Source organism: Geotrypetes seraphini, chromosome 1 (assembly GCF_902459505.1).
Source record: "Geotrypetes seraphini chromosome 1, aGeoSer1.1, whole genome shotgun sequence".
Classification (NCBI taxonomy): Eukaryota; Metazoa; Chordata; class Amphibia; order Gymnophiona; family Dermophiidae; genus Geotrypetes; species Geotrypetes seraphini.
Window position 1 is genome coordinate 442280246 of NC_047084.1, and position 144179 is coordinate 442424424.

The 144179-nt window shown below is 43.4% G+C and overlaps 4 protein-coding genes across 19 annotated transcripts in view; 1 reads left to right on the forward strand and 3 right to left on the reverse strand.

The window, feature by feature from the left end:
• Nucleotides 1-3704: 3704 nt before the first annotated feature.
• On the reverse strand, nt 3705-9212 carry SLC10A3 (solute carrier family 10 member 3). Of its 5 annotated transcripts, none has more exons than XM_033920061.1 (2): nt 9176-9212; nt 3705-6674 (listed from the first exon to the last, which is right to left on the reverse strand). In XM_033920061.1, exon 2 carries the CDS (start codon nt 6424-6426, stop codon nt 5113-5115), a length of 1314 nt encoding a protein of 437 aa, XP_033775952.1. In that variant the 5' UTR covers nt 6427-6674; nt 9176-9212; the 3' UTR covers nt 3705-5112. The 5 variants fall into 5 exon arrangements, with proteins under 5 accessions (XP_033775952.1, XP_033775932.1, XP_033775943.1 ...); XM_033920041.1 differs by lacking the exon at nt 9176-9212 and adding an exon at nt 8668-9014; XM_033920052.1 differs by lacking the exon at nt 9176-9212 and adding an exon at nt 8424-8618.
• Nucleotides 9212-51955, forward strand: FAM3A (FAM3 metabolism regulating signaling molecule A). 5 transcript variants are annotated; one of them, XM_033920128.1, is made up of 12 exons: nt 9290-9364; nt 10777-10863; nt 14326-14381; nt 30937-31047; nt 34958-34981; nt 37602-37725; nt 37822-37880; nt 39814-39864; nt 49970-50054; nt 50177-50303; nt 50813-50925; nt 51184-51955. In XM_033920128.1, the coding sequence occupies exons 2-11, from the start codon at nt 10790-10792 to the stop codon at nt 50909-50911; spliced, it is 810 nt and encodes a 269-aa protein (XP_033776019.1). In that variant the 5' UTR covers nt 9290-9364; nt 10777-10789; the 3' UTR covers nt 50912-50925; nt 51184-51955. The 5 variants fall into 5 exon arrangements, with proteins under 5 accessions (XP_033776026.1, XP_033776046.1, XP_033776055.1 ...); XM_033920135.1 differs by lacking the exon at nt 10777-10863 and having other exon boundaries at nt 9212-9364; XM_033920155.1 differs by lacking the exon at nt 10777-10863 and having other exon boundaries at nt 9212-9364; nt 14326-14373.
• A 131-nt stretch (nt 51956-52086) lies between these two features.
• On the reverse strand, nt 52087-68618 carry LOC117348239 (histone-lysine N-methyltransferase SETMAR). 4 transcript variants are annotated; one of them, XM_033920096.1, is made up of 3 exons: nt 61340-61724; nt 58718-58748; nt 52087-53294 (listed from the first exon to the last, which is right to left on the reverse strand). In XM_033920096.1, the coding sequence occupies exon 3, from the start codon at nt 53153-53155 to the stop codon at nt 52205-52207; it is 951 nt and encodes a 316-aa protein (XP_033775987.1). In that variant the 5' UTR covers nt 53156-53294; nt 58718-58748; nt 61340-61724; the 3' UTR covers nt 52087-52204. The 4 variants fall into 4 exon arrangements, with proteins under 4 accessions (XP_033775987.1, XP_033776004.1, XP_033775995.1 ...); XM_033920113.1 differs by lacking the exons at nt 58718-58748; nt 61340-61724 and adding an exon at nt 68597-68618; XM_033920104.1 differs by lacking the exons at nt 58718-58748; nt 61340-61724 and adding an exon at nt 68436-68590.
• A 28375-nt stretch (nt 68619-96993) lies between these two features.
• The window catches only part of LOC117348267 (dynamin-1-like protein), a 76646-nt gene continuing 29460 nt past the window's right edge, over nt 96994-144179 (reverse strand). For 3 of the 5 annotated variants that reach the window (XM_033920178.1, XM_033920205.1, XM_033920195.1), the window contains exons 8-18: nt 135777-135897; nt 135003-135134; nt 118785-118991; nt 117148-117268; nt 116892-117047; nt 114947-115036; nt 105016-105114; nt 103193-103333; nt 102891-103000; nt 102099-102258; nt 101280-101865 (exon numbers count right to left, since the gene is read on the reverse strand). In XM_033920178.1, coding sequence (XP_033776069.1) covers nt 101809-101865; nt 102099-102258; nt 102891-103000; nt 103193-103333; nt 105016-105114; nt 114947-115036; nt 116892-117047; nt 117148-117268; nt 118785-118991; nt 135003-135134; nt 135777-135897 — 1394 coding nt within the window. In that variant the 3' untranslated portion in view covers nt 101280-101808. Of the gene's footprint in view, nt 97206-101279; nt 101866-102098; nt 102259-102890; nt 103001-103192; nt 103334-105015; nt 105115-114946; nt 115037-116891; nt 117048-117147; nt 117269-118784; nt 118992-135002; nt 135135-135776; nt 135898-144179 lie in introns of those variants that run through there. The other 2 variants (XM_033920187.1, XR_004536951.1) reach the window with 2 other exon arrangements.

Consider the following 144179-nt stretch of genomic DNA (forward strand, 5'->3'; position numbering starts at 1 on the left):
AACTGGTGCAGGACTTACTGGACCTGAACTAACAATCTCACAGCCAGTCAGGTGTTGAGGCCCCTTCTGTTTTTTATCCTGGCACCAATAATACAGGACAGGCAGCAGGGGCTCACAGAACACAACGGACCTTGGCTAAGCTAAGCTAAGCAAAGCTTTTTCTGTTTCTTTATCCTAGCACCAACAGTTCAGGACAGGCAGAAGGGCCTCCAAGAACAAAACAGACCTTGGCAAAGCTAACTGCAGTTTGTTAAGAACAGACAGATGAATAAACACCACAGTACAAATCTCCAAGAACTGATCAGATACAGCTTCACTTTTCAAAGGAGGATGAAAACAGAAAGGGCATCTAAGCTTTGCAAGATATTTCACTAGTGGTACTGCCTCTCAAATACGAGTTAAAAATCATTCATACAAAACATATAAATATACCTGAAATCTGATTCATGTGTATGTAAGCGACTCTCTAAGAGGGAGAAAGCGTATGTTAAAGAATGACTGTGTTCCGACAGACACGGTGAGTTAGTTATTCTGTGTGTAAGAGAGACAGCTACTCAGTGTGTGTGTGTGTGAAAGTGAGAGAGGGTGATGGAGCAATAACTGCACGTGTGTGTGCGTGAGACAAAAGTGTGTTCCACTACCTTGTGAATGCTGCATACAGAATGCAGTGGTAGCACTCACCAGCTACTGACAAAAGCCTCAACATGACCACCTAAAAGTGGTCGGTCCATGCCAGCCACCATGGCAGTAGTACACATTTCAGGCTTTCCAATGGATCCTGATTCCCATTATTCCAGATTATCAAATGTGCCATGGCTGAATAGTTAGGGTTTGTATACACCACAGGTTCTCAACTCAATCCTCAGGCCACACCAAGCCAGTCTAGTTTTCAGGATGTGCATAAGATAAATTTGTATGCAGTGCCCATTGTAGACAAATCTTTCTCATAAGAACATAAGACTTGCTGCTGCTGGGTCAGACCAGTGGTCCATCGTGCCCAGCAGTCTGCTCACGCGGCGGCCCTTAGGTCAAAGACCAGTACTCTATTTGAATCTAGCCTTACCTGAGTATGTTCTGGTCCAGCGGGAACTTATCTAACCTTTTCTTGAATCCCTTAAGGGTGCTTTCCCCTATAACAGCCTCTGGAAGAGCATTCCAGATTTCTACCACTCTCTAGGTGAAGAACTTCCTTATATTTTTACGGAATCTATCCCCTTTTAATTTTAGCGAGTGCCCTCTCGTTCTCTTCACCTTGGAGAAGGTGAACAATCTCTCTTTCTCTACTAAGTCAATTCCCTTCAATATCTTCAATGTTTCGATCATGTTCCCTCTCAGTCTCCTCTTTTCAAGGGAGAAAAGGCCCAGTTTCTCTAGCCTCTTATTGTACGGCAACTCCTCCAGTTCCTTAACCATTTTTGTTGCTCTTCTCTGGACCCTTTCGAGTAGTACTATGTTCTTTTTCATGTACGGTGACCAGTGTTGGACGCAGTATTCGTACCAGGGCCTGGTACAGCATGATAACCTTCTCAGATCTGTTTGTGATCCCCTTCTTAATCATTCCTAGCATTCTGTTTGCCCTTTTCACCGCCACTGCACAGACGATTTCATTGACTTGTCTACAAGTACTCCCAAGTCTCTTTCCTGGGGGCTCTCTCCAAGTATAGCACCTAACATCCTGTATTCGTGCATATGATTTTTGTTACTGACATGCATCACCTTGCACTTATCCACGTTCAACCTCATTTGCCATTTCGCAGCCCGTTCCTCGAGTGTGTTTATGTTGGTATCCTGAAAATCTGACTGTCCTAGTGTCTCCCGAGGACTGGGTAGAGAAGATCTAGTCTATACATTAATGGGTACATTCTCAAAACTTTGCTGAAATGTAGGTACACGCAAGCTAAGCATGAATTCTAGTACAGCAGTGATATGCACAACTGCCCTTACAGAATACTAGTGTAAGTCTGCATTTACAAACAAAACTTTAGGCACAAGAACTTATGCCAGCTCAATGGCTTGCATAAATATTCACATCTAATTGTAAGCAGTTAGGTGCATAATTAAATGCTAGTATTCCATAACCCATGGGCCTGATTCTATATAGAGCGTCAAAACAATTGGCGCCAACTAGAACAACGCAGATCTAGAAAGTGAATGTGACTTTTATAAAATCATGCTTAGCACCAGTGCATCATACAATTTTTAGGTGCACCCATTCCATTTAGATGTTAAGTGTTGAATGTATCCAGAACTGTAATCGCCACTCCACCGCCTAGCAAAAACTTATAGCGGAGAGAATTACATGGCTGTTCATCCTTGGCCCATAAAATTATTTTTTATAACTTAATCTTTACTCATCTTATTTTGTTTATACATTATACTAGACTCAATAAGTTAGCCAATAATACTTGATAAAACTTTTCAGAAAACTTAGCTCAGTATTCATGACCCTGGAGGGAATAACCCGGCCTGCTTCGCACTGTTGTGCTTTATCAAGGGTCCCCCGCGGCCGCTATTGTCATCTGACTCATTCATTTACTTAAAGAGCAAGATTAAGTTATAAGAAATAATTGCATGGGCCAATGATGAAGAGCCATGTAATTCTCTCCGCTATAAGTTTTTGCTAGGTGGTGGAGTGGTGGGTCTGAGGCCAAAAAACAAATTAAATCTGTATATCCATAGAAACATAGAAGATGACGGCAGAAAAGGGCTACAGCCCATCAAGTCTGCCCACTGCTTACCCACCCCTGTCTATGCCCTAATGACCCAATTTCCTTATCCAGTACTTTATATTTAGTACCCATTCCATGTAGGCCAGCTAGAACCAGACCTAAATACCTGAGCCTAAGTTGTGCGTGGATCAGGCATATTCTATCTATAACAATGTGCATAACTTTTAGGAGCACCCACGACCCCTTTTCAAATTCGTGCACGGCAACTGGCACATACATTTTACAGAATCCTGCTTTTCAAGTTGTGCATGTAATTTTGAAATAGTGCCAACTAGCATCAATTAAGTTGTTAATTGCCAAATAGGCACTGATTAGGCCAATTAATCAAGTTCTATGCACAAATCGGCTCCAGCTACAGAATTTGGGGGCATATGGGCAGGTCATAGCATGTCAGTTACGCATGTCCCTCCCAGGACCATAACCTTCACTCCTTGAAGCTGCACACACTATGGAATTAAAGCACTCAAGTTACAGAATAGCAACTGAGGGCAGGTCTGTGCGTAAATGCTAATTGGTCTCCAACCCTAATGTAGTTATATATGAATAGAGTCAAATATCAAAAATAACAAAGCTATATATTAATTGCAAATTTGTATTGTTTTATAGTGTGTTTTGTATTGTTTTATAGTTTTATAATATAAAAGTCATGAGTAAATAAGACTAGTATGATGAGGAACCATTAGCGCACAATCACGAGTCCCTCCTTCAATGCTAGTGCTATTTTTAGATATTATTAGAATGTATCACTCCACAGTAACACAGTAGTGCATTACTGTGGAGTGATACATTGTAGCATTACTGTGTTACTATGGAGTGATACATTATAATAGTATCTAAATGTAGCACTAGCATTGAGGGAGGAACTTGTGCGGTGATGGTTCCTCATCATAGTAGTCTTATTTACTCATGACTTTTATGTTGGAGCACTGAGCACAACAAAAAAAAACCAATACAAAATTGCAATTAATTGGAGAGTGATAGTTTTGAATGCAGAATTTTTAGTAAAAGTTCCCCTTTTTTGAATGAGTACTACTAACTGCTAATTGGTGCCAATTACAACCTATCATTGCTCATTAACACCAATTATCAGCTCATTAAGGTACGCATGCAACTGACCGTATTCTATAAGGGGTGGGAAGCCATAATCTAAGGGCCACAACTCAGATTTTCAAGATTTCCACAATGAATATGCATGAGATTCATTTACATGAACTTCCATAAAAACATGGATCTCAGGCATATTCATGGTGGAGACCTCAACAACCCATTTGGGTTGTGACCCTTGAGGCCTGTGGTTGCCACCCCTGTTCTAAAAAAAATTAAACGCATAACTTACGGAACTAGGGGGCAAGTGCATGGATAACCAGTCCAAATGCATTCCGGTCAGTTACTGCTTGTTCTCAGACAGAACTGTGTATGCATGCTGTTGTGCATATTTTCTGCAGAGCAAGAACATGCTGAAGGACAATATACATACATATATATATATATGCATTTTGTTTTCAACTTGAGAATCACATGGAGAGGCAGTGTCTGTTTTTAGGTCATTTGTCAGCAACTCATATATCTGGCCTCCTCCTGTCTGGCTGTACCCTTCCTATACTGGCCTCCTTCTTATGTAAATTTGTCACCTTCCCTGGGCTTGGCCCTTTCTGTAAGTTTTAAATAACCTTCTAATTTTATAAGCCGGAGATAACATTGCTTAAAAATGGAAAGAAAATGTACCCTTATCTTCTCAGTGGCACAGCCTTTGAGGTGTATCTCCTACAGCTCTGTAACTCATGACCCAAGATGTCATAGAGCCATTGTCCAATCAGAAGCCTCCATTTCCCTGTACACAAGGCAGGCCTCACAGGCACAAGTGATATCACCATCTAAAACTGGGGGAGGGTTTAAAAGAGAATTCAACTGTTGCTACTTCAGTTCCAGAGGTGAGATCTCTATTTCTGCCTGAGTGGCTTTTGGAAAGAAGCCAGTATCACACTGCCAAGCTTCCTCTCCCAAAAGAAGATGGAACTCTGTGTACAGTGATAAGAAGGGTCTAAATGGCAGTAGTTAATCCAGTCACACACCCACAACAAACTGGAATAACACATATCATCCCAATACAGTCTCCCCTCCCACAGCAGAGAAATCAAATGAAAGTGTTCTGGTTTCCACCTGTTCTTTAATCCTTCTGTAATGCAGAAACACAGATTACACAAGGTGCCTGCTTGCATGCAGACTGTAAACATCTCCCATTACAGCTCCAACCCTGGTAACAATAGAAAATATATATAGAAAAATAATTTGGATCTCTGTTAGTGCATAGTGCTTTCTGGTTAGAGGCTTTTGGTTTTCAATAACTTACAAGAGGAGAGGGAGAAGAGGTTGGCCACCAGCCTCAGGGGCTGGACCATAGCCTCTTGTATAGCAAGTGCAGGATCACCAGCAGCAGCATCTCTGATGTGCTGCTCAGTGTCACAATGAAAGGTGCTTGGGAAGCAAAGTCTGCCTGTGCGCGCTGGAGGGAAAGCTGGAGCACTGCCAGTGCCAGGAGGCTGTTCTGCACCCCAATCTCAATACTGACTGTTCGGCGCTGAGGCTGTGGCAGCTGGAGGCAAGAGGCCAGCCCTAGCCCCAGCAAAAGCCCCATGAGTGGCACACTAACTCCTGCCAGCACTATAGAAGCCTGCACACCCCACAGGATGGCAGCCCCCATTCGGTAGGCCATGATGACCCCTCCCAAGATGAGCAAAAAACTGAAAGGCTTGATGAGGAGCAACAGTAGGCGGGACAGCCTGGGAAGGTGGCACTTAATGAGCATACCAGTGGAAATAGGCACAGCAATGAAAAGAAGAGTGACAAGAATCTTCAGGAAGGGTACATGCAGTGTCTGGTGCACCTGTAGCAGATGGCTATACAGGGCACAAGACAGAGGCATCAGGACTGTGGCTGCCAGCGTAGAGATCAGTGTCATAGAGATGGCTAACGTCACATCCCCCCCCAGCAATAGGCTGTATAGGTAGCCCCCACCTCCACCTGGAGAAGAGCAGCTGATGATCAGCCCTAGTGCCAGAGCGCGGGGCAGAGAGAGAAGCAAAGATAACAGGTACCCATAGAACGGCATCACCACAAACTGCCCCAGCACACCCAGCAGCAGAGGCTGTGGCTGCTTCGGTAGAGCCCGCAGCACTTCTAGCTCCACTTTGCAACCAAATGCACACTTGTTAATGAAGATGAGGGGCAGGAGGACATAGAGCAGGGGGTTCTCTGAGAAGTGCCCAAGCCCCAGGTAGTTCTCATTTTCTTCCACAGGAGACACTCTGATGCGGAAATCCTTCCTCTCTTCTAACAATACAAGCTGCGCTTCCTGTGTGTCCCATAGCTGGATAAGGAGCTGGGCCAGGCCAGCTGAGCCCGAACGGATAGCCACAATGTAATTACCAAAGCTTTCTCTGCTCCTGCTCACATTCTCCACAAGCAGCACGTCAGTGTCCAGGGAGCTGACAAGCAATGCAGGCTGTGGCCCAGTTGGCTGTTCTCTGTACCAGCTGTTGACAATGATCACACCTTTACTCTTCTCAGGAAACTCAAACTCCACAGCAGAGCCATCCCCAATCTGCAAGTAGCTGTTGCTACTGGCATTCAAGACAAAGGAGGGCTTGGCCTGAACCTTCCACAGCGTGGCTATAAAAAGCAGAGCCTGGAAGGCCATTCTACAATCCTGCCAAAGTAGTGTGTACAGATACACACAGATCAGGGCATACTTTCACCCTTTCTTCTTGCTTGGGTTCCTACGACCCCTTCCACTCTCAGTCACCAAGCCAAAGGCAGATTAGTGTCAGATCTCCTGCTGATCACGGATTAGTTGTTGCATCAAGGCACTGGCACACCCCACCCCATGACTTCTCTTTCACAGCCAGGAACTTTGTGTGATTTGCAGCAGGACTTCTTGGGGAAAGCCTGAAATACAAAACAGCAGAAAAAAAGAGTGAGAGGACAAGACCAATCATTCTACAACCCTCAATGCTAGCCAATACATAATTATGTATCATAAAATACATTCTTAAATTATAAATGATTGTTAAATATGATGGAAACTAACAAAATGAAAACTAAGAGGCTACAGGAGCAAGACACAGTGCAATAGCAGACCTGTGCAAAAAGGAGAATCTCCTGCAACTGCAACAGAACCCAACACAAACACAGGCCCAGGGGACAGTTTTCCCAAATGGGTTAGTTTTCCACATACCATGACAGGAATGAATCTCACTCCTTAGCCAAGGCATGCGGAGTGTGATCAACTTTAGGGCTAACACTCCTTTACAACTTGCATTGGGCCAAAGAGAGCTTCCCTCTAGAGTTCATAAGATGTGCATGGAAATTATTTTTGATCAAACCTGTGTAACACCAAAACTAAGGGGGAAATATTTATGTATCTGTGTTCCAATAGATGACTAAGCTAAATGGTTGCTGATGGGTAAGAAAGGAATAAAAGACATGAAAAGGATCTCTCCTTGTGAGTTGTTTTTTTGGATCTTTTCCAGATAAGCCCCGCCACTAATGGAAAAAGCGCATGCGCTGATAGTTAAGCCCCGCCACCTTTTGCCAGCGCACGCAAGCTTAACCAGTGAAGTTCTCAGCACAACGCCCCCACAACGCGGTGCGATATGTATAAAGTAAAGTGGGGGGTTGCCCCCCCCCCCGTCGGAGCACCCAAAAAAGATTATAAAAAAGAGGATATGAAACTTAACATTATCAAAAAAGAGGATATGAAACTTAACATTATAAAAAATAGGATAAACTGTCGGTTATTTTTTTAAGGGCTCCGACGGGGGGGGGGGGGGGCGGGGGGGATACAGATCGTGCCACTTTTTTATAATCTTTTTTGGGTGGCGGGGGTTAACTTTTTGGCAGGGCTTATCTGGAAAAGATCCGTTTTTTTTAACAGGATACCTGTGCTGTCTTGATGGGTTGTTTGTTTGGTTTCTTTTTTTTAATCAATCACTAAAATCTGCTTGGCAGACAACACACCACGGGATAACACTTAACCCCATAACCGTACTATTTGTTTATATTATCCTGCTATTGACTCGTATTGTGCACGTTGCTTTGTAACCCATGCTGGGTTCTTTTGGGAGGACTGAATTTAAAAAAAAAAATCGAATAAATAAATAAATGTCAGCAGAGCAGCCTACATGCTCCCTGCCACACGGAATGGCTGAACTAGTGCCGTTTTATCCCCCCCCCTCCTCTTCCCCATTACATCTATGAGCTCGTAGCTCCAGTTCATCTTTAAATCAATACAACACAAAAGTACAAAATCAAACAAATCGGAATGACAGATTCTTAGGGACAACGGGGCAAACCCCAAGCCCCGACCACGTCTCGGCGGACGCGCACCGGTTAAGCGAGCGCTAGCCGTACTTTGTGGATCTGCGGCTGTCAGTCGGAAACAGGACAAAACCCAGAAGCGGTGACGGACGGCAGCTGTCAACCGCTGCCCATCCTCCCCGCCTTCCCGTCACCCTAACGACCCTCCTTACCGCCCTCTCAGACGCCGCGCCTGTCATCTGCTACTTCACTTTCTCCATCTCCATCATTCCGGCTTTTACAGCGAGTGAGGCTGGGAGGTTTGCTTTTTTTATTTGTGTTTTTTTTTTTTTTTTTGGGGGGAGGGGGGAGGGTTTTGATTAGGAAGAAACACCCTACCGGCGCCCGCACGTCCGCCTCTCTGTCGCCGAGGGCTCTGGGAAGCGTAGTTTTGCAAACAAACCGTGTATTAAAAGCCAGACTTCCTGCTAACGGGGAAGCTGGGAGTTGTAGTTAACCTAGAGTCACCCACTTCCGGTTACCAGTTACAGCGGGGGAAGAAAGTCCAGCAGTAGAGTTTGCTTTTTTATTTGGGGTTTTTTTTTGGAGGGGGGAGGATGTTGATTAGGAAGAAACACCCTACCGGCACCCGCACGTCCGCCTCTCTGTCGCCGAGGGCTCAGGGAAGCGTAGTTTTGCAAAAAGCAAACCGTGTATTTCCGTAAAAGACAGACTTCCTGCTAACGGGGAAGCTGGGAGTTGTAGTCAACCTAGAGTCACCCACTTCCGGTTACCAGTTACAGCGGGGGAAGAAAGTCCAGCAATGAGAGTTTGCTTTTTTATTTGGGGGTTTTTTTTTGGAGGGGGGAGGATGTTGATTAGGAAGAAACACCCTACCGGCACCCGCACGTCCGCCTCTCTGTCGCCGAGGGCTCAGGGAAGCGTAGTTTTGCAAAAAGCAAACCGTGTATTTCCGTAAAAGACAGACTTCCTGCTAACGGGGAAGCTGGGAGTTGTAGTCAACCTAGAGTCACCCACTTCCGGTTACCAGTTACAGCGGGGGAAGAAAGTCCAGCAATGAGAGTTTGCTTTTTTATTTGGGGGTTTTTTTTTGGAGGGGGGAGGATGTTGATTAGGAAGAAACACCCTACCGGCACCCGCACGTCCGCCTCTCTGTCGCCGAGGGCTCAGGGAAGCGTAGTTTTGCAAAAAGCAAACCGTGTATTTCCGTAAAAGACAGACTTCCTGCTAACGGGGAAGCTGGGAGTTGTAGTCAACCTAGAGTCACCCACTTCCGGTTACCAGTTACAGCGGGGGAAGAAAGTCCAGCAGTGAGAGAGGTGAGAAATCTGTCCCCTTTTTTTGTGTGAGGCATGTTACCAATCTATCTTTGTTTTGCTAGTTATCAAACTCGGTGCCAATCACCGTGTTATTGCACCTCCTTCTTCAGTAAAGATTGTTGCCTTTTGTATTATGAAACCCTTAGCCTAGGGTTACCATATTCCAGAAAAAGAAGGACGGGTTGAGAGATATCCTGGTTTTACTTCCATTGAAAACAACAGTAAAACCCGGATGTCTCAATCCGGCCTCCTTTCTCTGGAATCATGTGGTAACCCTACTTTAGGCTGGAGTTATTGCCGCTGTGCAAGAAAAGCTCAAAACTTGAATTTTGTTTCTCCACCTGTTAAAGGATGTAAATTTAAAAGACATTATCAACATCTCTTCTCTTCTTTTATCAGGCAGCATTATGAGGTAAAGATATGAAACAATTGCTCATGCTTGCGAATACTTATGAGAATTTAGGAGACACCTAAAAACATATTTGTTCCTAAAGTACTTAGGCAGCTACACTGAACAATCTTTCCCCACAATAACTGACCACTAAATCTTAACTCTGTTAGTACTACTCAATCTGTAACTTTTTAATCATTGTAAACTCCATAGAACTTCAAGGTCCTGCAGTATATAAACCGTTATTATTATTTATTATTCAAAGTCATATCCGAGATGGGTTGTGATATACTATCACACCATAGAATCTATATATCATTAATCTTGAAGATTGATGTGGCAGGGATGAATAGCGACACACTGCTACTGTGGCCCACATATTTCAGGTTTATTTTTGGATATAAATTTTATTTATTTGAAGCTAAACATACAATAAAAATTAACTAAAAGTTCAGATAGGTGTCATCAAGCAAAGCAATAGTCTCAAAACTAGGCTAAACATTGGAGCCAACTTTTCAAAATGATTAGGATGGAAATTACCCTTCCCTGGAAACTGTTGAGTAATTTGCTCAATATACTGGGGCTGCTCAAGCACCCACAGAGCTGGCTGCTATGATGTTATATACACGACAATAGAGAGAAAAATATAAACCCCTAAGATGGTTGTATTTTAGCAGCATTAGTATTCAAAACATGATGCGATCTCAGTAAGTAGTCTTATATAAATCCCTGTGCGTTACTATTCAAGTGCTGTGCCTTGCTCTGCCAGGCGCTGCACTCTGTTCCCTCTCTCTCCCTGCTTTGCCAGGCTCTACATCCAGCCTCCTCACTCCCTCCCTCCTCTGTCCTATCAGTCTGCACCCAGCCCCCCTCTCTCCCTGCCAGGTTCTGTACCCTATCCCCCTTCCCTCCATCTAGCCAGAGAGTCTGGAGTTCTGGGTGACTTTAAGGATAGTTTTCTGGTTTGGTCCTGGAAGAATCATTCTTGGATTGAGTTACTGTAGCCTCTTTCCTTTTGCAGACTCTGACAGTGGATGAATGGAGTGCTATGTTTAAAAATGTTTTTGCAATCCTGTCCTGGCAGAGGAGCATCTACTACTGTTTATTTGTAAGTCCTCTGAAATTGTGACATAAGTTCCCACTAACTGAAAGCTAGTGGGAACTGAGAGCAAACTGAAAGCAAACAGAGCAAACTGAAAAGCTTTTGGACTTTAATGTAGGACAGGATGTCCAAAGACCAGTTGAACAATTTACTCTTTAGGATGATTTACTTAGTGCCTTATTATTTACGCATCTGATTCTAATTAATTGAATTGAGGATAGTAAGGCATCCTACTGCTGTCTAACCAGCCAATCGGGACACAAGTTTTCTAAAAAAAAAAAAACAACGCGAGGCAGGCTACCTACCCTGTAGCATCTGTCGTGGTTGAGGGAGACGTGTAGAGACGCTTAAGCTCGCCCAAGGCTGGGCATGGTTTTTCCCCAAAATGGTCTTAGGTGAGCTTAGGCAGCCTTAAGAGTCTCCCTAGGGCCGTGATAGCCGCCTGAAATGTAGGCCATGCTGGCCTACATTTTAAACAGAAGTGGGGAAGGGAGGAAGGGGGGCTGAGCCTGGTAGGGGGTGAGGGAGGTGCTATGCCCAGAGTTTGGCAGAGCACTTGAATATTAACCTCCTGGTTTATATTCGAGTCAACCTTTTTTTGGGAGAGAAAGGTTACCTTGGTTTATATTCAAGTATATACAGTATATAGAAGCATATATCGGCTAATTTTAGTCATAGTATTTTTGGAAAGAGTGAACAAGGGATTCACATCTACCCTTTCCACTCCATTCTGTATTTTATAGACTTCTATTATATCAGCCCTGAGCCATCTCTTCTCCAAGTTAAAGAGCCCTAGCCGATTTAGCCTATCCTCATAGGGAAGTTATCCCATTCCTTTTATTATTTTCATCACCCTTCTCTGTACCTTTTCTAATTCTGCTATATCTTTTTTGAGATATGGTGACCAGAACTGCACACAGTTTTTGAGGTGCAGCCGTACCATAGAGCGATACAATGGCATTATAACACTTTCATCTTTGTTTTTCATTCCTTTCCTGATAATTCCTAACATTGTATTTGCTTTCTTAGTTGCCACTGCACGTTGAGCTGAGGGTATCAACGTATCCTCAGTGTTGACACCTAGATCCTTTTCCTGGGCAGTGGCTCCTAACGTACTGTAGAAGCATTATGTAGCTTTAATTCTGGTTCTTGTTTCCCACATTCATCACTTTGCACTTGCTCACCTTAAATGTCATCTGCTATTTTGATGCCCAGTCTCTCAGACTTGCAAGGTCCTCTTGCAATTTTTCACAATCCTCTTACGATTTAACAATTGTGTGTCATCAGCAAATTTATTATCTCACTAGTTATTCCCATCACTAGATCATTGATAAATGTTAAAAAGCAGCGGTCCCAGCACAGACCCTTGGGGAATCCCACTATTTACCCTTCTCCGTTCAGAATATTGATCTTTTAAACCTACTATTTTCTGTCTTTCAACCAGTTTTTAATCCATAATAGGACATTAACCTCCTATCCCATGACTTTCTAATTTTCTCTGAAGTCTTTCATGAGGTTCTTTGTCAGATGCCTTTTGAAAATCCAAATACACGATATCAACCAGCTCCTCGTTATCCACATGTTCATTCACCCTTTTAAAGAAATGCAGTAGATTGGTGAGGCAAGATTTCCTTTGACTAAATTCATGTTGACTTTCTCTCATTAATCCATGCTTATGTATATGTTCTGTCATTTTGTTCTTTATAATAGTCTCTACTATTTTGCCCAGCACCGACTTCAGATTCACCGGTCTATAATTTCCCAGATCACCTTTGGAACCCATTTTAAAAATCGGCATCATAAAGTATCATAAAGATTATTGGGTACATTTTTAATGCTTTTATTTTGTGCTTGTTTTTCCATGAATTGCAAATCATCTGTTCCTAAGGGTTAATCACATCCTGATCAAAAGGTGTCATGGTAACAAATTTCCCTCTTGTCCTCTTTATTGGGATTACCTACTATAAATTAAGGGATGATCTTGAGGTGAGAGAAAAGGCTAAACAAAGCTAGGAAAAAGTCTGTTTTAGCTAGGTACTTGGGACCTGGGTTGGCCACTTTTGGAAACAGGTTGCTGGATTTGATGGACCCAGTATGGCAATTCTTATGTTATGTTCTTATGACCCTTTAAGGTATATTTTTATCAATAACCCCACAATCTCTGTTCTGCACCAGGCCTTAAGTACTAAATTTCCCGACAAAACAATGTTCATGCACCACCGAGGCATTGCCTGCTCTTAGCAGTCTCTCAAGAGGATATCATATATAATAAAATGGTAAGCGCGCATGCGCACTCTAAAGTCGTGTTCCCTGATCCGTCGCGATGACAAGAGTGCGCATGCGCGCTTACCATGCTTCAGGCTTACCATCGCCCCAGCCAGCCGCCAATCGCCTCCTCGAGCGAAGTGAGGAGCTGGCCAGGGCGACACAAGGTCCATGCCCGAACCCGGCAATGTCTTCTGCCGTTGCTGCTCCGCGCAACCCCGGCTTCCCCACCATCCCGCGAGCCCCGGCCTCGGCACTGAGTGCGCATGCGCGCTAAGGCAAAGGCGGTGCGGAGCGGCGGCTGCCGGGAGGAGGCCGCGGTGGCTTGAGGCGCCTACAGGCCGCCGCGGCCCTTCCCGGTCAAGGCATAATCTATAAATAGATTTAAAGGTATTTACTTTTACGTGTCTATGGTTTGCTTGGTGGGAATTGGTAATCAAGGTATTACATAATGAATCACATTGCTCAACCGAGTGATGGTAAGACATGGATGATATTTCTAGCTACTTTCATTCTCACATTACATCAAATGGTGCACAACTGCAGACTCAGTATGGGATGAGCTTGGGGGGCAGAATTCGTAGCACAGCCAATGTAGTGTGGTACTGAGCCACTCACCTACCTATGAAGAAACAGTTTTCACGGGTGGCTTTAGTATTTTGGCTCATAGACCTTCTGATATTTTGATTTCCAAATGAGAGTGACTTGGTGATCAGGGCCAGCTCCACCACCAGGCAAGGCAATAAAATGTGTGTGTGCTACTGGATAAGGGGAGCAGAGAAAGGGTGGTGGAGGACACAGGGGAGATAAAAGGAAGGGAGAATGGACAGGGGGAGCAGGCAAGGGGTGGTGGTGGACAGCCAAGGAAAAAAAAAGACAAAAATAAAGAAAGACAGAAATACAGAAAGCGGCTAAGGAGAGAGAGAGAGAGAAAAAAATAAAGACAGACACACACACATATATTCTAGCACCCGTTAATGTAACGGGCTATAAGACTAGTAAATTATAATCTGATTAATGGTTTGTTATATAAGAATGACAGGGTGGGGATCAGTACTAAATAAAGTCCTAGGCAGCTAGAAAAAAATTTAATCTTATGAGTTATATCCTTTCATGCTTTCCTAGTTACACTTGGAACTCGAGCTAGTTGCCTATTTTCAGCATTTATATGACACTATAATTCTTTTTTTTTTTTCTTCTCAGAGGCAGCCACCATTCCCATGCATTAAACTCCAGAGTCAACATCATGAGGTTAGCAGGTAAACGATCTCTTCACACCGTATTCTCAGCTGACAGGCAGAGAAGTTAAGCGTCTGTTCCCCTTTTGGGCAGGAAGGTTATGGGTGTTTATAAGGGTAGAATCTTGGTCACAAGGATGTAAGTTGGAGAATGGAAACTTCATTCTGGGATTCAGATAACAACAAGTCCAGCTCATTGCAGGTGTCATTGCCTGAATTAAGTGCTTTAACTTTCTGATATCCTGTTTCCTTGAATGGCAATGCTTGTATCTTACTGAAAGTGATGCCTGTATTTCACCTTTGTTGTAACTGTGATGCTTCTCTCTCACCTGGTGTCACTTTACCTGTATCGCACCACTAATTGTCACAGTGCCTTTACATCTTGATAATCCCCAATGCACGGGAAGACAACTTTTTTAAAAACAGGGCTGCATGAATGTCAGTACTACACCTATCAGGTCGTAACATTACATAATGTTGGAACAATTTTTTTTATTAAATCCAAAGCAATAAGAATAATCAGACAAGAAACACACATCATAGCAAACAACCTTCTCTCCTCCCCTAAAAAATACCAAAAGTAAGAGGAAACAGAGCCTTGACTCTTATAGCCATCATTTCCTAGATCCTGAGACGAAATGTTCCCCCATGCCATCCAGTGTCCTTCCTACTCTAAATTCCTCTTTTATCCATCCACCCACCCACTACTCTCCACTGGAATGATTACAAGAAGAACCGTTGTTGTATACCTCTGATTACAATTGTAAGTCGTTAATGACTGAGCTCCACATATGCAGAGATAGAATTTATAAAAAAGGTTCCCAAATTATCCAAAACTATTTCTTATTTTTAAAAGTGAGACCAGCATCCTGCGCCTCCCACACCATTAAAGCATGAAGTGCATTTCCCTATTGCCAAATAGTGGATGGATGAGTTAAAGTTCAATTCTACATGATGCATCCTCCCTCCCAATTACACTAGCCTTATGAAAAAGAAAAGGTTCTCTCTTGGATAAGAAGCCACAGTGTTCAAGGGACCCTAACAATAACCTCATGGGAGGACAATAGTAACATAGTAACATAGTAGATGACGGCAGATAAAGACCCGAATGGTCCATCCAGTCTGCCCAACCTGATTCAATTTAAATTTTTTTTATTTTATTTTATTTTTTTAAATTTTTCTTCTTAGCTATTTCTGGGCAAGAATCCATAGCTTTACCCGGTACTGTGCTTGGGTTCCAACTGCCAAAATCTCTGTTAAGACTTACTCCAGCCCATCTACACCCTCCCAGCCATTGAAGACCTCCCCTGCCCATCCTCCACCAAACGGCCATACACAGACACAGACCGTGCAAGTCTGCCCAGTAACTGGCCTAGTTGAATATTTAATATTATTTTCTGATTCTAAATCTTCTGTGTTCATCCCACGCTTCTTTGAACTCAGTCACAGTTTTACTCTCCACCACCTCTCTCGGGAGCGCATTCCAGGCATCCACCACCCTCTCCGTAAAGTAGAATTTCCTAACATTGTTCTTGAATCTACCACCCCTCAACCTCAAATTATGTCCTCTGGTTTTACCATTTTCCTTTCTATGGAAAATATTTTGTTCTACGTTAATACCCTTCAAGTATTTGAACGTCTGAATCATATCTCCCCTGTCTCTCCTTTCCTCTAGGGTATACATATTCAGGGCTTCCAGTCTCTCCTCATACGTCTTCTGGCGCAAACCTCCTATCATTTTCGTCGCCCTCCTCTGGACCGCCTCAAGTCTTCTTACGTCTTTCGCTAGATACGGTCTCCAAAACTGAACACAATACTCCAAGTGGGGCCTCACCAATGACCTGTAAAGGGGCATCAACACCTTCTTCCTTCTACTGACCACGCCTCTCTTTATACAGCCCAGCATCCTTCTGGCAGCAGCCACTGCCTTGTCACACTGTTTTTTCGCCTTTAGATCTTCGGACACTATCACCCCAAGGTCCCTCTCCCCGTCCGTGCATATCAGCTTCTCTCCTCCCAGCATATACGGTTCCTTCCTATTATTAATCCCCAAATGCATTACTCTGCATTTCTTTGCATTGAATTTTAGTTGCCAGGCATTAGACCATTCCTCTAACTTTTGCAGATCCTTTTTCATATTTTCCACTCCCTCTTCGGTGTCTACTCTGTTACAAATCTTGGTATCATCTGCAAAAAGGCACACTTTTCCTTCTAACCCTTCAGCAATGTCACTCACATACATATTGAACAGGATTGGCCCCAGCACCGAACCCTGAGGGACTCCACTAGTCACCTTTCCTTCCTTCGAGCGACTTCCATTAACCACCACCCTCTGGCGTCTGTCCGACAGCCAGTTTCTGACCCAGTTCACCACTTTGGGTCCTAACTTCAGCCCTTCAAGTTTGTTCAAAAGCCTCCTATGAGGAACTGTATCAAAGGCTTTGCTGAAATCCAAGTAAATTACATCTAGCATATGTCCTCAATCCAGCTCTCTGGTCACCCAATCAAAAAATTTAATCAGGTTCGTTTGGCACGATTTACCTTTTGTAAAGCCATGTTGCCTCGGATCCTGTAACCCATTAGATTCAAGGAAATACACTATCCTTTCTTTCAGCAACACTTCCATTATTTTTCCAATAACTGAAGTGAGGCTCACCGGCCTGCTAAAGACTTATGAAGTATGTTACTCAAAAAACTGAACAGCTGACATCAGAACTGTTGTTTAGAGCACAAAAGAGCATGTGACAAAGAATTATCATCTGATGAATATTTAACACAAAGTGAAGAATTCACATTCAGCATAATGCACTACTTTGGGTGAGAAATAAGCTCTTTTCAGTATACGAAAGTGACTTTCCTTATAAAAAGCTCTATGTACCACTAGTGAGTTGTTGTCAACCTTATACCAAATACCAAACTCAAGATTCTTTTTATTTACAGTCTAGGCTCAAAATACTTTTTGGATACAAGAGCAACCAATGATCTGTGTAAAACAAAAAGAGATTATATACTTACCTTGATAAGCTCTTTTTCAGTAAATAGGTGAGACATTCTAGACAGATGGTTATTTCTCTATAGCCGCATGCTACTGCAGAAGGAATCCACTCCGGATTTTTCACTCTGCCTCTGCTGTACTTCACTGAGTGCTCTGCTTTACCTATAGTTAGTATCCAAGCACTGAGAGCCACTTAATACATGTGAAGTTCAGGCACCTATAACTACAGGCATAAACCAACAGTTCTGCTCGAGAAGTAACTCAACAGTAATGTTAACCACCAACACAGGCTGCAAAGAAGCTCAGAAACTGCTCCCATATAAACTGAAACATATATACCAAGTCTTCCCTGCCCCAAAGGGCTGATGGGCATCCAAGAATCAGCTTGGAGAAGCATACACAGACTAAAACAATAGACAGGTGCAGTAAAGACTGGGCAGGGGGGGGTCAGGAATGTCTCACCTATCTGCTGGAAAAGAGCTTACCAGGGTAAGTACATAATCTTTTTTTCCAGTGCAATAGGTGAGACATTCTAGATAGATAGGACAAACAAAAACAGTCCCCAAAGAGCCAAGGTGGGCTTGCTGCGCCGACCCTGAAGACCAAGGACCCAAAGACAAGAGTCCTGTCCTGCCGCCACACCCATCTTTGTAAAACTTGGCAATCATTTGAAAAGAAGACCACATTGACACCCTGCAAATCTCCTCCCAGGAGACAGCTCAAGCTGCGACCCACGAAGAAGCCACACTCGTTTCCCAGAAAGAGTGTAAGCTGACGAAATGGCTCTATGGATACATCTGGAAATTGTGGCCTTAGAAGTGGGAGCACCCCTCTTAACTGAATGAGTTGGCACAAACAAATGGTTATGAGAGACTAAACTCTTTAATGACCTCCAGATAATGCAGAAGAACTCTGTGCACATCCATTTACTTTAGCAGTTGACCATGCATCCTGGAACCAGTAGGCTGATTAACATGGAAAGCCGAAACCACCGTCAGCAGAAAAGAAGGAACTGTCTGAAGGGAAACCCCAGTCTGCAAAATCCGGAGGAATAGTTCTCTGCAAGACAGAGCTTGTAGGTCTGACACACATTGCACCGAAGTAATGGCAATCAGAAAAATGGACTTGAGCGTCAAGTCCCGAAGGGAAGCATCTTGAAGGGGCTCAAGAGGAGCCTTGGCAAGGCTAGACAGTGCCAGGTTAAGGTCCCAGGAAGGGAAAAGGAGCTTAACTTACAGTCTGATGTGAAGAGCCCCCTTCAGAAATCTAGCGATATCAAGATGTGATGCCAACGAGGATTGATGCTCCCAGGATCTAGAACAAGAGAGCCCAGCCACCTGGACCAGAAGAGAAGCCACATTGAGGCTGTTATCCAAACAGCCTGAAGAAAGGTAAGAATCAGTGAGATCGGAGCTGAATAAGGGTCCACCAGGTTCTGGACACACCAATGTTGGAAGGCCTTCCATGCCTTAGCATAAGCTGAAACCATAGAAGACTTCTTAGACTTTAGAAGAGTATCAATGACCATAGCAGAAAATCCCTTGGGCTCCAAGGCTGTGCACTCAAGAGCCATGCCATAAGAGCAGACTGACCCAGATCTTCCATGGACATTGGATTCAGTGGAAGGAGATCTGGATAGGCAGTTAGCTGAAGGCCACAACTCCTGCATAGAAGTGTCAGATCTGTGGACCACGGCATGTAAAGCCAATCTGGAGCCACTAGAATGAAGCAGCCCAGATGGGCCATGATCTGTCAAATGACCCAGCCGAACAGCGCCCAAGGGAGAAAGACATATAAGAGAATCTCCTGCGGTCACGGCTTCACCAGAATGTCAAGCCCCTCACTTACGGTTCCGGATCTTCAACTAAAGAAGAGATCCGCTTTCCTGAGTCTTGCCATGGCCATGAGGTCAAAGCGGGCCCGACCTCAGCACCACACTATTGCTCTGAACATTGCTGTGGACAGGGCCTACTCGCCCAGATCCAGAATCTGGCTGCTGAACAAGTCTGCTTAAACATTGACTACTCCCTCCATATACACTGCCATCAGCGCTAGGAGGTGACATTCCGCCCAAAGGAAAAGAAGGCGGGCTTCCTGAACTAGAGGAGTGCTCTTGGTTCCTCCCTGGGGATTGATGCAGGCTACCACTATTGCATTGTTGAAGACTCTGACTGCTTGGCTTTCCAGATTCTTCTACAATCTCATCAGAGCTAGCCAAATGGCTCTAAACTAGAAATTGACAGAGACAAATTTTTCCCCATCCCTGCAGTAACTCATTTTCATGTCCCATCCTGGTGAGTTCTTTTCCTGTCCCTGCCCCATTCCTACAAGCTCCGTCCTTACCTGAACAAGCCTCAAACACTTTAAAATCATAAGTGTTTGAGGTTTGTGCAGTTAAGGCAGAGCTTACAGGAATGGGACAGGGACAGCGACAAAACTCATGAGGATGGGACGGGAAAATTGATTTCCTGCAGGGACGGGGATAAATTTATCCCCATGTCATTTTCTATTCTATGCTCCAACCAGTTGATTTTCCATTCTCACTGAGAAGGCGTCTGACTCCCCTGAACAGGAGAACAATTGCAATGGGCTCCCCAGCTCTGAAAGCTGTCATCATCAAGATCCAGGAAGCATTGCGGAGCGATTGCTGGAGAAGCCACCAGTTCGTGCTTGCTTGGGCTGCCAGTCCAAGATAGACAGGCCTGCAAGGCATCCTTGTGCAGAGCCTCATGAGAGAGCAAAGCATAGTGAAGAGGACGCATGGAACCACATCCAGCATGGCAACTATCGATCCCAGAACTTGAAGATAATCCAATACTGATGGAGTTGGCCGCTCTAGAAGGGAAGAAACTGGGCACACAGTTTCTGCTTGTGGGCTTTTGGTAGATAGGTGTGACCCGTAGCCATGTTGAACGGAACTCCCAGGTATTCCAGCGACTGCGTGAGCATCAGATGTTTCTTCCTGAAATTGACAATCCAGCCCAGGTGCTCCATCACCTGGAGCACCTGCTCCACTATGTGCCGTTCCTCAGCCAACGAGGGAGCTCTGATTAGCCAGATGTCCAAGGAAGGGTGAACCTGGAGACCCATCTTTCGCAAGTAGGCCGCCGCGACCACAATCACTTTGGTGACGGTCCAGGGTGCTGTCACCAGCCCAAAAGGCAGAGCCGAGAAGTGGTGATGCTGGTCCAGAACAGAAAACCACAAAAATGTTGCGGTAGACCAGAAAAATGTGCAAATACGCCTCCATGAGACCCAGAGAGGCAAGAAACTTTCCTGGGCCACTGCTGCAATGACTGAACACATGGCTTCCATTTGAAAGCGTGGAACCTTAAGAGCCACATTCACATGCTGAAGATCCAGAATAGGTCTCCAGTCTTCTGAGCCTTTGGCACGAAAAAGTCTATAGAGTATCTGTCTGAGCCCAAGAGTTCAGGTAGCACCGGCTCTATAGTTTGAATATCCAGCAAGCACTGAACAGTGGCTTGAACCTTGAAGGCTATGTCTGGGCGAATTGTAGATGAGTCCACAAACCAATCCGGCAGAGGCCAGGCAAATTCCAGCCTGTAGCCCGACCGAATAATGTCCAAGATCCATTGGCCAGACGTAATGCACATCCAGGTGGAAAGAAATGCTGAGAGCCAGCTTCCTATCTGAATAGGGGCATCCCTCGACCTTGTGTCATTGTGCCTCTTTGGAAGAATGTGCAGAATGGGAGGTGGAAAGCTGGAAACGCCTGTAGCCAGTATACCGTCGTTGTGAGCCCTTTGAAAATCTATGCAAAGTGGTACTTGCATACTGTCAGGATTCCCTTGAGCCACGAAGATTATAATGACCAGAACCCCAGGAGGGTCTGGGTCTGCTATCAGACAGAGTCTTAGGGCGATGGTCCATCACAGAATCCATAAGTTCATCCAGACCTTTGCCAAACAAAAACTGCCCCTGAAAAAGCAGTCTAGTCAGAGTAGCCTTGGAAGAGGAATCACCAGCACACTGTCTGATCTAAAGCATTCTGCAGAAATGAAGAATGCTAACCCCTCTGCTAAAACTCACACAAGGTCATACAATGCATCAGCCATATAATCTGTCCCAGCCAAAAGAAGTTGAGAAGAGGAAACCACCACTTCACTCTCCAGTGTATGCAGTTGAAAGAGACAGGCACGTGTGACAAAAGACATTGCCGAAGCAGCTTTTAATGCCTAAAGCAGCTGCATCAAAGAGTTTCCTGAGGACCACACCCCCTCACTGGGGAGAGAGGTGTGTTTAAGTCACCTGTGCCACCAAAAAAATCTACCCTTGACTGACCCAAAAGCCGCTGACACTCCTGTGCCATGGGATACAAGTGTGACATAGCTCTAGCAATTTTCAAAGTAACAAGATGCCAGGGAAAGGTAGCAAACAGCAAGGAAATACCATAGAGCCAGGAGGAAGAAGTGGACAGAGCCAGCTAAGTAACCAAAGGGAACTCCTGCAAAGGTCCGGCAAAGCCACAGATTTAAATAAGCGCAGGAACGTAGGATCATCCTCAGGCTCCAAAACTCCAGAGGGATCCACAGATCCAGCAAAAGAAGGGGTCAGCAAGTGAGTCATCCATCTCAGGATCCCCTCCCCCCAGATCAAGGTCAGGCTGAGTCAAGGATGTTTCCAAAGGAGCCAGACTACTGAGAGATGCCGCAGAGGTGGATTGGGACTGTGCAGATGAAGAACACTGGTCATGAGAATCAGACCACAAAAATTTCATAAATGCAGAAAGTGTCTGGCTCCTGGGGAGTAGTCATCCTAAGGTGACTTAAATTTGTGTTTTTGGCTCCGGAAGGCCCACAGCCCGGCAAATGGATTAACCAGTCATGCTGAGCCCCAAAAGCAACTAAGGCTGCCCCATAAGGCTAGTTGAGCATTTGGTCACCTGCTTCAGCAGGAGAAAAGCTAAGCTGGACGCTGTCTCCCCCCCCCCCCCCCCCCCCCCCCCCAGTTGCGACATGTGGTGCAAAAATGCTAAATTTGCACAATCTTGGCAAGAATCCACATGAGGAAAGCCCAAGGACTCCATCCCAGCAAGTTTCCAGGTGAAATTTGCAGTTTTGAAGAAGCAGGCAACTAGAAATAAAGATTGCTAAAAATCCAAGATGGCTGCCATCAAAAAATTCACACCAAAATTATGACATTTTTCACACTTTGCAAACCCTAAAAATGGCAATTTTAGGATTTTTCAAGAGGGAGAACACCGGGCAACATCAAGAAACAGTCAAAGCCCCACTTTTCATACCTCCCCCAAATCCTCTCACAGGCCATCAGCCTGTGTACTCATTGTGACCTGACAGGATCTGTGCTGTAGCCTGTTTTCAGCTCTCTCACAGTAGGTGGATGAAAAAACTCACTGCCACAATGCTGGGAATTCTTCTGTAAAGCTCATCTTCAGGCTGTCAGTCAGACTCCTATATCTGAATACAGCTCCACCCCTGCAGACCAACGGATGTGCAACGGGATGGGCGGAGGCGCAAAGATGCAGTCAGCACACTGCAAGACACCGCCGAGCCTCCTAAGGGTGCCTAATAACCTGCACTCAACCCCTGCTTAACAGTAGGCGAGACCACGTCAGGGACAGCCCTGAGGTCCAGAGAAAACTATGCAGGCTGGCTAACAGGTACCCAGTGGGATTGGTCTGTGAGCTACAGACCAAAGTCTGTGAATTCTCAAGCAGGCAGAGCTTCAAAATTGCTCCAAGCACCAAATTACCTGAAAAAAGGATGAAATTACATTGAATTAAAAATAATAAAATGGGGAGAGCAGAACAAACACTCCTGCAGGCACGCATGCAGAAGAACTGTAGGTTCTAGAGAACTCAGTGAAGTGAGGCAGAGTGAAAAATCCGGAGTGGATTCCTTCTGCAGCAGCACACGGCTATAGGGAAATAACAATCTGTCTAGAATGTCTCACCTATTGCACTGGAAAATACAGTACAGTCAAACCTCGGTTTGCGAGTAACCCGGTTTGCAAGTGTTTTGCAAGACGAGCAAAACATTCTCGCAAAACGTGTCTCGCAAACCGAGTGTTGACTCGATTTACGAGCATCCCCCGATAACCGGCATTGCTCCCCCCCGCTCGCAAAGGGCCCCCTCCCGCTCGAATCGGCACCCCCCCCCCCCCGCGAGAACAGGAACCCCCTGCCCGACCAACTTTAACTCACCCCCCCTTTGGCACCGGCACGCAGCCCACAAGTGCCGATGCCGCTTGAAGATCTTCTTCCTTGTCTCTGCCGGCTTTGAGCATGCATCTGCGCATGCTCAAGCCCTTCTAATTCTCCCTCTCGCCGAGAATCATGCGCAGATGCATGCTCAAAGCCGGCAGAGACAAGGAAGAAGGTCTTCAAGCGGCACCGGCACTTGTGGGCTGCGTGCCGGTGCCAAAGGGGGGTGAGATAAAGTTGGTCGGGCGGGGGTTCCTGTTCTCACGGGGGGGGGGGGGGTGCCGATTCAAGCGGGGGGGGGGCCTTTGCGAGTGGGAGGGAGCGGTTCTCGTGCCGGTGCCAGATGGGGGGGGTGAATTAAAGTTGGTCGGGCAGGGGGTGCCTGTTCTCACGGGGGGTGCCGGATCACGCGGGTGGGGGGACTTTGCAAGCGGGGGAGGGGAGCAGCACCCTGGCCTCGGGGGGGGGGGGGGAAACGTATCAAAGCGAGTTTCCATTATTTCCTATGGGGAAACTCGCTTTGATAAACGAGCATTTTGGATTACGAGCATGCTCCTGGAACGGATTATGCTCGTAATCCAAGGTACCACTGTATTTAAAATTGCCAGAATTCTGGTTAATGATATTTTCTGTGTACATTTTCCATAGTCTTGGTGGCCACATAAAGGCAATATGAGATATAGGCATTAGGGTTGCCCTAATGCCTGTATCTCATATTGCATCTATAATAGAGAGTTGCATGGGGACAGAAATCAAACCCATCCCCGGAAGAATCAAATCAGTCCCCACCTGTCCCTGCTGGAATCAAATCCGTCCCCACCCGTCCCCGCTGGAATCAAATCTGTCCCCACCCGTCCCTATAAACTTCAGAAGTAGTTATTTCATTTAATTATACTACTGAATTAAACTACTGAATTAAAGGCCATTTACATATAAACAAAGACACTTTGTTAATTTGGAAATGTTAATTGGGAAGAATACATACTTTGTAAATGGGTTTCTACCAGAGCCTCTAATGTAAATATAAAATATAAATACTCAGCTGATGAGGACCCTCAAGCTGTCAGCTGATGACTTTCTCTGCAATTGGCTGGGGGTCCCTTTTGCCAAGCTTGGAGGCAGCAGTAGCGTCTGAGTCACAGATGCTGGCACCTCAGTGGCTCATGGATGCTGCCAGCGACTGCTGCGCTTGGTGGAGGGGAGTTCTGGCCTCTCTAGAGGAGGTCCTCTGCTGGTGGAGCTTGGGGATTCCCACCAGCCACAGCAAGGGCCAGCAATTACTTCAACACTGTAGAAATAAAACCAGAAGTGCATTTCCTTTTCTTTTGAACACAATACAAAGACATCTGCTATATACATTTCCCAAAGCTAATATATTTTAGTCAATAAATTCTGTTTTTTTACCTTAGTTATCTGGAAACTTATTTTTCCATCAAGTTGGTCCCAGTTTTTTTTTTTTTCGCGCTATTCCATCTTCTGTTACTGTCCATTGGTTCCTCCTACCATGGTCCAGCATTTATCCTTTTCTCATCTTTCGCCCCTGCCCACCAGCCCCATGCCTGATATTTCTCCTTCTGTTCTATCACCCCTCTCCAGCACCATGCCATATCTCTCCCTCCATTCCCTTCACCACTATGTCAAGTTTCAAGTTTATTAGGATTTTTATATACTGCCTATCAAGGTTATCTAAGCGGTTTTTTACAATCAGGTACTCAAGCATTTTCCCTCTCTGTCCCGGTGGGCTCACAATCTATCTAACGTATCTGGGGCTATGGAGGATTAAGTGACTTGCCCAGGGTCACAAGAAGCAACGCGGGGTTTAAACCCACAACCCCAGGGTGCTGAGGCTGTAGATCCAACCAATGCGCCAACATTCCTCCCTCTTGCATCCCTTTCAATCTGTCCCACTGTTCCTTTCCACCACATTTCTCTCTCTCATCTTTCTCTTCCCTTTCATCTGTACCTCATTCCCTCCCTATGACCAAAAATTCTTCTCTTTCTTCCATTCCTTGTGTACACGACCATCTCTTTCCCTCTCACTGACACATCCACGCCCAATTCTCCCTTTCTATTCCCTCCCTTCCTTTCTCCCAAGTTCATGCCTTCTGTGTCCAAAATTGCACTCACTCTTCAACCCCTCCCTTCTGTGTCCCTTGCTGGCCTCCCTCATTCGAGTCCAGATAACAGCAGTGGTTGGAGGCAGCTCGAGCCGAGAGGCTCGTCTTCTTTTCCTGCCTACAGCATGCCACACGTAGCTGACCCGGAAGTCATAGAAACATAGAAGATGACGGCAGAAAAGGGCTACAGCCCATCAAGTCTGCCCACTCTGCTTACCCACCCCCTGTCTATGCCCTAATGACCCAATTGCCTTATCTTGACCCTCGTAGGGATCCCACATGGGTATCCCATTTATTCTTAAAGTCTGGCTGTCTGCCTCGATCACCTGCACTGGAAGCTTGTTCCAATGATCAACCACTCTCTCTGTGAAGAAATACTTTCTGGTGTCGCCATGAAATTTTCCGCCCCTGAGTTTGAGCGAGTGCCCTCTTGTGGCCGAGGGTCCCTTGAGAAAGAAAATATCATCTTCCATTTCGACACGTCCCGTGAGGTACTTAAATGTTTCGATCATGTCTCCCCTCTCCCTACGTTCCTCGAGAGTGTAGAGCTGCAATTTGTTCAGTCTCTCTTCGTACGAGAGACCCTTGAGCCCCGAGATCATCCTGGTGGCCGTCCGTTGAACCGATTCAATTCTGCGCCCGTTCCCGTGCAGCTCTCTAATCTATAATGCCTGCCTCTGTCACTCTGCCTCAATCACACCTCAAGCTGACCTTATTTTCTGTCAAAAATCTGCCTGTGTGATGTAGCAACTCTCACTTTTTTTAAAAAAAATTTGTCATTATTTTATAAACTATAACAGTGTAGTACATTTGATTGAATACAGAAAAATATTAGAGATTACATTATTTTATACAATTAGTATATAGAACCATAACTTTACCCACCCACTCTTTATCAATTATCAATAATACAAGACATCTTTATTTATTACATTGATATGAAGAATTAATATCAATTTCTCAATTACCTCTCCCTCCCCCACCCCGGATGTGTAAGGAAAAACTTAGAAGAAAAGTACATAAACCATTAATGTGAAGCAGCAAATAAAGCCAATGGACTCCATACTTTGTTAAATGAAACACTGGACCCCAAACATTCTGCATTCATTCTCTCAAATTTGTATGTATTACATACATTTGTCCACCAAAATGTGTAGTTTAATCTATCATGGCTTTTCCAATTTTTCGTGATCAATTGAACAGCTATTCCAGTCAAAACCAGGAAAAGATGGCTTTTATATTTATCAAGGGGAGGTTTAATGTGTAACATAGTACCACAAATTATGGCTTCATATGTCAAGGGAATATCTGATTCTAAAACAATATTTATTTGTCCCCAAATTGACTTCCAGAAACTAAATATCAGTGGACAAAAAAATAACAGTTGATCTAAAGTCCCTATATCAGCATGACAGTGCCAGCATCTATTAGATTTGGAACTATCTAATTTTTGCAAACGAACTGGGGTCCAAAAAATCCTATGTAATAAAAATAACCATGTTTGCCTCATAGATGCTGACTGACACTGTACATTTCAACCTCCATGTCCAAATTCGTGGCCAACGAGATACAGAAATATACTGTTTAATCGCGATGCTCCAAATATCTCTGAGACTATTTTTAGGTTTTTTGTTCAAAAATTCAGAAATTAATTTATGCCACTGGGCAGCCTGATGTCCTACTAAATCTGTCTGGTAGCAAAGGATCTGCAGGCTATAATAATTTTAAAAATTTTTCTATTCAGGGAACACACTCCGAATGGCCTGCTTCAACTGCAACCACCTATACTGTTGAGATTTCAAAATGCCAAATGATTGTTGCAGCCGTGAAAATTCCAGCAGTTTCTCATTAGATATAACATCATCCAATGTCCGAATACTTGCCTGCATCCAATTTTTCCAGGCGATCCCAGCACTGCCCACTTGAATATTGGAGTTTAACCATAAGGACTGCAAAGTAGATTTTATTATAGGAACATCTGTTAGTTTATCAATAAATTTAATTGTTTTCCATGTATCCAATAAAATTATGTTGTCCATAGCATAGCTAGGTAATCTGATACCTAATATATGAGAAAGTTGCATTGGGGACATAATTTTCCATTCCAGGTGTAGCCAGTCTGGCAGATTCTCCATGAGCTTGGGGAGGATCCAATACATTCCCTGACGCATAATATAGGCCTGATGGTACCTATAAAAATTGGGAAAATTTACCCCACCCTCCGCAATCGGCTTTTGTAAAGATACCATAGCAATTCTAGCATTTTTACCCAGCCAAATAAATTTAGTAAGAATACTATTCAATTTTTTATAAAAAGACCCCTGAAAGTAAACCGGTATCATACCCATTTGGTAATAAACTACAGGCAGAATCATAATTTTTACAGTCTGAACTCTCCCCACCAAGACAAATGTAGTGGGAACCTAAGCAAATCTTCAATGGAGATCAAGCATGGAAGTGAGCCTTGAAGACGTACAGATAGAAAAATTAAAAACTGACAAATCCCCGGGTCCGGTTGGAATTCATCCAAGGGTTCTGAAGGAAGAAATAGTGGAATTACTGCAGGAAATTTACAATCTTTCCTTGAAAACAGGCGTGATCCCGGAGGATTGGAAGATAGCCAATGTTACACCCATCTTTAAAAAGGGATCAAGAGGTGACCCGGGAAACTACAGACTGGTGAGTCTGATTTTGGTTCCAGGGAAAATGGCGGAAGCACTGATAAAAGAAAACATCGATGAACATCTTGAAAGAAATGAACTTCTGATAACCAGCCAACACGGTTTCTGCAAGGGGAGATCATGCCTAACGAACCTATTGCACTTCTTCGAAGGAATTAACAAACGGATGGACAGAGGAGACGACATAGACATCATATATCTAGATTTCCAAAAGGCTTTTGACAAGGTACCCCATGAACGCCTACTTCGGAAACTGAAGTACCATGGGGTGGAAGGAGACGTACATAGATGGATCAAGAACTGGTTGGTGGGCAGGAAACAGAGGGTAGGAGTAAAGGGCCACTACTCGGGCTGGAGGAGGGTCATGAGTGGGGTCCCGCAGGGCTCGGTGCTTGGGCCACTGCTATTTAATATATTCATAAATGATCTAGAAACAGGGATGAAGTGTGAGATAATAAAATTTGCGGACGACACCAAACTTTTTAGTGGAGCTTGGACTAAAGAGGACTGCGAAGATTTACAAAGGGACTTGAACAAACTAGGGGAATGGGTGACGAGATGGCAGATGAAGTTCAACGTTGAGAAATGTAAAGTGTTACATGTGGGAAACAAAAACCCGAGGTACAACTATACGATGGGAGGGATGTTAGTGAATGAGAGTACCCAAGAAAGGAACTTGGGGGTAATGGTGGACATGACAATGAAACTGACGGCGCAGTGTGCAGCAGCCGCTAAGAGAGCTAATAGAATGCTAGGTATAATCAAGAAGGGTATTACTACCAGAACAAAAGAAGTTATCCTGCCATTGTATAGAGCGATGGTGCGTCCACATTTGGAGTACTGCGTCCAATATTGGTCGCCGTACCTTAGGAAGGATATGGCATTACTCGAGAGGGTTAAGAGGAGAGCAACACGGCTGATAAAAGGTATGGAAAACCTTTCATACGCTGAGAGATTGGAGAAACTGGGACTCTTTTCCCTGGAGAAGAGGAGACTTAGAGGGGATATGATAGAGACTTACAAAATCATGAAGGGCATAGAGAGAGTAGAGGACAGATTCTTCAAACTTTCAAAAAATAAAAAAACAAGAGGGCATTCAGAAAAGTTGAAAAGGGACAGATTCAAAACGAATGCTAGGAAATTCTTTTTTACCCAACGTGTGGTGGACACCTGGAATGCGCTTCCAGAGGGCGTAATAGGGCAGAGTACGGTACTGGGGTTCAAGAAAGGATTGGACAATTTCCTGCTGGAAAAGGGGATAGAGGGGTATAGATAGCGGATTACTGCACAGGTCCTGGACCTGTTGGGCTGCCGCATGAGCGGACTGCTGGGCACGATGGACCTCAGGTCTGACCCAGCGGAGGCATTACTTATGTTCTTATGCTCATACATCTCTGAGACCTTTAGCAATATGGATTTTTCATTTACATGCATCGTTTCTTCCAATGTTTTCTGGATCCAAATACCTAAATATTTAATACCTCCTTCCTTCCACAAGAAAGAGAATTTATCAAATATCCCTTGGAACAGTGAACATTTTGAGGAGGGACCTCTGATTTACTCCAATTTATCTTATATCCTGAAAATTTCCCAAATCTTTCAATCAGCTCAAGTAAATGTTGAATGGTTGTTTCCGGATTCCTCAAATGAAGTAAAATATCATCTGCAAAAGCAGAGACTTTATATTCCTGACCTGCATAAGGAATACTCTGAATCTCCCTTGCCTGTTGAATAGCCAATAATAAGGGTTCCAAAACAATATCAAACAGCAGAGGAAATAACGGACATCCTTGCCTAACTCCCCTTCCCAAACAAAAACATTCTGAAAAAGTATTATTAATATACAATCTGGCAGAGGGGGAGCTATACAAGGTTTGAATAATTTGAATAAATCCAGAACCAATACCAAACCAATCCATTGTTTGATACATGAAGGTCCACTCTACACGATCAAAAGCCTTCTCTGCATCCAAAGATACAGAAAAGGTCGGATCATCCATATCTTTTGATAGATTTAACATGTGTAATGCCAATCTAGTATTATTAGAAAAATATCTTTGAGCAACAAACCCTGTTTGGTGCATTCCAATGATATAAGGGAGAGCCTTAGCTAAGCGTAAAGCCAATAACTTAGCCAAAAGTTTACCATCTACATTTATCAAAGAAATAGGCCTGTAATTTTTTCTGTGGTGGCTGCCATTAAATATGAAATAGTATGTAAAGACTTAAACAGTTCTAAGTTTGGGAGTCTCTCATTTGTGCCCTTCACTCACTCCTACCTTCTGATAGAAAAAGAAATTTTGCTTACGTGTAATAGCTATTTTCTATAGACAGTAGGATTGATCATGCACACAGTCCATCTCATCTCGAGAATTGCATGAATGCTTGAACTATGCAACAGAGGAGCTGAGAAGGTCATTCATGTTCAGAACTTGAACACTAAATTCTGTGTTCTGGAAGAGCCGTTCTATCCTAGCAACATGCAATGACATCACCCACTTTTGTGCCTGATTAATCCTACTGTCTATGTAAAACACCTATTATAGGTAAAGAACAATGAATGCACTGTTATGCTTTTTTTTTTCTTGTTCTCTAGGTCCTGTGCGGATTGTAGTTATTGTGCTCACCGTAGGACTTACCTGGATTCTGGCCAGTGTGATGCTGGGGTCACAGGGTAGCCTTCCCCGGATACAGCAGCTTCTGAACAGTATGTTTCCCAAGAAGAAATACTTAGACATACAAAGTAGATAGAGGCTAAACAAATTTCAGTTTTGGCTTTGGCATCAAAACCAGCCCAAAATTCATATTTGGCCTTGTTTATGGCTGAATTGCCAGTGCATTTTCAGTTGGAAATGAAACTTTCTGTTGCATACTCTAGCTCAGTGGTCTCAAACTCAAACCCTTAGTGGGGCCACATTTTGGATTTGTAGGTACTTGGAGGGCCGCAGAAAAAAATATTTATGTCTTATTAAAGAAATGACAACTTTGCATGAGGTAAAACTCTTTATAGTTTATAAATCTTTCCTTTAACAGTTAAAGGAAAGATTTATAAACTATAAAGAGTTTTACCTTATGCAAAATTGTCATTAAGTATTTTTTCTGCAGCCCTCACATTTAAAGTTTAATATCTTTCCTTTCTCAAAACTGACACATTTCAATCACTATATTGAAAATAAAATCATTTTCCCAACCTTTGTTGGCTGGTGACCTTATTTTTTCTGTGCTTTTAACTATGTTTCCAGGGCCTTCTTGTCCTTTGACTGTTTTTCTCTCTGTCTTCACTTTCTGCCTTGCATCCATCTTTGGCATTAACTTAATATTCAATTTTTCTGCTTTCTTTTCAAAATCTACATTTCCATGTCTTACCTTTCCTTCTATCTCTCTTCTTCTGACCCTATTTCCATGGTCTGACATCTCTTTCTTTCCTTTATCTCCCCCCCTCCTTCCTTCCTTCCTTTCCCCTGGTCTGGCATCTGTCTCCTTCCATTCCCCAACTTTTTATTTCTTTCACCCTTCTTTCTCTCTCTCTCTCCATGCCCCCTTTCTTTCTATATGTCTGTCTTTCTCTCTCTCTCCGTGCCCCCTTTCTTTCTTTTTTCTCTCTCCATGCCCTTTCTTTCTGTCTTTCTCTCTCCATGCCCCTTTCTGTCTGTGTCCCATCTCCTTGTCCCCCCCTTTCTTTCTTTATTTCTCCCTGCCCTCCCCCAAGCCATCACCATTGGGGAACAGGCCGCCACCGCCGCAATCGGGGAACAGGCCAGCGCCGAGGTCAGCTCTCCCTGTTTATCTTCCCCAGTGCGGGGCCGACCAATTCTTGCCACCCGACGTCAATTCTAAAGTTTCAGGTCATTCAGGCAGTGATTGGCTGGCCTGGAACTTTCTCCCCGACATTAGAATTGACGTCGGGTGGCGAGAATTGGTCGGCTCCGAGCTGGGGAAGATAAGCAGGGAGAGCTAAGACCTCGGCACTGGCCTGTTCACCGATTGTGGTGGCTTGAAGGAGGGCAGTAAGAAGGGAAGGGAAGCAGATTGGGGACCCTTGCTTTAGGCGAGCCGCAGTCGCTGTTTATACGCGATTGTCCTCTCCACAATCGGAAAACTTTTGAAGTGGAAAGTACAGATCGCGGGCCGCAAAATAGTCCCTGGGGGACCACATGCGGCCCATGGGCCATGTGTTTGAGACCACTGCTCTAGCTCTACCCCCCTCTGCAATTCTCTGAACAGAAAGAACCGCTCTCCAGGGCCTGCTATACATCCCCTTGTGATCTAGTGTCTAGTTGGGTCAGGAGCGAACCCCAGTCACTCCTGCATATGTCCTTTCCGTTGCTAAAATGGCTGCCACAATCTCTAGCAGCGGTCTTGCAAGATTGCCACTGGAGGTCATGACAGCCATTTTGAGATTGGAGCTGGCATGAGCAGGAGTGATTGAGGATTGCTGCTACCCCAGCTAGTTACTAGACCACCAGGGGATGTATGGTAGGCCCTGGAGAAGTAATCTTTCTGTTCAGGGGTGGGAAAGAGGGAGGGACTAAGTGCTCATTCTGTTTGGGGAAGGGAAAGGATTAAGAGCTCATTCAGATTAAGGAGAGGAAGAAACTGGGGGCTTGCTCTGATTTGAGAGGGGAGAGAGATGTAGTAGAGGCTTATTTGAGGCAGGCAAGGAGAGTATGAGAGTTTGTTTTGTGCAGGGGCTGGGCTCTAGTGCACAGTTCTTCAACCGCCGGTCCGCAGGAAATTTTTGCCGGTCTGCGCAGGGCCGGCAAGATTGACTCACTTCAACTTTCTGCTGGTCCGGGGAGGGCTGGCAAAATCAACATGTGAAGCGTGCGCTGGGCCGGAGAGATCTTGGGGAGCCTCCGACAGTGGCTTTCTCCCCTCTCTGCAGTTCTTCTTACTTCCCAGCGCAGCGATTCACGAAGGCAGCATCGGGGCTTTTGCTGAGTCGCGGCTGCCTCTGATGATGCAACTTCCTCTTTCCTCAGAGGCAGCGCGACCCAACAAAGGACCCGAGACTGCCTTCCTGAATCGCTGCGCTGGAAAGTAAGGAGAGCTGAGGGGAGAAAGCCACTATTGGAGTCTGGGAAGCTGCTGGGCAAGGGGAAACAGGGACAGCTGCTACTGGAGAGGGAGAAGGAAAGATGCTGCTGGGAGGGGAGGAGGGAAAGGAATCTGGGAAGCTGCTGGGCAAGGGGAAAAAAGGGACTGCTGCTACTGGACCTGGAGGGAAGGAGGAGAGATGCTGCTGGGAGGGGAGGGAAGATAATTACTGCTGGACAGGAGGAGGAGGGAAGGGAGAATGAAAAAAGGAAGGAAACAGCTGGCAGAGAGATTAGAGGAGGGGAAAGGGAGACACAGGCATGAGAAAGTAGAGAGATTGATGATAGGAAGGGGTCAGCAGAAAAATAAGCAGAGAGGGACAACGATGATAGAGATAAAAATGAAGAGAGCAGTGAAGCTGGAATGAATCATGTAAAAAGGAGAGAGGGGGCACAAGCTGGATGGAAAGGGGAGAGGGGCATAGAAAGAAGACAGATACCATATGGAAAGGGGAGAGGATAGACAGTGGATGGAAGGGACAGATGCTGGATTGAAGAGACAGAGAGGGCAGACGCTGGAAGGAAGAGAGTGAAAAGAAGATTGAAAGCAGAAACCAGAGACGACAAAAGGTAGAAAAAATAATGTTATTTCTATTTTGTGATTAGAATATATCAGATTTGAAATATATATCCTGCTAGAGCTGGTGTTAGACATAACTGGGGACTGCAAAGCCCAGGCAGTGCTTCTTTAGCTTCCAGCTGGCTTAGGGCGCTCTCTGACCAGGGGACAGTTGCCCTAGTTGCACTCCCCTAAAACTATTCCTGTCATGTGTGACTGCAGTATTCTGTTAGCATGATATTTCTGTGTAGCATTCTGTAATAATTTGGCTTGTTCAGTTTTCTTGATAGTAGAGGGAATATATGTGAAGGGGAGGGGAGACAGGGGTTTTGTTGATCCTGCTCTGAATTATTTGTATTTATAAAATGATAATTGTACAGAATATTGTTTCTTTTTATACTTTAATAAAATACATTTAATATAAAATCATAACTGAGGCTTGTGTGGATGGGATCAGATGATTTGTGGGGACCGACTCGCGGAGATGGGGCAGAAACGGGGTTTTTAAATTTTAGTCCTAGTAGTTTGCCGGTCCACAAAATAATTCTTTTTTTTCTGCCGGTCCATGGGTGTAAAAAGATTGAAGAACACTGCTCTAGTGGCCTTGGTCAAAACTGAGCAGTGAATTTCAGCTGCAGTTTTAGTCACCCTCTAATTAACACAAAGAGCCCCATGGCTGACTTGTGGCTCTTGCTTGGTGCATCTACACACTTCCCTAAAGTACTGGTCCAGAGATGTACAGCGACAGCTATGCAGTACTTTTAACATTTAATTCACCTACCTGCTGAGCATCAATCTCTGGGGAACAAAAATATAGATGGTTGGTTGGTTAAAGAGAATGCCTTTACTAATCTGCATGCAGTGCTTGAGCCTCGGATAAGGGCCTAGCTCTTAGCCTTGGTTCTATGGATGACGTTTTCATAATGGATTGTAATTGTATCAACTCTTCTTCCTTCTGACAGGTCTTGACAATACACCAACAGCAGGTCAGTCTTTGCTCCCCAATTGATTTAACATGTGCTGGGTTCCAGCTGTGCAAAACTTTTTTTTCTCTTTATTTAGCTTTTTATTTTGGTAAATTCATCCTTCCTCTGCGTTTTTGCTTTGTAGTGACATTGCAGCAGAATCTAATGGATCTGCAGAAATTTCCAAGAAAAGCAGGGTAATCAGTGCAGTGCCTCAGGGACTGGTCTTGCAGGCTATTCTGTTCAGTATCTTTGAGTGCTGCTTTAGAGGGGTTAGTAGGGAAAGTTTGTCTTTTTGTACATGACACTAAAATCTGCAACAGAGTGCCCAGATTGAGGAGTAACTTAAGAAAGCTTAAGGAGTGGTTGATCTTGACAGCTAAGTATGAATGCAAATAAAAGTGCAAAGCATACATTTGGGGGTACAGAAATCCAAGAGAGTAGGTGGGATGTAATTATGCACCAGTTAAAAGAAAGGACTTGGGGTGATCATATCAGATGAAATAAGTGCAGTAGCCAGAGGGATGTTAGGATGCCTAGAGAGAAGCATAACTACTTGAAAAATGGAACATAAGAATAGCCAGTGGTCCAAATAGCCCAGGATCTGCTTCCAACAGATGGAAATGGTATTGCCTATGGATAGTTATTTGGTGAAACCTTATCTGGAGTATAGCATCTAGTTCTGAAGACCATACCTCTGAAAAAATATAGACTGAGTAGAGGTGATTCAAATGGTAGCCAAAATGATGCAGCAGACAGAGCAGAAGTCTTATGAGACTAAAGGGCCTAAAAATGTACATATGGGAGAAGGGTGGGAGTATCTGTCATAACACTAGAAGAAAATTAGACAAAAGAGATGGGCCTTAGGATCCTTACCTGCCATCATAGTATGAGATCCTGATGGATCCCTGGTACTAGCTGAGAGCACAGAGTATGTGTATCCAATGACGTATCCAACTACCGCCCAATCTCAAATTTACCCTTCTTAGCAAAATTAACTGAAAAACTGGTCTTCGAACAGCTTTCGGATTTTATCGAATCATCAAACGCACTGCACCCTAATCAAACGGGATTTCGCAAACATCACAACACAGAATACTCAATGTTAGGCCTCATAACCAACATCCACTATTACCTAGATCATCATAAATCGGTTGCCCTTTTTTCCTTAGATCTATCTGCGGCTTTTGACACTATCGATCACGCTCTCTTACTTAATCGTTTGGAATCCTTTGGCATTAGTGGACAGGTTCTAAACTGGTTTACATCTTTTCTCTCTAATCGATCCTCCACTGTTACAGTTAAAGAAGATCACTCTACCTCTTACTCTTCATCTTTTGGAATACCCCAGGGCTCTATTCTGTAACCTCTTCTATTTAACATCTTCCTTTCTCCTCTACTTACTATTTGCCAATCGTTGGGCTTTACTTCATTTTCTTATGCCGATGACATTCAACTTCTTCACCCGTTTGACCCCGAAAAAGATGAAGAAATTAAAACAATTAATACCAAACTGGACACAATAAAAAACTGGCTTAGCCTTAACAAACTGTCATTAAATATACAAAAAACTCAAACTATGTTTTTTACTTGGAGAAAAGACATCACCCCAATTTCCTCATTTACACTCGATAATACCCCAATTGAATCTGTATCTACCTTAAAAATTTTAGGCGTAATCATTGACACTAATTTATCTTTTCACAATCACATTAGCCAAACTGTTAAATCTTGTTTCTATAAACTCCGTTTGATAAGATCCATCTCATCATTTTTAGAACCTAAATCCATCAATATACTTATCCATTCTATGATCATTTCTAAACTAGATTACTGCAATTCTTTGTTATTCAATGTATCGCAAAAAGAAAAGAAGAGACTTCAAATAATTCAAAACACTGCAATAAAACTCATTCATAAAGCAAAAAAATATGACCACGTTACACTGCTATTGATCAAGTCCCATTGGCTGCCTATTAATCATCGAATTACTTTTAAAATAGCATTTTTAGTTTTCAAAGTACTATCATTTAACGAACCACAGTTCATATCTAAAATGATTATTCCACATCATTCACCTCGATCTCTTCGATCGTCATCTCAAGATCTCCTATCGGTTCCGTCTTTAAAAATAGTGGGTACAAGGAGAAATGAAATGTTTTCTGTTTTAGCTCCTCAAACTTGGAACGCTCTGCCACTCTTTATCAGAAAAGAAAAAGATCTCATCTCTTTTAAAAAACTTTTAAAAACATTTTTATTTAATGATGCTTTTACTAACTAATCATTCATGCCAATGTACACTTCTATAAAATAATTTTATTTTATTTTTTTTCCCCCTTCCTTGTGTTTTTACCCTCTTTATGTTTTTTCTGACTGAGATAATTGTAACTTTCTTTCCCTTTTATATCTTGTTTATCACTAAACCACATGTATAAAGAAACCTTACAAACATCCAGATTTTTTTTTTTCCTTGTGTCTTAATATCTGTTTTTTTAAATGTTGTTTTAAAATTGTTTTAAGATTGTCTGTTTCCCCATAAGCTGTTTTTAAATTGTTCATCGCTTAGAATGTTTTATATAGGCGATTTATCAAATAATAAACTTGAACTATAAATGGTTAATATTTGTTTATCTTTCTTCAGACTCCAGGCCAAAGAAGTACAAATGCAGCCTGCCACAGCCATGCCCAGACAAGCACTTTGCATTTCGGATTGTAAGCGGAGCAGCCAATGTTATCGGACCCAAAATTTGTGTAGAAGACAAAATGTAAGTTAAGGGAGAAAACACAAACCAAAAATGTGTTGGAGAATGTGGAAAACTATGAGTGCTGCTCATAGATAATTGTTTTTCTCTTTGTGACAGGCTGATGAGTAGTGTGAAGAATAACGTAGGTCGAGGATTGAACATTGCTTTAGTGAATGGTGAGTGTCTGAGTATTGATGATACTACCACTTATCAGCACTTTATAGTGCTATATAAAAATGCTAGGTATTTAGGTAGTGGAGGTAATTCTGTAAATGGGTGCCTTCATTTAGGCACCTTGATGCCACACAGTAAGAGCCGGTTCTATTCTGTTACAGAATAATACTACTACTACTATTAATTATTTCTATAGCGCTACCAGACATACGCAGCGCTGTACAGTCTCACAAAGAAGACAGTCCCTGCTCGATTTAGCTTACAATCTAAACAGACAAACAGGATGTCATGGATACAGTTAAGGGGCTGGCTGGGTTTGTGGGCAGTGGGGAGTAGGGTTATGGATTGAAGGCTAAATAATACAATAAGTTATGCATGCCTTTTGCCACATTTAGGAGCACCATTGCCATGTTATGCTAGTATTCTGTAAGGTGCACATATAATTGGCAGCACCACCCATGCCCCTTCCATTTATGTGCTGTGTTCATGTTGATATACTGCTAGGCTGAAGATCTAGGCAGTTTACAAAGCTTAAATATTTCAACATCACTATAAGAATTGTCATAAAAAAATATAAAGGTACTTACACATCCCCTTACAGAAAGATACTCAATTTGCTCTCACGTAAACATGCAAGCACTAGTTTTCTCAATATAAACAACTGGGTGAATTCAAAAAACAAAATTGTTCCTAAATGTCCATGACAAAAAGCAAACTGTTAAAGGAACAATGCTACTTCAAAAAACCTTTGAACCTTGGGTGGTGCTCAGATTCCAAGATGGAAAGCAAAAGACCTCAATATGGGGACTTAACCCCTATAGAGACTCTTGAGGTATCTATCATTGCACCGTGTGAGAGATTTGTATGAAGTACTTGTTGGTGATAGACTCGATGATTGTATAGTCTCTATCTTTAAACTCTTCAAAATGAAATAAACTTTAAATTGAATGAGCTTGAAAAATGAACTTAGCTGTGAAATACAGGAAGCGTTGGTAATGCAGGGTCCTGACGCGTTTCGCCGCCCTGGCTTCCTCAGAAGACCCGCAAGCAACTTGTATTCAGCTTGTTCTAATTGACGTCAGTGAATAACACAATGTTCAAAACTTGTCCTGATAAGAGAACAAACATGATGCAGATAAATACATTTAAATAGCAAGCTGTGATGAACTAGGTAATGTGAACTAGGTAAAGTTCACATTACCTAGTTCATCACAGCTTGCTATTTAAATGTATTTATCTGCATCATGTTTGTTCTCTTATCAGGACAAGTTTTGAACATTGTGTTATTCACTGACGTCAATTAGAACAAGCTGAATACAAGTTGCTTGCGGGTCTTCTGAGGAAGCCAGGGCGGCGAAACGCGTCAGGACCCTGCATTACCAACGCTTCCTGTATTTCACAGCTAAGTTCATTTTTCAAGCTCATTCAATTTAAAGTTTATTTCATTTTGAAGAGTTTAAAGATAGAGACTATACAATCATCGAGTCTATCACCAACAAGTACTTCATACAAATCTCTCACACGGTGCAATGATAGATACCTCAAGAGTCTCTATAGGGGTTAAGTCCCCATATTGAGGTCTTTTGCTTTCCATCTTGGAATCTGAGCACCACCCAAGGTTCAAAGGTTTTTTGAAGTAGCATTGTTCCTTTAACAGTTTGCTTTTTAGCACTAGTTTTCTCTACATTTATGCATGTAAGCACTCTGTTCTAAAATTGCCCTTAATATGTGCCTGCTCCTTTGAGTTTGTGATCAAAGGAGGGTACCTTAGGCAATGGGAGTGTTATTAGCAGAAGCAGGATTTGAACTCTGGCTTTCCTGGTTCTCACTATTAGGCCACACAAATAGGGCATGTTTGATTTTGCTCTTCTGATGAGATATCAAAAGACTTCTAGACAGTGGCGAGTCTGTTCTTTCACATCTTTCTTCTTTCAGGGGTTAATGGAGAGCTCATAGATGCAAAATTCTTTGACATGTGGGCAGGAGGTAAGTCAGACAGTTTTCATAAAAATAGACAATGTTGGTTGGCATGGTGATGCAGCAGCAGTTGACATGGAAGGTTGATACCACCTTCAGCAGAAAGGAAGGTACAGTATGGAGAACAACTCAGAAAAATGTTGGATTTCTGCAACTCCCGGATTGCAGGTTGGGATTGAACACTTAGCGCATGGAATCCGGAAAGGATGTAACAGAATGTGTACTATCTTTCAGAGGCAGTTAGTCTGGCTTTTGCCTAAGCAACAGTATAAAAGTCCCACTCAGAGTGTATTTCATCTAATTCTTACCAGTCTCTCTCTATTCACCTGGGCACACTCACTGCTGCCATTTATCTGGTTGCACCCATTTTATTTGCAATGCAGCAGTTCTCTGCAGTGCAATATAACTATTTCCCTCCTGCAACAATGTAAACTTCCTTTACAACATATTGTAATCTTCCTCTCTTGAAACAGTATAACCTTCATATTCACTGTGCTGTAACTGTTTCTCCATGCTGCTACAAAGGTCTCTTATCCTGTAAATCGCCTGAACCTGTACTGGAAAAGTGCGATCATGAAATCCTGATTAGATTTTTTTAAAAACATGCAATCTAAATAAAAACAAAAGCCCCCATAACTGAAGAGGACATGCTATGTTTCTTCAGTACATGGCTTAGCAGACAAACACAAGCAATAATCCCTTCCCCTCTATCCCAACATCCCTCCCAACCAAATCCCTAATCCAGAAACCTCCCCACCTCATTATCTCATGCCCCCTTAGCAGGATCAACTCCCATCATCCTTCAAAAAAAGTCATCTAGATATCATCAGAGAGACCATTAAGAAGCCAAGGAATTGCAGTCCAACTACTTGATATAAGGGTCTCAATTTTTCATAAACTGCTTCAGTCGGTTTCTCCACAGTGTTATGAGTATAGATATCAAGTAGATCATGGGCAATTTTAGCTTGCACCTTATTGAGGCCCTGGAATGTCCCACTGCTTTCATGCTGAAGCAAATACTAATCTACTTGCTGTATAGTTTCCTCTGTTGTGCCAACAGGCCCAGAGGTTCAATGTTCACAAAAAGAGTTCATGTAGTACGTAGTTTGAGCCAAATCTTGGACTTGGTCCCAGTACAGCTGAGTTTTCAGACAGGACCACCAAATGTGATAAAGGGATCCCTGTGCACTGCAATGGCACCAACAAAGATCAGCACCTAACCCATAAATAGATTCAAGATGCACACACTGAAAAAACATTTATCAGTTGTTTTTTTTAGCTCGTCCTCCCAAAAGAGCTCAGATAGGGTTACAGGTCTATGTACACAGTTTGTCAGCAATAAAATATGAGCACTTAACTTTCCACAACAGCAAGATAATACAACATATGCACAGTATACCTTATATACTTGAATATAAACTGGGATTTTTGGTCCAAAAAATTGGCCCAATTATGGGGATCCCGGTTTATGTTCAGAGCACACCTGCTCCCCTCCCAGACTTATTGCAGGCCTCCGCTGGGCCACCAGGCTCTGCACCCTATCCCCCTACCTGCCCTGCTGTTAACCCAGTCAGTCACTACCACGAGTTCTGGCTTCAGCCACTGAGAGGAGCGCGCTTTGTCGCCATTCATGTAGCCACCTAGAGCTGACCAGCAGTGATAAAGAGTGCTTCTGCTCGGTACCACTCAGCGGCTGAAGCTGGAACTCACAGAAGCAACAGACCAGGTTAGCAGCAGGGCAGGAGCGTAAAAAGCTCACTCCTGTCTGCTACACCTCTGGATCACCAGGGATTCCAGCAGCAGAGGAGATATGATGGACAGGGCAGAGAAGAGGGCACAGGGTAGAGAGCCTGGGAGAGAAGGAAAGGTGCTAAGTTCAGTGCCTGAACTGGATGGGGCTGGGTGCAGAGCCTGACAGAGGAGGGAAAGAAGGGCGCTGGGTGCAGATCCTGGCAGGACAGGGCACTTGAATATTAAGCCACCCAACTTATATTCGAGTCAACCATTTTTCCTCCTTTTTGGGGGGGAAAATGATGGTCTCGACTTATATTTGAGTATATATGATAAGTCAGTAGCAATGATATGGGCACATATTTTCACAACAGCCTGATAATACAACACATATTCTTGTATAGAGTAGATGCGGTTCTTACAGATTCAGCATATATGTATCAGTATTATTTAAGGACAGGCATTTTATATAAAAAGATAAGTTTTAACAGTTTTCCTGAATCTCAGTATTTCCTCCAATGATCTAATAGAAGGTCGGATTTGGTTCCGTAGTCTAGCCACGAAATGTAATGTAATGTAATGTAATTTATTTCTTATATACCGCTACATCCGTTAGGTTCTAAGCGGTTTACAGAAAATATACATTAAGATTAGAAATGAGAGTATGCATGCCTAAAGGCATTTTCTAATTGAAGGGGCATGGACAACCATTTCTCTCCTTGTGATCTTAAAGATTAAGAACATAAGAACTGCCATAATGGGACAGACTGAAAGTCCATCAAGCCCAGTATCCTGTTTCTAACAGTGGCTAACCCAGATCCCAAGTAATAAAATAGATTTTATGCTGCTTATCCTAAGAATAAGCAGTGGATTTCCCCAAGCCATCTCAATAATGGCCTTTGGACTTCCATTTTAGGAATTTATACAAACCTTTTTCAATCCCTGCTAAGCTAACTGATTTCACCACATTCTCTGGCAACGAATGAAAGATTAGCTTTCTTACCTCTGCATATCTTCCTTCTTGTAAATCTCCTCTGGAGGCTGAACTTGAGGGTTCTTGTAAGTCTGGTAGCTTCTGCTGCAGGGCTACTAAAACTCCCCTTTGGGCTACGTGCCTGGGAGTTTCCTGTCATGCTCAATTAGTAGAAAAACCAGGTAGATCTTTGACAACAGGAAACAGAAGAAGAGAGAGGGCACGGGAACTCCCGCTACTAGTCAATTCTGTTCAAGAAATTATTACGGCCAACTGTAATCAAACACATAATGTAAACATTATAAAACTGCAAAACATTGGAAATTTTATGGAATGTAGACACAGCCTGAAGATCAGAAGGGACACCCCCCTGGGAAACCCACCAACCCTTAAACCTTACATGGGAATGTGCATTTAATTCTTAGTGAGGCTGGTCAGACAGAAATGCAGCTTACCAGTTACTGAAGCGGCGACCTGCAAATCAGACAAAACAGATAGGCAGGAGTTCAGCCTCTAAAGGAGATTTTCAAGAAGGAAGATTAGCAGAGGTAAGAAACCTAATCTTTCATTCTTGTACAATCCCTCTGGAGGCTGAACTCGAGGGACGTATCAAAGCAGTCCCAAATCTCAGGGGGGGCCTGATGAGCCTGCTGCGAGAACGCCAAAGGCTGTATCACCCTTAGCTGCCACATCAAGCCGGTAAAACCTGGAGATGGTATGAAGGGAAGCCGCCCGACAAATCTCAGGCGAGACCACATGAGATTTGGCCCACAAGGAAGCCATTCCTCTGGTAGAATGAGCCTTCACCCCAAGGGGAGGCTTCTTCCCTGCCGCCACATAGGCCATGGAAATGGCCGCACGTATCCAACGGGAAATGGTAGCCTTGGAAGCAGGCCGACCCCAACGCCCACCAAGACAAACAGACGGTCCGACAGATAGAAGTCATTAGTGGCCTCTAGGTATCTCAAAATGAGACACTGTACATCCAGAGACTGCAAAACATGGTCCTGAGACTTGGAACCCGAAGGAACAAAGCCTGGCAAACGAACTTCTTGGTTGACATGGAAAGTGGAAACCACTTTTGGAAGAGAAGGCACAGTCCTCAAAATCACCACAGATTCCGTGATGTGAAGAAAAGGATCTCTCCACGACAAGGCCTGAAGCTCTGACACTTGCCGTGCCGATGTGACCGCCATCAGGAAGACGGTCTTAATGGTAAGATCTTACAGAGATCCCATCCAGGGGTTCATAGGAGGGATGAGTCAGGGAGTGTAGGACCAAATTCAGGCTCCACGACGGGCAAGACAGTCACAAGGGAGGCCTCAGCCTCAGCCCGCCTCAGCCTCAGCCCCCCTCAGCCTCAGCCCCCCTCAAGAACCGGACAACATCTGGGAGAGAAGCCAGAGAACCCCTGAATGAAGAGGGACCTAAACAGGAGAGTCCCGCAATCTGAACACAGAGAAGAGACTGCCAGACCCTTTCTGAGGCTAGCCTGCAGGAAGTCCAGAACATGAGCCACCAACGCTACCAATGGGTCCACCTGAACCCTCGCACATCAAGCCTGAAAACACTTCCAGGCTGTCGCATAGGCTAATACAGTCGATTTCCGTTTGCTCTGCAGGAGTGTGGCGATAACCACAGAGGAATAACCCATGGCTGTCAAGGCTGCCCGCTCAAGCGCCAGGCCATTAGACCAAAGCAGTCCAGATCTTGAAGTGCAATCAGCCCCTTGGTGAGCAACCTCCGATGGCAAGAAAGACGCATACCCCTCACCGAGGACCTCACAAGGTCTGTGTACCAAGGTCTCCTGGGCCAGACCGCAGCCACAAAGATCACCAGACCCCTGTAAGAAGACACCTGGTGCAGCACTCGCCCTATCATAGGCCATGAGGGAAAGACGTACAGAAGTTCCCTTTCGGGCTAAGGTTGACCCAGAACATCGAGTCCTTCACTGCTAACGACCCATCATCGGCTGAAAAATCTGTCTGCCTTCCTGTTCTGAGAAGATGATATCAGATCGAAGGTAGGTTGACCCCAGTGGCGCACTATGGTCTCGAATGCAGCCCGGACAGGGACCATTCTCCCTAATCCAGAGTCTGACGACTGAGAAAGTCTGCCTGAAAGTATTAACTCAAATTTTTTATAGGCCTTTTAGTTAATATGCTGCATTCTTATTACTAATATTTTGTATTTCACTGATTGTCCAGTTGTTTCTCTTATGTAAACCGCCTAGAATTCTTTTGATTGAGGTAGTATAGAAAAATAAAGTTATGTTATGTTTTCTACACCGGCCACATGAGACGTGGACAAGTCCAACAGATGTTGTTCCCCCCAACCAAAGAGTAACCGAGCCTCCAAGCCCAATAGGGGACTCCTTGTACCCCCTTGATGGTTGACATAGGCAACCGCTGTCGCATTGTCCAAGAACACACGGACAGCCTTCCGGTGGAGACACCCTTGAAATCTTAGTAGAGCTAACCAAATCGCTCGCAGCTCCAGTCAATTGATGGACCATCTGCTCTCCCGCACCATCCAGTGGCCCTGAACCGGGACCGACGTGCAAACTGCACCCCAGCTGGAGAAACTCGCGTCCGTGGTCAGGATCACCCGGTCCAAGACCTGCAGAGGGAGCCCTTTGTTCAGAGTGACCAGGTTCAACTACAACATATTGCTGCTCGCCGCTGCCAATCAAGGCAGCTTCACCCCCAGCGCCTCTCTGAGGATTCCACTGCGTCAGAAGTGAAAACTGAAGAGAACGCAGGCAAGCTCTCGCCCACGAAATCACATCTATGGTTGCCACCATGAGACCCAACACCTGTAGGTACATTGGGGCCGAGACCGCTAACATGTCCCGAATTGTACTGCTGAGTTTGAGTTTTCTGGATTCTGGAAGAAATACCCAGTTCAGACCCGTGTGGAACCAGATTCCCAGGTACTCCAAGTCCTGGGTCGGCTTGAGGCAACTCTTCTTCAGATTGATCACCCATCTGAGATGTTTCAGCAAAGACACCACTTGGCGAACAGCCAAGCGGCCCTGCGCTCACGAGGGAGCTCTGATTAGCCAGTCGAGGTACGAATGCATGAGCACACCCAGAGATCGCAGATGGGCAGATGCTACCACCATAATCTTGGTAAAAGATCTGGGCACCAATGCCAAACCAAAAGGGAGCACCGCAAATTGGAAATGCCTCCCAATAACATGAAACCTCAGGAACCTCCGATAATCTGGGAATATCGGGATGTGGAGATACACTCCCGTGAGATCCAAGGAAGTCAAAAACTCCCCGGGTGCCACCTGTGCTATGACAGAACGCACCGTTTCCATCTGGAAATGGTGCGTTCTCGCAAGAATGCGTTCATTGCTTTTCCAGAATTGGTCTGCAATTGTCGGAGTCCTTCTTTGGCACAATGAAGTAAAACGAGTATCTCCTGGAGCCCAAGCCGTCCCTTGGGACCAGTTCTATGGCCGCCAGATACAGTAACTGGCACACCGTAGCACGCATCTTGCTGGCCCTGTCCGGATTTCCCTCAGGAGAGAACAGGAAGAAGTCCGCCGCCAGCCAGAACTGCAGTAGAAGATCGTCCTTGAGTACCTCTAGGACCCACTGGTCCGAGGTTATCTTTAGCCATTCTAGAAGGCCAAAAGCCGCCCCCCAATTTGGGGGGGCCTTGCCAGAGACCTGGTGGCATAATTTTCTCTTGGAAGGCTGTTGGTGCACTGCACCTCCAAAGCGAGGTCTGTAGGACACTCCGAAACGCTGTCTTGCCACAGGGGGGTCTGGCATACTGTGAGGTTCTCCGGAAGGTATGAAAATGCAGCCGTCCCGTCCCCCTGGTCAGACGAGGTCTAGAGCCAGGAAGTGCCTTAGGCTTACAGTCCTGCACACTTGCCATCAGGGCATCCAAACCCAGGCCAAATAAGAGCAAACCTTTAAATGGCAGTTTGCTCAGTGTAGCCTTGGATGTAGAATCACCCGACCACTAGCGAATCCATAACATTCTAGCAGAAACTGAATAAGCTCCCAGCTTAGTAAAAACTTTCAAAATATCATAGAATGCGTCTGCCAAATAATTCACTCCAGGAACCAGGAAGTCAAGATCCCGAAGGACAACCTCCTCAGGATCCTGACGAAGTTTAGTATGCAATGCCCGGGCCACAAAGGAAGTGGCCGCTGCAGCTCGCACTCCCGTCACAATGGAATCAAAAAGACGCTTCATGACAAAATCTATTCTTCGGTCCTGGACATCCTTCAGGTACGTTTAGTGGTCTGAGCCACCGCACAATCCATCCTCGGCAGGACTAGGTGCTTGGAAAATTCCGATGCCATGGCCCTAGCGCACTTCAGGGAACCCTTCAGGGCCTCCCAAACCTCCAAGAGCATTTCCGCCAGATCCGCGGGATCCGGAAAGCAGGGGCTTAGAACTCGTGACGGAACACTCCGCCTGAACTGTTGAGTCTGAATCAAGTTTCAATGTCTACAGGGATTTAGAGATAAGATCAGGAAGGTGACTGGACTTAAAGAGCCTGTGCACTAGTGCTGCCCGATTCAGAGAAAAATATTTCTATTCGATTCACCCTGTTGAATCGATTATTCGATTCATTTTCAGTGACACAGCTTTTTAAGTTTAAACATTTTATTTAACCAAGGCAATATCATGTCAAAAATAGGAACATCCAAACTATAACATAGCTGTAAAATTAGTTAGAAACAGATTCACAGCTTCCCCAAAGCAAATCATCCCCAAAGTTTCCCCAGCCCCCCTGCTGATTCTCAGTTTCACCAGCTCCCTGCCCAATTCATTTACTTACAGTACTTACTGTGGATGTGGAATCATGGGGAGGAGAGGAGAAATGTGCGAAGGAGAAAGAAGAGAGCCAGCCAAAAATACAGCCAGCCAAATATTTCCTTTGCTGCTGCTGGCGCCGATCTGCACGAGGTCCTTTTGTTTCTTCTGATGTAACTTCCGGTTTTGCAAAACAGGAAGTTACATTAGATGGGAACGGCTCTGGCGGGCGGCGGCAGAGGGAAAACCTGAACAGGTCTCAGGGCCGAATTGTTGAATCTGATTTTTCTTAACAACGAACCGATTCGAATGGTGAATCGATTTCAATCGGAAATCAGGCAGCACTACTGCGCACCATCTGATCCGCTCCAAGATCATGGAAATCAGTGTTCTGGGAATCTCCGAGATCTGCTGGGCTAGCCACGTTAGCGGAGCCCGCCGAAGAGCCGTGCTACAGCAATGGCATAAAAATTGACGCAGGCACCAACGCAATAGTGGGAAGTTGCCACTGGCTTTCAGGCAGACAAGCAAGGGAGCAGATTGACATGCTGGAATCCAAAGGCTAAACCGACTGCCATACTGGAGTCTGAGAGGCATAGCCTACTTTCTCATGAAAGCCTGATATATCATATCCACAAACTCTGGTGAAAAATATTCCCCAGCGGCCAGAGCTGATCTGCGGGACTCAGATTTGGAATGTTTTGAAGACTTATGAGACTTTTCTCCAGAACTGTGCTTGTTTTGCAAAAGCGCTCTCCTCGCCCAATTTTGGGGTCCTGGACGCTGGAATTGTGTCTCCAGTGGAATGGGATGAAAGCAGGGCCTCTCCGGAGGATAGTGCGGACTCCACGCCGGTTCACGACCCTCGCAGTGCACGGAATACACGGCTGCGAAACCACATGTCATCCACCTTATTTACGGCATGAATCCATGTCATCCTGTCCTGAGGTGGCCATCCGTGAAGTTTGGAGCAAAAATGAAGCTTCTAAGTCCAAAAAATATAGTTTTAAAAACTTAAAAGAAAATCCAAAATGGCCGTCGTGGGTGCTGATTTTGACTGAAAAACGCCCATTAAAAACACAGGAAAATGTGAAAAATGGCGATTTTAGGATTTTACAGGTAGTGGTGGGGGACCAGGGCATGAAGGGAAACCACCCAAAACCACGATTTGAGCATTCCCCCAAATCGGCAAACTCTGTGACTCATAGACACCACAGAGATATGTGCTGCAACGAAAGTCTATACACAGTACAAGCAAGTACAGTCTATACACAGTACAAGCAAGGAGCCGATTTAAGGATTTTTTTAGGTCTGTCTGCCTCACCTTTCCTGTCACCTCAGATCATGACCACCAGGACCCCTCAGGAAAATCAGGGAAGACAAGCGGTGCAGTCCCAATCCAGGCGTACCTCCACGGAATCGCAGCAGCCTGCACTCTACCCTTTTGCGGACAAACCAGGGGGAGAGATGGCTCCTGATTCCAGAGACCCGATCCAATCTGCAGGCTGTCCAGAGGGCTTACTGCAGGTTAAGCTTACAGACCACCCTCCAGAAGCAGACAAAATTTAAAATGTCTATTATCTCCCGCCAAAGGATCACTCGCACAGAGTTGATCCGCAGCACATGGACAAACCTGCAAAATAAATTAAAAAAGACTAGGAATTGAAAACAAATCACGAGCATAAGAGACTTTCAACCATGCAGAGAAGCTGCAGGTACAAAACTGAGCATGACAGGAAACTCCCGGGCAGGTAGCCCAAAAGGGAGGGATCAAATTTTAGTAGCCCTGCAGCAGAAGCCACCAGACATACAAGAACACTTGAGTTCAGCCTCCAGAGGGATTGTACAAGAATTTTAGAATTTAATTACACGTTGTCTGAACAAATATTTTATCTGGTTTGTTTTAAATCTACTACTTAGTAGCTTCATGACATGCCCCCCTAGTCCTAGTATTTTTTATTTCAATTTTGATATTTCACAATTGGCCTGGTAGTAGAGAGATTTATTACTACTCAGATGACATTCGAAACAAAATATATATATATATATGTATGTATTTTGTATGGTGTCTTAACATGGAGAAAATGTGCTAGTTGTGATCTGATATTGGGGGGAGATAGGGTTCAGTGGAATATACAACATGTTTACATTTAATTCCTAAGAGTTGCCATTACTGTTTTAATATGATTTGTTAGGTTAGTTCTAAGTGTTTTTGTTTCCCCCCTAAAATTTTGTAATTTTATTGATTTGTACATCGCTTAGAATTTTGAATAAGCGATTAATCAAATTTATAATAAACTTGAAACTTGATAAGCAGTGTCATGTATGTGAGCATCATCTGTTGTATCCCAACTAAAAAAAAAAATGTTGTGAACCACTGTTCTAGAGTTTCGCCTCCATTGGGAAAATTTATTTATTTAAAAATATCTGTTCTACTATTCACATTTTAATGCTCATCACCTTTTATCTGCTAGCTATCCATCTTCATGCTCTTGTGCAGCTTTCCTGCAAAATAGTAAAAAGGGTCAGGAATGCTGCATCTGTGTCAACAGCCTCCACACCCCTGTACCTCCACTCTTGCCTTCCTGGTTCCTCGTTAATTTCTGCATCATTTCTTATCTGCAGATGTGAATGAGCTGCTTAAGTTTCTACGTACTGTTCATGAAGGAACGATAGTGTTTGTGGCATCTTATGATGATCCAGCTACCAAGTGAGTTTTTGACCAGAGGACGGATATCCTGCTGTACTGTAAGGTGTACATGGGAGTCAGAGGTATAGATGTGCTGGAATAGTGTCATGTGTAATTTGACTGTAGCATATCCTCTTCTACAGGATGAATGATGAGGCTCGAAAGATTTTCAGCGACTTTGGCAGCTCAGCTTTTAAAGACATAAGCTTCAGAGACAGTTGGATCTTTGTGGGTGCCAAAGGTGTCCAGGACAAAAGCCCTTTCGAACAGGTGAGACCACTTCATGCCACAGAATCTGTCTACCTGAGACATAAATCCCTCTTTCTGGATTAATCTTGTTGCCTAAAGTCAGGCTCTTGCAACTGTGAAGTGAATTTCATGGCAAGAGCTTAGAATCTGAGGGGTATTGAATAATGAGGATGATCTGGCCAGGGTCTTGGGAGAGGGGTTGTTTGTTTTTGCCTTTACCTCTTACCACCTCCAGGTTTGACCCACTTCCTTCTTAGATATCAGATCCTGGTGTGTGTGTGGGCTCACTACTAGCATGAGAAGCCCGTGTTCACTATCTCTGTGGTGTATCCATATCTAGAGGTTCTCAATAGAATGAGAATTGAGCTTGGATCCCGGCATTCTGATCTCTAAAGGGTATTATAAACAGCTGGTTATGCTCTGGGAGATAAGTGCCCTGGCTGAGTTCAGAGGGGACTTTAAGCTATATGGTGCCTTTTTTGGTTGTGCTCTAAGAGGTAATTGATAGCGTGTCCTTTCACTCTTTGCAGCATATAAGGAACAATAAAAATTCCAACAAGTACGAGGGCTGGCCTGAGGCACTGGAGATGGAAGGCTGCATTCCTCAAAGGACAGCTGAGACAGTATGAGGTATTACTGTGTGGTAAGTGAGCACACCCTCCTGGCTTGTTACATCACCTGCAGGGTTCTCTCTCAGACCCTGGACCCCATCTCCTCTTCTTTTTTAGGATTTCACTGCATGACTTCTGCCTACCTAAAATTCCTTTGCTGTTCTTGGACAAGCTCTGCCTCTCTCCCTGGTGCTCCCCTGGGGAACGACTTTCTTTCTGTATGTGCTGAAGTTAGTTTTCTTTAGAAATTGCCCATGTTTGTTGCTACTTCTCATTAATTCTTTCTATAGGTGGAGGGAGAACGGCACCATTTCCCTGAGCACAGGATACAGAGACTCTGAGTTTGGATATTGGGTCTTGCATACAGTTAGCAACTTCTTGTTTTAATACAGGGGTATCTGTTGTTCTTTCCCTCTGGAAGCTGAGTGTTATCTGACCTCCTCTTCTCGTATGACAATACTATTGATAACAAATTTCCAGAGCAAGTGGGAGCCCTGATTCTTTCTGTGGCATGAACAATCTGTCATGCTGCTCCAGTCACTACTGTGCATCCTCCAGCAAAGGGCTGCTATGGTCTGGGGTAAGCAATATGCCGGGGAGCTAGGGCAAGTGGTTTCTGCCTTTTAATAGCTTAGGAAGAACAGCTACTAGACACAGATGCAAGACACCAAACAAAGAAATGGATTTTAGCAGCTGTATTTGAAATAAGGAAAAAAAAAAATTTTCTGGTAACTGTCCGTGATAAAAATCTGGATGCTTTCCGGAGTTCTCACAGTGAAAAGGGTTCTACTATACCCAAGGAGTCCTCTGAATGAGCCAGAGCAAAATAGGAGGTAAAATTATCAAAAGGCTTTGGACATGGAAGATCTGCTGCTATCAAACCCCTTATTGAGGAGGCCACAGCAGCCAGGAATGGAGGTCCTATGAGTTACTGTCTCTGTAATGTACAATTTATACAATTTATGCTTAATAACAATGTTCAACTGAAACCTCTCATTCTTGTTATACTGAAAATACTGGACTTCACTTTTTTAATTCATAAAATAAAATCCTATTTTCAAATATCTGTTTGATTTACTTTATACATATCACTTAATACAACAAGGTTTTAAAGTGGTCTGCCAGCCAGTGATTATTTGCCCTCTTTTGTACATACTGTCTTTCCTTTTTATATAGTTAAATAAAGAGTATGGATGCTCCCCTCTTTTCATCTGAAACTATTTAGCCTCCTTCCCATGGATCCCAGATTACTATAACCTAGAAAATAAAATTTTGAAGATGAGGATGGTTTTATATTAGTGAATAATGCTGTTACTGGCGTTGTAGGCATAGCCCTGGATCTGTTGTGGGAGAGACAGTCTCTCTTCTCTGCACAGGATAGAGTGATGCATCATATGGCAAGAAGTCTCTACATGAGCTAGCCCCACAATAACATCTCTTCCTTTGTTCATGTCCACCTCCTGCTGTTTCTGAGTCTTTTCCCACTGCAGATGGATTATGAAAGACTCCAGAGTAATCATAACTTAGCTCCTCACCTGCTGCCACATCCTGTGCTGCAAACAGGGCCAGTCTGGGCACCATAGAGTGGATTCGGACAGGCACCATGAAGAGATTAGGCTCACAGGAATGGTTAAGGAACCTGCCAATGTTCCCGACACAGGTAGGGTCCACAAAGGTTTCTAGCAGTTTCCCACCATGAAAATGCTCCCTCAGCGCAATTATGTAATTAGAGTCACAGGGCTTCTGTAACTGTATCCTCCTGCAAGCTTCATGGATACCTAGAATTTCCCCGGCATATTCACACACAAATTGTCCCTTAGGAATACGCTCCAGTGTGCGCAGGCCCCAGCCTTTCTGGCCTGTCTGAAAGACCTGCAGCTGGAGCTGCAGACCCCGCTGCACTATGCGATTGGGACATCTATCTCCACACTTGCACATGATATTGCACTCAAAAATAGGCCTGGCATATCTCACCTCACCTTTCTTATTGATTAGCTGCAACTCGCTGTAGTTAGCACCATACGGCAGACAAGAGCAGCTGTCAGGGAGGCAGACTGTAGCCCAACAGTCACATCCTGGGAAGCTGATCTCTGTAGGGTCCAAATCTGCCCCAACACCAGCCACGTTTTCTGGAGTGTACTGAAAAAATGGTGGCTCTTCACCCAGCACAGAAACAGGGCAAGCTTCTAGCCCTTGGCACAGGTCACTGGCACCCATTACTCCTTTAATCCTATTGTGGTGTTGGTAGTAGGTATGCTCCATCCATAGAGGTTATTGTATATCTCACCAAATTTTACTGTCTCGTGCCAGTATATTTGCACTGCATCCAGCTCATCACCAAAGGTGGATCCTGAGGAAAGTGGTACAGCTTTGGGGCAGAGAACTTCAGTGATTCTACTTCCTGTAAACAAAGAAAAGACCAAACTAGCACACTAAAGACATTAAAATAATGTACAGCACCTTGTGAAATCTTCACACCTTTGTATAATTTTTACATTGTCTGAACAATACAATTCAAAATGCATACAAGTAGGAGTTTGTTTTACTGATCTACACAATGTACACTGCACTTTCAACATGAAAGAATAAACCTAGCAAAAAAAACTACAAAATTCTACACCCTTTCTCACACCATAGGAAATCCAAATTGGTTCCATATTCAACTGCCTTAGCAAGGCCTACAACAAGATAAATAGAACCTATGTGTTCCCTCTAAGCGGGCGGGTGTTGTGAGCAAACTTTTTTCACCGTGAGCCAAAAATATCGGGCGCCAGCAAGTTATGAGCCAACTCGCCCGATTCTCCTCTCGCCGCCCTGCCATCTGCCGTACGCCTCTTCCGATCGTGCGCTGTGACGAGAAACGTGTGCGCTGCGATGTAATATTTTGTGCGCCAGCGCACGCCAGCGCAGCTTAGCGGGAACACTGGTTCAAATGGTTTTATTTATTTCCCCAAATTTATTTTTGTTATACGCATTGAAAATATTTGATATTGCGTTTAAATCAAAATCTCAATAAACTTGAAACGAGTGCCCGTGAGATTGTGGGAGGGTTAAATACTCAAAACTTAGAAGTTTTTGCTACGCCAGCTTTCTGGTATCTTTACATACAGTGGCGTACCTAGCATATGTAACATCCGGGGCCCATCATTTTTTGGCACCCCCCCCCCCCCCATCTGTAAGAAAAACATGATTTTTAGTAACAAACCACACGTCACACATGAGTACCTAGGAAAAGGCAGCATCTTACATATTGCAGTGAGCAGTACATCAATACACCCATTGTAAAACTAAACAAGCCAGACCAGCACAGATCAATCCTACACCGTCAATCCTAACAGAAAACCATGTCTTTCGAACACACAGAACACAGAAAACACCTTCGCCTAGTAAGGAATATGTAATCACAAACTAACCCCTCCCTCTTTTACAAAACTGTAGTGTGGATTTTAGCTACGGAGGTAACAGCTCTGATGCTCATAAAATTCTGAGCATCAGAGCTGCTACCACCAAGGCTGGTGCTAAAAACGCTTCACAGTTTTGTAAAAGGGGGGATAAAATAAAAATACATAGACAAAGGTTAAATTGAACCAGCAAGAAGCTGGACTCTGCATACAATGCTTCACAGAAACAGTGACACATGTCTCCTAAAGCAATAAATAAATAGAAATTTTTTTCTACCTTTGTCTTCTGTGGTTTCTCCTTTCCTCATCTTCTTGTAACTCTCTTCCTTCCATCCACTGTCTGCCGTCTCTCTTCCCCTATATGGCATCTTCTCTCCTTCTATGCCCCTTCCAGAAACTGTATGCCTCCCCCTTCCATCTCTCCTTTCACCCCATTGGTCTGGCATCTCTCTCCTCGCCTTCCCTCTCCCACACCTCTCCTCATAGTCTGGTATCTCCCCTTCCCTGATTCTCTGGCATCTCTCTCCTTTCCTTTTCTTCCATCTTTCGCTCCCCCTCCATGCTCTCACATCTCCCCCTTCCTTTTCCCTTAGACTGGCATACCTTCCTCCTACGCTCCAAGCCCTGGCATCTCCTTTAATTCCCTCCCTCATCTTCCTTCTCCCTCCAGCTGGGTACCGCAACACTCTTCCCTGCAGCTCTGCACTTCCCCACAATTGCCATGCTTCGGTTCCTCTTCTTCCTTCCTTCCTCCCCCCCCCCCCCCCCGCGGGACCCTGCGGCACCATCAACTCTTACTCCCTCTAATGTCGGCCCTGCAGCTCCAGACTTCCTCGCACCTTCTCCCCTCCCCCTTTGGATCGCTATTATTTTAAATGTTATAGCCGCGGAGCTGTATCCATCAGTGGAGATGTCTAACCTCGGCCTGCCCCGGAACTCTTACTGCAGCAGCCGCCCGTCTAGGCAGGAACAGGAAGTCACTGTTGCAGTAAGAGTTCCGGGGCAGGCCGAGGTTAGACATCTCCACTGATGGATACAGCTCCGCGGCTATAACATTTAAAATAATAGCGATCCAAAGGGGGAGGGGAGAAGGTGCGAGGAAGTCTGGAGCTGCAGGGCCGACATTAGAGGGAGTAAGAGTTGATGGTGCCGCAGGGTCCCGCGGGGGGGGGGGGAGGAAGGAAGGAAGAAGAGGAACCGAAGCATGGCAATTGTGGGGAAGTGCAATCCCCCCAATGCGTCCCCTTACCTTACCTCCCCTTACCTTTGCGACGCGTGTGTGCGCTGTGAAGAGAAACTTGTGCGCTGCGATGTAATATTTTGTGCGCGAGCGCAGGCCAGCGCAGCTTAGCGGGAACACTGGCAACCTACCCCCATGTAATCACAGTAATTGAGCTGATTTGAATACGCAAAAGATGAAGAATCAAGTTCTTTCTGTTGCATAAAGGGAATTGGAAGCAAGTGTTTAAACCAGTGTCTCAAAACTTTTTTTAGCTCTGGCACACTAAACGGAGCAAATGTTTTTTGCGGCATACTAAGTAGAGTAAAAAAAATTTTGCAGTACATTATAATTGGAATTATAAAATTACAAAACCAACAAATTAAATTTGAGAGTTATTTAAAGTTCTTCAAGCTATGTATGGGCAATTGTAACAATGGTGAAACTAAAGTAGATTAAACAGAATTGCTAATCAATGTGATGGACGTGCTTGTTTTTGAGTGCAAATTAACTCAAAATGCAGCTCGATAATTGACAAGCAAACACGCATTTCATCATCCACCATATGCAGTCATTCTCTTTTTTTTTTTATTTAATTTTTTATCAGCTGAAAATCCAAGTTCGCAAAGATAAGAAGATCCAAATGGTAATAAAGCCTTGATTTGTTTGTTGCACAAGTTAGGATAACTACTGCATAAAAAATAAAACTAAAATTACTTGCTCTTAGTTTTCAAGGACCAATCAGGTCAAAGAATGGTGCTTGTTTGAATAGTTGTATTCTTACACACACAAACACTTATAACATTGACAGACTTTTGCGTACGTGATGTAGATGTCATCTATTCTAGTGTATGCTTATGAAGGGAATTTTTAAAAATAAAGTAAAATTCTGGAATCTCTCATGGCACATCTGGAATCTCTTCAGAGTACACTATTGTGCAGTGGCACACAATTTGACACACACTGGTTTAAACATTGCAAAAACTCCTGGAAAAAGTTGATTTAAATTTGCAAATAAGGAGAAGACCATAAGAAAATGTCAATATGTTAGAACAGGGGTGCCCAAAACGTCGATCACAAAGGCAATGTGAGTCAATCATGGAGCCCATCCCAGACTCACGTTGCCTTTGCATTCTCCCTGTTCCCTGACGCCACAACAGGCCAGCAGCGACTACAGAAGCACCGGGAATGCCAGACTTCTCCCCTCCCCCCTGACATCAATTCTGACATCTGAGTGGAAGTTCTGGGCCAGAACTTCCTCTCCAACATCAGAATTGACTCTGGGGGGGAAGGGTGCTGGCCTGTTGCGGCGTCGGGAAATAGGGAGAACTCAGCGGCAGCAGTGGCTTGGGGGCCTGTTCCCAAATGTTGGCTGTGGGTTGGGGAGAAAGAAAGGGAGGCAGAAAGAAAGGGGGAGGGGCATGGACACAGAAAGAAAGGGGTGGCATGGAGAAAGAAAGAAAGGGGGTCATGGAGACAGAAAGAAAGGGGGGCAGAAAGACAGAGAAAGAAAGGGGGCAGGGAGACAAAGAAAGACACAGAAAAACAAAGGGGGGCAGGGAGAGAGGAAGAAAAAGTTGGGGGAGGGAATGGGGTGTGTCGGGTGGCAGGGGGCAGCCAGGGAGAGAGGAAGAAAAGGTTGGTCTCATGGAAGGACAGAGATGTTGGTTGGGGAATGGAATGAGGTCTGGAGGAGACGAAGCATGCAGAAGATAGAAAGAAGGGAAAAAATATTGGATGCACAGTCGGAAGAAGAAAGTGCAACCAGAGACTCATGAAATCAACAGACGACAAAGGTAGGAAAAATGATTTTATTTTCATTTTAGTGATCAAAATGTGTCCGTTTTGAGAATTTATATCTGCTGTCTATATTTTGCACTTTGGCTTCCCTTTTACTAAATCACAGAAGCGGATATTAGCGCAGGGAGCCTATGAGTATCAAGAGCAGTGTGGGGCATTCAGCGCAGCTCCCTGCACTAAAAATCATTATTGCGGTTTAGTAAAAATGAAGGGGGTATATTTGTCTATTTTTGTCATTAGAAGAGAAACACTTTTGTTCCAGTACTTTAATCTTGTACTCTAGATACAGTTACTTTATGTTCTCTATTTTTAAATGTGCTTTTATCTAATAATTTCTCCTTTGCTGTACCCTCTATATGCATCCCAGATAATAAGTCAAAATCCTAAGTGTCATTTGATTCAAAATAATTTTTGACCAGTTAGCAAGATTTGTACCCAAATCCTCTTCCTGCAAAAGAGAAGAATTATCTCTAACATTTATGGGGCGAATTGTGTTGTGGGATATCCAAGGAGAGAATGATACATGCATGGTCCAAGATAACTATAGGTTCAATACAAGTCTTAATAATGGATGAGACAAGCAAATTGGATATGAAGAAATAATCCAAATGCAATTAGGCTTGATGAGGTGCAGAAAAAAAGGTGTAATCCAAGTCTGAAGGATGAATCAATCCCCCAAGAGTCAAACAGGTTCCATGATGACAGATCTTAATGTAAAGCTAAATTTGCTTTGAGAGGCCTGATTTTAATAGATTTCCTGTTGAGGAATATATCTGCTGTAGAGACAGGTTCATTTCTCCATTCATGACAACAAATTCAGCTCCAGAGCATCTATGTTAGGCACATACGAGGGAGTACTGAAAAGTTCTCAGTCCAACCAACCAAATTCCTAAATCATGAGTATTATTTTGCCACTGTTGCTGAAAAAAGTGTTATCTTGTTATGTGCCAATCTGCAGAAACAAAATTATCTGTTTTGACATGGTTTCAGACCATTGATTGAACAAATATTCACATCTTTCTCTTCTTGGTTGGGCTGAGGATTTTTCAGCACCCCCTTATATACATTTAACTGCATATATGTGTTGATTAATATTCAGCATTAGTAAAAATCCAACACCATTGGTATCTGTAATATGGTATAAACTGAGTGTTGTAAGGATTTGAATAACAGAATAATACCATTCTTCCTTCCATTAGCTGGTGAAAAGAAACCGTCCTGCACCCAGTCTTCTTTTAGCTTCAAAAGCTGCTAAGTAGGATTATTGAATAACGACAATAGCTGAATTAAACTGTTTAAAATAACAAGCAATTTTTTCCTCATTAAAATGTTAGTCATCTTGAATCTGATAAAGATCAAAAATTCAAGGGCAACACCTGGGCAACATATGAAAATAATAAATACCTGCATTTTTCGTTCTATAAGATGTACCCCTCTGTAGAGGAAAAACCAAGGAAAAAAATTTCTTCATGAGCAGTGCAAAAGATAGCAGATTAAAATGCTCAAAATTGACACTATTCAAACACTAACTTGAAATAAAATAATTCCCCCTACCTTTGTTGTCTCCCTCCCTCTATGCTGTGCCTCCCTCCGGCGGGTCTCTAACCTTCTGGCCGACTCCAATGTGGCTGTTTTATGCGGCCTGCGGTCCGATGCCCCCCGGTGTTAGCTTGTGGCTGACTCCCTCCTTTTCACAGCTGCAGTGTGCACGAAACCACATGCAGCGGCTCCTCATGCGTCCTGCACCTGAACCGGAAGCCTTCTCTCTGACGTTGCAACGTCAGAAGGAATGCCTCTGGATGAGGTGTGGGATGCGCAAGGAGCCGCTGCACCTGGCTCCATGCACACTACAGCTGTGAGAAGGAGGGAGCCAACCACAAGGTAACTCTGGGGGCATCGGACCGTGGGCCGCATAAAACAACCAGGCAGGTCGGATTTGGCCTGCGGGCCTTGAGTTTTACACCTGTGCTCTAGATTAAACCAAAGCGAAACCAGTGGAGAAGACAGAGAGGCTCTATAGGTGTTCACAACAATTGTAGCTACATGGTTTAATGAATGATTACCATAATTATGTGCATTGTTAGCATTTGCATAATCTACTTGATGTGCATCAACATCTAGACTCCTGAAGCAGGCCTGCGAGGTCAAAACACAATTTGTGTCAAGTTGGTTTTATATTATATGCTGGTCAAACTCCCATTTACACTACAATCTTGTGACCATTACCTTAGGTTTAGAAAACTTCTAAAAGCATTTCTGTACCAAGACAGGGAGCCAACCCTGAAGTAACTGAAATGGTAATTGTAAAAGCACATTTCTAAACTGTCTAATGCAACTCCTGGGAACCGACAACTTGTACTTGTAACTATATAGTTGAAACTATGACCTAACTAGTAATAATTATACTGATCTACCTGTATTGAATATCCACATCAGTCTGCCATTGTAACTTCCTGGGTAACTGACCCAACCTCTTGTAAAGTAATCCAACCTTGAACTGAATAGGTAAAGGCGGAATAGAAAACCTGATTAACATAACATTGAGAGTTGGGGTTTTATATCAATAAAGCTACAATAGTTGTGAACACTGTCAGAGCCTTTCCGTCTCTCTGCTGTTTTGCTACAGTTTGGTTTGCGACTGGGTAAAACAAGGATCTCATGGACCTTGTGGATCTGTACCAGATGTCCTTAAAAATCTGCTTACCTATGGGGTGAGCGGGATTCATGAGGTCCACGACAGTTAAAAAGAAAGTGGCTATGGCATGGGGGTCCACAGGACCCCCATGCCATAGCCACTTTCTTTTTAAGACCATGTGCTTTAAGCTCTGGGATCGATGGGAGCCCCAAGTAGAAGGCATTTGGGGCACTGGGGTGCAGAAAAGATGAGTACAACAAAAGGAAGAGTTAGGATGAGACTGCTGGTGCTGAATGCTGCATGAATTTCCTGCAGTCTCAAGCACAAACAGAAAAGAAACCAGCAAGGGTAGAAGTTAAAACATGGACCTCATAGAACTAAAAGCATAGTAACATAATAACATAGTAGATGACGGCAGATAAAGACCCGAATGGTCCATCCAGTCTGCCCAACCTGAAAGCGTATGGCAATAAAAAGAAGGGGGGGGGCATGCATGGGGTCGCCAGGGATCCTCATTTTTTTAACTCCTGTGGACCTCACAGATCCCATTGGAGGGGTTAAGATGAGGATACTTGAGGTCTGTGGGAGTTAAAACAAGGATCCCTGTGGACCCCATGCCATAGCTGTTTTCTTTTTAAGGCCGTGCAGTAGAGGTCCATGGGATCATTGTTTTACCCAGACCCATTTGGTTGCTCTGGGGAGGATTTTGCTCTTTGTTTTCTACAATAGACACCCATCCAAGGTGTCAACGAAGAAAAATAACTTTGACCAAGGTTGCTGTTCTCACCTCTTCGGGGTAGCATGCAGCCCAGGCAAATATTAAATGCCATTTGTAAGATTTTGGAAACCTTCTGAAACTTATCTTTCATATTTAAAATACCATCTCATCAATAGATATTATGATTGTGTTTCTGTTAATTATAAACTAATAATCATTTTTCTTTCCTTCTGACAATGACAAATATCACTATGGTTACTTTGTATGTTATATAGTTTTCAGTTGTATTTTACTTTAATAAAACGTTTGAACTAAAAAAAAAACCCGAACCAAATATTCAATTCCTTTTCTAATGAGTGGCTGCTATCAGGTCAGCAGGAACAAGCAAGCTGGTACCTAAACAGGGAAGCAAAGGGCCTCGCACATGCGCACTAAAGACTTGCAGAATGCTTGCAAACTGACCCCCTAAAAAGTGGCATTACTAGGACTCTCCTTGTCTTGCTGCATCTAGTGGGGTTTACAACGGCCCTGTGAACATCTACGGTAATGCCCGGGCACAAACACCCCCTCTTCACATGGGACCAGGGTGGTCTGGCACCTCTCCCTCTTTTCCCCGTCCTCGGTCCCTCATTCTGAGATTCCCCCGCCCTCCTGGCCCTACCTGCGAACTTACCTTTACGGCCGCCGACAACAGTCTGCCGCAGATACCCGTATGCCTATCCGCCCTGAGCTGTCCTCTCCCGCGTCCCGACCGGACAGAAACAGGAAATGACATCAGGGGGCGTGACGCGGGAGAACGAAAGCTCGGGGCGAATGATGGGCAACCCGTTCTGAAATACTAGTGTCGCTGAATGTCTGCTTCTTTCACTTTGCCTTTCGTTGTTCTTTGGAGACATTAACGTCTCTGCGTAGAGAGTGTTCGGTAACTTCCTGGGAAGGGCGCAGGAGGACCCGTGTTTGGGAAATCCCCCCTAAGGAGCGAGCTCCCGTCCCGTGTTAGCCAGCCAGAGCTCTAACGTGCGTGCTATCACTAGCCTGCAATGCATCTCCTAGACCAGTGATTCCCAACCCTGTCCTGGAGGAACAACACCAGGCCAATCAGGTTTTCAGGCTAGCCCTAATGAATATGCATGAGAGAGATTTGCATATGATGAAAGTGATAGGCATGCAAATTTGCTTCATGCATATTCATTAGGGCTAGCCTGAAAACCTGATTGGCCTGGTGTTCCTCCAGGACAGGGTTGGGAACCACTGTCCTAGACCAGGGGTATTCCAGTCAGGTTTTCAGGATTTCCCCAATGAATATGCATTGAAAGCAGTGCATGCAAATAGATTTCATGCATATTCATTGGGGAAATCCAGAAAACCTGACTGGAATACGGCTCTTAAGGATCGGAGTTCCCTACCCTTGTCCTAGAGCAGGGGTGTCCAATGTCGGTCCTCGAGGGCCGCAGTACAGTCGGATTTTCAGGATTTCCCCAATGAATATACATGAGGTCTATTTGCATGCACTGCTTTCATTGTATGCTAATAGATCTCATGCATATTCATTGGGGAAATCCTGAAAACCCGACTGGATTGCGGCCCTCGAGGACCGACATTGGACACCCCTGTCCTAGACTCTCGTTTAAGCGTGCATGTGCATATGCAAGGACTTTCACGTCCACCGTACATTGCCACTCTTACTGCCTTTGAATTTGTAAATGCAAGACCGTTCTGTGCCTTGTCGCTTTATTTTTCTGTTGTTGTGATTTGGTAAAAAAATAATTTCCCCTTTAACCACTGACTGCGGGGCTTTTGTTGGAGCGATTTTCTTATTGGAAATTGGACTGATGGGGGAATGGGGACCCTGCCATTATAAATTAGGCACGCCTAAGTTGCCTTTTACAGCAGCTCAGAGATTGGATCTTAAAATGTAAATGTAAACGTGATTATTTTTACCCCTGGCACTTGAATTACCTATCAAACAGGAGGAAAAACCCAACAAAATCTGCAGTGAAAAACTGCAGATGGATGTACAAAAATGCTGGCTAAATTTATTAATCAAGAATCATGAATGCGGTTAATGTTACCACCTTGAACCAAACCAAAGGACCCAACACGGTCTGTGTTTCTGTAAAACACGCCTTCATCAGGGGTCTCAGGTGGATAAAGTATGAAATGAAACCGCAAATCAAAATCTTTAGCCTTAGGAAATAACAGCAATGGAATAAAACTCTGAGTACTGCGCCATTTCTGTTGCTGCTATTTCCTAAGGCTAAAGATAGTAGATGACGGCAGATAAAGACCCGAATGGTCCATCCAGTCTGCCCAACCTGATTCAATTTAAATTTTTTTTTTTTCTTCTTAGCTATTTCTGGGCGAGAATCCAAAGCTTTACCCGGTACTGTGCTTGGGTTCCAACTGCCGAAATCTCTGTTAAGACTTACTCCAGCCCATCTACACCCTCCCAGCCATTGAAGCCCTCCCCTGCCCATCCTCCTCCAAACGGCCATACATAGACGCAGACCGTACAAGTCTGCCCAGTAACTGGCCTAGTTCAATCTTTAATATTATTTTCTGATTCTAAATCTTCTGTGTTCATCCCACGCTTCTTTGAACTCAGTCACAGTTTTACTCTCCACCACCTCTCTCGGGAGCGCATTCCAGGCATCCACCACCCTCTCCGTAAAGTAGAATTTCCTAACATTGCCCCTGAATCTACCACCCCTCAACCTCAAATTATGTCCTCTGGTTTTACCATTTTCCTTTCTCTGGAAAAGATTTTGTTCTACGTTAATACCCTTTAAGTATTTGAACGTCTGAATCATATCTCCCCTGTCTCTCCTTTCCTCAGTCTAGGGTATACATATTCAGGGCTTCCAGTCTCTCCTCATACGTCTTCTGGCGCAAGCCTCCTATCATTTTCGTTGCCCCTCTGGACCACCTCAAGTCTTCTTACGTCTTTCGCCAGATACGGTCTCCAAAACTGAACACAATACTCCAAGTGGGGCCTCACCAATGACCTGTACAGGGGCATCAACACCTTCTTCCTTCTACTGACTACGCCTCTCTTTATACAGCCCAGAATCCTTCTGGCAGCAGCCACTGCCTTGTCACACTGTTTTTTCGCCTTTAGATCTTCGGACACTATCACCCCAAGGTCCCTCTCAACATCCGTGCATATCAGCTTCTCTCCTCCCAGCATATACGGTTCCTTCCTATTATTAATCCCCAAATGCATTACTCTGCATTTCTTTGCATTGAATTTTAGTTGCCAGGCATTAGACCATTCCTCTAACTTTTGCAGATCCTTTTTCATATTTTCCACTCCCTCTTCGGTGTCTACTCTGTTACAAATCTTGGTATCATCTGCAAAAAGGCACCTTTTCCTTCTAACCCTTCAGCAATATCACTTACATACATATTGAACAGGATTGGCCCCAGCACTGAACCCTGAGGGACTCCACTAGTCACCTTTCCTTCCTTCGAGCGACTTCCATTAACCACCACCCTCTGGCGACTGTCCGACAGCCAGTTTCTGACCCAGTTCACCACTTTGGGTCCTAACTTCAGCCCTTCAAGTTTGTTCAACAGTCTCCTATGAGGAACTGTATCAAAGGCTTTGCTGAAATCCAAGTAAATTACATCTAGCATATGTCCTCGATCCAGCTCTCTGGTCACCCAATCAAAAAATTCAATCAGGTTCGTTTGGCACGATTTACCTTTTGTAAAGCCATGTTGCCTCGGATCCTGTAACCCATTAGATTCAAGGAAATACACTATCCTTTCTTTCAGCAACACTTCCATTATTTTTCCAACAACTGAAGTGAGGCTCACCGGCCTGTAGTTTCCTGCTTCATCCCTGTGACCACTTTTATGAATAGGGACCACATCCGCTCTCCTCCAATCCCCAGGAATCACTCCCGTCTCCAGAGATTTATTGAACAAGTCTTTAATAGGACTCGCCAGAACCTCTCTGAGCTCCCTTAGTATCCTGGGATGGATCCCGTCTGGTCCCATCGCTTTGTCCACCTTCAGTTTTTCAAGTTGCTCATAAACACCCTCCTCCGTGAACGGCGCAGAATCTACTCCATTTTCTCGTGTAACTTTGCCAGACAATCTCGGTCCTTCTCCAGGATTTTCTTCTGTGAACACAGAACAGAAGTATTTGTTTAGCACATTTGCTTTCTCCTCATCACTCTCCACATATTTGTTCCCAGCATCTTTTAGCCTAGCAATTCCATTTTTTATCTTCCTCCTTTCACTAATATATCTGAAAAAATTTTTATCTCCCTTTTTTACATTTTTAGCCATTTGTTCTTCCGCCTGTGCCTTCGCCAAACGTATCTCTCTCTTGGCTTCTTTCAGTTTCACCTGTAGTCCTTTCTGCTTTCCTCTTCTTGGGTTTTTTTATATTCATGAACGCCAACTCTTTCGCCTTTATTTTCTCAGCCACTAGGTTGGAGAACCATATCGGCTTCCTTTTTCTCTTGTTTTGATTGATTTTCTTCACATAAAGGTCCGTAGCCATTTTTATCGCTCCTTTCAGCTTAGACCACTGTCTTCCACTTCTCTTATGTCCTCCCATCCTAACAGCTCTTTCTTCAGGTACTTTCCCATTGCATTAAAGTCCGTACGTTTGAAATCTAGGACTTTAAGTATCGTGCGGCCGCTCTCCACTTTAGCCGTTATAATCAAACCAAAACCGTTTGATGATCGCTACTACCCAGGTGAGCAACCCACTCGAACATTAGAGATACTCTCTCCATTTTGTGAGGACCAGATCCAATATCGCTTTTTCCCTTGTGGGTTCTGTCACCATTTGTTTGAGCAGAGCCTCTTGAAAGGCATCCAACAATCTTCCCTTCTTCTTTCCGATTCCCGCAGACGGAACATTCCAGTCCGCATCCGGCAGGTTGAAATCTCCCAACAGCAGAACCTCCTCTTTCCTTTCCAAACTTTTGGATATCCACAATCAGATCCTTATCAATTTGCTGCGATTGATCGGAGGTCTGTAGAACTACACCCACGTAGATAGAAGTTCCATCTTCTCTTTTCAGAGCAGTCCATATCGCTTCTTTCCTCTCCCCAGGTCCCTTGCATTTCGGTTCGCTTGGATATTGATCTTTACATAGAGAGCTACTCCTCCACCTTTATGACCATCCTCTGTCCTTCCTAAAAAGATTATATCCCGGTATGTTTGCATCCCATCCATGTGATTCACTGAACCATGTCTCTGTGATAGCAACAATATCTAGATCTGCCTCTAATATCAGGGCTTGCAGATCATGAACTTTGTTGCTTAGACTGCGAGCATTTGTGGTCATCGCTTTCCAGCTATTTTTCAGCAATAATCTCCTTTTTCGTATGGATTTTTTTTTTCGTTGCAATACTAAGAAATGAGTTGCTGATATTGCTTATGTTGCAGCCTTTACTACTATCACATCTTTTCTTTTGCCGGGGGTGGTCTCTATAATTGTCCTTCGTACATACACCACCCCCACCTTCTAGTTTAAATGCCTAGAAAAATATTGTCTAAATTTCTCTGCAAGGTTTCTTTTTCCTGCTGTAATAATATGTAGCCCATCAGTGCAATATAGCTTCTTGTCCTTCCATGTATTTCCCCATCCTCCTATGTACCTGAAGCCTTCTTGATGACACCAGGCTCTGAGCCATCTATTAAAGTCCTCTGTGTTTTTCACTCTTTGCTCTCCTTTTCCATATGCAGGCAGTATTTCAGAAAAAGCTAAAGTCTTTACAAAAGGTTTCACGCCCTCACCAAGCTCCCGAAAAGCTTTCTGTGCTGCAAGTGTGGAGTTGTTGGCCAGGTCATTTGTTCCCAGATGGATAACAACATCAGTGTTAAAATCCTTAGTTTCTTCCTTAATTATAGTCAGTATTTGCCTGGAACTCCTGGTAGCTGAGGATCCTGGAAGACATTTCACTATTTTTGGTCTCCTCGCCCTGTGTTCCAAGGTTAATGCCTCTGATGATGGAATCCCCCAACAGTAATAGTTTTCTGTTTTTGGCTTTTTTATTTGTACTTAGGGGTGCTCTTGTTCTCTTGAGTTTCCTTCATTGGTTCAAGTCCCACCTCCCTTCTGTTTTCCTGAGTATCGCAGTGCACTAGTGGAGCGAAAGAATTCTGTAGAGGTAATATTAGTGAAGGTGGATGTTTCTATGTTATATGTCGCAGTCTTCCTGAGCCTACTGTGACCCATTTATTCCTGGGCTGTTTTATTCATTGAGGTAGAGGTGGTAAGTTGGTATGATTTTGTGGAGTGATGGAAGCTGCTTTAATTGTATTCAATTCCTGTTTAAGTTTGCAGAGCTCCTCCTTAATACTGGCAAGTTGAAGACAGATGGGGCAAGCCTTAAGCCTCCAAATAGTATGTCTTGGAATTAAAGCACCACAGTGATTGCATAGAATAAAGGTCATCTTGATTGGTTGTGAAGTGACTTGATTTGAGTAGTCCTGATTATATGGGTCTCTATATATGAATAGTGGTCCCTGTAAGGCAGAAATATAGGCTCTATACCACCTAAAACACCTAAAACAAGATTTTGATTTGCGGTTTTATTTCGTACCTCATCCACCTGAGACCCCTGATGAAGGCGTGTTTTACAGAAACACAGACCGTGTCGGGTCCTTTGGTTTGGTTTAAGGTGGTAACATTAACCGCATTCATGAGTCTTGAGTAATAAATTTAGCCTGCATTTTTGTACATCCATTTGAATTATCTATTACATGTCCATCGAAATCAAGTACTGGGGTCAGTGCAAAAGAGCCTCTAGTATAGACCTCTATAGCATGTGTGAAAGATTTTATTTCTGGTTTGGCTCCGGGATCCTTTTTAAAACGTATGGTCGCTTGGAGTTGGAAAACCTTAGTAAATAACGTATTGACGCATATGATGAGAGAAGATGATCTATTCTTATTTACATGTGCAGAATTACAACAAAGATGGTTGTTAGGTTATGCTGACCGTTATGCATATTTGCTGTTGTCCCACTATTAGGCTTCTTTACCAAGGCAGAGTTTGTTTTTGCAGTTTGGTAGGCATATAAGAGTTTTTTGAGGGATTCAGGTTTTCATATCGTGAAACTCATGGAAGGTCTTGGTTTCAAAGCAAATTAACTTCATTCTGCACCAGGACCAGCTTGCCACATACACTAACCAAATCAGTTCTGTGCGAAATAAAAATATTGATATATTTTCTTTTTTTTTTTTTTTAATTTCTTTATTGATATTTTGAACTTGACAATGTATACATTGAAAAATCGAAAAAAAAAAAACAAAACCCAACTATATGAAAATACACTATTAACATCAGAAATATTACAATAAAAATTTTAAATCCCTTCTTAACCTATAACAGTAATGATATTATATTATACTCATTAATATATAGAATATTATAGAATACTAGTCATTTAGAGCCCGTTACATTAACGGGTGCTAGAATACATGTCTGTCTGTCTCCCTTCCGCTGACTCTCTTTCTCTCTCCATGGCCCCCTTTTCTCTGTCTGTCTTTCTGTTCCTCTCCCTGCCCCTGTGTCTTTCTTTCTTTCTGTCTCCCTCCCTCCCGCTGTCTGTCTGTCATTTTCCCCCATTTTCCTGTGCAGCAGCATTTCCATCCCACTTACCTATGCAGCAGCAACAGCATTTCCCTCCTATCCCCCCCTTTCTTGTGCAGAAGCAGCAGCGGTATTTCCCTTCCCCTCCAAGTCCCTGTATAGCAGTAGCAGCATTTTCCCCCACCCCCCCTTTCCCTTTCCTCTTACCACGATCTGGCCTGCTCCGTTTGGCCCCTCCCCCTTCTTTTAGTGCCGTTGCTCTGCTCGATCTGGCCTGCTCCTGACCCTCCCACCGCCGACAAACCTCTGGGCGAAGGTGAACGCCAGTCCCAAGTCTGAGCGATCCTCCCAAACTTGACCTCCCTTACCCGGGTTGCGTTAGCCAGTGCTAATGTGTGCAAGCGGCTGTAGCACCGGCTTCTCCACCCGGACCCTGAGCACGCGCCGCGCTACCGCCCCTTAGCTACCCGGAAGTACCCGGGCTTCACTCGCCTGCTCCCAGTGGGCCAAGAGAGAGGGGGGAGTGGCTGCCGTGGTGATCTGGCCGACTCTGGTGACAGGAGCCGCGGCGGGCACCTTTAAAAGTGAAAAAATAACTGTGTCAAGGGAGCCGGCCAACTGGCAGTTCAAGTTGGAGCTTTGGTCATGGCCTGCTCCCTGCCCGCCTTGCCATATTGTATTTTTTTATTTGAAAGACGCGGCGGTGGCTCCTCTCATGATCCCCACCTGCGTCGGAAGTCTGACCCAGGCGGGGATCGTGAGAGGAGCCACCGCCGCTTCTTTCAACTAAAAAATACAATACGGCAGGGAGCAGCCAGACTGAAGCTCCAACTTCAACTGCCAGTTGGCCGGCTCCCTTGCCACAGTTATTTTTTCACTTTAAAGGTGCCGCCGCGGCTCCTGTCACCAGGGAGTCGGCCAGATCACCACGGCAGCCACTCCCCCCTCTCTCTTGGCCCACTGGGAGCAGGCGAGTTCAGGTGAAAGGAAAGAACTACATACCTAGTTTAGCTCGTGGTTTTAAAGTTAGGCGGCCAGGCCAGGTCTTCAAAGCAGCTGCAGCCGCGGGTTTAAAGTTAGGCGGTCAGGTATTCAGAGCGGCAGGGGGAGGCAACCTTTTATTCAATGTCTGCCGGGTAAAGCGCCGTGCCGAGTAGAGGAAGCAAACGCCGTGGCAGGAGAGCAGGGAGTGAGTTTTTCCTATGCGGTTGTTTGGGGGGGGGGGGGGGTTGTGAACAGGAAGTCGAGCAGAGGCGGGAGTGAGCTGTTCAGCTTCCCCTATCTTGGCAAACCGCTCTGGCGAAAATGTAGTGAAGTGCCGCGTGGGGCCGTAGAAAGAGCGGGGCATGCTGCAGTCTTGGCGGCCACGGACATACGGATTACGGAAGCACGCTGATAAGACTGCGCATGCGCCGCTTACGGTTTTATTATATAGATTATGAAATTTATACCTCTAAATAAATAATACACCCCCCACCCCCCTACCCACCTGTTAGATTCCTTATTGATATATTTTCTAATGGTGTTAATTGTTGCAAAATGATACAAAGGTACGAATACATAAAAGAACATAACACTTACATGTAATACATCTAATTAGGTGTGGTAAAATAAAAGCAGAGGAACTGCAACCAAAAGACACTAGAGGTAAAAATAACACACAAGTTCTCCTAGGCTTCCTTGGCTGGCATCATGATTGGAGTAGGGTTCCAGATCTCGCCATGTCTGTGTAGAACCGATGTTTCAGCCATCATGCTATGGCTTTCTTTAGGGCAGGGGTATCAAAGTCCCTCCTCAAGGGCAGCAATCCAGTTGGGTTTTCAGGATTTCCCCAATGAATATGCATGAGTTCTATTTGCTTGCACTGCTTTCATTGTATGCTAATCTCATGCATTTTCATTGGGGGAAATCCTGAAAACCCAACTGGATTGTGGCCCTCGAGGAGGGACTTTGACACCCCTGCTTTAGGGTATGATGACTGAAATATCGGTTCTCTACACCGATGTGGCAAGACCCCGAAACCTGCTAAAATAATAACAAATTCCATCAGAGGGAATTTGTCTAACATTGTGTGTACATATAAGTATGAAACATTTGCCGAATCAGCATTCCTGGGACAAATTTTTGTTACTGAATACAATGCCTATAGTTAAGTTAGCAGTAAACTAGAAGTTTCAGCATAACTAACCATGAGGGCTATTGTTCAAATAGCTAATCTACTGTGTTTCCCCCAAAGTGTCATATTAATTTTGGGTCCAAAATACACACTAGCTTATTGTTGGGGATGTCTTATTTTTTTCATGTACAATAATTTCTCCCTTCCTCTCCTCCACCCCATTTCTTCCTCTTTCCTGTCTTCCCCAGCTCATGCATCTTTCCTTCCCTCTCACCGATCCCCTTGTGCAGCATCTTTCTATCCCTCCCTCCCTCCCATCACCCCATGCAGCAGAACCCTGCCGACTCTCACCTATTCCCTTGCACAGCCTCTTTCCATCCCTCCCTCCCATCCCCTCATGCAGAACCAGTCGACTCTACCACCGCAAGACCAACATACCTCCACTCCAAACAGCAGCAGTGGCAGCACTCTGAACAGACTGCTTTGTGGCCTTCTCCGTACTGTGTCACTGATGATATCATCAGTGATGTGGCGTGGAAGGCTGCATCGGTCCCAGTAGTACTAGCCTTTCTCCAGGAAGGCCTGGAAAAGGGCCTAGCAGTCAGATCTCCGAGAGTTAAGATAAATGGGCTTTCATGCTTTGGTCCTAAGCCCTAGGGGACTTATCTTGTGGCTCATCCAGATGTTAGGTTTCTAAAGAGCGCACTATGGTTACGCTCCATTGTGTTAGCCTTTTCCATCTTGGAATCTTAATCTGGTTCTCCGGGCACTTGCAGGTCCGCACTATGAGCCATCGGACTAAGCTTCTCTGATGGATCTCACTGTCAAGATGATATTTTCAGTGGCCAGAAGAGATTTGTAGAGCAGCCACTTGGTCTTCTTAGCATACCTTCATGAAGTTTTACAGAATAGATATGGTGACCAAAAAAAATTCCACAATTGGCTCTTCAATTCTAGTAGCAGCTTTGAGGGACTGCTCTGTAATGTCCCGAGTGTTCAGGAATAGAGTGGTATTGTACAAGGAGGAAAGATTATGTTCTTTCTTGTAAACCCTCTCTCTATTCCTGAAGCCCACTTTAGGAGTTATTAATTCACCAGTTATCTGCCTCAATAAGTACTGTAAGTTGGACTTTTCTTAACCAACCTTACCATGGTGCAGTGTGCTCTAGGCTAGGGGGTCTCGTGCTAATTTGCCCCCACTTACTGTTAGTGTAGTAGGCTGTTCAATGTTTTCTTGTTTATTCTATTCTGTTTGATTGTTATTGAAATATTTATTGTCATGAACAGATTAGACTTGTTTTTAGGAGAGTTTTCCCATACCCCTCTACTTTCCATGTCCTCTACAAGAATGGCTGGCTGCTTTGTCACACATTGGAAATTGGAGGGCTCTCTAGAGGTACCATATATTCTCGAATATAAGCCGAGACCCCCCCCCCCCATTTTTCCCTCCAAAAAGGAGGAGAAATGGTTGACTTGAATATAAGACAGGGGGCTTAATATTCAAATGCCCTGCCAGGATCTGCACCCAGGACGCCTGCCTCCCTACCTCCCCTGTTAGGCACTGCACCCAGCCCCCATCCCTCCCTGCCAGACTTATGAGAACTCAGGGCAGCCACTCAGCACCGGGAAGCAGCATACAGTTGAACTGACAGAACTCGTGGCAGCGACCAGCTCAGCATCAGGGCAGGAGCACAGAAAGCTCGCTCCTGTTCACTACACCTCTACATCAGCAGGGATTCCAGGTATGTGAGTCATACGGAAGGCATGGTAGCATGCAGGATATCGGTAGGAAGGTGGGACAGGGTGCAGAGCCTGGCGGAGACCTGCAACAAATCTGGGAGGGGAGCAGGTGGGCACTGGCCTGAATATAAGCTGAGAACCCCATTTTTTAGCCCCAAAATCTCAGCTTATATTCAAGTATATACAGTAAGAGAGGAAGAGCAAAACTATACAAATTAAGCTTCCTACAAGATCTCATGAGATGGGATTGACTACGCAGGTGTTCAGGAATAGAGTGAGGGTTTACAACAAGATAATCTTTCTATCTATGTTATTTCATTGTTTTGATTTGTGCTTATTAGATGCTTCATTAGTATTATGTCTCTTTTTTAGTATGTATTATATCTCACTTGAATTTCAGTGCTTAGCTAATAAGTATATTTTTGAAACTGTTTCATAGTAGTCCTATTATTAAGTTTCAATTTACTGATTTTAAACTCTCCCTCATCCATTGTATTTATGTTTATATTTGGTCTTTTTACTACTGTTATGCTGTTAACAAAATTCTAAGCTTTATGTTGAATTATACCTGCTGTACAGCAACTTGGGTGAATCTGTTCATAAAGGCAGATAAGTCTCAATAAATTAATTATGGAGAAAAAATGTATACTTAACTATTGGTTGCAGTCTTTCCCCCCAATAGTATTGGGGAGTATCCTACACAGCCCTGGAATTTCAACAGATGCTTAAGGAAATCAGGCCAAAAATGGCTCCAGGTACCTGTTCATAAAGACAGGTACTTACTGTCAAATTGAGAGCCACTGTTTGAAACAGATACCAAATTGGAAATAGGGCAATACTTGGAAGGAACACAGATTTGAAAAGGCTTTTTTCCAAGAACAGATTAAACAGTAGCCTTTTCCAAGTGTGAGGTACTATCAGTCAGGCTACAGCCTGTAAAATGATTGTGAAGAGAAGTAATTCAAAATGAGGTAATTTATACCACTAAGGGAGGATAGAGTCAAGTTTGCACAAATCACTGGACTCGTCTCTTTAACATAATTTGAGTTCTCTTCCATTGACAATTCTGTACCCCTGAAAGTTCTTTCTCTTCCCATTACCCCCTTACCCCATTGCATGTATTTTGTTGTAAACCCTTATTCTCATTGCATGCATCTTCTTGTAAACTGCCCCGAACTCATGTATCCTGTTGTAAACCGCTCTGTACTTCTGTATCCTGCTGTAATCATTCGTTGCTTGTTGCAAACATCTCGTATTCTCATTGCATGTATCTTGTTGCAAACCGCTCTGAACTTGCGTATCTTGTTGTAAACATATGTTTCTTGTTGTAATCACTGCATACTCTCATTGCGTGAATCTTGTTGTAAACCGCTTTGAACTTATGATATAGCGGTATATAAGAAATAAAATTATAAGTTTATTAGTATATGTTTTATATGATAATGGAATATATGGGAGGAAGGGATGGGAAAGGGGAAGGGATAATAATTTATGAAATATAGCAATGATTGTTTTTAAGTGATGTATTTATTGTTAATATGAATGAATATATTTAACACTTAATGTATTTTTGAAAATGAATAAAGAATTAATAAAAAAAAGAAATAAAATTATTATTATTATTATTATTGTGATATTAATGTGAGATGGTGATTTCAAAAGAGAATCAACAGAAGGAATATTTAAAGTATTCCAAACAGTATTAGGGGCTGAGGGAACCATCATGGACAGGATTACTTATAGGGAATCCAGACATTAATTTACCTTTTACACACATTTCCCTCCCCTTGCACTAAACTGCAATAGTGGTTATTAGCGCAGGGAGCCGCACTGAATGCTCCATGCTACTCCCGACGCTCATAGGAACTCGATGAGTGTCGGGAGCATTCAGTGCAGCTCCCTGTGCTAATAACCACTATTGCAGTTTAGTACAAGGAGGGGGGGGGGAGATGTGTATAAAAGGCAAATTAAGGGCTGTCAGAGAGGAAAACACCCTCCAGGGAATCAAGACAAAGTTAGACAAGTTCCTGCTAAATAAGGACGTACGCTGGTCTTTGACCAGAGGGCCGTTGCGTGAGCGGACTTCTGGGCATGATGGACCACTGGTCTGACCCAGCAACGGCAATTCTTATGTTCTTATCGTGGTTTAGTAAAAAGGGGGGGGGGATTATTAGGTAAATGTTCTCATTGTATCCTAACAGTTATATATATATAGGATAGATTTCTGTTGCTATTCAACAAAAGCAGAAGCCTTTCTATTAAAATAAATCTTTTCCTTGTATTATAAGAAAATGTTTTCTTGTTGCCTAAAGTACAAGAGTAATATAAAAGTCATTGTACTGCTTGCATTATTTGTCATATAGTATTTGATTCACTCTAATCCCTCTTCAATTACTACCTCAGGAAAATTCTTAGATGCATTAATCCATTTCATGTAAAATATCCATTTAAATAGCACAACCAAAAGGTTTAATTATTTATGCAACTCTACTATATAACAGGACCATTGGCAAATTATCAGTCATTCTGTATTAGTAATGTTGTTCCTTAGTTCAGCAACCATGATAACAGGGAAACAACTAGTACTTTTTTATGTATTAGAAATGCTATTTATTTATTTTTTCTTTCCTATTTTTAATGGCGTTATTTTCACATATTTGATTGAGTTGTACTGTAAACTGCTTTGATCCTTTTTGGCTGTATAGGCCAAAAATTTCCCAGGCACCACTAATGTGATGACTGATCACATGGTTTCCATAAGAAATCAGGGTACCTTGCGTGCCGCATTGACTCCCTTCAAATCCAGAAAAAGTCTCTTTTGGGCACTATGAAGTATATGGAGTATCTGCCCCAGCCCAATTCTCTTTCTAGAATGGATTCCACTGCATAAATTTGTAAGAGCCGCTATACTGTGGCTCGGACCTTGGCTGCCTTCTCTGGCCAGAGTCCAAAAACAAATCCTTCAGAGGATGATAGAATTTGAGCTTGTAATCTTTGCAAATGATGTCTATCACCCAGCAAACTGAGCATATTTGCGAACAAGCTTCCCAAAAGGCCGCATCCGCACACCTTTCTGGCATCATTGCTGCTTCCTAGAGCCTGCTAAAGGGAGGGATCTGGTGAACTGAGGATGTCTTATGCCCCCAAATGTTTGTTGAGAACCTTGAAAAGATCTTTAAAAGATGAACCTCCTGCATACTGGCCATGAAAAGTACTTCAATTTGACCCTCTATGGGTTCTTGGCCTAACATCTGGTAAAGGTTTAGGGTGGTGTTCTGCGACACTGGCTATTAGGACGTCTAGACCCTTGTCAAAGAGCATCTGGCCCTTAAAAGGTAGCCTGCTCAGTGGCTTTGGAAGCCAAATCACCTGCCCATTGTTTGATCCAGAGTATTCTGCTGGCAGAAATAGAATAATCTATAGGCCAGTAGTTTTTTATATATATATATATATATATATATATATATATATATATATATATAAATGTCCAGAATCATATAGATTAGTGTGAGTTCATATGCACAAATACCGTGTTATAGGAATCGTGCTGTTGTCTGGACTACACTTGGTTTTCTACTGTTTTTTAAAGGAAGCCCCATCACTCCACCGCAAACTGTTATTTAATTGCGCGAAGATTTGTGTGGCTTTTCATCATTGGCCGTCCTTGTTATATAGTATTCTGTTGTATTTTATTATATTCCCATTCAAAAAAGTGTTTCAATAAATAATTCAATAAATAGTGCTGAATGTTTATACATTATAATGGTACTTAGCTTGCGTTATTCAACTTGAACACAGCCAAAAACTCAGGAGTCTGACCCGACATGTTTCGAATGAAATGCTTTGTCAAGGTCCCCCGAGTGTGCTACCGTCATCCGACTCCAAAAAGATAAGAGAAAGAATGATGGATGGAGTCGGATGACGGCAGCACACTCGGGGGACCCTTGACAAAGCATTTCATGCGAAACATGTCGGGTCAGACTCCTGAGTTTTTGGCTGTGTTTAAGTTGAATAACGCAAGCTAAGTACCATTATAATGTATAAACATTCAGCACTATTTATTGAAACACTTTTTTGAATGGGAATATAAATAAATACAAACAGAATACTATATAACAAGGACGCCAATGATGAAAAGCCACACAAATCTTCTCGCAATTAAATAACAGTTTGCGGTGGAGTGGTGGGGCTGAGGCTTCCTTTAAAAAACAGTAGAAAACGAACTGGCAGAAATAGAAATAAGCAGAAATATTGCTCATGACTCTAATACATGTCATATATAGCATCCACTACATAATCCACCCCTTCTAATACCAGATGACAGTGCATGAGAAAATTAAAGTGTCATGGGATAGGTGGCAAGTTCAGTTGTGGATTTAGGAATTGGTTATCAGATAGAAAACAGAGGTAGGGTTTAAATGGTCATTTTTCTCAATGGAGGAGAGTAAACAGTGGAGTACCGCAGGGGTCTGTACTGGGACCGGTGCTATTTAACTTATTTATAAATGATCTAGAAATTGTAACAATGAGCGAGGTGATTATAAATTTTGCAGATAACACTAAACTGTTAAAAGTATGTTGAAACGCATGCGGATTGTGAAAATTGCAGGCAGACCTTAAGAAATTGAAAGACTGGGCGTCCAAATGGCAGATGAAATTTAATTGTAGACAAATGCAAAGTGATGCACATAGGAAGAATAACCTGAATAACAGTTACCAGATGCTAGGAGTCCACCTTGGGGGTTAGCACCCAAGAAAAAGATCTGGGTATCATTGTAGACAATATGATGCAATCTTCCACCCAATGTGTGGCAGCCGGCCCAAAAAGCAAACAGGATGCTGGGAATTATTTAAAAAAGGGATGGTTAACAAGACTTAGACTGTCATAATGCCCCTGTATCACTCCATGGTGCGACCTTATCAGGAGTACTGCGTTCAATTCTGGTCTCCTTATCTCAAGAAAGATACAGTGGTGTTAGAAAAGGTTCAAAGAAGAACAACCAAGAGGGTAAAGGGGATGATCTCCTCTCGTTGCCAAAGGATGTGGTAAGAGCAGATAGCGTAGCTGGTTTTAAGAACGGTTTGGACAAGTTCCTGGCAGAAAAGTCCATAGTCTGTTATTGAGAAAGACATGGGGGAAGCCACCGCTTCCCCTGTATTGGTAGCGTGGAATGTTGCTACTCCTTGGGTTTTAGCCAGGTACTAGTGACCTGAATTGGATACCCTGAGAATGGGCTACTGGGCTTGATGGACCATTGGTCTGACCCAGTAAGGCTATTCTTATAAGTCAAATCTGCAAAAGACAAATCGCGCATGGATATTGCCGGGCAGACAATTGCATGCAGGACATCAGCGCTTGCTTAAAACACAATTTTAAAGCACTCCAAGGGGGACTGTGCGGGGGAACCCCATCTACTTTACTTAGAACAGTTGGCGCTCCCGTTGTGGGGCCCCATTAGAGAGGAAACTGTAATTTTTCCCTAAAAAAGAGGGAAAAAGGCTGTTTCCTCTTTAATGGGGGAACAGGAGTGCTAACTGTTCTAAGTAAAGTGGGGGTTCCCCCCACACACTCCCCTTGGAGTGCTTTAAAATTGTTTTGATCCAGCGTGCTGACATCCTGTGCACGATTGTCTGCCTGTCAGTGTCTGCACACAATTGTCTGGCACGATTTAGTCTATGATCCCGATTTAGGAATCTGGTATGGCATGTGCATGCAATGAATGATGCAGTCACTTTCAGTCCCGGCGCTAATGCTTCAAACTGGCTTTTGAGGACCGAGTTCAGCCTATGATCCAGTGCATCCTTAAAGACCACTCCACCTTCGCCAGGAAGGGAGGTACGCTTAGTCACCTGTACCACCAAGGAATCAAACTTGGTGTCGTCATCCTTGAATCTCAGCTGAATGGTTATTTAATTAATTAGATAGATGCCGTGGCCATCTTTGATCTAAAGACAGAGTCGGGATGGCACATGTGAGCACTGAAGAGGTATGATCTTTTATGATAAAATAGTAATTCCTTTATATATGACGGATAAGAATCTCCATTGATCTGTTTATATTTCAACTGCAGGGGGCTGTTCTTGAAAAAGCTATGGTCGAAACATGTTGAACAGGCCCTTCTCGATGCAGATGAATAATTGAATTGAAAACTAAAAGCTGACAGTGCAGCAGTTACCAAGCTAAGTAAAACTAAAACAAACTTTCAAGTGTTTTTCTTAGCATTTATAGCGATACGTTTTAAAAGTTCAAGTAAAAATATTTTGTACATGGAGCACAAGCACATGAAGCACATGAAAATTAAATAGCAGATTTAATGATGATTCACATGCCGAAAAAATATCACACAGCCTAGTTCAAATAATAACTGTAGGCTGGTGGAGGCATTTCTGAAGAATCTTCAAAAAATAATTACCTAACTTGTAAGATCACTGCTGGGTCACTCTTACTCCAAACATGGACAGTGATGCAGCTCCTAAGAGCCTGTGCATATTCTAATCTCAATGGGTATGCAGCTTTTATACAAAGTCCTCAGATTAAAGCAGAAGGAGAAATTAGGTTCTTACCTGCTAATTTACTTTCTTTTAGCTTCTCCAGACCAGTAGAGGTTAACTTTACGAGTGGGTATATATCTAATCATGACCAGCAGGTGGAGACTGAAAACAAAACTTTGGGACAGTATATCCTAGCCCCTCCTCTCTATTTCCCTCAGTCTGCCGAATAGCCAAGCAGAACCAAGAACTGGAAAAAAACAGAGAGAAAAAACAATACTCCTAAAGGAGTAACAAATAACATACCCAAAATGCTGTTGGAAAATGCAGAGGAGAAATTCCCGAAGGAAGAATGTCCCCACAGCTCGCCAGCTAAGCCAGCCGAGCCACAGCCGCTGTTCTTCAATTCTCCCCGGCCCTAGAAAAATACTAGAACCCGCAGTAAAAACCAAAAACTGCCCGCGCAACAGCCCCAACAACAACAACAGACAGGGTGGGGACCTCTACTGGTCTGGAGAAGCTAAAAGAAAGTAAATTAGCAGGTAAGAACCTAATTTCTCCTTCTTTAGCACTCTCCAGACCAGTAGAGGTTAACTTTACGAGTGGGACGTACCAAAGCAGTCCCTCTTACGGGCGGGACCCCCGAAGGGCCGAAACCAGAACACGCTCACCGAACACCGCGTCCCGACGCGCCTGAACATCTACCCGATAATGTCGAACAAAGGAATGCAAGGAGGACCAAACCGCAGCCTTACAAATATCCACTGGAGGCACGAGCGACGACTCAGCCCAAGAAGCCGCCTGACCCCGAGTGGAATGAGCCTTGAGAAACTCCGGAACAGGCTTCTGTTTCAGAAGATAAGCGGAAGCAATCGCCTCCTTGATCCAGCGCGCAATAATAGCCTCAGAAGCGCCAGCACCCCGACGAGGACCCGCCAGAAGGACAAAGAGATGATCGGATTTCTGGAATTCCCGAGTCCGCTGCACATAAGAGCGGAGAACCCGACCGACATCCAACTTGCGCAGCTGCTGTTGCTCAGACGAGCCCTCCCGATTTCCCAAGACCGGGAGGACCACCGATTGATTGACATGAAAAGAAGACACTACTTTCGGCAGAAAGGAAGGAACAGGCCGCAAGACGACCCGCTCCCTAGAAAACTCCAAGAAGGGAGCCCTACAAGAGAACGCCTGCAGCTCAGAAACACGCCTAGCAGACGTAATGGCCACCAAAAAGACCGCCTTCAAAGTAAGGTCCTTCAAAGAACAGCCATCCAAGGGCTCAAAAGGCGGACGCACCAGAACCGAGAGAACCAGATTGAGATCCCAAGAGGGAACCGAGGGCCGAATGGGAGGCCGAAGCAACTTGGCCACCCGCAAAAACCGAATCACATCAGGAAGGGCCGACAAACGCTGACCTGACACCAACCCTCGAAAAACCGACAGGGCCGCAAGATGCACCCGGAGAGAAGACCAAGCCAGGCCTCTATCCAGGCCATTCTGCAAGAATTCTAGAATGTGAGGCAGGGAAGCGCGAAAAGAGACCACTCCCCGCGCCCGGCACCATCCCTCAAAGAGACGCCAAACCCGCACATAAGCCCGAGAGGTAGAAAGCCTACGGGACCCCAAGAGTGTAGAAATTACCTTGCCTGAATAACCCTTCCTGCTCAGGCGACCCCTTTCAAGAGCCACGCCGTAAGACAGAAGGGAGACGGGTCGAACATGGGAATGGGACCCTGCGTCAGAAGGTCGTCCAAGAGAGGCAGAGGAAGAGGATCCGCCACCAGATGCTTCACCAAATCCGCATACCACGGACGCCGAGGCCCATCCGGAGCCACCAGAACCACCAGTTCCGGATGGCGAACAATGCGAAGAAGTACTCTGCCCACCAGCGGCCAAGGAGGGAACACATACAGGAGCCCCTCCATTGGCCACGGCTGGACCAGAGCATCCAGACCCTCGGCCAGACTGTCCCTGCGCCGACTGAAGAAGCGGGGCACTTTGGCGTTGCCACTCGTGGCCATCAGGGGCTGCCCCCAAGCCTGCACTATCAACCGAAACGCTCCGGCGCCGAGAAACCACTCTCCTGGATCCAGGAAGTGACGACTGAGGAAGTCTGCCTGAACATTTTCTACCCCGGCTATATGAGAAGCCGAGAGGTCCATAAGATGGGACTCCGCCCAAACCATGAGCCGAGCCGCCTCCTGCGCCACAGGAGTGCTCTTGGTGCCCCCCTGACGATTGACATAAGCCACTGCCGTGGCATTGTCCGACAGGACTCTGACCGACTTGCCCAGCAAAAGGGAGTGGAAAGCTAACAGCGCCAGCCTGACCGCTCTGGTCTCCAACACGTTGATCGACCAGGAGGCCTCCTCCGCGGACCAGGTGCCCCGAGCTGAGTGGCCCATAAACAGAGCCCCCCAACCGAGGAGACTCGCATCCGTAAGGAGCACCGTCCACTGCGGGAGATCCAGACCCACCCCCTGAACCAGGTGAGGGGTCCGGAGCCACCAGCGCAGACTGCAGCGCGCCAAGCCTCGCAGGGGAACCACCTCCGGAGCAGAGCATACTGAAGAGGACGCATGTGGGCCCGCGCCCACCTCACCACGTCCAGGGACGCCGCCATTGACCCCAGGACTTGGAGGAAATCTTGCGCCCGAGGACCCCGGGACGCCAAAAACAGGCGAATCTGAGATTGCAATTTGCTCACCCAGGCCTCTGGAAGGAAGACCTTCCCCAAGGAGGTGTCGAACATAACCCCAAGTCACTCCAGACGCTGAGCCGGGACCAACCGACTCTTGGAAAGGTTGACCACCCAGCCCAGCGACCGGAGAAACTCCACCACCCGAGCCGTAACCCGGGAGCTCTCCTGCAACGACTTTGCCCGAATCAACCAGTCGTCCAGGTAGGGGTGAACCAGGATGCCCACCGACCGCAAGGCTGCCGCGACGACCACCATTACCTTGGTGAACGTCCGAGGAGCCGTGGCCAGACCAAAGGGAAGCGCACCGAACTGAAAGTGCCGCCCCAAGATCGCAAAGCGAAGGAAGCGCTGATGAGAGGCCCGAATTGGAACCTGCAAGTAGGCCTCCGTCAGCTCGAGAGACGTAAGAAACTCCCCCGGCTGAACCGCCAGAATGACCGACCGCAGCGTTTCCATGCGGAAAGACGGAATCTTGAGAGCTCTGTTGACCCCTTTCAAATCCAGGATGGGCCGAAAGGTCCCCTCCTTTATGGCCACCACAAAGTAAATGGAGTACCTGCCGGTGCCCCACTCCGTAGGGGGCACCGGCACCACTGCCTCGAGATCTAACAAACGCTGAAGGGTCTGACGAAAAGCCTGCGTCTTCCATGGAGTCTGACATGGAGAAGCGAGAAAAAGGTCCGGCAGAGAGCGGGTGAACTCCAGAGCGTAACCGTCCCGCACCACCTCAAGGACCCACTGATCGGACGTGATCTCGGCCCATTTGGGGAAAAATTTTTGCGCAGCCGGGCCCCCACCGGAACCAAAGGGGGCGCCGGCAAGGAGTCATTGCGCAGGACGGGAAGCGGGGGAACCGGCGGAGGGATTCCCTGCCCCCCGACGGGCCCCCCGAAAGGGCTGCATGCGCTGGAAGAACCGACCCCGGGAAAAAACCCTGAGCCGGGAAAGAAGCAGCCCCACGCCCCGGGCGATACTTGCGAAATTCCCGCAAACGCCCCCGGGCAGCCCCACACCGAGACGCAGGGCGGGCACGGTCCTCAGGCAGACGGGGCACCTTCGAGTCCGTCAGAGTCTGAATCAACTCATCTAATTCCTCTCCAAACAAAAAGACCCCCTAAAGGGAACTTTAGTAAACTTAGCTTTGGACGCAGAATCCGCTGCCCAAGCGCGCAGCCACAAAATACGCCACGCGGCCACGCCATAGACTTAGCCGAAATCCGCACCAAGTCATAAAGAGCATCTGAGAGGAACGAGGCAGCCATCGCAATCTTCGCTACCTCCTGATCCACTAGAGACCAGGCATCAGACTCCCGATCCAGGACACGCTCAGCCCACCGAAACACGGCGCGAGCGACTAGCTCCCCACAAATAGCCGCCTGGACCCCAACGGCAGAGACATCAAAATCATACTTAAGAAGTGTCTCTAACGCACGCTCCTCCGAGACCCTAAGAGCAGAACCGTCCATAACAGGCACGGTATGCCGCTTAGGAAGTGCCGAGACCACCGCGTTCCCCATTGGCGAAATTAAGGTAGCCCTATCTCCCTCCGGGACGGGATACCCAAGAGCCAAGGCGCACCCCAAACGAAACTGCGCCCATAGGCCACTGCGCCAACACAAAATCCCGCAAATCCTGACGCACAGGAAAAGAGCGGGAAACAGGACAGACCCCCTGAAGCAGAGGGGCCCCCATACGCGGGGTCTCCGGTGGCGCCACTGCAAAAATGCAGCACCAAGGAGACCTGCTACCCAGGTCTAAAAACTCATCCCTCTGAATAAAAAGCGCACCATGGACGCATCTGCTCTGGAAGACGGGAAACCCGCCGCCCCGCTGCCAACGGGCGTCCCCTCTAGAGGATCCTGGAAGCCCGCCAAAGCAGCCAGGTCCTCAACCAGGCCAATACGCTCCTCCGCCCACCAATTCGCAACCCAAGCCCCCCCGCGGGAGCTTGGATGAGGGAGGAGGAAGAGGGGACGCCAAACGAAAGAGGGAGGCAAAGCCATAGGGGGCGCGGAGGGAAACCCTCCCGAAACCCCCCAGGTGCACGTGGGACCCCCAAAAGTCCGCACAAAGAAAGAAAATAAATTGGGGGCAAAAAACCCCTGGGGGTCCCCAGGGACTCCCTGCCCCAGCAGGGGTCCATGCTGAAACCTGCCCCTGTGTTCGCCATACAGGGGGAAGGTCACCTGAGGTTGCAGACAAAATGGAGGGGCCAGACAAAGAAAATGGCGAAGTTCCCGCCAAAAATGCTCCCTCCATGGCCTGTAGCGGCTGAGAAGACTGAACAGTCTCAGCCGCTAAAACAGGCAAGTCGGATCAGCTGTCAAAAAAAATCAGCTGAGAGGGAATCCTTCGGGAAATCCCTCCGTGGGCGGTTGTGGAAGACCGGGCTTCCCCACTGCTCCAAGCGACTCGCGATGGCACCATCGGCGGGGAGCTCTGGGCGCCTGCAAGCCGCTGCCGACGGAGCTCCACCACCTCACCGACCCAAACCGCCGAGTTCAGGCCGGCCGCGAGTGCCTCGCGGCTGACTAAATTGTGTCCTACTCCCCCGGAGAAGGGCACAATTGCTCCATACGCGACCTAGCTAGAAAAAAGTGCCCGTGGTTTACATGAAAAAATACAGTAAAATACAGTTTTCTTAAAGGGAAACAACCCTCAGACCAAGCACTACCTCAGGATTTTTTTTTTTTTTTTTACAGAACAGACTCCACAGGCTCTCGAAGCAATATGCCTTGCTTGATTTAGGGGGCAAGGCTTACTGCTGAGGCTCCTCTAAAAAAATGTGGGGAGGTGGAGGAAGTGGGGGGGAGGGACCCCGCTCGTGACCCGCCGGGTTTGACACCCCCGAGGTCGTGACGAACCCCAAACAGAGTCCGCCCAAGCTCCGTCCGGCCAAAAACAGGGACAATAAACCCCTAAACAAATTCCAACAGCCCTACCAAGGGAGATGGGTACAGATCACATCAACACCTGCTGGAGACTGAAAGAAGACTGAGGGAAATAGAGAGGAGGGGGCTAGGATATACTGTCCCAAAGTTTTGTTTTCAGTCTCCACCTGCTGGTCATGATTAGATATATACCCACTCGTAAAGTTAACCTCTACTGGTCTGGAGAGTGCTAAAGAAAGGGGCTTATACTTAATGACTGTCAGGTTGTACCCCACCCCCCAAAGGCTATCACTTTGGCACTTGAAACAACACCACTTCATTACTTTGCTACAAAATATGAGTTTGGAACATAGATTTGGTAGCAAATTAGTTTCCAATAGTAGAGAGTATGATAGAGAGCAAAAGCCAGGAAAGCAGAGAGTAGTTTGGGGAGAGGACATTGAAAACATGTGCAATATGGAAACACAGAGGAAAGAGAAGCACAGAGTGAACTGGTGTCCCATAATTACCAGCATTGCTAGCAAAGGCAGCTTTCAGTGGTAATAAAAGGTAGAGTGACCATTTAGCTTCATCTCTAAAGCAGGGGTGTCAAACTCAATCATATTAATTGGCCAAAATCTAAAACACTGGCTAAGTCATAGGCCAGACCCCACCCCCATAATAGTACTAATCGTAATACCATTTTTTCCATTCATTTTTCATATATACACACAATATAATCTTATTAACAACACATAATGGTTAACCACAAAATTAAACTACACAAAGCACACTGTGCTTCTCAACATTCATTCCTACCAGAACACAGATAACCCCTATGCAAATAAGGGACCACAAACTAAAAGAACTTATACAAACGAAACCCTAAAGCACAGTTACTTACCGTAACAGGTGTTATCCAGGGACAGCAGGCAGATATTCTCACTGATGGGTGACATCACCAAGGAGCCCCCGGTACGAACCATTTTAAGAACTTGTAAAGTTCGTGGCTGCCCGCACCGTGCATGCACGAGTGCCTTCCCGCCCGTAGGCGCGCAGTCCCTCAGTTAAGATAAGCCAGCTAAGAAACCAATCCTGGAAGGTGGGAGGGTTGTGAGAATATCTGCCTGCTGTCTCTGGATAACACCTGTTACGGTAAGTAACTGTGCTTTATCCCAGGACAAGCAGGTATATATTCTCACTGATGGGTGACGTCCAAGCTAACAGAATGGAATGGTGGGAAAGTTGAAACAAAAACAAACTGCAGGCAACTATGTACGAGATGCAGGCAATGTTTATTATACCAAATATTTCATTTATGCCCAAACTGCCTGGAGAAAGACTCCAGACAGTAGTGAGAAATGAAAGTATGAACTGAGGACCAGGTGGCAGCTTTGCAGATTTTCTCAATGGGAGTAGACCTGAGGAAAGCAACAGAAGCTGCCATAGCTCTAACTTTATGGGCTGTGACACGGCTCTTCAGTGCCAGTCCGGTCTGAGCATAGCAGAACGAGATGTAGGCAGCTAGCCAGTTGGAAATCGTTCTTTTAGAAACAGGATGTCCCAACTTATTTGGATCAAAAGAGATGAAGAGTTGGGGAGAAGTTCTGTGCGGCTTCGTGCAATCCAGGTAGTAAGCCAAAGCTCGTTTACAAACCAAAGTATGCAAAGTCTGTTCTCCAGGAAGAGAATGAGGCTTAGGAAAAAATACTGGTAGAACAATTGATTGATTGAGGTGAAAGTCAGAGACAACCTTTGGAAGGAATTTTGGATGAGTACGGAGAACCACCTTATCATGATGAAAAACTGTGAAAGGTGGATCCATTACCAGTGCTTGTAACTCACTGATCCTCCTGGCAGAGGTGAGAGCAATAAGACCTCTTTCCAGGTAAGAAACTTAAGATGAGCTGTGGCCATTGGTTCAAATGGAGGCTTCATCAAACTGGAAAGAATCACATTAAGGTCCCAGACTACAGGTGGAGGCTTGAGAGGTGGTTTCACATTGAAAAACCCCTTCATGAATCTGGATACCAAAGGATGAGCAGTAAGAGGTTTTCCCTGCACAGGTTCATGATAAGCAGTAATAGCACCGAAATGGACTCTAATGGATGTAGATTTAAGACCAGAGTCAGACAAAGACAGTAGATAATCCAACACCAATTCCACTGCCAAGGAAGTTGGATCATGATGATGAAGAAAACCGAGTCCACTTCTGTTGATAACATTGTTGTGTGGCCGGTTTCCTGGAAGCATCAATAATTTGACAAACAGGCTGAGAGAGGAGCGTTTGAGTAGAGTTCAGCCCAAGAAAAACCAAGCTGTCAGATATAGAGGCTGCAGGTTGGGATGTAGAAGGGATTGCTGATTCTGAGTAAGCAGAGTAGGAAACACTGGAAGAAGTATGGGTTCCCTGGAACTGAGTTGCAGAAGAAGGGAAAGCCAATGTTGCCTGGGCCACCGTGGAGCAATGAGAATCATGGTGGCTGCTTCCTTCTTGATCTTGAATAAGGTTCGCAACATGAGAGGAAGTGGAGGGAAGTCATATAGGAACCGACCCGTCCAATTCAGAAGAAAAGCATCCGCCGCCAGGAGTGGAGAGTAAAGTCTGGAGCAAATCTGGGGCATCTGGTGATTGTGAGGAGCTGCAAATAAGTCCACCTGTGGAGTAAATACGGAGTGGAGAGTTACAGGGTCGAGAGTCCATTCTTGAGGTTGAAAGATTCTGCTGAGGTTGTCTAATAGCGAGTTCTTTTTTCCTTGAATGTAGACAGCCTTCAAGAACAAATTGTGAGTGTCGCCCAAGTCCAAATCTTTTGAGCCTCCTGACACAACAGGAGAGAACCCGTGCCTCCCTGCTTGTTGAAGTAGTACATTGCTACTTGATTGTCCGTGCAAAGAAGGAGGACTTGAGGATAGAAGAGATGTTGAAACACCTTGAGGGCATAAAACATCGCTCCGAGTTCCAGGAAATTGATGTGAAATTTCCTCTCTCTGGCAGTTCAAAGACCCTGAGTCTGCAGATCGTCCATATGCGCCCCCCAGGCATAAGAGACGCGTCTGTGGTGATGATCTTGTGATGAGGCGGCAAGTGAAAAAGAAGACCTCTGGAAAGATTGGATGAGGTCATCCACCAACGAAGAGACTGCAGAAGAGACGATGTTATGGATTTGTGCTGCGAGAGACGATCCATCGCTTGAGACCACTGGAACGCCAGAGTTCACTGAGGAGTTCGCAGCTGGAGTCTTGCCAAGGTGTGACATGGACCGTGGAGGCCATGTGTCCCAGAAGAACCATCATGTGTCTGGCAGAGATGGTTGGAAGAGGAAGCAATTGCTGACAGACAAACGAGATTCTGAAATTGATCTGGTGGAAGAAACACCCTCATAAGCGTGGTGTCCAGAATTGCCCCAATGAATTGGAGACGCTGCATCGGAATAAGATGCGATTTGGGAAAGTTGCCTTCAAATCCCAGAAGCAGAAGAAAGGAGATGGTTTGAGACGTTGCTTGAACCACTCTCGGAGAAGAAACATCCTTGATCAACCAGTCGTCCAGGTAAGGAAAGACCTGGAGACCATGTAAGCACAGACAGGCAGCCACCACAATCAGGCATTTCGTGAATACTCCTGGAGAAGATGCAAGACCGAAAGGGAGAACCTTGTACTGGTAATATTACTTTATCTGAAACTAAAGATATTTCCAAGAGGCCGGATGCATGGATATATGCGTGTAGGCTTCTTTGAGGTCTAGGGAGCAAGCCATTCGTTGAGATTGAGATGAGGATATAGGAGAGCCAGTGACATCTTGAATTTTTCTCTGACCAAGAAGTTGAGAGCTCTGAGATCCAAGATGGGTCCGAGTCCCCCCGTCTTCTTGGGGACCAAGAAGTAACGGGAGTAAAAACCTCTTCCCTGTTGATCTAGAGGAACTTCTTCGATGGCATTTAACAGAAGAAGAAATTTCACCTCTTGAAGAAGGGAGGACTGTGCAGGGTCCAAAGCAGACTCTTTTGGAGGACAGTGTGGAGGAAGAGTCTGAAAATGAAGAGTGTAACCCTGACGAACGATGGTGAGGACCCAATGATCCGAGGTAATGAGTTCCCACCGATTGATGAACAACTGAAGATGACCCCTGATGGGCTGGGGCAATGGTTGAGAAATGCTGATTGGCTATGCTCCGAAGAAACTGGTCAAAAAGGCTGCTGAGGTTTAGGTTGTGCAGCCGGTTGTTTCTGCTGTTGTTGGCGAGGCTTCTGTTGTTGAGGCTGCCATTGTCTACGAGGTTGAGACTGAGGTTGTTGCAAAGGTCTAGCAGCAAACCTACGCTGGTAAGTAGGCTGTGGCCTGTAAGCACGAGCAGGTGGAGGCTTTTTCTTGGTTTTAATCAAAGTATCCCACCTGGTTTCATGAGCTGAGAGCTTTTGGATCATTGTATCTAAAGACTCGCCAAAACGTTCATCGCCCAAACAAGGAGCACTGGCCAATCTTGATGATTAACATCCAGCTCAGATACTCGAAGCCAAGCCAAACGGCGCATAGCTACAGACATGGCGGTAGCACGAGATGTAAGCTCAAAGATATCATAAACAGAGCGAACCAAAAACTTCCTCAATTGCAACAATGAAGCAACATACTGCTGTAAGAGAGGAACTTTACGCTCAGGCAAGTATTTCTGTAGCGAGACACTTGTTGTATTAAGTGTTTGAGGTACAAAGAAAAATGGAAAGCATAATTTCCAGACCTATTGGCTAGTGTGGAATTCTGGAATAAATGCTTACCAAAACGGTCCATTGTTTTACCCTCTCTGCCAGGAGGGACAGAAGTGTAAACACCGGCACCTGCAGATTTTTTGAGTGTAGACTCCACCAGAAGTGACTCATGAGGAAGCTGAGGCTTATCAAACCCAGGAAGAGCCAACACTCCGTAGAGGGAGTCCAGTTTACAAGGAGCCCCTGGAACAGTCAAAGGAGTTTCCAAATTTTTATAAGTCTTCCTGAGAATATCATGAAGAGGGAGCTTAAGAAACTCTTTAGGAGGCTGCTCAAAATCTAATGCATCCAAAAATGCTTTAGATTTTTTTTTTAGAATCAGACTCCAGAGGGATGGAAAGTGCCTCTGACATTTCCCTCAAGAATTTTGAGAAAGAGGTCTGTTCAGGCTTCGAAACAGGTTCTCTAGAAGAAACATCACTATCAGAAGAAGCCTCATCTTCTGTCAGGATAGGTTAAGAACATAAGAAGCTGCCTCCTCTGAGTCAGACCAAAGATCCATCGCGCCCAGCGGCCCGCTCCCGCGGCGGCCCATCAGGCCCATTGCCTGAGCAGTGGTCCTTGACTATTTTTATAACCTATCTCTACTCCTATCCCTATCCTTAATCCTTATCTGTACCCCTCAATTCCCTTGTTCTCTAGGAACCTATCCAAACCTTCCTTGAAGCCATGTAACTTATTCTGGCCTATCACAGCTTCTGGAAGTGCGTTCCACATATCCACCACCCTCTGGGTGAAAAAGTACTTCCTAGCGTTTGTTCTAAACCTGTCCCCTTTCAATTTCTCCGCTGGGCGCGATGGACCTCTGGTCTGACTCAGAGGAGGCAGCTTCTTATGTTCTTAACCTATCTGAGTCCTTAACATTGTACTTGTGCTTCCCCATAATCTGAAAAATCTGTCCCTGTCCACTTTTTCTATGTTCCTCAGAGTCCTCCCAGAGATCAGAGTCCTTCGTCGGTGGAAGACAGGAGGTGGGTGTCGAGGGCTCGACATGCTTGGGCTTCCTCAATGATTTGCCTGATTTGACTGACATCGTCTCAAGAGATGTATAAGAAGAATGATGTTGAGCTGAATCCGACATCGCACCTGAAGGTAATACTGTCGGCACCGAATAAATTTTTCAAGGCGGTGTTGGAGCAGTAAAGACTGGCTCAACAAAAGTCGATGCCAGGACGGATGGCTTAGACCTGGTCGGTGCCGCCAGGTCAATGCCGAAACCATCTGCTCAGAACGAACCGGCACCGGAGGAGCCTGTGTCGCTAGCACTGGAAGCAAAATTTGCAATTGCTCTTGTAACTGGACTTTAAGCACGGCAGCAATTGTGTCCTCGAGAGAATGCACCGGTACCGCTTGCCTTTTCGCCGGTATCTTCGGTGCCGCTCTGCGCTCCGGAGATGAGGAGGCCGATGACGAGGCACTCACCTCTATCGGAGCCGAGCATTTTTTAGGACGCTTCGAGGTTGACAGGACTTGGCTCACTGCAGTAGTGACCTGATGACCTGTAAGGATAGGGGAAGGCTTCTTAGCCGGCTTATTCACGGACTGCGACACCGTGGGGGGATCCTGCGATGTCGAATGATGTGAAGTAAACTTCAGCGTGGACTCCGACGCCGGGACCGATGCCGAATCACCTTCCATAGCAGACCCAAACAGCTAACATTGTTGAATCTGGCGGTTTCTGAGGGTCCTCTTCTGAAGAGAACAACAGGTACAGGATTCAGCCCTGTGGTCTGGTTCTAGACACTGGAGACACCAGCGATGCGGGTCCGTGAACGAAATAGGGCGAGCACACAGTTCGCACTTTTTAAAACACGTAGACAGTTAGGACATGGAGGGAAAAATAGCCTCAATGAAATCGAAGGTCGAGGCTTGGAACAGGCCCCGCCAGGGCCTAGATCGCGAAAACGAAAAAGTAAAAAAAAAATGTTTTTTTTTCTTGAAATGAAAAAGAAAAGATAAACAAACAAAATATGAAGAAAAAAAAGTATAGGGGCGTGGCTTCGACGCGCTACAAGATGGCTGTGTAAGAGATTGGCTCCGTGAAGGCAGGCTGTTAAATGAGCTTTTAAGAGAGAAAATTAGGGAGAATCATAGTAATGGAGTATTAAGAATTGTTAACATGGCTTCGGGTAAAGGAAATAAAGTTGCGGGGGCAAATGGATCAAGTAGCGGTAAGAGATCAAAGTTAGAAGTGACATCTCCTCAGTCAGTACTGTTGCCATTGGAAGAAGTGGACAATAGGGATCTTATGAGGGAAATACAAAAAGTACAGGAAATTGTATTGGAGAACTCAAAATATATATAAAAGAGATTAAGGATGAGGTAGCAGGGTTAACAAATAGATTAAACATAGTAGATTTGAAGATGAACAATCTGGAAAAGTGGGTGGAAAAAAACGGAATTGGAAATGGGGCAATTCAAAAATGTTCATAAAGAGATTGAAGTATTAAAAAAAGATCTGGAGGATTTATCGAACCGTGAGAGAAGGAGTAATTTAAGGGTTCTTGGTCTACCTGAGGGGGTAGAAAAAAATGATTCAATTGCATTTATGCTTAATTTCTTGCCGAAGATTCTACAGATCAAAAGTAAATTTTCATTGGAGTTGGAATGTGCGCATAGGATCCCAACGAGAAGGCTAACTGCACAAAAAGGACCGAGACCGATGATTATTAAAATGCTTAGATACCAGCAAGCTGCGGAAATATTATCACTGGCTAAAGAAATTAAGGACCTTAAGTGTCAAGATTAAAAATGTCTTATCATTCCTGATTTCGCAAAAGTGACAGGTCAAAAAAGAAAACAACTGCTGGATTTGCATCCGCAATTAAAAGCTTTGGGAGCGAGATATGGGCTAGTACCGTATACCCAGCAGTCATGCGGGTTACGTATGGAAATAAAACAGAGAGTTTTGAAGAGGCGATAAAATTAAAAGAATTTATAGTAAAATATGAGGTACCAATGAACACATAAGATAATCTATGAAAGAATATATATTGGTTATATTTTTGATCATATTTTTGTTTAGAAGATTAATGATATTTTTGTTTCCTTTCTGATGCTGAAATGGGAAGAATAAGTTATACTGTATTATTCTGGGATTCCATTAACAGTTTTAGATGACTTATAAAACTCAACATTCTACAGGTCTTGTGGATTCTTGGATTAACTATGAGATTTTACAGCAATTGATTTTATGTGTATGACAAATGGTATTAAAGTATGAAGGAAAATATAGAATGCCGAGCCAAATGGGTTTTTTTTTTATGTACTGCAATAACCTGGCTTGCCTGTATGGAGGACGGCGCTGTGTACTATACTGGGAGGTGCTGTTAAATAAGAAGGAGAGCGACACTTGCAGCTTTTACTGAGGAAAGGAAGTGTGATGTGGAGGATAGGTGGAATGAAAAGAACAGGATTATTCGTCAAATCTGAGCTGTTTATCAGAGGATGAGTACTGTTTTTTTTGTCTTCTGATAATAAGAATGGTAATTTGCTAATCGGATGGTTTGAATTGTTAAATTTAAATGTTAAATTTTCATGATCATATTAGTAATATTATGAAAACTACCTTTTACAGATTATGTAAAATTCGATCTATTTCTAAATTTCTATGTTCCAAATCACTTAATATCCTTATTCACTCTTTGGTGATTTCTAAAATCGACTATTGCAACTCTCTCTTCAAAGGAATTGCGTTGAACGAAATAAAGCGCCTTCAAATCATTCAAAATGCCTCAATTAAGCTTATAACCAAATCTAGAAAGTTTGACCATGTAACACCACTTCTTAAAAATGCACACTGGCTTCCAGTTATTCATCGAATTACGTATAAGCTTTGTATACTGACCTACAAAACCCTTTGCAATAAGACTCCTGCATTCTTATTTAAATTATTAATTCCATATTCCTCAAATAGAATTTTAAGATCTAATGAACAAAACCTATTGACTATTCCTTCGTTGAAAGTTATTAATACAAGACGGCAATTTATTTTTTCGGTTACTGCACCACAGACTTGGAATGCCCTTCCAATATTTTTAAGGGAAGAACAGGAATTCAGAAAATTTAAAAGTAATTTAAAAACATTTCTTTTCAAGGATGCCTTTGAAAACTAATTTTAATATCCAATAACCCTACTAAATTTTATCTTATTATATTTTTGTCATTTTTTTTACCTTCTGTATTTTTCCCTTAATGTTTCCTCTTTACTTTATAGATTTGTATTTCATTCCCCCTTACCTAATGTTATGAGTTATTTTAAAATTGATTGTAATTCTGTATTGTTTTTTTTAAATATTCTTGTTTATTGTATTGTTACCCATCAAATGTAATTTTAAACTGTACATCACTTATAAGTATGATTAAGCGATTAATCAAAAAAATTATTAAACTTGAAACTTAAAAGTGTACTTAAAGGCGCTAAGAACAGATATTTTTATGGTTAAATTTTATGATTAAATTTAGAATCAGCAAGCATACAGGTTTAGAATTATCTTGATCTACTAAATTAACTTCTATCCACACACCACCATGATCTGATATTATTATTGGTTCTATGGCAGCTTGTACAACTTGCTGTAACAACTGATCCGAAACAAAAATATAATAAATTCTAGAAAATGATTTATGAACATGTGAACAAAATGAAAATTCCCGATCATTAAAATGAAGAATACACCATATATCTTTTAAATTACAAGATTGTACTAAATTATCTAAACCCAGTGATTTCATAATTCTACTAGGTTTTTTTAATCCAAAATCGGATCTATAACAGCATTAAAATCCCTCGCCACTACTAAATTAGTAGCAGCCAGTGGTAAAACTAATTGCTGTAAAGATTTAAAGAATTCATCTTGCTTCGAATTAGGGGCATATATATTTAATAACGCTATTGTAGTATTACCCATGCTCATGTCAACAAGCAACCACTTCCTAGAGGATCCGCCTTAACCATATTAAATGTTGCAGAACATGTTTTATTAATCAAGATTGCTACTCCAGCTTTTTTCTTTGTCGCCGGTGCATACAAACATTGTTTTATCCAATTACCCGACAGCTTCATGGATTCTGCCCCAGACAAATGTGTCTCCTGTAAAAAACAAACATCTACATTCTGTTGTTTGAGATATAACAGTACCCTTTTCCTTTTTATTGGATGATTAAGGCCATTTACGTTCAAAGAAAAAATTTTAAAACCCATTATATAAATTAAATTTATTATACATATATAACCACCTTAAAAATAAAATATAATCTTTTCCCTCAATCCAATAATTTAAACATACCCCTATCCCTCCCCCCTATCATTCCTATCCCTCCCCCCTTCTCCTCCCTCACTCCCACCCCTCCCCTCCCCAAAATAAATGCCAACTTCGAAACGCACATACAGGCCAAGCAAAAGAAAAACTCCCCACAGGCAAAATTTAAATCAATTAATTTAAAGAACCTTATAATAATAAGAGAATCACCTTGAACAGAGGAATAATATTTCATAAATTTCCATATCTTATCCATTTAATATTTATTTCCCCCTATATGAATTGTTTTGATTTTTTTTTTTCTCAATCCAAATTCAGACCCATACTTTATACTAATTAGATTCAATACCCAACTAATTAAAACCTAGATAATATCATCCTTACATCAAATACCCTTCTTTAATAGAATCATAGCTTGTCAAAAGATATAATACTTTATCTACTTATTTATGGACTCAATTCTTATATTATTGTTCAATTATGAATCATCTTAATATAACAAATATCAAATTTATATTATTCTTGTTATATATTTTATAACTCAAATAAATTATTTCTCTAAGTTCCTTTAAAACTTCAATTTTCTTAAAAACTCATAAGTATTATTCCACTTTAACCATATATTTTGAAATTTTACAGATATCTAATTGAATTCTACATAATCCATATGTAATATATAATACCCCTCTATTTATCCATTTCATCACTGAACATCCTCTAATATGTCATTAAAAGAGTACTAAAAACATATAAATCTATTTGATAGACATCAAAAATCAGAATTCATCTTTCAGACATTCACACTGACCATACATCAACCACTCACACTTATTATTGCACTCTTTATTTATCTAAATATCATATGCAATAACCTTAAAAAATTAACTATCATTTAGTACTATCTATATGTCTTCTGAACTCCTTTAGAAACCAAAATACTCATGTGATAAAGTATCAGAGAGTAGGTCGTATCTTACAAATACTCTCACTGATCATAAATCCATTTATCACATTTATTAATATCTTCTTTTTGTATCAGATATCTCCATCAGTTTATGATTTTCAATAGTCTACCATACAGCTTATATCTGAGCAGAATTATTTGTCTAATCTTCTTCCATATTCAGTCCTTCGTGTTCTATTCTTCCCAATCCTTTTCTTTGTTTTTTTTAAATTTTTTCTCCAAAGCCAGTTAGAACATATGACAAATATCAGAGAGTAGGTCGTATCTTACAGACTCTCTCTCTATCCATACTTTTGTCGTATTTTTAATTCTTTCTCGATAACAAGAGTTCAAACGTGATGCCTGAGGCACATGGGCCCAACCCGACCATGTGCCTCAGGCCCTGCCCCCAGGAGGGACCTAAGGCTCCCGGGCCTATTCTGATTGGCCCAGGCGCCTTAGGCCCCACCAGTAGGCGGAGCTTTGGGACGGATGGGCCAATCCGGCCTCATTCCGTCGATGGCTGCCTGCCGGACAGGCGGGTTTGGCTCCCGTCTGTCCGGCCAACTACAGAAAGGTACGGGGAAGGGGGTTGGGGGTGTCGTGGGGGGCGGCCAGGGGGGTCGCGGGTCGGCTGGGGGTCGGTCGGAGGTTCTTGGGGGGGGGGCGGGCGTTGGGGGGGGGGGGGGTTTGCGTCGAGGGCAGGAGGGCCTGGGATCCCTCCTGCCCGTAATGTAGTGCAGGGTGGGGTTAGGGGGTCGCCGTGGCCAGGAGGACTTGGGCTCCCTCCTGGCCCGATATTGTCAGGGAGTTGAGGAATCGGCGGGGCAAGAGGGCTTGGGCTCCCTTTTGCCCCGATCGTGTCGGGGAGTCGGGGGGCAAGAGGGCTTGAGCTCCCTTTTGCCCCGATCGTGTCGGGGAGTCGGGGGGGCAAGAGGGCTTGAGCTCCCTCTTGCCCCGATCGTGTCGGGGAGTCGGGGGGGCAAGAGGGCTTGAGCTCCCTCTTGCCCCGATCGTGTCGGGGAGTCGGGGGGGGGGCAAGAGGGCTTGAGCTCCCTCTTGCCCCGATCGTGTCGGGGAGTCGGGGGGGCAAGAGGGCTTGAGCTCCCTCTTGCCCCGATCGTGTCGGGGGTGCCAGGGACTACACGGAGTCACCCACCGTACCACCCGATTCGGGTAAGCGCAGGTATCGGTGGGTGGCTTATTTGCGGGGGGGTGCCTTATTTTACATTTTTTTCTAAAAAGGGGGGGCTGTCTTATTTGATGGCCCTGCCTTATCATCGGGGAAACACGGTAGAAAAAAAAAAAAAATGACCAGTTAAGTCCCAGTTTTTGCCGCTGAGACTCTGCCCTCTCACTGTAAAATTAGACTCTACTTAGTCTGTCTTTAAATTTAAAAAATGTGTGTTGTTTTAAAAAACAATTATGTTTTTAGATGTATCTAAATAAAAATAATAACCAAAAATGTATCTTTTTTTATGTCATCTTAGCATATTTTATGCTACAGAACGAATTATTTTTTTTAACATGTATTGTTATGGGAAAACGCGTTTCACACAACGAACGTTTCACATAACAAACTTGCTCCTGGAACGGATTAAGTTCGTTGTGTGAGGCACCACTGTACTTAGGTATTTGGTTAAAAAATATACTCGAAGAGACAATAAAAGTAAATGAAAAATTTTTATTGCAAAAAGTAAGAGTTGTGTGAGCAATGGAATCCTTTGCATTTATCGTGGTGGGGAAGAGTTCAAACTGTTAAAATGATGATTCTGCCTGTGGTTTGTTACCAATTGGGCATGATAACAATGTTTTTTCAGGGGTCTTTTTATAAAAAATTAAATAGTATTCTGGTTAAATTTATTTGGCTAGGTAAAATTGCAAGAGTTGCTCTAGTGTCTTTACAAAGGCCAATTAAGGAGGGTGGGGTAAATTTTCCCAATTTTTATAGGTATCACCAATCCTATATCATGCGCCAAGGTATGTATTGGGTCCTCCCAGAGCTTTTGGAACAACTGCCAGACTGGCTATGGGTTGAGAGGTCGCTTATATTCCCACTTAGACTTGATCTTCTGCTCAGTATAAAGATGCCTAGAATATGTAAAGACAATAAAGTATTAATGGATACTTGGAAAACATTAAGATTTGTAGACAAATTAACTCGAGTCTATTGGAAAATCTACACATCAATCTATTTGGGTAAACTCCAAGATACAAATAGGCGGGTTTAAGATTGTCTGGAAAGATTGGATTAAAGCAGGTATAAGATCCTTAAATGAAGTTATTCAAAATGGTAAACTGCTTGATTTTTCACAATTGCAACATAAATATGGTCTCAATAAAAAACAAAGTTATAAATGGTTGCAGTTGAAGCAGGCTATTCAGGTAGGGTTCCCTGAATGGAAATGTTTAAATAATCAATTTAGTTTAGAATTCTTATGTTTCCAGGCAGACTTTCTGGGATACCAGGCCGCAAAGTGGTACAAAATATTATCTAATTATTTGAATAAGAAACCTAAAAATGGATTAAGGGATATTTGGAGCATTAAGATTAAGCATCAGATTAATGCATCTCAATGGCCACGTATTTGGTCTTGGAGAATTAAATGTACGGTGTCGGCATCTATTAGGCAGACATGGTTTTTCCTGTTGCATAGAGCATTCTGGACCCCTGTAAGATTACAAAAATTAGATTGCTCCAAGTCTAATAGGTGCTGGCATTGTCAAATTGAAATTGGAACTTTGGATCATCTATTATTTTATTGTCCATTCATTCAGGCATTTTGGTTATCAATCTGGGATCAAGTTAACCTTATGATGGAAAATCATGTGGCATTGTCCTATGATACGGTTCTATTTGGAATGTGTATGAGAACTAAAAGCCAAATATCTGCAGCAAATAATAAGCTTCTGATGATCCTTACAGGTGTGGGGATCCAACAAATAACGTTTAATTGGAAGAATTGTTCTAGACTAAATTACAGCTTCTGGTGGAATTCAGTGTGTCATCTGTACAAAATGGAACGACTACTTGCAATACAAAATGGTCATTTTAATAGGTTTCAGGATGTGTGGAGGTCAATAATAAATTATAATGATTAATGTTAATTTATTATTCTTTTTCCTTATGTGATAATTTGAAAGAATGGGGGGATGGGTGGGTTATGACAATTTAAATATATATTTACATATTTTAAAAGATTAATATGCATAGGAATTATATTATTTATGTGTGGATGTGGGAGGGGGGTGGGATGTAAACTTTTTGGATATATATTGTTGAGGTATTTTCAAGTGATAATGTACTATGATGGTTTATATTTATTGTACACTTGATGTATATGTTAAAATGAATAAAGATTTAAAAAAAAAAAAAAAGTATAAAATAAAGCTGCGTGAGCAGGAAGGCAGCAAAAATCAATACACGTGATTGAAAAGCGACTTCTTAGCTCAGTGGAAACTAGAAAACTAGTGCCTTCCCGCCTACATCGGGCGGAAAGGCACTTGCGCATGCGCGGTGTGGGCAGCCGAGAACTTTCCATACTGGGGGCTCCTTGGCGACGTCACCCATCAGTGAGATTATATGCCTGCTTGTCCTGGGATAAGATTCAAGACTGCTTGCAGAACTCCAGAGAAATAGAAACAAATGCATTTCTTCCTGAACAGTGCAAAATATAGACAGCAGATATAAATTCTCAAAATTGACACAATTCAATCATTAAATTGAAAATCTTTAACATTCAACTTTCTTCCATTTTTCTGCTTTCTTCTCAAAATCTATCTACTTTTTCATGTTTTCCCTTCCCATCTATCCATATGTACCATCTCCTCCCTCTTTCTTCTCCCCTATTCCCATTTATCCATAAGAAGCATTTCTTCTTATCGCTTCCATGCCGCACACATTGCTGTGCACCATCTCCTTCCTCTGTCTCTCCTTCCCCTCCATCACCATCTCCTTCCTCTCCCATGGTCAGACAACTCTGTCTTCCCCCTTCCCCCCTCATATGGTCTGGCATCTTTCTACTCTCCTTCCAATAGCCTGGAATCTCTCTCCTCTCCCATGGTCTGGCATCTCTCTCCTTCCTTCCCTCTTTTCTGTGATCTGCCATCTCATCTCTCTCTCCCCTCCTTCCCTTCCATTCCGTGGTCTGGCATCTCTCTCTCCTTCCCAATCCAGTGATCTGACTGTCAGGTTGTACCCCCCCAAAAGCTATCACTTTGGCACTTGAAACAGCACTTCATTATTTTGCTACAAAATATGAGTTTGAAGCATAGATTTGGTAGCAAATTAGTTTATCTGATTGTAGAGAGTATGATAAGAGAGCAAAAGCCAGGAAAGCAGAGAGTATCTCTACCTCACTCCTCTCCCATCACCATGTCCAATAATTCTCATTCCCTCTCTCTGCCCTACAATTCTCCTCTTTCTTCATCTCCCCATGTGCACCATCTCTCTTTCCCTCTCTCAGACACCCAATTCTCCCTTTCTATTCCCTCCCTCACCTCAGCATCTATTTCTCTCTTTCCATTCTTCCATCCTATGGCTCATGCTTCCCTCCATCCTTCCCTTCATTCTATGTCCCAAGTTCATGCCCCCCTCCCTTCTTCCTTCCATCATTTGTCTGAAGTCTGTGCTCCCTCCTTCTTGAGTTCCAACATGCACCTCTCCCTCCCTCCATTTTGTGCCTCCCTCCGGCAGGCGTTTATCTTCTGGTTGGTGCCCTCCTCCTCACTGCTGCACTCGTTTCTCTGCACAAAGCTGTGGGCAGCGGCTCCAATGTGCGTTCCGCGGCTTAGCCGGAAGCCTTCTCTCTAATGTCGCAACATCAGACGGAAGGCTTCTGGTTCAGCCACGGGATGCGCAAGGAGCCGCTGCCTGCAGCTTTGTGCGAGTGCGGCAGTTAGAAGGGAGCCATCCAGAAGGTAAACACCTGGGAGCGGCAATGAGCACAACACCACATTGCCCTCAAGCCAGCCGCCTGCGAGTTGGACACCCCTGCTGTAGTGTAAGGCGCATAGTCACTGCAGGCCGGATTCGGCTTGCAGGCCTTGTGTTTGACACATGTGCTCTAAAGGGACATGCAGATCCCTAGTGCATACATTTAGTTCCATTTTATTTTTATTTATTTAAAGATATTATAAACTACTTTCCCTGTTAAACTGTCTACTTTCTCTTAGAAGAAATAATTGCCACAGCTGCAAGGGGAAAGAAGAAATGCTAGGCATACACTGGGTTTTGTTCACCTCTTCGAATGAGGGTTTTCTCCAAAACAGAGATTGTTCCCACTCTACTGCTTACATAGGCACTGCCATTTCCCAGAAGAATCCTGGGGAGAAAAGCATCTAAGGTGGGCTTCAACATGTTTTCTGTGTCTCTGAGGAGACGCAAGAGATCTGTTCAGGGTAAAAATCCATTAGGGGTATGCTTATATTATAGGCATCAATTGTTCAGGATGATTGGGGTACTAAACATAATGCATATTACTGTAATCTGGGCACAGCTAATGAGTTTGCTCAATATTAGGAGTGCTCATAAGCCACTAGCATCATATCCTATGATTTGTCTTCCCAGGGGCAAGTCTTCATTCTTTCTGGATACCAATGACTATTATGCCATTCCATGGACCTGAGAGAGTCCCTAGGTTATGCTAGGAGAAATTGGCTTTTTCATTCAAGCTTCCATTGTCTCTGAGGTACCCTGCTTAAATTGGAAACCCTGAAGATTAACACCAATATTATTTTCTCAAACAATGATGGGTGTGCTTATGCTCTGCTGTTCATTCAGCATGATCCATGACATATTAAGAATTATGCCTAGAGTTGTGATTTATCCAAGAGAATAGCAGAGAAGAAAATTACATGGTTGGCTCATCCAGTCTGTCTGGTTGCCCCTACCTGCATTGCTCTAGCTATGTCCCAGCTGTTAGTTGTACAAGCTTGGTGTACCAACACAGATCTAAATATGGGAGGGTGATAGTCATAGCTAGAGCTGTGTAAGCAGTCAGATTTGTATGGCAGACAGCTGTGCCATATGCAGTGTAGGTAGGGGTAATCAGGCATATTGGATGGATCACAACCAGTGCTTATCTTCCAATATGGTACTATGTTAATGGCATCACTGCTGTTTTCATCTATCTACTACAAAATAAGCTCAGGCATCGTTTTGAATTGTACTGTCTCTATATATATATATTTTTTGTGTGGGGGATAAATATTGGGAAAAGCAATATTGGCGACTATTTTTTTTATCCAGTGACTTATTTTTGCAGGATTTACCACTTGTGGTCCACTTCATTATCCATTAGCCCAAGAACCCAGAGCATTTCTTTAACTGTCCAGAAGGAACTGGTCACTTATTTACAGCTGTGCTTCCAAACTCAGTTCAAGATAATGACAGTTACTCCAGTCTTTGGAAGAAGTGTCATGGTATCATCCAGGACACAATGGAAAGAAGAGGATCTTGGGAGAAGGAAGGATGAGCTTTTGCCAGGCAGTGGAGGCTCATGAAAGGAAGGGTATATGATGACATGTCCATGACATGATATAAAAGTGGCAGAACTGCTGGTATGTATTCCAAGACACATAACAGCTAAAAGGGAAAACATGTCACTTGCACTGAAGCCTTGGCCACTTTTCCAAGGTACTCTGAATAACGTACACATGATTTATTCCACAAAGCAGTCCAGCTGTAACACTTTCACCAAAGCTGCGTCTCTCGGATCTCAGAGATGATCTGACTGGCTCTCTGTAATGCCTGCAAGGAAACCAGAACAAAACCGAACAGTTAGTGATGCTCTAATACCCTAATGAAAATCCATCTTCTCTGTCTCATTGTTGTGGCACATCTTTCAATCACCATATTGAGGCAGAGTGTGCTACAATACCTATAGTCAGAAGTCAGCATTAAGTTAGGTAGCATTATCCAGAATGCCTTATTCCCATGAGCTCACCCACCGAGACAGATGGCTTTACCGATCCTTCTTTTACCTGCAGCATGCTGATGGCCTCATTGCGCTGCTGGGCCATATCCTGGGACTCTGTGAGTAAGTCATTCAGCAGCTTAGTCTTGTACAGCTGCCCCACAAGCTCACTCTGCAAATGATCCTTCACAAAATTGACAAGGAAATGCATGATGGTCTTAGGGACACTATGAACAGATAAAGACATATACTAGTTCAAAGAAACCAAGAGATACCTCTTTCCACCATTACTATCACTTGTAGAGTGTTACAAGGTCTATGCAGTGCTTTACAGAAACAAGTACATGACATATTTTTGGTCTCTAGAGCTTACAATCTAGTCAAGATGGATAAAAGGCACAGCAATACCACGTTCATCAATACATCTCCATCACGCACCTTCATAGATAACATTCAGCTCCAGGGTCAGCTAAAGAGGTTGTGGTACCCCAAGCCATCTTTTGCTTTTCTCCTCGCCCGTCCCTACCCCCCAAACTTGGGATAAGCCAGTAACATCAGAAGCAGCAGATATGGATGCCATTTTCTTTGGGCACCCTAAGCCAGTGCCTCACCTAGCTCATAGCTTAAGCAATCCCCATTCAGATCCCCTCTTTGCCTCCCTAACCAAACATACCCTTTTCTGCTTGTCTATATTTTGACCCTAATACACTCATATCCATTTACAATGCCTCTCTGCCTTTCCTTCCTACACTTATATCTATGTATGCATAGCCCCTGCTAGACACACTCAAACTCTTTATTCATGTTTTCCTTTCTGCATAGACCCTTTTTGCTTAAGCATGGTTGTCTGGCGTCATACCTGTCCTGGATGTTCTTTCTGACAATAAGGAAATATGATTTGATAAGTCTCTGAATTACTTCACAGTCTCGCTGCTCCTTCTGGCTCAGCTTCCGTGCAACTGGTACAGGCTAGAATAGGGAGAACACAGGCACAATCTTCAGAAACTTGCGTGAAGCCTGATATACAACATAAGCCTGTCCAGGACATTGAATATAACTGATACCTAAACCAAACATCCACTATTACCCTTCCTTCCCTACATAAGAGACATGCGACATCCCCTGGACACTGTATTTATGGACCAAGGAACAACTGCTGACCGTGTCTAGCAAGTTTACAGCATGTGTCCTGCTGGGACTGTTATAGGCTAAACTCTGAAGTGCCATTTGAGGCCTCTCCTCCACACGATCCTCTGCTTTCTCATTTTTCCACCGCCGAGAGCCATCTGGCAAAGTTTCACCCTGGAGAGAAGAAAAGAGAAAAGCCTAAGGTCCCTAAGGTGCCATGGTAGGGAAATAGGCTTTGGTAAGGGAGGGAGGGAAGTATTATGAATAATAAAAGGAAGGGATATGCACACTGATACACAAGACAGGGAGCATTAGGCTTAAGAAAGGGGATAGGTATACACTAATACCTAGAAGAAGATATCGAAGGCAGAAGAGTACAGGGAGAGATACAAGAGTGATATTCAGAAGAGAAAGTGATGGGAATAAGATAATGCAACACACACTCTCTGTTATTCTACAAGGTAAGTTTCAGAGTCACATATGAATTTTGGTTTATCTTATTAACATCAGTCTTTACAGGATGAGGTTAACATTGGATGTTAAGCATAACTACAGGTAGGCCTGAGATAGCCCAAACACATTCACTTTTGCCTCAGGACCATTCTGTAGCCAGGTATACCAACTGTGTAGCTGGTGTGGCTCTCCAAGGCAAGCAGTAGTCAGTGTCAGCAAGTTGAACCACTGATATTGGCACTGTTAGTTCTCACCCTTGTCTCCAGCAGAATGGAACATTAAAAAACCCAGGACTCAAGTGTGCTTAAATTAACAGAAGAATGGAGAGCATCATAGCTGGAAGCAGTTGAGGAGCTGCTGCAGGTTATTACTTTCTCATATCCAGCATTGCTCTCGCTTTATAGATAGTGGGAGCTAGAGGCACTAAACATCCAGACATCCACGTGGGTAAGACCATGTGGATTGGCTACAGTCCAATTTTTGGACGATTCCAAAAGAGCGATTGATGCACAAGTTTGCATGCAAATGATATGAGCAGAGGTTTGTTGAAATCCCCATCCAATCACTGTGAAAGCGATTCACACATGCACGGAGCCAGAAAGGGAAGCCTGAACAGCTGAAAGGCAGGTGAAGCCCTGAAGCAACCTCCTGCCACTCAGTGAGGGGACACCTGGTGTGGGGGGCCTCATGGCAAAAGAGAGTGGGCATCCCTCTTGCCATTTTCGCTGGGGTGGGAGGGTGGGAGTTCACCTGGAAGAAGGGAATGGGCATCCATCCTATCAATAGTGGTGGCTGTCATCTTCTGGGAGAGGTTGCGATGGCTGTGGTTGGGAGGGGGGGTCCATCACAACTTTTGTTTTTTTTAATGGGGACATATATTGTGCATGTGTAACAGACGCACACCATATTTGCCCATTAAAAAAAACAGGTATGGTATGTTATAAATAAATATTTGTTTCAGGGCTGAACTAACAGTAGGACAGGTTAGTGACTGGTCTTGACCAGTCACTTTTTTTCAGATCGCTAAAAGTGATCTTTTTTTTTTTGTGCCTCGTGAAGCCATGTTAGAGCATCAATCACTCTACTAGTTTACATGGTATTTCAATATTAATGACCTTATTTACATGGCTGGATCGGAGAATGAGTGATCCTGCAGAAAACCACACAGTGAGCCATTTTCTGCATCAGGTTGGCAAATTCAATCGTCGCTAAACCAGTCAAAACCGGTTTAGCAATGATCATTTGAGGATCGCTGACGTTAGTGCATCTTGCTCTGGGACCTTTATGTCCAGGACTGGTAGAGAAAATCAAAGGAACAGACTCAAAAAGTACTGTGAGGCAGACACTTGGAGATACAATGCCATGATTATCAGTAGGACAATGGGACCGACATTCAGAATCACCTTCACATTGTTTACAGATGCCGATACGAGTGCAGCATCACTGAAGTCTGGGTGCTTTGTGTTGATATACGCAAGTTCAATAGCCACTAAGTTGTGCACCTGTGGGGAGAAAAGGCATATTGGGGATAATTTAGAGTAGCCTGCATAATTGCAAGGTATGCAGATAAATGTTCATTGCCTGGGTAGATTCTCCTTGAAAATTAGCTAACCCAAAGTAATATTTGTGTAGGCAGCAAAAAGGGATGGGTAAAACACATGTACTGTATATCTAAAAATGTCAAGTACTGCTTTACCCTCCTCCCCCCCCCCCCCACCTAAATTCATCTCAGCAACACCTTTTTTTCTAACCCTGCTAAAAGTGTGCATGATATGGAAACCTACAAGTACTTTTAGGTAGACACAGGAGGGCAATGAAAACTGTCCTCAGCATTAATAAGTATAGCAACAACTAACCAGAGTGACTGCTGAGAGGCAAATAATAGGTATATTTAGTTCTCTTATTACATTAGTGATTTTTATTCCGCCATTACATTGCGCAACTGGATTCATGATTGTTGCAGTTGTTCAGGTTTCGCTGCATCTGGGTAGGTAGAACCGACATTTCAGCCATCATGCTGTGGCTGAGACGTTGGTTCTACCTACCCAACACGCAAGACCTGGATGACTGCAACAATCAATAGGTATATTTAGCTCTGCCAACCATGGGTTGGGCACATGGACCCCACACTATTCCTATACCAGCTCTCTCCAAAAGTGGAGCAAATTCCCAAAGACATTGTGTCCTGGCTGCAAGGACAGTAGAGTGGCAGCAGGTTGTCAGTGAAATGTAGAGCTCTGTTTCATTACCACACCAGGCCTTGTTCTATCTTAAAGAGATCCCTGTAGGAGTGCATAGAACCTAACATGTCATCCCTGACTTTTATGTTAAATAGCTTTTGATTGAATTGCATTTCACTCATTTTCTAATCCCTTTTAGAAACAAACAACATTATGTCTGCCTCCACAATCTCCTATGGCAGGGGTAGGCCATTCCGGTCCTCGAGAGCCGAGCCAGGTTAGGTTTTCAGGATATCCACAATGAATATGTATGAGATGGATCTGCATTCACTACCTCCTTGAGATGCAAATCTATCTCATGCATATTTATTGTGGATATCCTGAAAACCTGACCTGGCTCCAGCTCTCGAGGATTGGAATTGCCTACCAATGTCCTATGGTAATGAGTTTTACTTCCTTTTGTTCATTTTACATCTACAGCTAAACTAGGTCCCATTATTGGGTATGAAAGTGGGATTGCGTACAAGTTTGCCCTTTTTTAATGTTGAAGCTTTTCTGTCACTTTATTGCTCACTCCTCAGTTCTGCAAGTTACTTTTGAAGTTTTTCATCATCAATATTGGATTATTTTTTTATTATCCAGAAGACTAAACACGATTCTCTGGTATAAATGTGGGATGAGTCGGTAGGACTACCTTGGTTGGAAAAGGAGAAGTGATGAATTAGTGCCTACAATCTACTAACACCTTCCCTGGGAGATGATGTTAGGAAACCTTGACTAAAGTCTCAAAGGGGGCATGGGTCAGACAAAGATAGAACTTTTAGATCTCAGTGTAGGGAAGGGGTTTTTAATTGAAGGTTCATATTGAAGAATCCTCTTTTATTTCCTAATGAAATGTTAAATTTGATGCTAATATATGAGTTAATCAAGTGTGTATCTTTAAGTTTTATATGAGTTTAATTGATACACTTGTTGTAACATACAAAAATGAATAAAGAATTATAAACCAAACTAAATTTGGCAACCAAGGTGGTGCACCAAAATCTGTCTCTCTTCAATAGGTTCATGGTAAGCTACAATTACTGCTAATTGTACATGTATCGAGTTTGACTTCAAGTTAGAGTTTGATAGATATAATAAATAATCCAGCAGAAGAGCAACTGGGCAAGTTGCAGGCGATTGGGATAGTTGTGCACATCATAGGGTGAAATGTCTCCATTTCAAATTGTATGTTTCTCTTATTGCTGGTTTTCTAAAAGCCAGAAGAATCTGGAGTACTTCTCTTGATATTGACATGGAGGCAGCTAACTAGCTTTCAAGATCCATGCCATCAGCAAAGACTGCTGACTAGAATGGAGATGATCCCCTTGTTGAATTAGGAGAGAGGGGCAGAACTTTAAAGTGGAGAGGTTTATCCTAAAAGAAGGCCACCAACTACAGAAACCAGAGTTGGCAGGGCCAGTAGGAGGCAATGAATATGAATTGGGCCCAGTCTTAAAGGATCTTCCAGATGTAAGATGTATTGGTGGAAATGCATAAAGTAGACCCTGTATACATTGTGGGAAATACGAAGCATAGCGAGGGGGCATTGTGGGAAACATGTTCTTGGCCAGCTTCAGGAACAGAAATAATGACTAAGTAGAACAACTTTTTTTTTTTTTTTTTAATACTTTTGGCTGAAACCAAAAACTGTCCAAAAGCTTTGAGCTGAAACTGCAACTGCAGAGAACACAACACCTGGTTTCAGCCAAAGTTGAAATTGAAACAGAAAACTCAAGTTTGGATGTACGAATGTGGACTAGTGAAAGCTGCTAGGAATTATCAGAGCCTGCAATCTGCATCTCTCTATTAAACCCACAATATCCAAGCCAGAATATAATAATTTTAATAATGAAAGACTGGATTTTATGTTCAAGCAAAATAGCTTCTATACACATGGACTGCAGCTCAAACTAAAAGTCACAGTGATTGAACAGTGGCCAACTTTGCACCACTCTCAGATTAATAGCTGATATAATGGAGGAAGTTACGTCACCAGGAGTGATGGTAGCTTGATTTAGTTGCTCCTCCAGATCGTGCTATAATTTAAGCTTTTCTTCGTGGTGAGGGAGAGGTAATTTTACCTGCTTCAGTTGTACTGAGAGGAGAACCTGCTGGGTATCGATGGCGACTAAGAAGGGGCGAGCGGACTTAAAGAATTATGCCTATCAGCTGATGGAAACTTCCGAGGCCTGTGCGGTAGACGAGCAACAGCATGATCTGGGTGATCTCATTTTGAGCTTGGAGCCTTCTACCTTGGCGTCTGACACTCGCCTGGCTACATGTGGGGAAATGCGTTCCTGGATGGCTGATTTGAAATCCACTATGCTCTCGATTCAGAGCTCCCTACAGTCGGAGGTGACTAAGATTAGGCAATTTACATGAATTCGAGGAATGTGTGATTCATCATGACACGGATCTTAAGGCCCTTCAAGCTCGATGTGCCCATCTTAAACGCAGTCAAGAGGATTTTCAGCTTCGTTTGAAGGATGGAGAAAACCGCAGTCGATTGAATAAGGTGTGGGCTCGCGGAGTACTTGAATCGCTGGCTGCTATAGAGCTCCAGGCTCACTTTACTGATATCTGTAAATGATTTCTACAAGAGGCTGACCCTGGTGCTACCATACCATTGCTGGATTTTGAGCGGGTTCATCGCACCTTGGGCCCTCAGGTGGGTGATCGCCTGCGGGATGTGGTGGCTTGTTTTTCCCGCTACCCTGTTAAAGCCCAAGTTCTTCAAGCTGCTTGGAAACTGGGGCATATTACCTGGGACAATTCCAAAGTGGAGCTATTTGCAGACCTATCGGTGATTAGTCTACGGAAACGGGACTTTCGGGCGGTCACTCGCTGTCTACAATCGCATGCCATCAGATATTGGTGGCTTTTCCCATTTGGACTCTCCTTCCAGGTAGCTTCTCAGCAGCACAAAGTCACATCTGTGGAGGAAGCTATTGCAATATTACGAGAGGCTCAGCTTTTTTCAGCCCAGAAGGAACAGGCTACATCATCTGGAGCTGGAGCTCAATCACAACGCTGGAAACTGATTCCTACTAATAGAAAGAGGCTGCAGCAGTGGTCGGGCTTGGAGCAGGGCTCGGCTCCTGCACTTACCTGATTTTCTTTGCTGGTTTGATAGCTTGCTGAGAGACTTTGAGTTGTTTGATTTAGTCTGGCTTATTCCTCATTTGCTTTAAGACATACTATTGTGCCATTCCCTCTTTGTGTGTATGTCAGCTTCTCTCTTCACCTATTGTATGGATAGTGTGATTTGGGGTTTGGTGGGTTGCTTTTTCTTATTTTTTTTGGTCCTGCACTTTCTCTTCTAGCCCAAATTATTGAGGGCCTATGGTCTGTTAGGGGTTGGAGGGGAGGGGTTGGGGAAGGGTCACTACTTGCTGTAGGTATGAGGTGTTTGTTGCGCTGGGTTGTTTGTTGGGAGTATGGTTGCGTGTGTGCTTGAAGGGTTTTAGAATGGCATCTAGCGGTCTTTGTTTCTTTACCCTGAATGTAAGGGGTCTGAATGTGCCCCGAAAGAGGCAATTGCTTTTTAAAGAGGCTGATCGGTTGAAGGCCGGGGTGGGTTTCTTTCAAGAGACCCATCTTAAGCCACAATATGAATCGCTTCTGAAGCATCCTCATTATCCCCATATTTACCTTGCCTCGAATGAGGATGGTTCTAAAAAACATGGTGTTAGGATTTTGTTTGCCAAACATCTTGACCCGCAAGTTAAGCATGTGGTACGTGATCCACAGGGTCGTTATATAATTTTGAAAGTGGAGCTCCAGCAGGTGCTCTATACTTTTTGCAATCTTTATGCTCCAAATTCTGAGCAAAAAGCTTTTTTGGAATCCTTGGATCTCGTGCTGTGCAGGGTGGTAGAGGGCCATTTGATCATAAGGGGGGGATTTTAATTTGACATATGATACAGGGTTGGATAATTTGACCCAGTCAATTCATTATGGTAAATCTGATAGAAAACAATTGCACTCTTTTTTCACAACATGGGCTTTGCTTGACCCTTGGAGGCATTTTCATCCATGCAAAGACTTTATCTAAAGTACATAATTCGTATTCCCGTATCGACTTTTGGGGGGTTGATAAGGCTTTGCTCTCCCAGATATCTGATGTTTCTATAGCTTCGCGGGTGAGGTCGAATTATGCCTCGGTACATTTTGTCTTGCACCCTCATTTGGCTCCTTCTGGAAGGCGGTTTTGGAGGCTTTGCAATGGTCTGCTGATGGATCCAGTGATAGTGTCATGGATAGAAAAGTGCCTCAGGGAATATATTCAGTTTAATACTAGTGATGAGATTTCTCCTTTGATTTTTTGGGCAGGCATGAAGGCTGTTTTACATAGCAATGTTATCTCTATTGGGGTGCATAGACGGCGGGAATGTGGGTGCAAACAGAAGTACTTGAGGTAGCAATTGCTTTATTTAGAGCAAGCACATAAGCGGACTCCTTCTTCCACCTCTATATTGACTCATTTGGACAAAGTGCGTAGCGACTTACAGGTGATGCAGCTAGATGAGTTGTCGGAACAGTTACAATCTGTTCAGCAGAAGCATTTTGAGCAGGGTAATTGGGCGGGCCGTCTGCTGGCTCACAAGTTGAAGGCCAGGAAATTGAGAAATGTGATTACTATGGTGCGGGCCACGGATGGTTCCGTCTGTTATACCCCAGAACATATCGCTCGTGCTTTCCTTTCTTTTTATCAAACCCTCTATACACCAAAGAATATAGTATTTCAAGCTCAAATTGATGCCTATTTGGCTCAGGCGCGGCTCCCTGAACTGACGCCTGAGGAAGCAGATGATCTGTCAGCCCCTATCTTAGAAAAGGAAACCCTATGGGCAATTTCTACCTTAGCTTATGGGAAGGCACCCGGGTTGGATGGCTTTACAAATTGCTTTTATAAATGTTTTAGGCATTTATTAGTTGGTCCCCTTACCTGGGCTTTTAATAGCCTGGATCAGGGTGTAGAGCTGCCTTATTCTTGGAGATTGGCGGGTGTTAACGCTCATTTTGAAGCCTGGTAAGGATTCTTCTCAATGTGGATCATACAGACCGATCTCGCTATTAGATACTAAGATTTTTACAAAAATATTAGCTCGCAGACTGCAATGTTATATGCCCCTATTAGTACAGGATGATCAGGCGGGTTTTATTGAGGGGAGACAAACTTTTGACAAAATCCGTACACTGCTTCATTTAATATGATTTGTACAGCATGAGAGTTTACCAGCTTTGCTGTTGAGTGTCGATACTGAAAAGGCTTTCGATCGGGTGTCTTGTCCCTTTTTGTTGAGCACTTTATCAGCTATGGGTGCTGGGGGGCAATTTTTTACTTGGCTTCAAATTTTATATACAAAGCCTTTAGCATCTCTTCGTATTAATGGGAGTTATACTAATAATTTTATGTTGGCCTGAGGGACCAGACAGGGCTGTGCTCTTTCACCTTTACTTTTTGTATTGGCCATAAACCCTTTGGCTTCTCATGTCAGAAATTCCTCAGGCTGAACAGCGAGAATCATGGACTTCAGGGTCTCCATGCGAAAAGACAGAACCGAGTGCCCTTTTTATATTGTTCAGATCCAAAATAGGCCGAAAAGACCCTCTTTCTTGGGCACCACAAAGTAAATGGAGTACCAGCCAGTGCAAATCTCTGAAGGGGGCACTGGAACCACCGCTTTGAGGTCCAGCAATCTTTGAAGCATTTGACAAAAAGCCTTCTTCCAAGTTGCCGGACAAGAAGAAAGGAAAAGATCTGGCAAAGGCCGATAAAACTTGAGAGTATAGCTGTCCTGAATCGCCTCCAGGACCCACTGATCCGTCGTGATCTCGACCTACCCCCGGTAAAATTCCCACAAATGGGCACCTACCAGAACTGGGGGAAGGACCCGAACCGAGTCACTGGGCCAGACAGGCGGAGGTAGAGCCAGCGGAAGAGTCACGATCCTCCCTGTGGACTCCCTGAACAGACTGAATGCGCTGAAATAAGCATCCTCTGGAAGGGAAAGAGTCCAAACCCAAGCCAAGGTAATATCGACAAAACTAACGCAGGCACCCACGGCTGGCACTACCCGGAGCCGCTGGACAAGGTTGGTCCTCCAGAAGCCAAGGCACCTTAGAATCACTCAAGGCCTGAACAAGCTTATCCAACTCTTCCCCAAAAAGGAAGGAACCAGGAAAAGGAAATTTACTGAGCTTCAACTTAGAGGCCGCATCCGCCAACCAACCATGAAGTTACAGTGTGCTACAATGGCCACCCCAAGGGCCATATACTTGGCAGATATCTGCCACAAATCATACATAGCATCAGAAAGATGAGAAGCGCCAAGCTCAATCTTAGCCACCTCCTGATCCACTAAGAATCAGTCAGCAGACTCCAGATCCTTGGAACACCGGAAACAAGCCTGAGCCACTAGACCACCGCAAATTGCCACTTGGACAGCCAAGGCAACCACATCAAAGCTCTGTTTAAGGAGAGAATCCATCCTGTGGTCCTGGGGAGGGGTAGCTTCCAAGGGCACTGTTATGTCTGTGAACAATGGCTGAGACTACAGTATCAACCACAGGAGACTTAATAGTATCCCTATCCCCATAAAAAATGGGATAGAGATGAGCTATGGATCGCGCCAGGCAAAAAAGCACATCTGGAGTCTTCCACTGAGCACACACCACATCCCGAATACCCTGATGCATAAGAAAAATACAGGCAGCCAACCGGATCCCCGAAACAGAGGGTTCACAACCTGATGAGGGTCCTTAGCTTCTTCCTCAAAAACGCAAAACTAAAGACACCTGAAAAATAAGCTCCTGCAGCTCTTCCTGGTGAAAAATGTGCTCAACCGATGCAACCTCGCCAACTGGCAGCTCAGAAACCCAACCATCTGCATCATCTGTCTCCCCCAGAGGAAAATCTTGGGAGTCTTCCATGAGGTCCAAGTCCTCATGGAAAAAATCCTTGTCCCACGAAACCCTCGGATGCTTAGATGGAGGCAGGGGGGGTGCTGAACACGGGCAGGTGCTGGAGGGAAAGAATCCCCAGGGAAGAAGGAGGGGCAAAACCCCCCTGGCGGCAAAAAGGCACGCACTGAAGATGCAGAAGAAACACTTAAGACCTGTTCCTGTCTCTCTAAAACAGAAGGGAGGTCATCTGAAGCCACAGGCAAAATGGCAGAGCTTCCTGCTAAAACAGACAAAAAGCCCACCAAAAAATCCTCCCCCGATGGCTGTAGCGACAAAGATGCCTGAATGGGCCCAGCCACTAAAGCAGAATTGCAGGCAGAATCAGCTGTAGTGGTAAAGGAATCCCCAGCACTATTGGCGGTAAGGGAAACCCGAGTTCTCTGCCAGTTGGGGAAATTCATGTATGGGCAGTTGGAGAAGCCCAGGCTTCCCCATTGCCTACAGCTGACGAGCAGTGCTCATGAGGGGCACCCAAAGCCAATGAGGATTCTCCCTCACAGTGGCCGAAGCACTTTGTGCACACGCTGACCATATCAACTGCTTGTCGGGCATACAATGAGCACTTTTTCAGTTTCTAGAGTGCTCATTGTAAACTGCTAGGGAGGAAAAAAAGAGTAAGTGCTGGTTAGCAATAAAAACCAATTAAGCTCAATTAAGGGCTTCCTTTCAGACTCAGGACTTTTTTTTTCTAAAACTAAAAAAAACTTTAACTGACAAAAGAGCAGACCTCACAGGCTCTCAAAGCTGTAGTCTTTGCCCGATTGTGGCAAGGCATACAGCTGAGGCACCTCTAAACAAAAATTGGGGAGGTGGGGAAAATAGGAGGAGGGACTCTGCTGCCCGAGTGTGGCACCTCTTAAAGCGTCCCCCCAAACTATCTAGACAGCAAAAAAAAAAAAAGGATAATAAAGGCCACTACTCCAGACTCCGTCCCTTCTTTTTTGCTGCACCATATGCCTAGAACAGACTGCCTGAATCAATACGTCATGCTCCATCCCTAGCAGTATTCAAATCCAAGCTAAAAGTCAATATTTATTTAACTGCTTTCAACTCTTAACTCCCACTCACAGCTGCCTGATACCTATACCCACTGTATCAATTCCTCTACCATAATCTCCTCAACCCTGAGATGTCCTGTCTTTCTAATTACATTGTTAGCTCTTCTGAGCAGGGACTGTCTATTGTATGTTAAATGTACAGCGCTGCGTACACCTTTTAGCACTATAGAAGTGATAACTACTAGTAGTAGTAATCAGATTCAACAGACCCTAATTAACAAGAGGGAAGACTGCACAGGCTTACCATCTCTACCTGCTGGAGATTGAGAACAGACTGACTGTAGATGGGATTGCACAGCCCTATTGTACTACTGCCAAAAATCAATGTTTTCTCAGTCTCCACCTGCTGGCAGAGGAGCATAAACCAATCCGTCTGTGCCGGACTTGCTTTTTCTAAATCATTATAAGAACGGCTTTGACAGCAACCCATTGGTTTTTACCATGAAGCTTTGAAAATATTCCCCTCAGTGAGAGCCACCATGAGAAAACCAATACAGTACTAGCACAGGAACAGCTTTCATGAGAGAAACAGTCTTTGTCAGCAATAACAGAAATAGTCCTCCATGTCTTTCCTGCCAGGAAAAGTGCAGGAAAAGAAAGTTTACCCCACCATCTTCTCAATGAATCACCTTGAACTCTGTCAGCAAGTTTTTGTTCCCAGAAGCAAACAGCAGAAAAAGAGGAACTCAAGGGAATGGGTTGGCTGGGGGGGGAGGGGGGAGGGGAGAATAAGGAAGGGATCTGGCACCTCCAGGCATTAAATTAGAATTAAGATAAATTTAGTCTGGATATAATCCTTCCCCCTAGCTCCACTAGCACCAGTTACCCCAGAAGCCATCATATACGTCCAATGTGAGAACTGCACAGTCAGCCATCTACCATTTGGTGGTGACAGAACAATACTGAATTGTTAGGAGCTATCCAAGTTCCTAATAAAGGTACAGTACAATTCTGTACCCTTTATCTCAACCTGCTGGTTCATGGACACCCAACCTGCAAGTTTCTGGACTGGTTGGATTAATGCTAACACCATTTTGCCCTATTTCCCCCTCTAAGGCATCACAGCATAGCAGGAAAAGATTTACCATTTCATTGGTGATGGGAAGGCGCTTCCGCAGGACACTAGTAACTACTTCCACAATTGCTTCATGTAATTTTGGGAACCGTAAAAGCTCCTGGAGAAAATAAAAATCAAGAAGTTATGTTTAAGGGACCCTTTTGTTTCTATAGGAAAAATACTAAAAGTAGAAGCCAGGAAAATATTTTCAATGTACGTATATATAGTCTGAGTAGCACTGCTACCTCTATGTTAAAGGTGGAACAATGCTGTCACCTGTATATTAAGAAAGCATTTTCAAAATGATCTAGCCAGCAAACAGTAATTGGGCTAGATCAAAGGGTTTGAAAATTGCTAACTGCTGATCTCCTACATATGGTCTCCTAATTTAACCCCTTTAAAAATGGACTTCTTGATTGACTTATTGTTTTATTTATTTGATATACTATTGTTTCATGGCAACACAGCAAGGTATGGGATAGTAATCTATGTGAATATTTTGAAGTATCAAGTAAATCTGTACAGTTTCCTCCACACTCCTCCAACTACACATAAAACTGGTGCAAGACATGCACTCAGGCAATGTGTAGCAAATTTTCAAAGGGAAACTACTTATTTCATTTTTCTTTGAAAATACATTACAAATGATATTGGTGCAGGTACCTATGTATCTTTCCACCATATGCATGCTTCAGGGAAGGAAGGGAAGGAGGAAATGCTGTACAGTGATGAAGAGAAAGGCAGGGACAGGGATGGGAAATGCTCTACTTGGATGGGAGGGAAGGAGAGAAGAATGCTGTTTTGGATAGGAGAGGGAATGCTGCACTTGGATGGAAGGGAAGGGAGAGGGGGCCAAGGAGGAAGTAATGTATATGGATGGAATGGAAGGGAAAGAGGAGGGGGAAATGATAATCATGAAGGGAAGGAGGAATGCTGCACACCGAAAAGAAGGGAGGGGGAATGCTGTACATAGATAAAAGATCATTGTTAAAGATGGATGTTAAGCAGGAAGTGAAGGAGGTGCAAAAGGAAATAGCAAATGGACAGGTGGTCTTGGAAACAGAGTTAAGAGCACAGACAGAGGGAAGCAGAACCAAGAGTGAACCAAATTATTAGAAAAATAAAAATCACCAGACAATAAAGGTGGGAAAATTGTTTTAGCGACTGAATAATGGCAGTTTTGAAAATTTATATCTTCTAGTGTTATTTTGCACTGTACAGGAGGAAATAAATTTCTCTCTCTGTATGCAGAGTGTGGCATCTCAGGTTTCAGTTTATTTTTTGTCTACATTAGTTCTTTTAGACTATAATTACCTTATCCTGTATTTGAAGAGGAGTTATCTATGTTCTGCATGTATGAATGACCAAGGTCAGGATATGGTGCTGTGGAAGAGTATATGAGAAGGTCTGAGAAGGGCTTGAGTAAGGATGGAAATGGGAGTTAATGTGGTCAAATAGAAGTAATGGGAAATGAGATAGACAGTAAGAGGCAGAACTGGCCTGGAGACCAGGGAAGGAAGGCAAGACAGGCATGGAGCTGGAGCTGATGAGGAAATGATTGGCAGTGGAGGGAAGGTAAGGGCTGAGAGGGTGACTAAAGAGCCTGGAAATGGGGGACTTAGTAATTGGGTGAAAGATAGAGGTGAAATAGCAGGTGGAGAATTAGAAAGACAAGACAGGGCTATGATATTGCTGGAGAATGGATGAGAGGGAGATTAGAGGTAAAAAAAAAGAAAAGAAAAAGTAATTAAGGACTAGAGGGTGAGAGAAAGGGAGAAACGTTTAACAAACAAACAAAATGAATGTCAGGCAGATACAGAGAAGGAAGGGAAGGACAAAAAAAGAGAAAGAAGAAATGGAAAGGGAAACCTGGACAAATAATTTAGGAGAAGACTGACCCAAAAAGTGGAACAGACTGTGACCAACCCAATTAGAAAAATGCCCAGACAACCAAGGCAGAGTGATGTAGTTACCTGTGTATTATAGGTGGAACAATGCTGTATGATGCGTTGTAATTCTTCATGTACTAATTCCACACAACGCAGGCTCGGCTCCTCCAGTCGCTTAATTTGCCGTTTCACCAAGAGCTCAAAAGAAACCTCAGGAATAAAGAGTGCTGGACGAGGTCCCTGCACAAATAGCCAAGAAAGACACCTCTCCATACCTGGCTACAGTAGAGGACAACTGGAGCAGTATATACAGACATTACATAGAAAAAGGAATACATACTGTGGCATTACGGATTGCAGTGAGAATCTCCAGTGTCGTGAGCCCAGATAACGGATCAATTGATTCCAGCGTGCGACCAAAAGTCTCGTGAAAGATGTAGCACATCCGAGCACCACCACAGCTAAAGAGAAACAGGAGTATTAAGCGCACATAGCTGGTAACATGTCCCAGAATCACAGAACCCACCTCTCTTCTCCCTGTGAGAATTCACAACATTCACCTTCCTTCCTGTCAGCACAAACTCACAGCTCTCTCACCCCTTCTCTCCTTACTGCAGACTCACAATGTACATCCATTTCAATGTGAGCACTAATTCAAAGCACATACTCTTCTTCCCCTCTGTGCTGAGTCACAGAGGAAGATTCTCAAAACGTAACATGACTAACATGGTCGCAAAACCTGCTCCAGCCATTTTAGCAGGACAGTATTATACTGGTCTTTTCCGAGCTTCCTAGCTGTCTCCGATTCTGCCATGCAAATGTAATACAAAAAAAGTCAAGTCATTAATATTAAAATGTTAGTATGTGCTCAGTAATATTAAAAGGAGCGCTCTGGGCAATTCTCTATCATCGCCGAGTGATTCCCTAACCTTGTTGTACTACATTTGTGGGCAAAATTTTCTAGCAGGGTCTGAGCTGTTGTAGCCTTACTTTCTGCTCAGTGCCTGAGCACTGACTGGCTGAGGAACTGACAGGAAAATAAGGTTTGACAGATCAGACACCCCCCTAAAAACAAAAAAACAAACAAAAAAAAAGACACCCCCCAAATCAAAAATCGGCAGAAGGAATACCCAACTTCCTCCTGCCGCCACCGTTGAGGTCCCATGGCAACCAAACACCCAACACCCCCAGCAGCAGAAGGGATGCCCACTCCCTCCCGCCTGCGCCCATCCCCCCCCCCAACAACCCCTGGCAGCAGGAGGAATGCCCACTCCCTCCCACTGCAGTCGCCCAACTCCCCTCTGTACTCCCAACGCTCCCCCCGTACCTTTGGCATCAAGGTCGGCTGAAGGGATATCAATTCCCTCCGGCCAGCAGGCCCACCTCTTCAAAATGGTAGGTCTTCCCCTTCCTGATGCATCCTGGGATGCGCCGGGAAGGGTCCTAAGGCTGTGATTGGCCCTATTGAAGGTGCCTTAGGCACCTAGGCTAATCAACTTAGGCTCCTCCCCATGCATCCCATAATGCACCAGGAAAGGAAAGGCCCGTCATTTTGAAGAGGTGGGTCTGCCAGCAGGAAGGCAAAGCATCCCTACGGCCAGCCTTCATGCTAAAGGTGAGGGGGGGGGGAAGTGGTTGTCAGGAGCATGGGAGGTTGTCGGGGGGGTTGGGTGGCAACAGGAAGGAGTGGGCATCCCTCCTGCTGACGGGGATATCAGGTGTTTGGTTGTCAGGGAACCCCAGCTGCTGTGGCAGCAGGAAGTGGGCATCCCGGTTTTTAGAGAACGACTCATCTTTTTCAATTTGTTACATTTACGGCTGCGATAGTGGCCCATCAAATTTTAGTTTTAATGTTAGAGAATCTGACTCACAGCAATTATCTCCTCACTTCAGAACAGACTGATAACACACACACTTCTTTTCCCTAGCACAAGTTTACAAACATATATGTCAGTTACCCTCAGTGCAGCGACTCACAGTTCAGAGGTTTCAATATTCTTTGCTGTTCCCTCAATAGTGTTGCAATACTCTGTGGCAAATTTGGTGATGATATGTAGGAGTGTTGCATTGTGGTCCTGGATGGGCTGACCATAGCTCTGTAGCACAGATTGGTACTGTGCTGTCAGCACATTTACCCGGGTCTTCAGCTCTGGAAGACAGTCTCGAATGTGGTGCATCAAGAGCCTATAGGCAAGTAAGTATCCATTGGTTAACAAGCTGACAAGCCAAACACTATAGAGAGCAACAGCCAAAGAAACCAAGAAGAGCACACAAACTATACCACAATCTTCAACACTGAAGGTTTAGAATTTCTTTCTGCAGAGTATAATGAGCTAGAACATGTAATGAAAAACATCCAGTGGTAATATATATGTTATGTAGCCAGCCTTGTTTTTAACTGTTAGCTCTCGTAATACATTAGGTGACAGTCCAGTATATTCTCGGAAGACAGGTGAATTACTAGTCACATAGATGGATAATGTTAGTGTTGGTTGGTGCTGACTGGATCTCTTTCTGGAGCTTCCTGAGAACTGTTTAGAAATGCTGAGCATATATAAAACAGTTCTTATGCTCCTGCAGCTTTACAACGTACCTCATTCTGGGGCAGAAAGCTAACGCAAGCTCAGTCACAGATACTGCGAGGTGAGCAATGCAGGATGTGGTTCTGTGCAGGTTTACCTTGGCATGACTTATATCAGTGGTTCCCAACCCTGTCCTGGAAGAACACCAGGCCAATTGGGTTTTCAGGCTAGCCCTAATGAATATGCATGAAGCAAATTTGCATGCCTATCACTTCCATCATATGCAAATCTCTCTCATGCATATTCATTAGGGCTAGCCTGAAAACCCGATTGGCCTGGTGTTCCTCCAGGACAGGGTTGGGAATCACTGACTTATATGACCACACATTGCATTTAAATAATTACATGAGGCCATTATGTATGCTGCATCAATTTAGAAAATGAAAACCTTGTCTTTACTGCACAATTACCACATGAACATTTTCATTAGGTCCAGGGCTAACATAGCCAACCTGATCTCTCTGCTGATTAGCTTTCTGCACTGGCACCTTCCCTATTGCACATGATCAACTCTCCCCTCCCCTCCTTGTCAACCCCCCCCCAAAAAAAAATAAATAAATAAAACAATACCAGATTCCCTGTTTAGGGCACCTTCTCTACCAGACCCAAACAACTCTTCTTCCCGCCTGGTTAAAAAAAACCCCAACAGAAATTCCCTGGTGTCTAGGGTACCCCCCAAATCCTTAAAAATAATCAAATTGCCTGGTATTATTAACACCCTTCCCCCAATCAACATTTCGAATCTGAAGAAAAAATAAGTCCCTGATGTCTAGTGGGAATCTGTGGGACTGTTGGATGATCAAGGAGCAAAAGGGGCACTCAGGGAGGATAAGGCCATAGCGGAAAGACTGAATGAATTCTTTGCTTCAGTCTTTATGGAAGAAGATGTAAGAGATCTACCTGAACCAGAAATAGTTTTTCAAGGGTGATGATGCGGAGGAACTGAAAAATCTTGGTGAAACAGGAAGATGTACTAAGCCAAATCAACAAGTTAAAAAGTGATAAATCACCTGGACCAGATGGTATACAGCCCAGGGTATTAAAAAGAACTCAAACATGAAATTGCTGATCTGTAACCTGCCACTAAAATCATCTGTAGTACCTGAAGATTTGAGGGTGGCCAATGTTATACCATTTTTTGTTGTTGTTGTTTTTTTTAAAAAAGGGTTCCAGGGAAGATCTGGGAAATTACAGATCGGTAAGCCTGACTTCAGTACTAGACAAAATGGTGGAAACAAATTACAAAAATTAAATTGTGGAACACGTAGACAAACATGATTTAATGGGACAGAGTCAGCATGGGTTCAGCTGAGGGAGATCTTACCTCACCAATTTGCTTGACTTCTTTGAAGGTGTGAATAAACATGTAGATAAAGGTAAGCCGGTTGATGTAGTATATCTAAATTTTCAGAAAGCTTTAGACAAAGTTCCTCATAAGAGGCTTCTGAGAAAATTAGAATCATGGGATGGGTGGCAAAGTTCAGTTGTGGATTAGAAATTGGTTATCGGATAGAAAACAGAGGGTAGGGTTAAATGGTCATTTTTCTCAATGGAGGAAAATAAACTGGACTGCCACAAAGGTCTGTACTGGGACTGGTGCTATTTAACTTATTTATAAATGATCTGGAAACGAGAATGAGTGAGGTGATTAAATTTGCATACGACACAAACTGTTCAGAGGTGTGAAAACGCATGCAGATTGTGAAAAATCGCAGGCAGACCTTAGGAAATTGGAATACTGGGCATCCAAGTGGCAGATGAAATTTAACGTGTACAAATGCAAAGTGATGCACATTGGGAAGTCTGACCCAAATCACAGTTACCAGATGTCAGGATCCACCTTGAGGGTTAGCGCACAAGAAAAAGATCTGGGTGTCACTGTAGACAATATGATGAAACCCAACCCAACCCGACCATGTGCCCAAGGCCCCGCCCCCAGAAGGGACCTAAGGCTCCCGGGCCTATTCTGATTGGCCCAGGCGCCTTAGGCCCCACCAGTAGGTGGAGCTGTGGGACGGATGGGCCAATCCGGCCTCATTCCGTCGTTGGCTGCCTGCCGGACAGGCAGGTTTGGCTCCCGTCTGTCCGGCCAACTACACAAAGGTACGGGGAAGGGGGGTGGGGGTGTCATGGGGGGTCAGCCAGGGGGGTTGTGGGTCGGCTGGGGGGGGGCGGTCGGAGGTTCTTGGGGGGGGCGGTCGTTTGGGGGAGGGGGGGTTTGCGTCGAGGGCAGGAGCGCCTGGGATCCCTCCTGCCCGTAATGTAGTGCGGGGTGGGGGTAGGGGATCGCCGTGGCCAGGAGGGTTTGGGCTCCCTCCTGGCCCGATATTGTCGGGGAGTTGGGGAGTCGGCAGGGCAAGAGGGCTTGGGCTCCCTTTTGCCCCGATCATGTCGGGGAGGCAAGAGGGCTTGAGCTCCCTCTTGCCCTGATCGTGTCGGGGGTGCCGCGGTTGGCTGGGGCAAGAGAGCTTGAGCTCCCTCTTGCCCCGATCGTGTCGGGGAGTCGGCGGGGCAAGAGGGCTTGACGTTAGAGAAAGGGCGAACCGCCGGAAGAGGAAGCAGCAGGCGCAGGGCTCACAGAAGGGCCGGGACCGCCAAGAGGAAGCAGCAGGATACCGGTAGGAGCTTCTACATGATGGGTGGGGGGTCGGGAGGCTGTGGGGGTGCGAGCGGTCCTTCAGGGTGGGGGTGCGGGTGGGAGTGCGTGCGAGCGGTCCTTCGGGGTGGGGGTGCGTGCGAGCGGTCCTTCGGGGTGGGGGTGTGAGCGGTACTGCGGAGGGGGGGTGAATCGGACGTCGGGGGGGAACTATGTAAAAAAAAAATTTATATAGCGTGCTCATGCGTATACCGCGCAAGGTTATGCACGGTTTGTAAAAACACGTATAACGCGCGCGTTATATGCGTGAAAATACGGTAATGCCTCTGTATTGCTCCATGGTGCGACTTCACCTGGAGCATTGTGTTCAGTTCTGGTCTCCTTATCTCAAGAAAGATATAGCAGCACTACAAAAGGTTCAAAGAAGAGCGACCACGATGATAAAGGGAATAGAACTCTTCTTGTATGAGGAAAGACTAAAAAGGTTAGGGCTCTTCAGCTTGGAAAAGAGATGGCTGAGGTGACGTATGATTGAAGTCTACAAAATCCTGAGGGGTACAAGTGGATCGATTTTTCACTCTTTTCCACACAAAAACCTTTTTTTTTCCCCTTCTTCTTTTCATCACTAACTATGTAACTTTATCCCCCCTCCCCTCTTCTCTAACCCCACTTTCATGTTTGTTTATAGTATAATGTCTTCAATGTTTCACTTCCCCTCCTTTTTATAAGTTTTACTCTTCTTCTTATTTTATCATATCATTGTTAACTGGCTAGATACCTGTTGATGATTGGTATATTAAAAATCAATAAACTTGAAACTTGAACTCCGTCAAAACATACAAAGACTTAGGGGACACTCAATGAAGTTACATGGAAATACAGTGGTTTATGAGCATAATTCTTTCCAGAAGCATGCTTGTAATCCAAAGCACACGTATAACAAAGCAAATTTTCCCATAGGAAATAATGGAAACTCAGGCAATTCGTTCCACAACCCAAATGGTTTCCTATAATGTGTTATAAAGAAATAGGAGAAGTGGCGAGGCGTGGCCCAGGGGTCGGTACCTGCCTAGATGATGCCTGGGTGCCGCAGCCCCTTCAGCAGGGTGATTCCCTTCTGCAGTTTGTAGGTGGCCAGGTGCTGGCAACGCTCGGAGTCCCCGTACAGCTGCAGGCAGCACTGCATGTCACTGCCCTCCCAATGGACGCGCTTCAGGGTGATGCCTCCCTTTCCACACCACTTTGGAGTACCGCAAGCCCACGTAGCCAAGCGCCATCCCGCAAAATGATCACGTACGTGCACGTTACTTATAAACATGCACGCACGTTGATGAACGCAGCACAGAGCGCTCGACGTTGTACGTGCTTATACATAATGAGCACGTACGCACTCGTTTATCGAAACAATGCTCATTTTGCGAGTTAAAATTTCCTGAACTGTTTTGTTCGTCTTGCAAAACACTCGCAAACCTCTCTCTCTACTTCTCCCTTCTTCTATATCCCCCTCCCTCTCCTCCACCCTCCTACCTCCCCATCCCTCTCCTCTACCCCTCTAACCCCCTCTTCTCCTAATCCTTCCTCTCTTGATGTCGTCTTGAGCCTGAATAGGTATGTGCGACGCAAAAATAAAAGATTAGATTAGATACTCACAAACCGAGGTTTGACTGTACTTTGAAAACAAGTTCATAGAAACAGAAACGTAATGGCAAATAAAGGCCAAATGGCCCATCTAGTCAGCCCATCCACAGTAACCATTATCTCTTCCTCTCTCAGAGATCTGAGATAGATGACAGGAACCTATGGGAGACTTTTACAGGTTGTGAGACCTATTCCTACAGTTTGCTGAAGTTGTTAAAGTCACGGGCTTGTATAAACTGGTTTGAGTTCAGATGCTGAGATGCTAATGTGTGGCATGTGAGTGTGTAGATTTCTTGCTGTGAAATCTCTCAAGGACACTAACCAGTGCTGAAAAGACAATGAACAGTGCTGAAAGAAAGAAAACTGCAAGTCAGCAGAACACTCCTGATAAAGGGAAGCCAGGCTAATGCGCTGAGGCACTGCTGTACCCGTGTGAAGAATGGAAACTTTAAGAAGAAAGTTCTAGAAACTATGCCTGTACAGGGCCCCCCCAGGGAAGAATGGAGGCGTGGACTAGGAGAGGGTTAGATAGGCATTTGGTTTATCCACTAGGGTGGTACATAATAGCCAGGGGAAGGTCTTGCTAGAAAAAAAAGATACTTTCTGTATAAAACCCCCATGCTCTGGCAGAGGTTCCTTAGAGAGACTGCGCCATGCTTACAGATGCCGGCACTGTTGGTATGAGATTTTTTCTCTCCATTGTATATGTCCAAACTGATTTATTTCTGATTTGACAAATGCTTCTATAATACTTATTACTAGAATAAAAAGTTATTTGCTTTGGAATATACAATGTAAGCTTGCTGGGTTTTATTTTTGTTGGGTTTTTTTGTATCACATCAGACCTCCGGTGAGGTAAAGATAAGAAGCAGCCTTTCACTTCAGATCCCACACCTTCTTGAATTCAGACAGTCTCTGTCTCCACCATTCCTTCAGGGAGACTGTTCCACCCATCTACCCATCTCTGTAAAAAAGTATTTCCTTAGATTACTCCTGAGCCTATCACCCCTTAACTTCATTCTATGCCCTCTCATTCCAGAGATTCCTTTCAAATGAGAGAGACTTGACTCATGCACATTTATGCCACATAGGTATTTAAATGTCTCTTTCATATCTCCCCTCTCCCACCTTTCCTCCAAAGAATACATATTGAAATCTTTAAGTCTGTCCCCATACGCTTTATGATGAAGGCCATGCACCATTTTAGTAGCCTTCCTCTGGACCGACTCCATCCTTTTTATATCTTTTTGAAGGTGTAGCCTCCAGAATTGTACACGATATTCTAAATGTGATCTCACCAAAGTCTTATACAGGAGCATCAATACTTCCTTTTCCTACTGGCCATACCTCTCCTTATGCACCCTAGCAACCTTCTAGTTTTTGCCATCACCTTTTCAATCGGTTTAGCCACCTTAAGATCATCAAATACAATCACACCCAAGTCTAAATTAAATTTAAATTAAATTTAATTAAATTTAAATTAAATTAGGTTTTTATATACCGCCTATCAAGGGTATCTAAGCGGTTTTACAATCAGGTATTCAAGTATTTTCCCTAACTGTCCCGGTGGGCTCACAATCTAGCTAATGTACCTGGGGCTATGGAGGACTGAGTGACTTGCCCAGGGTCACAAGGAACAGCGCGGGGTTTGAACCCACAACCCCAGGGTGCTGAGGCTGTAGCTCCAACCACTGCGCCACACAAGTCCTGCTCTTCTGTTGTGCAAATAAGTTCTTCACCCCCTAAACTGTACTGTTCCTTCGGGTTTTGCAGTCCAAATGCATGATCTTGCATTTCTTAGCATTAAATTTTAGCTGCCAAATTTCAGACCATTCTCCAGATCTTTCTTCATGTTATTCACCCCATCCGAGGTGTCTACTCTGTTGTAGATTTTGGTATCATCCACATAGAGGCAAATCTTACCAGACAGCCCTTCAGCAATATCGCTTTATAAAAATGTTAAAAAGAACAGGCCCAGGAACAGAACCATGAGGCACACCACTGGTAACATTCCTTTCCTCAGAGCGATCTCCATTGATCACTACCCTCTGTCACCTTCCACTCAACCAGCTCCTGACCCATCCCATCATTTTGGGACCCATCCCAAGGGCATTCAGTTTATTTATTAGACATCTGTGTGGAACACTGTCAAAGGCTTTGCTAAAATCTAAATACACCACATCTAGCACACTCCATCTATCCAATTCTCTGGTTACCCAGTCAAATTGATTAGATTTGTCTGATAATACCTACCTCTAATGAATCCATGTTGCCTCCAGTCCTGTAATCCACAGGATTCCAGAAACTTCACCATTCTCTGTTTTAAAAGTGTTTCCATTAATTTGCTTACCACAGAAATCAGACCTACCGGCCTGTAATTCCCTACTTCTTCCTTACTTCTACTTTTGTGGAGAGGGACCACATCCGTCCTTCTCCAGTCCTCCAGTACCATTCCCGACTCGAGACTAATTGGCTCAGTTATTTTTCTTCCATTTGCATCTTTGCTTTCCTGACTACACAACTAACTTTTCCAGATATTTTTGCCTGCCTTCCTCATTCTGTGATCTTTTGTAGTTTGTGAAAGCTAACCTCTTATTCCTTACCTTCTCAGCTACTACTTTTGAGAACCAAAGCAGCCTGTTTTTCCTCTTACTTTTATTAACTTGCCTCATAAAAAGTCTGTCGCCCTTACAATTACTCCTTTCAATTTTGCCCACTGCATTTCCACTCCTTCCAGATGTTCCCATCCAGACAATTCTTTGACAAAATCCCCCATCCAAACAAAGATAGTTTGTTTGTTTTTTTAAGTCTAGAACCTTTTGAATAAGCCCACTCTATACCATTCTTAATATTAAACCGTACCATGCAGTAATCACTGGATGCCAGATGAACATCCACTGTAACATCAGAAACACTTTTCCCTTTTGTAAACACTAAGTCCAGTAAGAGATCTCAAAGTCAAATTTCATCAAATAACAACAAACTTTTATTTATAATGACTGGAATAGCAGTACAACAAATTACACACAATTGGAAAAATTGTGACAGATTGAACTATAATTTTTGGTGGAACTCAGTTTGCCATATATATAAAATGGAACATACATTTGCAACACAAAAAGGATATATGGATAAATTCAAAAAGATTTGGGGACCATTAACAAAATATTGTAATAATTGAATTTCATTTTCCCATAATAAGAAAATAGTTAAAGAAGAAAGGGAGGGAGGGGATATGGGAGGGGGATTTATACTCTTTATTATAAATTATAAATAAAATATTATTAATAGATGGTATTCTTACATGAAAACAATGTAATAAAGGGAGGGGAAAAAGGTTAATAATTTAAAAAATCATTGATAAAATCATTACAATATATATTTTTTTAAAAAAAATTTTATTTATAAAATTTTCATTCTTACAATAAATAAATAGCATAATATTTAGTTTATAATAATTATAGTTGTATGTACAATATCATATCATATATATTGAATCCCTTTCCCCTGTTATTTGTTTTTTCATTTTTCCTCATATTAATTTCTATATTTCCCTCCCTAACCCTATATTATTATTATCAATGTGTTAAGATATCTGATCTTTAGAATATTTTGTCAATGGATCCCATATTTTCTTAAAATTTTTTATATTTCCTTGTTGTAATGCTAATATTTTCTCCATTTTGTATATGTGACACACCGAGTTCCACCAGAATGTATAATTTAGCTTGGTATAATCCTTCCAATTTTGTGTGATTTGCTGCATGGCAACTCCTGTCAATATTAAAAGCAATTTGTTATTGTTTGCTGATATTGGACTTTGTGTTCTCATTGCAGTACCAAATAATATGGTATCATATGAGAGACCAATATGATTTTCTAGTAATATGTTAATTTGGGGCCAAATTAAATTCCAATAGGCTTTTATGCAAGGACAAAAAAAAATTAAATGATCTAATGTCCCTACTTCTATTTTACAATGCCAGCATCTATTAGATCTAGTATTATCTATTTTTTGCAAGCGCGTCGGGGTCCATAACACTCTATGTAATAAAAATATCCATGTTTGACTCATAGATGCTGACTTTGTTAATCTTAATCTCCAGGACCAGAATCTTGGCCATTGAGATGCAGAAATTGTCTGTCCAATCTCAATGCTCCAAATATCCCTAAGTCCAGTTTTCTTTTTTTTATTTAGAAATCCATATATTAATTTATACCATTTTGCGGCTTGGTGTCCCAAGAAATCCGCCTGGAAACATAAAACTTGCAAACTATATTGGGTATTAAGATCTTTCCATTCAGGGAACCCTACCTGAATGGCTTGCTTCAATTGCATCCATTTAAAATATTGTGTTTTATTTAGTCCAAATTTATTTTGCAATTGTGAAAAACTAAGCAAGGAACCTTCTGATATGACATCATTCAATGTTCTTATTCCTGCATTTATCCATTGTTTCCAGACGATTTTAAATCCGCCAATTCTGATCCTGGAGTTTACCCATATTGATTGATTTAGAGATTTAGCTATTGGTTCTGGTGATAGGTTACTTATGTATCTCAATGTTTTCCAAGTATCTAAAAAGATTCTGTTATCTTTATATCTCCTAGGCATTGTTATGGTAATTAGATGTTCTGGATATAAAGGGAACAGGAGCTGCCATTCTAAATACAGCCAATCTGGTACATTTTCCATGAGATCTGGGAGGATCCAATACATACCCTGTCTTAAAATATAGGCTTGATGATACCTATAAAAATTTGGAAAATTTACCCCCCCTTCCACAATTGGTCTTTGTAATGATACTAAAGCGATTCTTGGTCTTTTCCCAAACCAAACAAATTTTGTAAGAATATTGTTAAGTTTTTTATAAAATGACCCCTGAAAAAATATTGGTATCATACTCATTTGATAACAAACCACAGGCAATACCATCATTTTAATTGTTTGAATTCTTCCCCACCAAGAAAGATGTAATGGATTCCATTGCTCACACATTTCTGTTATTTTTTTCAATAAAAGTTTTTCATTCTCTTTGACTGTGTCTTCTATTGTATTTTTGATCATAATTCCTAAGTATTTTATTCCATCTTCTTTCCAAATAAATGAATATGGGTCAAATAGTCCTTTCGTACAATGAACATTAATTGGGAGGACTTCAGATTTGCTCCAATTAATTTTATATCCAGAAAAAGTGCCGAATTTCTCTAATAAATTAAGTATACATGGAATAGTAGTATCCGGTTCTCTTAAATATAATAAAATATCATCTGCATATGCAGAAAGTTTAAATTCCCAGTTGGAAAACGTGATTCCCTTTATCTCCTTAGTCTTATTTATTGCAATTAATAAAGGTTCTAAGACAATATCAAAAAGTAATGGAGACAAAGGGCATCCTTGTCTAACTCCCCTATGCAAATTAAATCTAGTTGATAAATTATTATTAATATATAATCTTGCACCAGGAGAGCTATACAATGTCTGGATCATTTTAATAAAACCGGAGCCTATACCAAACCATTGTAAAGCTTGATACATAAAATTCCATTCCACTCTATCAAAAGCTTTTTCTGCATCTAAAGATATTAGAAAAGCTGGATCATTTATATTTTTTGCTAAATTTAATGAGTGGAATGCTAGTCTAGTATTATTTGATGAATGTCTTTTAGCAATAAATCCTGTTTGATGTACATCTATAATGAAAGGAAGAGCTTTTGCCAATCTAAGTGCTAATACTTTAGCCATTAATTTATTATCCACATTTAATAACGAAATTGGCCTGTAATTTGAAACCAGAGTAGGATCTTTGTTTGGTTTTGGTAAGACTATAATTATCGATTCTGCCATAGTACCTGAAATATTTTCATTCTTTATTTGATATTGATATAAATTTAACAGATGTGGTAAAATGATATTTTGAAATGATTTATAAAATTCAACAGTATACCCATCTCCACCTGGAGCGGATCCAACTCTAAGAAACTTCAATGCTGTTTCTATTTCTTTTAAAGATATAGGATCTTCTAAACTTCCTTTTATATGATCCAGAATATTAGGTCCAAGAAAGGAATTTAAGAATGTTAATCCTTCTTGTTCTTTATTTTTATAAGAATTAGAAGTGTATAATTCTTTATAAAAATCAAGAAATTGTGTTATAATATCTTTTGTGCTGGTATGTGTGTTACCTTGTATATCTTTTATTGCAATAATCTTAGATTTTCTTTTCTTTGCTTTAAGAAAATTTGCTAATAATTTTCCCGCTTTATTTGAATTGCCATAATATTGTACTTGTTTATTGAAAATGTCTTTTCTCACATATTGAGAAGAAATCTCATTATATTTAACTTTTACTTTTAACAACTCTTGTAATGTATTGTTTTCCCATTTTTTAATTAATTTATTTTCTAATAATTTAATTTGTTTTTCCATATCTTCATATTGTTTTTTAAGTTGTTTTTTAATAAAAGCTGAATAAGAAATAATATTTCCTCTCATTGTTGCTTTAAAAGCATCCCATAAAATTTCTATATTAATGTCATCTGAAGAATTAAGTTGAAAGAATTCTTGCATTTTTATTTTAAGATCTCCTAAGAATTTCGAATCTGCTAATAAATCATTATTAAATCTCCATATTGAATTAAATTGATCAATATTATAATTCTTAAGGTTAATCCACACACCAGCATGATCTGAAATTATAATGGGATCTATAACTGCTTTTGATACACGCTGCGCTATGTTATTAGTTACAAAAATATAATCAATTCTTGAAAAAGATTTATGGACCTGAGAACAAAAAGAATATTCCCGATCATTAAAATGAAGGATACGCCATATATCTATTAAATTACAAGATTGTATTAAATTATCTAATCCTAAAGATTTTATGATTTTACTTGGTTTCTTGTCCACAATTGGATCCATTATAGCATTGAAATCTCCAGCTACTACTAAGTTAGAAGTAGCCAGTGGTAGTAATATCTGTTGAATTTGATTAAAAAACTCCATTTGGTTCGAATTAGGAGCATAAAGATTAAATAAATCCAGGGTTGTATTTCCCAGATCCATTTTAATATGTATCCATCTTCCTGAAGAGTCAGAATTTATTAATTTAAAATCAGCTTTGCATTTCTTATTTATTATTATCGCTACCCCTGCTTTCTTCCCTATTGCCGGTGAATAAAAACATTTTGATATCCATCCTTCTGTTAGCTTCCTAGATTCAGTGTCCGAAAGGTGTGTCTCTTGTAGGAAATAAATATCTGCGTTTTGCTTATGGAGAAAACCTAATAATTTTTTTCTTTTTATAGGATGATTTAAGCCATTGACATTAATTGAAAAAATTTTAATATCCATTTACTTTTGTAATTAAAATTTGACATGAAATCATATGATTATTATTTTCAGATATCCACACATTGTAATAATATATTTTCCCCATTCTCTTTCTTCCCCTCTTCCCTCCCTCCCCTCCCTTCCCCCCAATATTATCTGTGTATGCTTGGCAGGTACGTTAGATAGATTGTGAGCCCACCAGGACAGATAGGGAAAATGCTTGAGTACCTGATTGTTAAACCGCTTAGATAACCTTGATAGGCGGTATATAAAAACCTAATAAACTTGAAACTTGAAACACGCATCTTAGGTCAGGTATCAAAACACTCCACAAAAGTCCATTTCCTGTTAAGATTCAGATAAGTCACAAATATATCATATATTACTAAATAACATTAACAATCCATATAATATTTAAACATTTTGCCTTTTTTTTTTTTTTTCCCCCAATGTTAAATTTAATCTTTTCAATTATTATTTTCTGTATCATTTTCATATTTTATAACTATTAGTATATCTTATTAATTCAGATAATATGAAAAATATTGTAAATTTTTTTTTTTTTTTTAATTCATATATATCACCTTTATATTTTCTAATTCTATTTCTTTATAATATTTTTAAGTAATATATAAGTTTATGAATATATTCTAGATCCTTATAATTCTTTTAAACTTATATATTATATAATGAGATGTTTCATTTCTTTGGAAAATAAACAATGTTTCACATATGTGTGCTACTTGTACTATGTGATTTTTTATTTTTCCCGTTCCAGAGCTTCCTTCCTTCATTATACAGAGTCATACCTCATTCATATAACATACTTCCTAGTTTCATTTTTAAGATATATCAAAGTTAAAGATGTGTCATTCCATTATCTTTATTCATCCAAGTAAATATTATTTTTTCTTCCTTTCTTCTTCTTCGTATTTTTATATCCAGAGTATTATTCATTTCTTTTCAATAGTTTGTTAATTCCGAATAAGTTCCGGTTCCAGCGACGATCTAATTTTAGTTTATTTTGTGATCTTTCATCCGATGTAATCCTTTATCTTTTATTGTCAAGTCTAGTAGTTTATTTATTCATATTTGTTCATAGTTCATCCGGTTTTAAGAGTTATTCTTTACATGTATTTCCTTTTGCAAGGACTTCTGGGATTTGTAGTTCCATTGAATCCGAGAAAGGATTTTTAATAGGTTTATTCTTCCTGTATTGTCTTCTGAGAAGTGGGTTATATATACATACATAGATCTTCATTCATTCTTACATACATTCCATAGGAAGAAAGCTCTGGACCATGATTCAATCACATAATAGTATTTAGGATCTGCTCATTACAGCATCTGTTATTATTAATATCAATAGTTAATTTATTTATTAACTTTCTAAAACCAATTAAGGGCTTATATCTCGTTTTTATATTCAAGTTCTTATTTATTATCTAATAAATATTATATTCTTCCTTGTTTAAAAACTATATTACTTTTATCTAAGATCTTGTATAGTTATATGTTAATTTATCATTTAAAGAATCATTCCATTCTAGAATGTAGGAATTTTTTGAACAGAGTCAAAAACATTCTATACCGTTTTTCATCTGCTAAATACTTATTATATTCAATCAATAATTTCAAAAAATACAAGGTGATATTAGCTCTTCTTAATACATATCATTTCCCCTACCTGTTTATATTATAAGACATTCAAACTTGACATTCATTATAATAAAATAAAGAAAATTAAGATGACATTGGCATTTCCTGGTTTAGTACATATTTTTGTAGCTCTTCAGGATTATCAAAGGTTAAAGTTTTGTTTGCTATGGTTACTTTCATATTTGCTGGGTATACAAGACCAAATTTTGCTCCCAGTTCACGTAGTTGTGGTCTCAAATCCAGCAGTTTCTTTCTTTTAATTGCTGTGCTTTTTGCAAAATCCGGGACAAAGTGAATACGGGCATCTTGATATTGTAAACCTTTATTCTGTTTTGCAAGATGAAAAATTTCCATGACCTGTTGGTGGCGTAGTAGTTTAAATATCAGTGGCCTCGGTCCTTGATGCTTTTCTGATCTCTTTGTTGGCACTCTATGTGCTCTTTCAATCTCTATGGGATATTTAGTTTGTAGAGGAAGTAGTTTTGGTAATAAGTTTTCTATAAAGGTCACCGGATTCCCCTTTTCTGCTCCTTCCGGTAAACCTATCAGACGAACATTGCTTCTTCTCTCACGATTCGAGTAATCCTCCGGTTCTTTAGTAAGTGTTTCAATTTTCTTTTTTTCAGTTTTTGTGTTTAAAATTTCTTCTTCAACAGTTATCATTCTTTCTTCTAAATCGTTAGATTTTAATTCGATTAGATCCATCTTTTTATTTAATGTTGAAACATCATCTGTTAATTCTGTAACTTTTTTTGTGAGAATTGAAAGCATTTGTTTGATTTCTTTAAGTTCTTTCATTACTTCTGGATCTGCGGTTTTGGATCCTGTCTCTTGTTCGGGCTTTGCTCTCTTGCTGCTTCCAGAGACTGCGAAGTCATTTTTATTTTGCTTTCCTGACGCCATCGAGTTTATTTTTATCATAAATTTAATCTTAATTCTTCAAATTTTTGCGACTTTTTTATTCTTTCAAGGACTTTTTATATGGAGCTCTTCTGCTAACCGACCTCCTTCATGCGTGTCCAAGCCACGCCCCCTCTTTCATTACAATATATATGTTGTATAATTTTATAAGAAAAATAATTACAGTTATATGATATATAAAATCATAAGAAATATAAGATAAGAAATGTTATGTATAAAATACATTATAGAAATATCAAGTGTATTATTAAGATAATTGTATGACCCCACAATAGGGATACCCCAATCAACATCCGGCATGTTAAAATCACCTAATAGTAAAAATTTCCCCTTTTTTAGATATATTCCCAGCACCAAACACCTTCTTAATCTTTTCTCTACCCTCTAACTACCAGACTACTTATGGAGGGAAGGACCTGACAAGTTACACAAGCAATGCTCCACTCCTCTTGCTGCCTGCGATGTGTAATCCAAGCAAAATAAAAGCAGACTTATAAAGTAGGCAGAGACGACTAGGCATCAAGAGGAGATGGAGGACAGCAGCTACTGACTGATTTGTAGTCTTAATACAGAAGGGAAAGGAGTACAGGTATCAGAGGGTGTGGTAAGGTTGCCAGAGGGTGTGGTAAGAGCAGATAGTTTTAAGAACGGTTTGGACAAGTTCCTGGCGGAAAAGTCCATAGTCTGTTATTGAGAAAGACATGGGGGAAGTGCTTACCCTGGATCGGTAGCATGGAATGTTGCTACTCTTTGGGGTTCCGGAATCTTTTGTTGATGTTAGGGATTCTGGGATGTTGCTACTCTGGGTTTTGGCCAGGTACTAATGACCTGGATTGGCCACCATGAGAACGGGCTACTGGGCTTGATGGACCATTGGTCTGACCCAGTAAGGCTATTCTTATGTTCTTATCAAGTGAAGACATGCAGTGAGAAAAACCGGTGACTGGCAGCATCAATTCTTATCCCATGAATGAAGAGAATATCAGCTACAACACTGCTTGTAAAGAGAATGATCAGCTGCATCTGGAAAAACAGGTCTGCACCGATGTCAGCTGTCATGCCAGGGGAAGTTACCTGCAGGATACATTTATTTTGCAGTCTTAATGCCATACCAGGAGAAAGATTTGAGTGTGGTTGTATAACTACAAAAAGGTGTTATACAAGTCCCAATCCCTAAGACTGGATGTCTTACATCAATACTAAGGAAAGCGACCTGCAGCATTAAATGCTTGCTTTGAGGACAATGGCTTCCTCTAGATGGCAATATTGTCTGCCACCAAATTATGTAATTTTTTTACACAATTATGCACACACTTATTCCTGGGTATAGACTTATGCCACAGATATGTTCGTCCTGATGTACTATGGGAAAGGCGAGTAATCACATTTTGAGAAATAAATGCTCAAGTGAATAGCAATGCCACATACAGAGTCTAAGCCTCTAGGTACAGAGTTGCTATTACCTGTTGAGTGTCTTGGTGAGGTAGCGGGTTCCATTTCGGTTTGCAAGGGCTGGATACCTCTTCTGCAGGAAACTCTGCTCATCCTGCAGCGATTCACTGATACTTTTCTTAGTGTTTATATCATGCTGGCTCCTGTGTGCAGACAGGCCACAGGACTACAGTGGGTGATGTGGATCATGCATATAAACAAAAGTTACAGTACTGCAGTGCAGCTGTCCAAGGATGTGCAAGTGAGGCTCGGCAAGGTTTATAGTGAGGATGGAGATAAGAAAATTTTAAATTCACAAAAACATGAATCCATAACATTGTAATTTCAATATACATACCTTATCCAACCCTCATCTCAGATCTGTATATATATATATAGCCTTCAAAAGTAGGCAGATTCGCATCTCAGCCCTGGATGTTCTGCCCACACCCATAGCTTTCCTCACTCCCATCTTAGCCTTGCATTCAGTGTACCCAACTCCCTTCCCAGTTCTGTACCCACAAGTTAATCAACCTCCATCTCAGCCCTGTACCACAAAGGCTGCCCATACACATCCCAACTCTATACCTCTACCCTGTGCCACCCCTATACCACAAGCCTGTACCATATAATCTGTCCCATCCTCATCTCAATATCTCCATGTGCCATCTCTACCCCAAGCCTATGTCATACATGCTGTCTTATTCCCATGTTATCCCTGTCCCACCCTCATCTAAAGCCTATGCCTGTACAATCTGCAGACAACTTATGTCACTTTTACTTTAGCTGGGAAAGTTGAAACTCACCTATTGATAACACCAATGATGCCCAGTTTCACTGGAATGACCTTCCCCATCAATACATCCATGGCATCTGTTCCAGCATCCATCAAATCCAGCTTGGTGATAACAGCTAGAGTCCTGCGACCTGCATACAGGGAATACATGGCCTTACACACACAAACTTTCAAACTCCACAGATGCTTACCACCCAAGTATTGTAATCAACCATATTCCAAAGTTATCACACATTTGCAGTAAACAATTGCTACTGTAACCATGCTGCTCCTTGGGACCCTGGGCAAATCACTTAATCCCGCCATTGCCCCAGGTACATTAGGAGGAAGGAGTGGGCTAATGGTTAGAGCAACCCCGAGGATGTGGGTTCAAATTCCACACTGTTCCTTGTGACCATGGACAAGTCATTCAATCCTCCATTGCTTTAGGTACAGATAGGGAAAAATGTTTGAGTACCTCTCCTTCTCCTCCTGTCTTCTTTTGTAGGGCATTTTTCCCTGTCTGTCCCAATGGGCTCTAAAAGGGTGACACAAACATCTCACTAGAACTCTTTTATAGGTTATGGTGAGCCCTCCAAAACCCATACCTACCTGTCTACAACCCCAATAGCCCTTATAGCTGAATGTGGCACCTATATGGTAGTAGAGAAGGGTGTTTTTGTTGTTGGGTTTTGGGTTGTTTTTTTTTTTTTTTTGGGGGGGGGGGGTTGGGCGCACATTTTCCAACATAAATGTAGTGGTTAGAGTGGTTTATGGGCCTGGGTTCTCCTCTCTATGGTTCACTAGGCCACTCTCCCAGGCTATTTAAGACACTTGTGTGCATGACCTTTCAGAATACTAGATATATATTTTTAGACCCAGTTCATTTAGAGAATTTTCTTTTAGACAAACCTAAATTGGATATATTACCTGTTACTAATGCAGAAGCTGAGCAGGAATGAATATAGAGATTTATTGCCTGGTGTTATAATTTAATGAATATTGATGTTTAGTTTCTTATATTACTTTCTGGAGGATAAAATTGCGACAGGATTAGTCAACCCTCAATAATGTGGGCTTGCCAATGTTTGTATTTTAATTTGAACCATTTCTTTATATTTTGTATTTTTTGCTTGAATTTGTTATGATGTAACAATAAAAATTTATTAAAAAAAAAAAAAAAAGACACTTGTGTGCAGCTCTACTAGGCTTTCCTATAGCAGGTGCTGATGTTCTGGAGATAGGTATGTACGTTTTTATGCCGATCTTTGTGGGTGTGTGACAGGTTCAGTGAACACTGGAGGAGTGTGTAGAGGTCTTTACTCTGTCTCTGCAGTGGTTATCTGGTCACTTAGGAAACCTATTTGGCACTTATACCTGTTTTTACATCATCTAACTCACAACATTTAAGTTCCATCCAGGATGTCTAGTAAAACCTTCGATTATCCTTGCAGGATGACTAAGTCTAGGTCGGTCCATATCCCGCCCTAACCACTCCTGCAGATACACCCCTTTTAGCTCTGGGCGCATAGTGGGATTCAGAGGCCTAAAAGGTCCCTAGTCCAGAAAATCGGTTTATCAGCACTTGGACAACCTGTCTTTTATGTTGTCCAAGTGCTGACTTGGGCGGGTTTTGTTAATGAGCCCCTAGGTGTTCAATCCCAACCCGCAATCCACTTTTTTTGAGCACATGCTCCACCTCCTTAGTCTAAGAGCTAGCAAACATATCCAGCTAAGACCCAAAGCCAAGCCACATACCTGAATAAATTCATGGCAAGTGGGTATGGGGGAAGATCCCCAGCAATATAAACAATTCTTGAACTAAACTGCCCTGAAAAACATGAACAAATAATAAATAGGCACAAAGGCAACTGAGAAAAAAACATTGAGAACAAAGTAGAACTAACCTGCTGTGTGCAACAAGCACCCAAGAAAGGCCTTTGGTAATGCGTATACGCACAGAAACTCCCCACATCATCTGTCAATTGTCTGGAAAGCGTTCAAGCCTGTAAAGAGAATCATCAAGGTAGAAAGTAGCAGGCTATTCCAAACAACTGAGTGTACATAGAGAGGGCGGGTCATATGGAATCCTACAGGAACTAACAGAAAGAAGATTATCAAAAGTATAAGCCTAATCTCCATTTTGTTATGTCCCTTCTGGATTCCATACGCTAGGTAACATCTAGGAAGGGCAGAAGAGCCTGCCCTCAACACCGAGGTCACAAAAAGCGGTATCAGAATGAGCAGTCACATCCATTTGGTAAAGCCGGGTAACAGTATGAAGAGAGAACCAAGTAGCTTATCAAAAGTATAAGCCTAATCTCCATTCTGTTACATCCCTTCTGGATTTTATACACTAGGTGATGTACCGAAGCAATGGTAACATCTAGGAAGGGACAGAAGAGCCTGTCCCTCAACACCAAGGTCCCAAAAAGTGGCATCAGAATGAGCCGCCACTCAGTAAAACCGGGTATCAGTATGAAGAGAGAACCAAGTAGCCACCTTGCAAAGTTCATCATGATGAATTGCATGAGACTCCGCCCATGATGCAGCCACACTTTCAGTTGAGTGGGTGTTAAGCGAAATCGGCAGCTGCTTGCCGTGGGTGATGTAAGTTGCAGAATTGCCCATTCTAATCCATTGAGCGATCAAAGTTTTTGCCACTAGCCGACCATGGCGAGGCACAGCAGTCAGGACAAATAGGCGATCAGACAGCCAAAATTTAGTCCTATCCAAACAGTGGAGCAAGACTCTCCTGACAGCCAACTTGCGCAAGATCCGATCCTGTCGCTCCCAGCCTGCGGAAGGAAAAGCAGACAAACTTCCTGGTTGACATGGAAGGCAGAAACCACCTTCAGAAGAAAGGAAGGAAGGTACAGCATGGAGAAAATTCCCGCATCCAGAATATGGATAAAGGATGCCCTGTAGGAAAGAGCTTGAAACATCGAAAAAAGCAGTGCTGAGACAATGGCAACCAGAAAGACAGTCTTGACTGCCAGATCCAGAAGAGAAGCATCCTTCAGTGGTTCAAATGGGGCCTGTCCAAGGCCCTGCAGGATGATGTTAAGATTCCAAGAAGGGAAGAGACGACGCGAGGGAGGTCGCAAACGAAGTGCCCCTCTCAGAAATCTGGACACTTAAGCGAACTAGTGCCTCTGCATGCTATAAAACATGAAAGGACTGTAACCTGAACTTTAAGAGAGGCCACTCCTAAACCTGCTTCTAGGCCCGCCTGAAGAAAAACCAGGACCACCGAAAAGAAAGCCCTCTCAGGCTCCATGCGATTCTTACCACTCCACTGGTGGAAAGACTTCCAGGTTATGGCATAAGACACCATAGTAGAGGGTTTCATAGAGCACAAAAAAGGCACGATAACTACATCCAAAAAACTGTACCTTCATCAAAGCTGAGCGCTCAAGAGCCATGCATTAGACCAAAGCCCCATGGGTTCTTCATGGGCACAAGCCCCCGACTGAGAAGATATTGAGGAAGAAGGAACTGGAGTTTCTCGTCCGACCGAAGACGGGGCATGAGCAATGAGACCAGTCTGTAGCTACTAGAATCACCAGGCCAGGATGCGTTGTTATACAGCGAAGGACCCGACCAACCAGAGATCACAAAGGGATTATACAAAAGCTTGTCAGCCGGCCAGGACCGAACCAAGGCATCCAGCCCTAGCTTCCTCGCCGTTTGTCGACTGAAAAAGTGCCTAGCCTTTGAGTGCTCTGCCGAAGCCAACAAGTCCATCTGGGGATGACCCAGTGCTGTACGAACAGATGGAACGCCTCCTGCAGAGGGCCATGCTGCTGGGTCCAGGATCTGTTGGTCTAGGAAATCTGCCTGAACATTGTCGACTCCGGCCACATGGGCCGCTAAGAAAAAGAGAAGGGGCTGAAGAGCAAGCTGAATTGCCCAAAGCTCCAATTAAGCCAACTCTGGCAGAGAGCCTCCCCTTGAAGCCAATAGCTCCAGCTGTTGTTAGCTGGTACCATCCAGGGGAGAATGCTGCGGAGACCACCGAGAGAGGAGGGACTCCTATAAAGGGCGAACGGGCGCTCTGGCCCAGGGCACCACCTCCAAGGAGGCTGCCAGAGACTCCAGAACCTGCAGATAATGCAAGGCCGAGGAAGCCGGACGGTCCAGGAGAATTCTGATTTGTTGTTGAAAGATGCTGTCTGCATGCCTCAGGAAGAAATACACAACCCTGTCAGGAGACGAAGAAAAGGCCCAGATACTCCAGGAACTAGGACATCAAGCAGCTCTTCCTGAACTTGCCAAAGCCTGCAGCAGAAACACTACCATCTCCACTGCACTTTTACATTCCTGATGAGATGGAGCCCAGATCAAACAGTTGTCCAAGGAAGGATGGACTTGGACACCCTGCTGGTGGAAAACCGCCACAACTACCATCACCTTGGCGAAAGTGCAGGGCACTGTCACAAGGCCAAAAGGGCTGGAAAAGCGAACTGGAAATGCTGTTGTAAATATGGAAACGCAGAAACTGGCGATGCCCTTGGCAGATCGAAATATGGAGGTAAGCTCTGTGAGATCCACGGACACCAAGATCCTGAAGGGTATAGAAAAGGTAGACAGGGACAGATTTTTCAGATTACGGGGAACCACAAGTACAAGGGGGCACTCGGAAAAATTAAAAGGAGACAGGTTTAAAACAAATGCCAGAAAGTTCTTTTTCACCCAGAGGGTGGTGGACACATGGAACGCGCTTCCGGAGGCTGTGATAGGCCGGAGCACGTTACAAGGCTTCAAAGAAGGTTTGGATAGGTTCCTAGAGGATAAAGGAATTGAGGGGTACAGATAAGAGTAGCGGTAGGTTATAGGGATAGTCTGGGACCATTGCTCAGGCAATGGGCCTGATGGGCCGCCGCGGGAGCGGACCGCTGGGCGAGATGGACCTCTGGTCTGCCTCAGCGGAGGCAACTTCTTATGTTCTCCTGGAGAGACAGCAACTATCACCATGTGCTCTATTTCCATGTGGAAAAGAAGAATCTGCAAAAAGCGGTTGACTGACTTTAGATCCAGAAAGTGTCTCCAATTCTCCAAGCCTTTCTGTGGCACGATGAAGTATAAGGAGTTATCTGCCTAAGCCCGATTTGTATTCTGGAACAGGTTCCAGTACCCTGATATCTAAGAGGCATTGCAGAGTATTGCGAACCCTGGACTCCATTCTGGTCAACTTGCTGGAGACCAGAAACAAATCCGAAGAAATTTGAGTCCACTCCTGATAAAACTGAGAAATTGGCTTTCAATATGAGAAAGACATGCCCAACCTCTGGCATCATCATGATTTTTTAGGTGCAGCCACTGCATGGGAACCTGGAACTGTTGTAATGGGGACATAGCTCTGGGAATGTCTCTGTGAGGAAGAAGCTGTGGATCCCTGATGACACCTGCAGGAGGAACAATGAGCACTGCGATCCTCTCCCGATGTCCGGCAAAACTTGTGCACAGGGAGAGACTTGTGTAGAGGTCATCCAGACCTGCACCAACAAGAAGCTGGCCCTTGAAACGACATCCGCTTAAGAAGGCCCTTGAAGCAGCATCCTAAGCCCAAAGACGGATCCAAAGAGTCAGGCGCGCAGACACTGCACAAGCAGATCATAGATCTCAAGAGATCATAAAGGGCATCCGGCACATAATCCACACTAACCCTCATCAGCAGAGGACAGGCATGCATCTCCACAGAGGATGCACTGCACAGGCCGGAATGACAGGCATGCACCATAAAGGGAGCAGCGATTTGGGGTCTGGGGAGGTGGGGAACCTGAACCTAACCCTTATAAACTGTGAAAAATTATATTAACAATGATCCAGAAGCCACCCCCGAAGATGCCATAGGAAATAAGAGGGTCTCATAGTTCTGCAGTGCCATGCATGTCAGCAATTTTAAATAGTAGCTATGGAGGTAAAGGATTTTTCTGTCTCAGAAACTGCTCCAAATGACCAGAGTGGAATATGTTCAGACTTCCAGTCGGCCAATCAAAGACTATGAACATCGCCCCCATGAATCCTCGCCAAATGGTTGAGGGAGGAAAGGCAGCCTGCGCCTTGAAACCCGGGTGGGCTTCATACCAGACACATACAGCTTGCACTTGAAACCTGTGACAAGGTCAGCATACAAGCAAACTCACAGGGGAAGAGACCCCAAACTTATGAATGGTGGCACACAGAAGGCTGGCTCCACAGATCCACCAAAGTTTCTATGTGAAGCAGCAGTCCGCATCCATCCTTTCCTCCAGAGGACCATCAGGAAGGGGGTCTCAAGGCACTGAAGCCACCAAGACTAAACCGCATCATCTCCATAAAGATAGAGCTCAGCACGGTTTACAGGTAATTCAATAAATGAGGGAAGGACATAATAAGAAATTAGAGGTTATGAAGAGGATAGCTAGCTTTACATTTTAAATAGATAGCTTTACATTTTGGAGAAAAGCCAGTTTTTCAGATGCTTTCAGAATAATTGGAATGAGCCTAGGTTCCGCAGCAGGGCAGGGAGGTTATTCCAAAGCTCAGTGAATTTGAAGAAAAGGGATTTCCCTAATTTACCTGCCTTTTAACACCTTTTAATGAGGTGAAAGATAGTTTGAATATGTGGGTGGATCTGGTAGTGTCAGGTCTTGAAGAATTCCAGGATAGTGGGATTAGGGGAGGAAGAATGCAATGCAAGATCTTGAATGTTAGGCAGGCGCATTTAAAGTGAATCCTAGAAATCACCGGAAGCCAGTGAAGTTTTGACAGAAGCGGGGAGACATGATCAAATTTACTTTTTGCGAAGATCAACCTAGCCGCAGTATTCTGGATCCGCTGAAGTCTTTGAAGATTTTTCTTGATTAGACTTTGATAAATGGAATTACAATAGTCCAGTCTAGAAAGAATGATTGATTATACAAAGGACTACAAAATGTTGTTGGCAGAAGCAGGATCTCACTTTCCTCAACATGTGAAGACTAAAAAAAACATTTTTTTACCAGAGAGTTAAGATGATCATTAAAGGAAAGTGTAGAGTCAATAATGATGCCCAAAACTTGACATTGTAGAGTCATTAATGATGCCTAAAACTTGACATTGTTGGTAGATCAGCCATTAAGAGACATGCTTGGCGCCATCTCCTCTCTGCCAGGATGGCCATCATATAGTGCTCCACTGGAGAAAGCTCCAGCCCCGGAGCCTTGGCCACTGGATTACAAACTCTGCTTCACAGTCTTTTTTCAGGTAACAGCCGAACTAATCTGTCATATGATTTTTTTTGTTATTGTTGTTGCTCTTCCTTCTTTAGGTTTTATTTTTTTCATCCCTAAAAGGGAACACCTAAGCAGTCTATCCAAACCAGAAATCGAATACATAGGACATACCATTTGCTGGAGACTGTGAATACTGGCTGATTCAGGGATGCACAGAACCTCTTAGAGGGTGAGGTCACAGCCTTAATGGTGAGAGCACAACTCACTGGTTTGGACTGCTGATTAGTTTCATTAATTTTATATAGCCGTGATTTCCACACTTTTCTAGTACAGCAAAGCTATAGTGTTTGCAAAACTTTCAATGGATGAGGCATGCCATCTTATTGTGCTTTTTTGTGCATTTTCTCCTATCAGAATTTTACAGTCATCTAAAAGAGGAGTAACCATTTCCACCACTATTCTCTTAGTAATAAGGTCTCCAAATGGGTTAGTTTTGCACATACCATGACAGTACTGAGCCTCACTCTTAAGCCAAGGTACATGGAGTATGAGCTCTGTCTCTCAAATTTACTGCTAATACTCACTATAGTACTGGCATCATGCCAAAGATAGCTTCTTTCTGAGTTCATAATATGTAACATGTTATAGGCACCATATCCAAGTATGTTTGAAAATGAGTTTTAATCAAGCCTCTGGCTTGCAGTACAATGGAAAATGTTTGTATCTTTTTGCCACATTTTCTTGGTGTCTTGACTGCATTTCTTGGTAGCAAATTCTATTCTCTCTCCATACAACTCACAGAATAAATCAATTTGCACTGGCACATTTATCATCATTGTGGTGCTTGTGTTTTTTTCCTCTATCATATCTAATTTTCTTGCATCCAAATTTTTATCAGTCAGAATGGCAACATCCCAGCTGTGATCATAACTCCTTCAATGTCCATAATTTTCTTATGGTCGTGATCCTAATGTTATTCTGGTACAGTAATGTTTTAATGCTTAAAATCTGCAGTGGATGATATGTACCACATTAATGTGTCTTTCTGTATAGAATTTTTCAGCCATTAGAACTTCACGTCCAGATAAAAAATGAGTAATCATTTCTAGCTCTTACAAAATCTACAGATATCTGTTGAATCAGTTTTTTCTATGCTTGCTATGAAAAATCTTATCCATAATTCTCTGTACACTGTTCTCTCCATGGAGGCATGTAAGATTGTTGAGTGAGACCCT

Coding starts and splice junctions, on each gene's coding strand:
- SLC10A3 (XM_033920061.1), bottom strand. CDS start 6,426: ATGGCCTTCCAGGCTCTGCTTTTTATAGCCACGCTGTGGAAGGTTCAG.
- FAM3A (XM_033920128.1), top strand. CDS start 10,790: ATGAATGGAGTGCTATGTTTAAAAATGTTTTTGCAATCCTGTCCTGGC. Junction 10,864..14,325: donor GCATCTACTACTGTTTATTT/GTAAGTCCTCTG, acceptor TTTTCTTCTCAG/AGGCAGCCACCATTCCCATG. Junction 14,382..30,936: donor CAACATCATGAGGTTAGCAG/GTAAACGATCTC, acceptor CTTGTTCTCTAG/GTCCTGTGCGGATTGTAGTT.
- LOC117348239 (XM_033920113.1), bottom strand. CDS start 53,155: ATGGAGCATACCTACTACCAACACCACAATAGGATTAAAGGAGTAATG.